Genomic DNA, 144,179 nt, shown 5'->3' on the forward strand with positions numbered 1-144,179 from the left:
TCTGTCATTAAATATTTTCTAAGAAAAATAAATGGGAGGGTTGCTTTTTTTTTCTTGTTCTGTGCATCTCTGTTTTTGTAAAAATTAGTCAGTTTTCTGAGAGAGGAATAAATCCTTTAATTGTATTCACAGTAAATAGAAAGTAATTCTTTGCTCAGTCCCACATAATTAAATACTCATTCAAGGTGTAAATAATGCTCAGTGTTAATAAGTCCTTGGCCTTTAGTGAACACTTCTCATAACCACCACAACAGTTTTTGGTGGAAAAAAATTGCTACCAAACTAACAGAATAAAATACCTTAGTTACTTATTTTTTCTTTTATTTCCACATGATTATTGAGTAAAAAATATCTGCTTTATGACCTAAGAAGTATGCATTCCTCTATGTGATTTAGCTTTTTTGTTAACTTTTTTTTGTTAAATGTTGATATTATTTAATTAGATGTTTTCAGCAGTGATCTTTCAAATGCTAAAATATTAAATTTGTATAATAATAATATTGAGAACATTAAAAAAGAATAGCCAAAGCTCACATACTGGATGGTTGGGATTTTTTTTAAAAGGAGAAAATGTAGTATTCAGTTAGTTGAAGCAGAAAATTTTTAGTTACTTCCATAAATCTTATTTTGTAAAAAAAAAAAACAAAACAAAATAGCATCAAAAACAAGTATAAAGACTCTCCAAATGTTCATGTTTGTATGTCATCATCCCTGTACAGTTTAGGATAATCTTTTGGTAGTGCTGTGTATTGAAAACAAAGAATTTGTTTGAAAATATATCTGCTGTCGAAAATTGTCAATGGAGACTATTTTTTGAGTTAATGACATTATACAAAACACTGTGAATGGAATACAATTTCAGAAATATATATAAACTCATGCTTTGAAAAATCTGTCCATTTTGATTCTGAAAGAGTTGCAGGTGGATTAGCTAATTGTAGAAGCATATACCAAGCTACACAGACTAATATATGTGTTTTTCATTTCATCATATTCCCCCATATCTGTTGCAGAAAGACAAACTTTACAATATTTTTGTCTGGATCAGGGATATTTTTGTCTGCTTTGGTTCAGCTTGATTATTTCTCTGAAGAATTTCACTGCAATTCCTGAAAATTAGGTTATTTGTAAGTCTTTCTCCAGAAGAAAAGCTGAAATGTGTAAGTATCCTGAAAAAGTTTGATTATTTGCAATGTTGAAGTAAAAGACAATATGCATCTTTTATATTATATTCTTTCAACTTCTAAATAGGTAATGATATTTAATTTCCAAATATGACACATGAAACCTCCTTACCTATTAATTTATAGCTGGAGGTAAGTCAGAGCATATTATGAAGAATATATTGCAGACTAAAGGCTTCAGATGTTAGTGTTCACTGAACAGATGTACACCAAGTCCTCGACTGTGAAATATTTAGAAAGCTTTATTAACATCCACAATTGAATAAAGTAACTACTGCTATGTCAACACCATGAATCAATCTCTTAAGATGTTAATAGCTCTTTTGTTTACCCTCCAGCCATCTGGAGTGTTTAGCAGAATCCAACACTCAAAATGAGAAAGCAACATCCTCAGGTACTACCGTCCCCTTTAGCTGGGCAGCTTTTATAACACAGCTATTAGCCTGAGTATTCTCCATCTGTAGTGGCACGTTCCATCTAAATCACAAATTATTTACAAAATCCTTCCTTTCTAATTACTTTTACATTAAAAAGTAGGTAATTTAGACAATTATATTGCACATAATATTAACATTGTGAAGTATGTTGCAGATGACTGCATTAAATTTATCAGTCTATTTTACCTGGCAGATGGGAAGGTAGCACTAATGACACATGTCATTCAGTAGATATTGTAACAAATTGTAAAGTGGAAATGACACAGTAAAAGCAAATATTCAGGAAGATGAAGAAAACATTATGCAAGTCTTTGAGAATGTCTTGGTGGTAATTCATTAATCATATTTGATTTTATTAGTGGAAACACATTATCTTCTTTGAAGCTGCTGCAAAAAATAAAGAAGTTGCATTGTTTAATCTGTGGTCACAATAAAAATAAATATTAAACTTTCCTACAACTGCCAAAAAACAATTGACAGGAAATTTTCAGTAAAGAACCCTAAATAAGAATAAGTTTAGAAAAGCTCAGTTATTTATTAAGTAATACTATCAGAAAAATTACTCTACTGGATGTGTTACTGTTTTTATATATTTGTTCTCCCCAAGTTCAAATTGGTTGATTAAAACAGTCCTATTATGCCACAAATGGAATTAGCTTTTATATCATTTGAACATTTTAATGTTAAAAAATAATAAGGGAAAACAACAAAGATTAATTAAATTGGCTAACGTGAACATTATCCCTCTTTGACTTGTCCAAAACAAGACAAAGATTGTGCCTGGTTTCCATCTGTATATGTGTTGGGTAAATATGGGACCTCATTATAATCTCAACTCCTCTTCACTTTCTGTATTCTACAAATTCCATGCCATATCAGTCTGTTTCAGGCTAAAATTGTTCTTCAGCTCTTCTACAAGGTGCACAAGGTATTCCAGTGTGGTGGAAATAAAAATAAACAAATGTAAAAGAAAATGTTGTGTGCTGGTTGTGGCTGGGATTGAGTTTTCTTCACAGTAGCTAATATGAGGCTATATTTTGGATTTCTGCTGGGAACTGTTGACAACAGAAGGATGTTTTAGCTATTGCTGAGAAGTGCTTACACAGAGTAAAGGCCTCTTCTGCTTCTCAGACTGTCTTCAATGAGTAACCTGGGAGTGCACAAGAAGTTGGGAGGGGACACAGCTGGAACAGCTGACCTCAGTAGACAAAAAGATTATTCTCTACCATATGACATCGTGCTGAAGGAATTGCTTGGGTGGTTGCATCCAGAAGATAGAGGTCAATGGTTCAATATCCAGATGGAGACTGCTGACAAGTGGTGTATCTCAGGGTTCTTTACTGGGACCAGTATTGTTTAATATCTTCATCAATGACACAGACAGAGGGATTGAGTGCACCCTAACAAGCTTGCAGAGGACACCAAGCTGCATGTTGCTGTCGACAAGCCTGAAGGAGGGGATGCCATCCAGAAGGACTTGGAAAAAGTGAGAAGTGGGCCTATTAGAACCTCATGACATTCAACAAGGTCAAGCGCAAGGTATTGCACATGGGTTAGGGCAACTCTCAGTATCAATACAGTCTGGGGGATGAAGGCATTGAGAGCAGCCCTGTTGAGAAGGACTTGGGGGTACTGGTGGATGACCATCTGGACATAAACCAGCAATGTGTGCTAGTAGCACAGAAGACCAACCATATCCTGGGTTGCATTAAATGAAGTAAGGCTAGCAGGTTGAGGCCAGCAGGTCTCTCCCTTTACTCTGCTCTGCTCTGATGACACCCCACGTGTAGTACTGTTTCCAGTGTTGAGGTTCCCAGCATAAAAAGGGTGTGGTACTGTTGAGTGAGTCCAGAGGAGGGCCACAATGATCAGAGGGCTGGAGCTCATCTCCTATGAAGACAGAAAGAGCAAGTCCACAGATTAATAACTCAAGAGTTAGTGGGGATCATTGAGAGAGCTATTACTAGTTTCAAAGGGGGATAAGCATGTAACTGGGCTTGCTAGAGAGGTGCTTGAGTGTAGTAGCTTAGCACTCATGGGGCAGCATGGTAGAATTTTTTCCTCTCTTAAATGTTTATACACTAATGCATGCAGCAAAGCAGAATAAACAGGAAGAACTGGAGATCTGTGTGCCATCACATGGCCATCATCTCATTGCAATTACTGAGACATGGCGGAAAAGTTCACATGACTAGAACATTCTCATGGATAGCTATGTTCTTTTTAGGAAAGACAGGCCATCAAGGCAAGGTAGTGGAGTTGCTCTCTATATGAGAGAGCAACTGGAATGTATCGAGCCTTCCCTGTGGGTAGATGAAGAGGAAGTTGAGAATTTGTAGATAAGGATTAAGGGGAAGGTTAATATGAAAGATACTGTTGTGTGAATTCACTATAGGCCACTTGGTCAGGATGGGGAATTTGATGAGGCCTTCTGTGGACAACTGAGTGTTGCCTCATAATCACAGGCCTTGATTCTCATGGGGGACTTCAGCTACCCTGATATCTGCTGGGAAGGCTACACAGCTAGAATGTACAGTCAAGGAGATTCCTCCAAGGTATTGACAATTAACTTTTCACTAACAAGGAGAGGTGTACTACTGGACCTAGTTCTGACAAAAAAAGAGGGGTTGGTGGAAGACTGGGGTTGGTGGAAGACTAAGGTTGGGGGCAGCCTTGGCTGTAGAGACCATGAGATGAGTTCAGCATCAAATGCAGCAAGTACAGAGCACCTAGCAGGGTCACAGCCCTGGACTTCAGAAGAGCTAAGTTTGACCTCTTCAATGAAATGATTAGTGAAATCCAATGGAACACAGTACTAGAAGTTAGGAGAGCCCAAGAGAGTTGGTTAATGTTTAAGCACAATTTCCTCCAAGCTCAAGACAGGAGCATCCCAAAGAGTAAGAAATTAAGTAAGAGATCCAGGAGACCTGCACAGTTAAGCAGAGACATTCTGAACAAACTCAAGTGGAACAAAGAAGTTTATAGACCAAGGAAGAAGGGGCTGACCACTTGGCAGAAATACAAGAATGTTGTCAGAGGATGTAAGGATGGAACAAGGAAAGCTAAGGCCTCCTTAGAATTAAAACTGGCAAGGGAGGTTAAGGACAACAAGAAAAGCTTCTTTAAGTACATTGGAGATAAAAGGATGGTTAGAGGAAATGTGGGCATGATGCTGAATGAAGGCGGTACCCTAGTGATGGAGTATATAGAAAAGGCAGTTACTGAATGCCTTTTTGCCTCATTCTTTGCTTTTAAGGCCAGTCGTCAGGAGTCCCAGACCTTTGAGACCACAGAGAAAGTCAGGCAAAAGGAAGACTTTGTCTTTGTTGAAGAGGATTGGGTTAGAGACCAACTAAGTAAACTGGACATCCACAAATCCATGGGCCCCAATGGGATGCACCCCAGAGTGTTGAGGGAGCTGGCAGAAGTAACTGCTTGGCTGTTCTCCATAATCATTGAAAAGTCATGGAGAAAAGGAGAGCTGCCTGAGGTCTGGAGGAAAGACAATGTTGCTGCAGTCTTCAAAAAGGACAAGAAAGGGGGCCCAGGGAACTACAGATCAGTCAGACTCACCTCCATCCTTGAAAAGGTGATGAAACAGTCTTTTCTTGGTGTCATGTCAGCATGTTGAGGAAAAGAGGGTCATCAGGCATAGGCAGCATGAATTGACCAAGGGGAAGTTATGCTTGACCAACCTGATAGCCTTCTATAATGGCATAATTGGATGGATAGATGAGGGCAGAGCAGTGGATGTGGTCTGCCTTTACGTCAGCAAGGCTTTTGACATGGTCTCCCACAGTATCCTCACAGACAAAGTCAAGAAGTGTGCATGGGATAACAGCACTGTGAGGTGGATTGGAAATTGATTAAACGACAGAACTCAGAGAGTAGTTGTAAGTGAAGAAGAGTCTAGTTGTAAATGTGTGTCTAGTGGGGTCTTCCAGGGGTTGGTACTGAGTCCAGCCTTATTCAAGATATTCCTTAATGACCTGCATGAAGGGTTAGAGTGTACCCTCAGCAAGTTCACTGATGGTACAAAACTGGGAGGAGTGGCTGACACATCAGAAAGCTGTGCTGTTATCCAGCAGGAGAAACTTAATGAAGTTCAACAGGCTGGAGACCTGGGCAGAGGGAAACTTAATGAAGTTCAACATGGGCAAGTGTAAAGTACTGCATCTGGGGAGGAACAACCCCATGTACCAATACAGATTGGGGGATGACCTGCTGGAGAGCAGCTGGGGAGAAGAACCTGGGAGTCCTGGTAGACAACAGGCTGACCATGAGCCAGCAATGTACTCTTGTGGCCAAGAAGGCTAATGGCATCCTGGGGTGTAATAAGAAGAGTGTAGCTGGAAGGTTGTAGAAAGTTGTCCTCCCCCTCTGTTCTGCCCTGGTGAGGCCACACCTGGAATACTTCATTCAGTTCTGGGCTCCCCAGTTCATATAGGACAAGGAACTACTGGAAAGAGTCTAAGTGCAGGGTCACAAAGATGATTAGACAAATGGAACATCTGCCCTATGAGGAAAGGCTGAGAGAGCTGGGCCTTTTTAGTCTGGAGAAGACTGAGGCTGGATATCACAAATGCTTAGGAATATCTAAAGGGGAGGTATCGGGAGGATGGGTCCAGTCTCTTTTCTGCAGTGTCCAATGACAGGATAAGGAACAATAGGCACAAGCTGGAATGTGGAGCTTCAAGTTAAACATAAGGGAAAACTTATTTACTGTGAGGATAACAGAGCACTGGAACAGGTTGCCCAGAGCAACTGTGGAACTTCCTTCTCTGGTGACACTGAAAACCTGTCTGGACATGTTCCTGTGTAATGTGCTGTAGGTGATTTTGCTGTACCAGAGGGGTTGGACTAGATGATCTTCAGAGGTCCCTTCCAACCCCAACAACTGTCCCTAACTTTCACCATACAAAATCTAGATAAAATCAGGACAGCTGCAGATGCTATCAGAGTCATTGGTGACAGAACACTTTCTTGTATCTCAGAAGAGGGATATACAGGAAACAGGAAGTTTAGGGAGAAAATATGGCTCAAATATAGACAGTTTTTTGTGTGTTTGTTTTTTGTTTTCTTTTTCCAAGTAGTACAAAAGCCATTGGCGGCTTCTTTTTGCATTTTCAGTTTCTTAACAAACAAGTTCCTTAAGATTACATTAACTTCTGAAAACTTTCATTTATTCAGATAGCTGTTTTTTGTGTTTGTTGGGTTTTTTTATTTATTATAAGGTTTTTTTTTCCTCTTTTATGTATGAATGGAGTGGAGAACTCTGATCTTTTAGCAAATAATGTCTGCTTTTCAGGACTAAATAATATGTAATAGATGTTTGCTGATACTTTGTAGTCATTTGTAGTCATATTTAAAGAGAAGCTTTAGGGGTGCTTAAAGGGATTTTTGGTTTTGTTCTCATTTTTTTTCTGTGGTTTTGTTTTGGTTTTTTGTATGTCACTTTCTTAGATCTTTCAGCTGCTTTACCCAATGGCAAAAAATTGGAATCTCTTTTATAATTGCTTTTAAAATATGCCAAATGAGACTAGAAAAGCTATTTTATCAGACTGATTCCTCGGGGAATGTGGAAATTTTCAGTAATACAGTTCTCTCCACAAATATCAAAGGAGAACTTAGAAGTGAACATTCAATTTTTTTTTTCCCAGTAATCTTCTGTTCAAAACCTACTACTCTGATAAGTACGATAAAACAGAGATGCAACATTGAAAACATGAATATGCACTAAAAATGTATTTTAGTATTCTATTTATGCTGCCACTCTAAGCTTTTTTGTTTGTTTAGTTGGTTGGTTGGTTGGTTTTTTGTCAGTGGGTGGCTTGTATTTTGCCAGCAGAATCTTTTTAAAACGTGGCCTCTACAGTGCAACAAGATTGCTGATTTTAGAGCCAAAGTTTCCAGACTTAAAGAGTGATTAATCTGATACTACAGATATTTACCTATGAGCTAGTTCTCAGGGTCTCTTCTATGGCTCCTGGCCAGCAGCAAAAGTAGTTTTTGCTTGATAAAATATAAATGTATACTATACTAATGAATCTGCTCTGAAAATGCCTTTCTCCACTGATAAGGTTGTTTAGATGTCAAATTTATGTTCATGTACGTATTAAAGTATCTCGAGCTGAATGAATTATCAGGTTTTGATCCTATATTATTGAAACTATTTTTTTAACCTTTGAAAACTGTACATAGTTTTCATATCATTACACAAACATGGAACCAAATAACAGATGTCCTATATTACCTAAGAACTATACAAACATAGGATTATAGTATCATAAAACTGTTTAGGTTGGAAAAGACCTCTAAGATCATAAAGGATGCTTTGCATATATTGTTGGAATACTGAGGTGTGCCTCCGCAAAAGGTACAAAATGTTTTTCAGTTTGGTGAATGGGAGATATTTATCATGTATTTATGTAACAATTTATTTTGCATTCAGTATAATTTTGTCTTCTTCCCCCCCACCCTCCCATATGATTATGCTATTCTTTATTTACTCCTACTCTTTTATCTTCCTTTACACTGTTTGAAACTGTCCTTCTTCTGTTTTGACTTAGTCAAGTTACTGTTATTGTACTTGCATATTTTTGATGCATTTGGATAATTTAGTCTTGTATTTTTCTCTAAGTATTGTTTACGTAAGAAAGATCTCTTTAAAGTTTGTGGTTTTTTCACCTTACATTGAACTCTCATGTGATTTCTGATGCTATTTCCTGAATTTATTTGAGATTACCTCTTGGAAGACCAGTGCTTTCTGTTAACTAATATTCCATCTCCTCATTTTAAGATTCATAAACTCTGTAGTTGCTTGTACTGAAGTTACCTTGTTTCACATTGGCTACCAACTCATCTCTGTTACATCTCTGTTACAGAGTAACAGAGGAGGGCACAATGCATTTAATACTAAAGTACTATTCTAAAAATATGTATATATTTCTCTGTTAAATGTGAAAGCATCTTAGAACATCTAACTCACATGTGGATACTCTTAACTGCAGCTTTTGTGTAGATAGCTCCCTCTGTCATTGACTGATGTTTAACTTTTATGCTTTTGGGATTCCTTGGAAAATAAATATATATTTACTTTTTGAAACTTTTAGGATTGGTTCCTTGCTAATAATTGCCATTCACTTATTAATTTTTGAAAGAGAAAAATAGAGATCAGCGGAAAATTTTAGTACATAATAGTCTATAAGACATCCAGTAAGTATTACTCAGTGACATACACACACAAAGTTTAACATTCCACTAGCACGTTCAACAGCTGCACTTGAAGAAGTGTGCACCAGTAAGCAACATAAAGAGTGAAGAAATGATGAGAGAAGTTTTTTATAGAAAACTTGATACACTTGAAAAGTTACCCAAAAATCCATGTCCAGGGAGATGTGTTGCTTTTCTTACCAGCTGGTCGTTGGAAAAAAATTTTTCTATCTCCTCTTTATTTTTTCCTTCTAACACACTTTTACTATTAGAATCAATGCATGTCATCAGTCACTGACCTTGTGAAAAAACATATGTGCATGTAATCATCCTTTTATATAACAGTGAATATTGCACTTAAGACTGTTCATTGTCCTTTCCATAACAGTGAATATCACAGCATATGGTTTCAGTCCACAACATCAGAGCAAAGATACTACAGAGTTTGTATGTCAGTATGTATTTCAGAATATTTCTCTTTCCATAAAACTTCAAGCTTCCAACTACGCATTTCAGTTTTCAATTATGATAAATATATGGAGAATTAATATATCTCAAAAAGTTTTCCTGTCCTCACTAGCATGAAACAAGGGAAAGATATGTTTTTAAATTAACTTTCTGAAGTACTTCTTTGGAGTTAATTTTAGAATATTTTGTTGGTCATATTTGGATTTTTATTTTTCCCCAATTAAAAAAGATAATCTAGGAAAAACAAATTACTCTTTAGGCAGCATTTCTTCTACTACTGTTGCAAAGTCATCTCAACCTCACATGAATTATTCAAACTGCAGTAAATTGTGCTAAATGAAATAATGCAGTGCTAATTAAGAAAATCAGAAATGGAAAATATTTTAGGCAATCTCTGTACTAACATCAAAATAAGTCTAAGGTAGTACAATCATCTTATTGAAATCTATATTATGACAGTTACAAAATTCAAAATTATTTAATACTTTGGACATTCTTAATAAAGATAGAATCATAGAGTCATAGAATGACTAGGGTTGGAAGGGACCTTAAAGTTCATCTTGTTCCAGCCCCCCTGCCATAGACAGGAATATCAGCTAGACAATATTGCTCAAAGGCCCATCCAACCTGGCTTTCTGTAGCAGGACACTCCATCTGTCAATAAGCTTGCCTCAGTTTCCCTCTGTGATTCAACTGCTTTTGTCTCAATTTTTCATGCCCAGGTCTGGAGTGGAAAGATTCTCATGAGAAAGAGAGAAAGGCCTAGCAAACTCTGAGCTAGTAACAACGTTGAAAGGTACAAACAGAGGCCAAGCTGATGTTCATAACACCAGTGGCTCTCCCATTTTTTTCTCCAAAGAGAGATGGTCAAGGCACAACTAATGGTTAAATGACAGCAATCAAACCACTTTATTCTATAGAAGTCTGGTCCCATCTTTGATCAGGGGCACTTCCTGTACACTTTCCCAGGAGGTGTGCTGGACCTTCTCTGCAGTTGGGACACTTGCCAGTGAGATTAATTCTCAAGAGTTAAAACCCTCCATGGGACACCCAGCTGCAGTCTGCCTGAAAGAGGGAATTAATATTCTTAGAGGAGCAGAAAGTCTAAAATATTCTGTCCCAATAAAATATAACGCAAGGCAGAAAATGTAGAGTATCCTGACATGCTAACGGAATATGTGGACAGCTAGTAAAGTAATACACGTTAACATTCACATCACAGCATTAGTGAATTGTGATATGCAGAACTTTCTGGTATCTTTTTTTTATACAAAACTTATTTACAGTCATGTTGAAGTTTTTACTTTAGCCTTAGGTTAGTTTATTGTTTACTAAAAAAATAATAAATTATATGGATAACATAGTATTATTACACTACAGGATCAAGAAATACTTCTATAAGGGCACAAAGCAAAACTGCCCTGTGTATAAATGAATGCAAATTATTTAGGAAATGTCTGACTGTCTTAAGCTAGAGGGGATTAAATTAATGGGCTTCAATAGATTAGGCTAGAACTGTTTTAAGGATCTGTCAACATGCTGAAAAGGAAAAGGAAAGGAAAAGGAAAGGAAAGGAGAAATATATTTTAAAAAATATATTGAATTTATGAAGTCTAAGGTGTTTGTGTTTTGTTTTTTTCTTCCCTTTATTTTAATTTTTTTCTTTTTTTGGATAAACAAAAATGACTTTTCAGCACTGCAGTTCATGGTCCTTAGGTAATCAGTAGCAAAACAGTTTAATGTCTCATAACATAACTGTTATTCTAATGACTTCTGCAAAGCCCAGCTGGAAAAAAATCTGGAGACACACAAATTTGATTAAATGCTGAGATCAAAAATTTTGGAGTTCAGTGTTTAAACAATTTTTTGCAATTTTAATAAAAAATAAATACAGGTGAATCTTTTTATACATACCTATTTGGATTTAATTATGCTAATTGCTATCGGTTGCCTGGCAAACTTACTAGCTTTACTCTTTTTTTTTTACTTTTTTTTTTTTTTTTTCCAGTCACGTTAAGTGTGAGAAACGTCTATTGGTATAAAGAGTTGTTATTCTGTAGAGCAGTTACTAAGTTTTTTCATATTTATAATGATGATTTTACTTTGATGAGCATGTTTATTTCATTAGTTTAGTACTAATTTAAATTTAATTTTCATATGCAGACATACGAATCTGTATAAGACGAATAAAAATATTTTTTCTTCTTTTCCCCACCCTCACTTTCCCCCCCTGTCCTTTTTCTTCTGGGACTGCTTTACTGCTTTTATCATACAAGCTTAGTGCACATGATATTTTCAGTACCTAAGGTGGAAAGGTTATTTGTCTCCTGCTTGAGCTTGTAAAAGTTGAAAACAGCAGGGCTATTAAGATTAGAATATTTTCTTATCATCACCGGAAGTTGTTACGTAGATATTTTAAGTTTACTTATGTGGTTTGTCCCAAGCTGTAACCTGGTTGCATGGACTTCTGAGTAAAAATGGCAAAAGTTGCTTCCATATAGATGACACTTTTCCTCCACCATTGAGTTAGTATCTTAAAAGAAGTGATCTGATTTTCCCTCTGGAGCAATCTTGCTTAGACTTTTGATTTGGGGGTCCAGGGCTAGATTACATGTTTTATTAAATCCGTGTGTGATAAAATCTACTCCTACGCAGAGCAGCTGTTTTTATTCTATCAAGCAAATTCCTATATGAAAATAAACACAGCAATGCCAGGTAGGTATTAATTATATAATCAGACATTTTTCTTAACATACTATGACAAGTGAAGTGGTCTGTTTAAAGAAACGCATAGTTTTAAAGGCTTACAATTTTACCAGAGTACTTAATATAATTATTAACATAGAAATTTAATTGACTTAATACCAAATGTTATCTATGAATAAGAGGAAGATATGAGATTTAGAACTTACTTTAATTGCACATATTTCTTTTCTAATCAGTATCTGCTAGTAAAGCTGTTTGAATTTTTTTTTACTATGAATTATATTCTGTGATATTTATGTTTCTTCTGTTTGATAGCTGACTTACTACCTATTACAGGAAAGGACAATTGTTCTATAATATATAACAGCAGGCTATAACTAATAACAAATAAACCATTCAAAAGGGAAAGTACAGATTACAGTAGACTCTGTTCTTTTAAATGTAAGATCATTCTGAGTTCTGTATTGATTTAGCTGCATTGCTGTCAGTATCTGTGCTAAATTTATGCCCACATTAGTTGCAGTTATTATAGTGCAGGTATAATCCTAACATACTGTTTAACTACATCTTGAGCTACTGAACTTCTCACAAATACTTTCTTTTTTTTATTGTGAGAGTGACAGAGCACTGGAACAGGCTGCCCAGAGAGGCTGTGGAGTCTCCTTCTCTGGAGACATTCAAAACCCGCCTGGACGCCTTCCTGTGTGATGTACTCTAGGTGACCCTGCTCTGGCGGGGGGGTTGGACTAGATGATCTTTCGAGGTCCCTTCCAACCCCTATGATTCTATGATTCTATGATTCCTAATTTAGAAACAGCCATACTGTAAGCCTTATAATTTAGTTTATTGTTCTTGTTTGAGGCTTGGCCAAGCATGCCTCTTGTACCATCTTAAGAGCTGTGCTTACCACCTTTGAAAACAATGCCAAGAATATTTAACTGTGTCCATGTTCTCTGTGGTAAACTAATGGGCGAGACTCAGAGCTGAGGGTTCTGCCAATAGAGAGAAGGTAAGATTCACCTCATGTTAATGTATATGTCTCAAATAGGTCAGGTGAATCACAGGCTCATAGAATCATTTACGTAGAAAAAAACATTCAAGATAATTGAGTCCAACTGTAATCATGCCTTAACCTTCTTATTTTTTCTGGACCCAGTCCAGTTGCCCACATTTAGGCATCTAATATCATCTGAAATGTCCTATGGTGTCTCTCTGGCCTCCATCTATCATTTTGTGGGGTTTGTATCTTCCATAGGTCCTATGTGATCTCTACTCGGCTCAAACAGAATCTCAGACATTGTAGGCTATCTGAAGTTATAGTAAGTGTTGATGTTTAGGGAATGTGTTGAGTATAGTCAAGAGACTAGTTTTGCCACAGTTTTTGTCTACACCAGAAAAATCTAGAGTTAGGTAAGATAACCTGCATTAAGAACATATATATTAAATATTAAATTGCTAAATCTCCTTACAGAATCTTCCCACACCTAAATATAAATATTTCCTGTACTTAAATATCACTGACAATGGTAGCAGCATCAATAGCAACTGCTATAGTACTTATCCTAGGGAGCATATATAAAGAACAGGGCACCCAGGACCTCAGCAGGATTCACTTTGCTGTGACAGTCCTACAAGAGTCAGGGAAACCCGTCTTATAAATATGCCTAAGGTTATTAAAAAGATTATGAAAAGCTAAAAACTCCACACATTACTATTTTCTGATTCTAACCAGTAAAATGATTGAAAAAACACTCTTCTCTACAGTGTTATATACATATTTATATATATATAAAATACCTGAAAACATTCACTTACTACTTACGTAATGAAAAACAAAATACTTATTTCAGTGCTTTATTAAATTAATTATGAGTTTCAAAGCCTATGAAAGACATCCTAAATAAGAGTTTAAAATGTTGAAATGCAAGGTCCTGCAGATGGGTTGGAGCAATCCCAAGCATAAATACAGGATGGGAGGAGAGTGGATTGAGAACAACTTTGAGGAAAAGGACTTCGGGGTGCTAGTGGATGAAAAGCTCTACATGAGCCAGCAATGTGCGCTTGTGGCCCAGAAAGCGAATTGTGTCCTGAGCTGCATCAAAAGAAATGTGGACAGCATGTTGAGGGAGGTGATTCTGTCTGTCTGCTTATATGAGACCCCACCTGGAGTACTGTGGCCAGTTCTGGAGTCTCCAACAGAGGAAGGACATGGAGCTGTTGCAGCTAGTCCAGAGGAGAGTCACAAAGATGATCAGAGGACTGGAGCACTTCTGCTATGAAGACAGGCTGAGAGAGTTGGAACGGTTCAGGCTGGAGAAGAAAAGGTTCTGGGGAAACCTCACAGCAGCTTTCTAGTACCTGAAGGGAGCCTACAGGAAATCTGAGGAGAGACTTTTTATAAGGACATGAAGGGATAGGATAAGGAGTGGCAGTTTAAAACTAGAAGATGGTAGATTTAGATTAGATATTAGGAAGAAATTCTTTAGTGTGAGGGTGGTGAGCAGCTGGAAGTTGTTGCCCACAGAAGTTGTGACTGTCCTCTCCCTGGAGGTGTTCAAGGCCAGGTTGGATGGGGCTTTGAGCAAGCTGGTCTAGTGAGAGGAGTCCCTGCCCATGGCAGAGGGATTTTAACTAGATGATCTTTAAGGTCCCTTCCAACCCAAAACATTCTATGAGTCTATGATTCTGTAATTCTATGATTGTACAAAGTGAAGAGATGTATTCATACATTATAAATTGTGCTACTGGCTGTACACAAAGATGGTGAGAAGTAAATAGTCCTGAATCATTAAAGATTCAAATAACTTTCTGAATAAATATAAATCAGAAATAATCTGAAGAGCATTGTTTATAGCTTAAAACTGCATTTATTCAGTTTTAATCTGCACATGGGAAACAAAATAACTTGTCTTTCCTAATGTTAATCAAGGCGATCATTTATGTCATGATAAGAAGTTGGCTAAGTCTTTTACTATAAAAAGTATTAAATATTTGGGATATTAATTTTCTGGTCTTCTGGTATGCATGATAATCTAATTAATCTCTCAAATATTATTTATACTATTATCTGGTCATTAACCGCTTTAATTTATTGCTGAAAAAAACAATTATGCCTTCCTTTTTCTCTCATGCAAACACTAAATAAACTTTATTCCTATGATTAAGCTGTAACTTTACAAAACATTAGAAACATTCTACATTTTCAAGGTGATTATTAATATGTCTATAGAGGTGGAAATTAAATTAATAAATAAAAAAAAGATTACAGGAAGGACAGATGGAACAAAACTTTGCTGGTATTTTTCTTTAAATAGAATTAAAATTTCAGCCTGCTTTTTTTTTTTTTTTTTTTTTTTTTTGAGACTAAATGCATAGATTAAGTTTAGATATTAATGGCAGACAGAGCGAAAGAAATATTTTCTGAATGAGGACTTAAGCATGACAACAGAGTACCTAGGAAGCCGCTAAAAACTCACTCTTCGAAGGTTGTCAAGAATAAGCTAAGTAAACAGATACAGGGGTCATCTACAAATAGATCTTTATATATTTTCACAAGGAACATGCTATTCAGTTTCCTTGTATGCCTTTTAGCACTGCATTTTTTATATTATTAGACAAAGAATTGTATAGCAACTATATTCCAACTCTAGGCTATAAATAATTGGAAAGTACAGGCAAAAGGGAAATCTGTCCTCTCCTTTTGTTTGAAAATCTTCCCTTTGTAAAAAATAAGTAACTCTAAAAGATTCATTTGAAGAAGACTTCTTAGTGCTACGTGAGTGTTATAACCATCTAGTTGCAGTCAACCTTTTGCTTTCCTTCTCTTGGGTCAAAAAAATACCTTGAAATATTGTTTTAGTGTTGAAACATAACTTATGCAGAAGGAGAGTGACCTCCATGTTGTTTTGGTAGCTCAAACATTCTTTGAACAAGAAGGCTTTGTAGGTTTGGAACACCTCATCATTAAAAGGCCATGGTATCCCATCAGGAATGCCCTCAGACTCCAAAACCCCAAGCAAGTCATTGGCAGAACAGGGCTAATGCGTATCAGAATCTTCTGGTTACATTTAGAAGACAGCTATTTTCAGTTCATATTTGTGGAGTATAGTCAATAAGGTGTGCTCTAAAAAATTCCACTGTCACAAGCTTCTGATGATTAATGTGTAGAAGAACAATGTGTCTGAACACCACAGCTCAGATTTGAGCTAGTCATCAGCACTCACTGACAGAGTGTTTCAGAAGCTAAGCATCTGGGGCTGCGAGTGCACATTGCCTGCTCATATTGAGTTTTTCATCTACCAACACCCCAGGTCCTTCTCCTCAAGGCTGTTCTCAATACACTCTCCACCCAGCCTGTAACAGTCCTTTGTATTGTCCCAACCCATGTGCAGGGCCTTGCACTTGGTCTTGTTGAACTTCATGAGGTTGGAATGGGCTCACCTCTCAAGCCTGTCAAGGTCATTCTGGATGGCATTCCTTCCCTCCAGCATGTCAACCACACCACACAGCTTGGTGTCATCAGCAAACTTGCTGAGGGTGCACTTGATCCAACTGTCCATATTGGTGACAAAGATGTTAAACAGCACCAGTCCCAGTACCAAACCTTGAGGAATGTTACTTGTCACTGTTCTCCATTTGGACATCAAGCCATTGATCGTTAGTCTCTGAGTGTGACCATCCAGCCAATTCCATATCCACTAAGTGGTCCATCCATTAAATCCATAACTTTTCAGTTTTGAGACCAGGATGTCATGCGGGACAGTGTCAAACGCTTTGCACAAGTCCAGGTAGATGACATCAGTTGCTCTTCACTTGCCTGCTGACACTGTGACCACATCTTCAAAGACCACCAAATTTGTCAAGCATGATTTGCCCTTGGGGAAGCCATATTGGTTACCTCCAACTACCTTCATGTTTTCCATGTGCCTTAGCAGAGACTTCAGGAGAATCTTGCTGGGCACAGATATGAGACTGACTGTCCTGTAGTTCCTTTGGTCTTCCTTCCTTCCCTTTTTGAAAATGGGGGTTATGTTTCCCCTTTTCCAGTCAGTGGAAACTTCACCAGACTGTCATGACTTTTCAAATATGATGGAGAGCAGTGTTTCAACTTGAGGTGCCAGTTGCCTCAGGAGCCGTGGATGGATCTCGTCAGGTCCCATGGACTTGTGCACTTTCAGTTTCTTTAGATAGCCTTGAACCTGCTCTTCTCCTACAGTGAGTGGATCTTCCTTTTCCTAGTCTCTGTCTCTGTGTTCTGTGACCTGGATGGTGTGGCCTGAGCCCTTTCTGGTGAGGAATTGAGGCAAAAAAGTTGTTCAGTATCTCAGCCTTCTACATATCCTGAGTGACAACATATTCTGTTTCCTTCTGCAGAAGGCCCACATTTTCCCTGTTCTGCCTCTTATCACTGATGTACCTGTAGAAGCACTTTTTATTACCCTTAATGTCCCTGGCCAGGTTTAACTCTATCTGGGCTTTAACTTTCCTAAGATGATCTCTGGCTTCTCAGACAACTTCTTTGTATTTCTCCCAGGCTGTCTGTCCCTGTCTCCATCCTCTGGAGACTTTCTTTTTCATTTAAGACTGTCCAGGAGCTCTTTGTTCATCCATGCAGGTCTGCTGGCATTCTTGCCTGCCTTTGTCTTTCTTGAGATGCATTGCTCCTGGGCTTGGAGGAGGTAATCTCTGAATATTGACCAGCTTTCTTGGCCTCCTCTCCCATCCAGGATTTTATACCATGATATCCTACCAAGCAGATCCCTGAAGAGGCTGAAATCTGCTCTCCTGAAATCCAGGGTAGCGAGCTCGCTGTGGAACCTTCTTGTTAACTTGTGGATCCTGAATTCCACCACTTCAGGGTCACTGCAAACCCAGGCTGCCCTTAAGCTTTATATTGTCCACCAGGTCATCCTTTTTGGCAAGAATCAGGTCCAGCATAGTACCTTTTCTTGTTGATTCCTCTACCATTTGGAGGAGGAAGTTTTCATCAATGCATTCAAGGAACTTCCTGGTTTGTCAGTGTCTTGCTGTGTTGTCCCTCCAGCATATGTCAGGGTGGTTGAAATTGCCCATGAAGAAAATGGCCTGTGAAAGGGAAGCTGCACCTATCAGCCTTTAAAGGGCCTCATCCACTCTGTTATCCTGGTTGGGTGGCCTATAGCAGACTTCTACCATAATGTCACTAGCCCCTGTCTTCCCTTTAATCCTGACCCATAAGCTCTCTGTCAGCTCCTCATCCATCCCCAGGTGGAGCTCCATGGACTCCAGCTGGTCTTCTATGTAGAGGGCAACTCCCCCTCCACTTCTCCCTTTCCTGCCCCTCCTAGAGAGCTTATACCCATCCATTCCCATGCTCTAGTCATAGGAGTTGTCCCACCATGTCTCAGTGATTCCAATAGCATTGTAGCCCTGTAGACTTGTACACATTTGCAAATCCTCCTGCTTATTTCCCATGCTATATGCATTTGCACAGAGCCATTTAATTTGGGCCCCCATTGAAGTTCCCTCACTGCCTGGGATTCCATTATCCTTTATTCTCCTGCTGACCTGTGATCCTTCTCCAGGCCCAGGGCATCGATTAGTGGCATTGGCCACAAAGTGGTACCAGTGGGATGGATTGAGGATCCCCTCCCCCTGCAACTCCAGTTTAAAACCCTCATCAGATTGGCAAGCCTATTGCCAAAGATAGTCAGCCCCTAGGAGACCAAGTTTCTCAAAGCCAATACCATGGTCTAGGAAGCCAAAGCCCTGGCTCTGGCACCACTGCCGTAACCATTTATTGATTCTCCCAATGCAATTTTCCCTTTCAAGCCCATTATCTTTGACCAGGAGGATCGATGAAAAGACTATCTGTGCTCCCAAGAGCAAATACCAAGTACCATATTGGATTGATTTCCTCCAAGTTACACCTCAGAAATACAGGGAGGAATGTTGTTGGCCAAATACTGGCATTCATCCATTTTGATGCAACCTAATGCTTGTCAGAATATGGAGCTGGCAAACATGACTTGGGAACTACCCTTCCAGGAACTTGCAAGTAAAGATTTATGAGACTCCTTCAGTTAGCTCAAGTAGTATAAAAAACTATAGTGAAGTATTTGAATCCTAGCCTTTGGTATATTCTCTGTGTTGGGTTGTACAGGACACTATTGAAAGTATTGACGGGGTCTTTTGTGATAGACACCTGGGACTCAATCTAAATCTGACTAAGTAGTGCTACTAAGCACGCAATTGCTTAAACATTATATGAGTACCCAATCTAAACCTCCCCTGGCACAACTTGAGGCCATTTCCTTTTGTTCTTTCATTTGTTACTTTTGAGAAGAGATCAACACTCATCTCCCTAAAACCTCCTTTCGGGCAGTTGTAAAGAGAGGTAAAGTCTCCTCTCAACCTCCTTTTCTCCAGATTAAACAACCCTAGTTCCCTCAGCTACTCCTCATAAGACTCTTGCTCCAGACCCTTCACCAGCTTCATTTCCTGTAGAGGGCCCTTTTACCGAGCAATGGACATGTGAGCAATCCAGCCTTTACTGATAACACCTGGGCCCCCCGGCCAAGGTCATTCCCATGGATACCAACTGAAAAAGTGAGCAGCGAAGTAAGCAACTTCCGGATGTGCCAAAGAAGGAAGTGAGGCGGAGAGTCATGACTGCGCATGCGCGTGCTAGGAACCAACCACTGTTTAGTTTATGGCAGGGCTTTATGGCAATTGACCAATGACAAGAGTGGTTTCAGATGCGTGTACACAACAAGGGGCTATATAAGAAAGGTTGGCACATAAAATAAATCAGCATTCACTTAATCATATTGATTCCTGCATGTCTGTCCATGATGACCTCCCGCAATTTTCCTTCTCTGGACATGCTCCAGCAACTCAATGTTCTTCTTGTAGTGAGGGTCTCAAAACTGAACACAATATTTGAGGTGCAGCTTAATCAGTGCTGAGTACAGGAGGATGATCATATCCTCACTCCTGTTGGTTACACTTTTCCTGATGCAGGCCAGGATGCTCTTGGCCTTCTTGGCCACCTGGGCACACTGCTGACTTGTATTGAGGTGGATGCCGATTAACACCCTCAGGTCCTTTTCCTCTGGGCAGCTTTCCAGACACTCTTCCCCAAGCTTGTAGTATTGTCTGTGGTTGTTATGACCCAAGTGCAGGATCTGGCACTTGGCCTTGTTAAATCTCCTACAGTTTGCCTCAGCTCCTCGATACAGCTTGTCCAGATGCCTCTTCAGAGTCTTCTTACCCTCAAGCAGATCAATACCTTTGCCCTACTTGGTGTAATCTGCAAATTTACTGACTGAGCACTCCATCCCCTCAGCCAGATCATTGATACAGGTATTGAACAAGACTAGCTCCAAAACTGAGCCCTGGGGAACACCACTTATGACTGGCTGCCGGCTGGATATAAATCTATTTGCCATAACTCTGTCAACTCAGCTGTCCAGCCAGTTTCTTCCTCAGTGAAAAGTATACCTGTCTATGCCATGTGCCAATAGCTTCTGTAGGAAATGTTATGGGAGCAGTGTCAAAGGCTTTCCTAAATTTCAGGTAGACAAAATCCACAGCCTTTCCCTTATCCACTAGGTGGGTCAACTGGTCACTGAAGTAGATCAAGTTGGTCAAGCAAGACCTGCGTTTCCTGAACCCACACTGCCTGGGCCTGATCCCCCGGTTCTCTGGTATGTACTGTGCACATTCTCTGCGCATCTCAACAATTTTATTTCTGCCTGCAATTCTCCCTTGCATAGCTCTATTTGATGTATTTTTCTCACATCATTTTCTCAGAATTTATCTTTCTTCTCAGAGTCTGAGCCCAGAGCCCGCTGGTAAGCAATACAACAACTAGCCTTAGAATAGCAAAATGGACACCCTGGAAAAGACACTGACAGAGTTATCCTGGCAGGGGGTAAAAACACACCTCTACCCAGGTCTTAATTTATTTTATGATCTTCTGAGATAATTCAGAAAATCAATGTGTTATTATGTCTTTGTCTGAGTGTGTCGTGGGCACAAATATCTCTGGCTCTTCCCTTGTAACATTTTCCAAGTACTTTTGGACACTCCATCCTGACATGATAATTTCTGTGATACCCTTTTGAATTCACCTTTTCCATTTCTTGCATAGCAACCTTAGGAATGTAACGCATGCCTTCAGATTCTTGTGCTTTAGTGGTAGGATTTCCTTTGTTTACATGTAGCACTGTACAAATTACATATTTAGTGTTCTATTGTTCACCTCTCAAAAGTGTTATTTGTTCTTTATGTGTCATGTATACAAGGAAAGGACGAGTTCTGACCTGTAAGTACAACTGTCTCTTCATTGAATTGTATCAGATACCAGGCAAGTATTTTAAATTTAAATATTCATGTTCATGTTCATATTTAAATGAACATAAACAATTAAAGATCAATGGGACTGATTTAAACCATGTAAACCGACTTCATGTTAGTCCTGAGGTTTCCTCTGAAACCTGAGACGTATTTGAATTATGCCATAAGAAGGAATGATTTCCTGACCTGTGATTTCTTAGGTACTTAGACAAGGTAAGATTAATGAAAAATCTTGTCAGAGGCCTTTAAGGTTGATCTTCGTGTTTCCAGTTGTTTTCCTGTAACTATAGGACATTGGTACTTCTTAGTTCGTAAGTGAAAGCAGTATCTTCACATTATGTATATCTTAATTAGTAAATACATTTTTCAGAGAATTGTGTCTAAAGATTCTGACATCTTACTAAGTACAATAGTTGCCAGGTAGAGAAATTTAATTTGAAGATTGTCACCAAGTGCACTCAATATTTCTTAAAAAAAGCACATAATTACTTGCAGCACTCTCCATCATGACATTTGCATTACATCCCTTCCGTTCTTGCCTTCACACATTTTTGCATTTTTTTCAAAATTATTCTGACATCTCAGTCTTTGGGATTCTGTCTTTGCATAAGAACATGTAAAATTGTTTTTTAAAGCCTTATTGATATGCTGGATTGAAATAAAATTTGTGAGGTTTAAAATGTAGTTAGGAAACAGGTCTATGCAGGGAGACTATGCTCAGGAGGGCTTTAATTTTCCTTAAGCTTTTCAGTTCATGGCAAAGAGGAAAGTCTGACTTCAGATGTCTTGTGTGACAAGACAAGTTGTAAGAGTATACTGTGAAGTAAATCCATGTTTATATTTGATTTTCAAGAACTAAATTGACTAATCTCTTGATCATAAGTAAAATATATTGAACAACCATAAAAGTTGGGGAAAAAAAAAAAAGCTTAGTGGACCGTTATGTATTATGTGATTTTATATGCTTTTCCAAACTTGTTGTTTAAGTACTTTATAGAAAAAACCTCAAAGGGCTCTTAGTGTTATAGCACCAATTACTGTATCTTCTGTCTAGGAAGAAGAAAGCACAGTTTTATGTCAGTGGAATTTAATAACTGAAATCGTTTTCTGCAGTATAAATGACATCAAGTTATAAAATGGGGATAAAAATTAAAAGTTTAGAGAGCTTACAGTTAGCATTTAATGCTCCTCTATTTTTGCTGAGATTAAAATTACGTTATGATAACTTAAGTATTTACATCTATAGAGTTATCTTAGTTTTAAAGTGATCAGACACTAGTACAGGTTTCCCAAAGAAACTGAGGGTGCCCCATCATTGGAAATGTTGAAAGTCAGATTGAATGGGGCTATGAGCAACCTAAACTAGTGAAGACAGGACAAAAGTCAAGAGGAGACAGATGTAGAAAGAGGACAAGGCAAGAACATAATTGTAAACAGCAAAGAGGTTTGAGAACAGGTCTGAAGATTTTCAACTCAAGTTTACTTTTTGCAGTCACTGCTGGATACTACAGGGATTAATGATACAAAGAATAAATAAACTTTTTTTTTTTTTTTTTTTAGCAGGGGGATTAATATCTGCAATTCTAAGCTTTTAAGAATACACAGGGGTAAAAAAAAAAAAGACACAAAATAAACAGCCCTGTAATATTACTCACTAAAAGAAACTAAGCTAAGGGAAATATAACATCAGAACTGACTAGTACTCATGAAGAGTAGATATTGGTTGCTAGTACCACTGCACTAAAATAGATGTAAATTATTCCAAAATGTTATGTTCTTGTTCAACCCATACTTCTTCTTAGTTTTTTTTTAGTTATGATGGTAAAGATGCACCGCTAATCCTTGCTTTTTCTTTAGAATAACTTAATGAAAATAATTATAAATAATGGAAATTTGGATATTTCAATTCATTAGTATGTAGGAAGCCACTCCAACACAGTGAGTTGTAGCTGAAAGAACAACATTTTTTCACCAAAATTGCAGCACAGAAAGAAAAAACTAGAAAAATTCTCACTTACAAACCATGTAATTAGGGCTTGCTTGTAGTTGCAAAACCAGATCTTCAAGGATACCAGAGATATTCCTGTATGTATAGATGAAATTATCCTTGTATAATTATTTGTCTAGTCAAATATCTCCTGGTTATTAAATTGTCACATTACAATAAAAAGCTACAAGGGGAAAATCCTAATTAATATCCATCAAAATTAGAGTTGTTAATGCATTCTCCTAGAAGGGCACTGCTAAATATTCATGCCAGGGTGGTGGATAAAGAGGAAATAGAGACACTGACTGAAGTTTGCATGTCTCTGTCTCAGGGCCCCACTGTTCACTCCATGTCAAGTACTTTTACCTTTTGAGTGGAAGAACTGAACTTGTACAATGAAAAATGTTCAAAGAAGTTTTCACATTTGGAAATCACAGGCTTCCATTGACCAAATGTGCATCATATGTAGTTCCAAGTTAATACTTAGGGAATCAGATCTGGAAATCTGCATATATCTGCATATACTGGTAAAATAGCAAGCCACTCCTCAGGCATGAGTGTCCAAGCTGTACATTGTTCCTCCCTATCCGCTTGCCCTAGAGATTCCTTTGTAAATTTTGCATAGCCCCACAGACCTCCCTGGAATATCTCAAATACTCACTTTCCTCTTTGTTTCCCCTTCTTATCACTTACAGAGTTCATGTGGCCCTCTCCAAAGTTGTGCCTGGATTTTCTTAGTGGACCACCAATTAGTAAATGGAGGTGTTTCATCTTCCCAATGTCTCTGTTGACTCTTCTTTACCCAAGTTGCATCTCTGTATGTTATTATTTATGCTCTTTCCTTTTACTTATCCCATTTGCACTGAAAAGGTCCTTTATCAGAGAATCTGAAGGAAGGAGAAGCTACCACCTTCCACACAGCCCTGGAATACAGTTTACTAGAACAAGCCTGGGTCTTGGACCTCTTGTAAACCTGTTGACCTGCATGCCTACAATTGTTTCTGGACACATTTAATTTACAATTAATTTACTAGCCTATGAGTGTTATCACAGAATCACAGAGTCTTAGAGGTTGGAAGGGACCTCAAAAAATCATCTAGTCCAACCCCCCTGACAGAGCAGGATCACCTAGAGCACATCACACAGGAACGCATCCAGGCGAGTTTTGAATGTCTCCAGCAAAGGAGGCTCCTCAACCTCTCTGGGCAGCCTGTTCCAGTGCTCTGTCACTCTCACAGTAAAAAAGTTTTTTTCTGATGTTTACGTGGAACCTCCTATGTTCCAGTTTGCACCCATTGCCCCTTGTCCTATCACTAGACATCACTGAAAAGGGCCTGGCTCCGTCCTCCAGATACTTGTCCTAAACATATTTGTAAACATTGATGAGGTCGCCCCTCAATCTCCTCTTTTCCAAGCTAAAGAGACCCAGCTCCCTCAGCCTTTCCTCATGAGGGAGATGTTCCACTTCCTTAATCATTTTTGTGGCTCTGTGCTGGACTCTTTCAAGCACTTCCCTGTCCTTCTTGAACTGAGGGGCCCAGAACTGGACACAATATTCCAGATGCAGCCTCAACAATGCAGAATAGAGGGGGAGGAGAACCTCCCTTGACCTGCTAACCACACCCTTTCTAATACACCCCAGGATGCCATTGGCCTTCTTAGCCACAAGGGCATATTGCTGGCTCATGTTCATCCTCCTGTCCAGCAGGACCCCCAGGTCCCTTTCTCCTACACTGCTCTCCAGCAAGTCAGCCCCCAACCTGTACTGGTACATGGGGTTGTTCTTCCTCAGATGCAAGACTTGACACTTGCCGTTTTTTAATTTCATCAAGTTTCTCTCCGCCCAAGTCTCCAGCCTGTCTAGGTCTCGCTGAATGGCAGCACAGCCTTCTGGTGTGTCAGCCACTCCTCCCACTTTAGTGTCATCAGCAAACTTGTTGAGGGCACGCTCTGTTCCCTCATCCAGGCTATTGATGAAAATATTGAACAGTGCCGGTCCCAGTGCCGACCCCTGAGGGACTCCACTAGTCACAGACCTCCAACTAGATTCTGTCCCATTGACCACAACTCTCTCTGGCTTTGTCCTTTCAACCAGTTCATGATCCACCTCATTACTTGACCAGCAAGAGTACACATTGTCCTGTGGGAGACAGTGTCAAATGCTTTACTGAAATCAAGATAAACCACATCTACTGCCCTACCATCATCTATCCACCTATTTACTTCCTCATAGAAGGCTATAAGGTTGGTCAAACATGACCTCCCCCTTGGTAAAACCATGTTGACTGCTCTTAATGACCCCCTCATCTTTGATATGCCTAGAGACAGGGCCAAGAATAAGTTGCTCCATCACCTTTCCAGGGATGGAGGTAAGGCTGACCAGTCTATAGTTACTGAGTCCTCCTTCTTGCCCTTTTTGTAGACTGGAGTGACATTTGCTGTCCTCCAGTCCTTAGGCACCTCTTCTGTTGCCCATGACTTACCAAAGATGATGGAGAGTGGCCTAGTTGTGACCTCTGCCAGTTCCCTCAGCACCCACAGGTGCATTCCATCTGGACCCATTGATTTGTGGATGTTCAGGTTGCTTGACTGATCCCTAACCCAATCCTCATCTACCAAAGCAAACTCCTCCTTTATCCTCACTCTTTCTGGGGCTATAGGGATCTGGGACTCCTGGGGAGAGTCTGCAGCAGTAAAGATAGAGGCAAAGAAGGCATTCAGTACCTCTGCCTTCTTTATATCCTCTGTCACCAGGGCACCAGCCTCATTCAACAGTGGGCCTATATTGCCTCTAGTGTTAGTTCTATCTGCAATGCATTCGAAAAAGCCCTTTCTATTGTCTTTGACCTCCCTAGCAAGGTTTAGTTCCAAGGAGGCCTTAGCTTTCCTTATTGCCTCCCTACATCCTCTGACAACAATCCTGTATTCTTCCCAAGTGGTCAGCTCCTCCTTCCACAATCCATAGGTTTTCTTTTTCCACGTGAGGTTGCCCAGCAGTTCCTTGTTTAACCATGCTGGTCTCCTGGCTCCCTTACCTGATTTCCTACCCATGAGGATGCTCTGATCCTGAGCTTGCAAGAAGTGGTCCTTGAATGCTGACCAACTATCTTGAGCCCCTTTCCCATCTAGTACCCTGTCTCATGGGACTTCTCTTAGCGATTGTTTGAAGAGGCCAAAGTTGGCCCTGCGGAAGTCCAGGGTTCTGGTCCTGCTAGGTATTCTGTTCTTCCCACACAGGATTCTGAACTCCACCATCTCGTGATCACTGCAGCCAAGGCTGCCACTGACCGTCACCACTTCAACCAGACCCTCCTTGTTGGTGAGAACAAGATCCAGCAGCACTCCTCTCCTAATTGGTTTGTCCACCATTTGTATCAAGAAGTTATCATCAATGCATTGGAGGAACCTCCTGGACTGTGAATGGCTGGCTGTGTAGGCCTTCCAGCAAATATCTGGGTAGTTAAAATTCCCCATGAGGACCAAGGCCTGTAGTTGAGAGGCTGCTTTCAGCTGCCTGTAGAAAGCTTCATCAACTCCTTCGTCCTGATAAGGACGTCTGTAATAGACCCCCACAACTGTATCACCCACGCCAGCCTGCCCCTTAATTCATACCCACAGACTTTCCATTTGCTCCTCATCTGCCCCTGAACAGAATTCAATATATTCTAGTTGCTCTCTCACATAAAGAGCAACTCCACCACCTCGCTTCGCTGACCGGTCTGTCCTAAAAAGAACATAGCCATCCATGACCACATTCCAAAGATATTAAAACAACTGGTATGTGTAGTAGATATCTAACAAGTTGTATAAGGTATGTATTTGTATACTTCATACAAGCAATAATTCATGTAGCTTTTACACTAGAGATATTTGAGTATATATTCCATTGAGTATAAAAGGAACCTACAAGATACCTAATTCAGATTTGTACTTCTGCATTACAGACATATAAATTTAACTGAGTTATCATACCCTGGAGTTACTGAGGCTACCTGACACTGGATGGCCCATATCTGTTCGTAGGTACTGTCTTAGTCTCCAAGGCACGTTTGGCTATGAACTACATATGATTTGTGGTCTCAGGAGTGCTCCAGTCCCTGGAATCATCCTGGAATTCAACCTGGGAGAAGCAATTGCAAGTACCATCCTTAACAGTAAAGACAGCCATACTTCAGCCATACTTGGCAAAGGCCCCTGAAACTTTAGTTCGCCATTACAGACACAGCCTTAGACATCATACAGTAACGAAGACTGAGTCAATACTTCTACTTTCCTTTATAGAATATAATAATTAAAAACCCTGCTACACCTCTAAATTCACCAGTTCTATTCATATTACAGAGTTCCTTGGAAGATAATTTTTCTAATAACCTGCACTACATTCTGAAGATGCATATACCAAATGCTAATTTTTAGATTATTAGATTTATAATGTCAGCAGTCTGCAAGCTTTGCATATAATTAAAATATGGTAACAGAGAGTGAAACTAGGAATGGAGTACTTGCATAAACATCTTTCTATACTATTGTGTTTTTCTTGGGGAACTTCCTTCAAGGTGTCACAGCATTACTGTATTTGATTTTTCTTACGTGTAGCTGACAATGAAAGCCTTAGTGCACTAAAAATGGGAAGCATTATATTTCAGTTTGTATCTTGTTGCCTATGCTTATACTCTGGAAACCCTTCTGTATAGTCTAAAATAGTATATTAAATGCAAATTTATTTGAAAAAAAAGTTTATTCTGCTTACTTAATGTCAGTTTGCTCTCTTCTTATGTAAAGAATGAAATTCTGACAACCCTAAATAGTTGGAATAGATTTTACTAATGAGTAAAAGTGAGTGTATTTGGTCTGGCTAAGATGGAGTTAATTTTCCCCATGGAAGCCCTCATAGTGCTGTGCTTTGTATTGGCAGCTAAAAAGGTATTAATAAGACACCAGTGTTTAGGTTGCTGCTCATCAGTGCTCACACAATATCAAGCCTGACTCTCTGACATTCACCCCTCACCAGTAGCCTGGGGGTTGGCAAGATCTTGAGAGGGGACGTAACCAGGACAGATGATTCAAACTGACTGTAGGGATGGATATTCCATACCATATGATGTCTGCTCAGCAACAAAAGCTATGAGAAAGGAGAAGGAAAGGTGAGCATTCATGATTTATGTCTGGCCTTCGGAACAGCTAAGCTCTATTTAGCAGGAAGTGATCGGGCATCACCAACTAATGGGTAGTACAGAATAACTATTTATTTTCTTTTGCTTCTGCACATGGCCTTTGCTTTTGCTTTATTAAATTGCCTTTATCTAGACACATGAGGTTTTTTTCCATCTTATATCCCCCCCCACCATGTGCTGATGAGGAGGAGAGTGATAGAGGGACTTGGTGGGCACCTGTCATCCAGCCAAGGTTAATATTGCCACCACAGTTAGATTTCAAAAGTTATCCTCTTTGAGTACTTCCACAGGTGACTCTTGGGGCTATTTGCAGAATATTCACTAGTCCAAGTTAGTAAGGAAAAAGAATGTGGCCTAAGTATGTATTTATTAATTTATACAATATGTGCCACATCTTGCCTAAACAGACAATTTGGAAAAAAAAAAAAATACACAAGCCTGCAATAATTTATCATTAAAAACAGAGGTCTGTAATCAAACTGAGCCTGCCAAGACACAACAGACTTTCGGTATTGTAGTTTTTTACTCAGAATACATCTATCATCCTTTGACACTTCACCACAAAATCAGCTCTCTTGTATTATACGTTTCATTCTTGTTAGTTCAAAAGTAAGTTACTGATAATGTGGAGCAAGACTTTTGCGACATCCTATTGAACTCATTTGATGATAAATCTCTACAAAATAGTTACATTCATTGAGTTGATTCATGTTTTACAGTGTCTTTCAGTTTTGCTGCTGAGTTGGCAAAGCACAGTAAGAATTTCTTTCTCATTAACATCACCTGTAAATAAATGACACCTTAAATTCTATCTGTGATGCAATTTCTTTGATGGATATAAATGCTCGGTGGTAGAATAGAACAAAGTATGATCTTAAGTATTTTACGGTTTCCTGTTCAGTGATTTATAACAAATGAAGTTTATAGTTTATCAATTCCAACACATTTATCTTCCTAAACCCATTTAGCTTCTATGACATGCCAAAATAATTTCTTTCTTCTACTATCCTACATTAAAATTGGGATTTACTGTTAATTTCTTCTTTTCTCTTTTGTACACAGTGCAGTAAGCTCCAAAGATGAAGTCCAGAAAAATGTAAGACGACACACTTTTAGCTCTCAAATCCAAGAAGTTCAACAAAAAAGTTGATGCATCAAAGATAATAATGGAAAATCATAACTAAGAGTGTTGCTGTTGTCCTTAACAATTTCGTAATCAAAGCTTACAAAATGACTGATTCAAATTCAGCTGCAATTCTTTGGCGTTAATTCTGTACAGATAAGATCACAATGTATAAAGGACAGAAAAAGCAGAAAGGTCAGTCATAATTTGGTGTAACACATTACAGAATGTGCTATTCTTTTCTATATAGATATTCTATTAAATCTAGCATAAAGATAATATTTCAGTGGTAAAGTCCATTTACTGTATGTTTAGTCAAAGTTGCTTTGCATTGCATTCTGAAAGAATTTATTATCTTTTGTAACCATGGTTCCTATTAATAGCCCATACATATATAAATCCAGGATTAGGTATGGTGGACAGTAGCATCTCTACATTCTGAGGCACTTTACCTATTATAGTGTTCAGTTCTACAAACTAATACTTTCTGGTAAGAAATAACTTCTGTAGTAAAAAAAAAAAAGCTTATAACATGGGCACAAACAGTCATAGAATCTTAGAATTGTTTAGGTTGGAAGGGACCTTAAAGAGCATCTGGTTACAACACCCTTACAGGAGCAGGAACACTTACTAAACCAGGTTGCTCCAAGTCCTATCCAACCTGGTCTTGAACACTTCTATGGATGGGGCTTCCACAACTTCCATGGGCAACCTCTTCCAGTGTCTTACCACTCTCACAGCAAAGAATTTCTTCCTAATGTCTAACCTAAATCTATCCTCTTCCAGTTTGAAACCATAACCCATTGCCCCTGTCACTTTTCCCTTGTAAAAAGTCCCTCTGCAGCTTTCTTGTAGGCCCCCTTCAGGTACTTGAAGACTGCTATAAGGTGTCTCTGGAGCCTTCTCTTCTCCAGTCTGAACAACTCCAAGTCTTTCAGCCTGTCGCCACAGGAAAGGTGTTCCAGCCCTCTGATCATTTCTGTGGCCCTCCTCTGGATTCACTACAACAGGTCCATGTCATTCTTGTGTTGGGGGCTCCAGAACTGAACACAGTACTGCAGGTGGGGTCTCACAAGAGCAGAGTAAAGGGGAAGAATCACCTCCTTTGACCCACTGGCCATGCTTCTTTTGATGCAGCCAAGGATACAGTTTGCTCTCTGGGATGCAAGCACACATTGCTGGCTTATCTAGAACTTTTCATCCACCAGTACCCACAAGTCCTCCTCAGGACTGCTTTCAAACCATTCTCCACCCACCCTTTGGATTACCCTGACCCATATGCAGGACCTTACACTTGGCCTTGTTGAACTTCATGAGGCTGGAATGGGCTCACCTCTCAAGCCTGTCAAAATCCTTCTGGATGGCTTTCCTTCCCTCCAGTGTGTTGACCACACCACACAGCTTGGTGTCACCAGCAAAGCTGCTAGGGGTGCACTCTATTCCACTGTTCATGTCCCTGACAAAGATGTTAAACAGTACAGGTCCCAGTACCACCCCTTGAGGAATGTCACCTGTCACTGTTCTGACAACTGTTTTAAAGCTGCTTTGTTACAGAACACAGTGAAGCTCTTTTGCATTGTGTTCCTGTCTTCAGGCTTTCCCCTTCAGTAGGGTTTTATTTGCTAATGTGCTTGCACAGTCAAGCTATATTCTTCCTACACATTCACTTCAGGTACTTTCAAATAATGGCATATAGTACTAAGAGAGCAAAGACTGATGTAATTGCACAGTAAATATGCTTTCCTGTTTCATTGCTGGTCCTAGAGCTAGGGAACATCTACAGCAGAGATGTGATTCTGGCCAGCTTGCTTGACAGTAGCCTATCCCAATAATTTTAATTTATTGCTTTTTTGCAATAACCACATATCAAGCCAAAATACTTGAGTTGTTCTAGGATATGTCATTAACTATTTCAACTGAAATATACCAACAGTATCATAGAAATTTACAGCCTCCACTTTACCTGTCACACAGAAATTTATTATTTGTTTTCAGAACTTTAGTCTAAGCCTGAGTCTCTGTTTTACACTACTGTAAAATTTTAAAGTATCTTCCCCCACACAATTTATTCTTTTTTTTTTTAAGCTCCAGACCTTAAGTGTGTAATAGGGTGAAAAACATTTAAGAAAAAAAAATTAGATCCCTATCTGTTCAGGCAGAAAAATCAAGACAAGGAGAAATGTAATTGTTAATATTTTAAGCAATAAAAGCATTTTTTTCTCTCTGTATGAATGAAAGAACATGTCACAGTTTTATTCTCTCTCTAATAGTCAAAAACATTAGATTTTAATGTGTAGTGGTGGAGGATTGAATTTCTAAATTTGAAAGGTTCTTTTCTAACTTTTCTGAAATAGAACATTACTTTTTAAACAATCTTTATGTAAAAATAGTCACCATTACTTTTTACAACTTCAGAAATTTAGTACAAATAAAAATGTCCCTGGTGTTTCAGAGACTTGTACTGGTCTTCAGTAACCACCAGCATTGTAATTGGTTCAATTACAATGGACATCTAAGAAAATGCTGCTTAAGCTACATGTTATTGAAAATGCTGTGTCCAGAATTTTAACTCACTCCAAGCAATGCAGCATGTCACTCCATTCATGAGTGAGAGTCAAAGTGTAACTGCTTGTCAAATACCAATTTTACTTTAAAATTGTTTTAATGACTTCTAAGACAAAAAGCAGTTTTGAACTTAAAACCAGGGTATGGGGGTGGTAGTGGAAGCAAGAGGGAGTAAAACAGATGCTATAACAGAAATAGACTAGTTGATATAAAGAAGCTTGAGTACTACAGGATCTGTATGGCAAAATTAAAAACAAGCAGGAAACTGTTTGTTTGTGGGTTTTTTGGTTGTTTTGTGTTTGGTTTTTTTTTTTTTTTTTTTTTTTTAAAGAGCTATTAATAATCTTAATCTCCTTTTTCCCCAGCTGAACTCTGTTCTGAGAAAATTTTCTATCTTAGAAACCTGGCCAATTCTTTTTTTGCTCTTACTAATGTTATTGTCCTGGTTTGAGCCAAGATTAAGCCAGGTTTTTTTTTGTTGTTTGTTTGTTTTTTTTAGTGAGCTCTCTTTTAATTAGCAGCAAGTTTTGTAACTAGCTGGCTGTGCTGATTTGATTTGGTAGGTTTTTTGGTAGCAGAGCAGGGCCCCCACAGGTGGCTCCTGTAAAAAGCTGAAGAGCTCCCTCCAGCTCCAAAACCGGCCAAGGAACCATTAGAGAGACAATAGATGTGTCTCTGTAATTAGCATATGAAAGAAATTATATAAGACCTGAGCAGAGCAAGCAGTGGGAAAAAAAGTTGAGCTGGAGAGGCAGGATGGTGCCCATGGTTGGTGAGGAACAAATGGGAAGAAGGGGCCCAATCAGAAGGTTCCCTGCAACCTGTGGCAAAATGGCAGGCTATTCCCCTGCATTCATGGCAGAACGTGGTGGAACATTCCCTGAAGGTGCCAAGAGGAGTGGACTTGGATTTGCTGCCAGTGGACTTGGATTATGCAGCTGTGGAAGATGTCAGTGCCAGGAGAGGTGAGTGCTCCTGAAGCAGCCTGTGACTCTGTGAGAAGGCCACGCTGGGGCAGCTTGCTCTTGATTTCATGGGAAGGACTCATGAAGGAGAGGTTCATGGAGGACTCTCTCCTGTGGGAAGGACCCCACAGAAAATGTGGTTTAACATCTCACATATTAATGTTTTGGTAGGGATTACTAAGTCATACTTAGTAATGATACATGGTAATAGCTATTCCTCTTGCATATAGTTTTACTTTAGCTGATATAGTTTTCCTTTCTATTTATTCAATAAATATTTAGAGCTATTGAATTTTTATAAGTAGGTGAATATAATATTTTTATTATAATGATCTGTAACACCAGTTTTGTATTTCAGTAGCAAGTACATGTCATGTTTTGATCACATTCTCCTAGGTTATGCTTTTGATTCTCGAATGTTTCAAAATATAAGCATGTTACTCAAACTCAAGATCAAATTCCACCTCCAAGCTCAAAAGTCAAACCAAGTTAACCATCAGAAGTAACTGAAATAGCTTAGATACAGCTTACCCTCCTTTAGTGAGACAGAAAACTTTGTGTCCCATCAAGCCCTGTATAATGTATTCTCTTAAAAATAATTGTATTGCATTTCCCTTATTTTTCCACTCTCAGAATAAATAACTACACATACCAATTTGACAGATTATTAACATCTACTGCTTAAAACGTTTCTATTTTCTGTATTTCTATATACAACTAAGTCTCAAGATAAAAGGCAATTCGTGATTTCTGTGTTGTTGGATTCCTTTGTCCTCCATCAGTGTTACCAAGAGATTATAAAAGCAATATGATAATGGATCTATTCCACTCATCTAAACACTGATACTAAATTATATAAATGTACTCCTGCTTAATGTATAGTCTTCACTGAGTGTTTCAACGTGACTAATCTTTTTCTTAAATTGACACAGCTTTCATATATTTTCTTCTGGTTCTCTGTTCTTCACTTCCATAAGCTTTATGTAAATGACATTTTCTGCATCCAAAGTAATCTTGATTCTAGGAAATGTACCACAACTTTAAACAACATATGCAGGGTATCTTTTGATGTTTATTATGGGTGTGCTCGCTGTCAAAACAGAATAAAGTCAACAACTCCTACTATTCTTTTGTTAGATACTATGTAAAATCATAAGCAGATATATATGATATTGCAGGAGAGCTGACTGTGCAATGTGTCACTTCATTAGAATAGTGCTGACAGGGAAAGACACTGATTTTTAAAAAGCATTAATTACAAATAGTTCAAGAACATGCATGATGCTATGAACAATATCCTGCATTTAAAATACCTTTTGATTTGCATGAAATCAATTTAAAAATTCTGATATTGAACTATGGTTTGTGTCAACTTTCCATAAAATTGTGTAAAATGGAAAACCATTATTAATGTTCCTGGATAATTGTTGACATTTCTAATAATATTACCCTAAATAATTTGCAATTAAATATGAGATAAGTGCCTAGAATTGTGATTGCACTTGTTCCATTAATTGCTGCCTACTCTTGGAGAAAAAGGAAGCAAAAAAGAAATTTCCCGCATTTTATTTATTATAACACAAAATTCTAAAATAAGCATATGGATAGTTATAAAGAAACTATGTATTCATTAAGATCTGATAGAATTATAAGCCTCTGTGTGTGATCAGGATGCCACAAGAATTTTGGATTTTATACATAATGTCACTATCTAGAGAATCTGAATCTTCTATTATTCTGTATGGGACAAGAAGCAAGTGATAAAATGATTTAAAATTCCTCTGACATGCATGCTTTTTATGTAGTTTTAAAGCAGCTTTTAAAAGAAAATATTTGGGAAGGTACAGGACAATAGAAAAATATACCAACAGACAAAAATACATCTAATATGATCTAAAATTCCTTTTAAAATTACAACATCTGAAAAAAATCAACTTTCGAATGCCCATTCTAATCTAATCCTTTTGTCCAAAGATTTCAAATGCTTACCTTACTATGCTAAAATCCATTAACCTCTAGTATCAATAATGATTATGAGTTTCATTTGATATCTAAATGTTAGACTCTGGAATGCTACCAGCATTTGGAGGATCAAAAACAAGCTTTTCCTCTCTTAGGTTTAAGATTAACACTCAAACTACCAATGGACTGTCTTGTATGAAAAAAAGTACTTGTCTAGGCATTGAAAACTGTTCATACGCTGTCGGTTGCTATTGCATCTCATCTGTCATGCAGAATTATTTTCCCAAGAAATGCCAGGGTATGTTTATATTAAAGTTGAACGAATTTGAGAAACTTTGTCCTTATTCGCATGATAAAGCACCAAGCCAAAGCTTTGTAGAGTACTATCACCCAATCAGTGGTGTTTGTCATGCAGATAATATAGTAGAAGCAGCTCCATTGCATAATTAATTTGGAATTCATTTTGTTGAACTTTAAATGCATGCAGAATCGTTCAGGTGTTCAGGAAGTTGTTTCACCACTTGCAGAAGCTATGTATGAGACAGATAGTGCAGAAGTGAGTGAGAAGACCTACCATGGAAAATGGCCTCATATAGTTGTTAAATTTGATAGTACATATTTGTTTTAAGTCTGATCTAATTATTAGCTGAAGAGTCACTGGTATTTTTAATCTTCCAAGCATGCACAGTCTTTTAGTTTCTTCTAGTATACAGAATCATAGAATAATTTATTTTTTTTTTAGGTTTGAAAAGGCCTTTACGATCATCAAGTGTATCCCTAAAATTAACACTGACCAGTCCCACCAAACCCTGTCCTTAAGTGCTACATCTTTTAAATACTCCCAGGGACAGGAACAAAACCACTTTTCTTGGCACACTTGTTCCGATGTTTGATAACACTTTCAGTGAAGAAATTTTCCTAATACCTAATCTAAACCCCCTCTGGCACAACTTGAGGCCAATTCCTCTTGTGCTATCACTTGCTACTTAGGAGAAGAGACTAACATGTACCTTGCTACAACCTCCTTTCAAGTAGTTGTACAGAGTGATAAGGTCTCCCCTCAGTCTTGTCTTCTCCAGGCTAAACAACCCCGGTTCCCTCAGCCACTCCTCATAAGACTTATGTTCTGAAACACAGGGTTTAAATCTAAACTGATTTTCGTTGGACAGGTTTTGTTTGCCTTTCTACTTTTGTGATCGATTACTTGCATGGTAGCTTTATGTAGGAACATTATTCTGTAACTGAATGAAATGGAGAGATATTTAAGCAAGTGACTACCAGAAACTATGAGATCAGGAAATCCTGGAAAATTTAATGGGAGGTTACGAAGTGTGTAGCATAACAAGGGTGGTGAAGCATGTTGAGTCTAAGTAAAAATAGCAGCATAAATAGCTTTTAAATGGATGTATAACCTTTTTAGAGGTGAGCTATTCATTCTTCCTCCTTCACTTTATGTTGACTGAACTAAATGCCTTCATAATTCTGATGAGATCTGAAATACCGTGGGAAATTCATTGAAAACATAAAAGGAGTTCATTCCTGAGTATCAGAAAGACTTTAGACATCCAAAGTTTTGTTCAGATGTCTGAGACATTCGCTGATTCCCCTTCTCATCCTATGATTTCCTTCTTTCATGTGACTATATTCTTGCATTTTGTATATTTGAACTTTACTGATTTTCAGCATTATTCTGACTTCTGTGGCTCTCATACTATCAAATGCTCCAAAACTTCAACATGTCTTCACCTTTAAGCAAGTAGGTAAAATACTACCTTGTTTTAAAAACATCGTTTAAAATATGAACTTAGAAAAATATATTCTGTCTGTATTTATAGACATGAAGTTAAGTGTAGTTTTTCAAATAATTGTCTATATACACTTGTGTTTCTAATCCATGCTGTGGATGAGATCTGGGAGTGAGACTGAATGTGCAGCATGCCATCATCCTCTCTATCAATCTCCATTTTCTCAGCTTTTTTTCTCTCTTCCTGCTAAGTTCCGTTTTCCTTCATAACAAACTTAACATCTTGTCAAGAACTAAGCAGTAGTTCAAAAGGTCACTCAGGGGGACACAAATGTGTCCTATAACATTGTGACCTGATATCTAGGCATATATTTTGTGTAAGGATTACAATGACTCCAGTAGGCCTTACTGGACTTTACCAGCCTCACCTGGAATGTCATTGCGCTCCATTACAAGGATCTCAGGAATCCCATTACAGCCTGGGCACCCATCCCCAATCCCAGTGACACTATGGGTGTGTGTGTATTCCCAGCCTCATTTCTGGACTTCAGCCCAACACTTTGTGTAGCCTGTCCCCTGGACAGGATCCTTGGGCCCACGGTGTAGTTAGTCCCTGGCCCTGCCTTCTCCCATCTCCAGCCAGCCCCTGGTCCTGATCCTCCATTTGAAATGTTGGGAGCTGCTCATGTGCACTATTACTGGTCCCTAGCTCTGACTAATACCCTTAGGACATATGGAATGGTGTCTGTTGGAGAGTGGGACAATGACTTTTTCTTTGCTGGAGATGCCCTTGCTAACTAAATCCAGCATCCTGTTGGCTTTTTTTGCTGCTGCAGCACACTGTTCACTGTTGTCTACCTGGCTGTTATCTACGAGGACCCCCAGGTCCGTTTTCACAGAGATACTCTCCAGCCAGGTGGATTAAGTCTGAGCTGCACTCATGGGTTGTGTTTTCCCAGGTGCAAGACCTTACACTTATCCACACTGAACTTTTAAGATTCTAGTTAGCACACTCTTCCAGCCTGTCCAGTTCCTCCTAGAGTGTGGCTCTTCCTTCTGTGGTGTCTACTTACGTACTCAACTTGGTGTCATCTGTGAAGAACGTCATCTCCAGGGTCAGATAAGGTAGCTCAGAGTTTGATTGTTCTAGTTGTGTCTTGAAAACTTTCAAGGACAAAGACTGTATATCCGTTCTGAACACCATGCTCCATTCCTCAACTGTCCTCATGGTGAAGAAGGTATTACATCTAGCCAGAAGCTCACTTATTTAAACTTATGCCCATTTTCCCTCATCCTTCTGCCACACGCCATTGTGAGGAGTTTGAATCTGTTTGCTTAGTGACCCCCCCATAATCACTGGAAACTATGGTTAGGTTCATTCTCAGCTGTCCCTTGTCCGGGTTGAACAAGCCCTATGTCTCAGCCTCTGTATACAGAACATCTACTCCAAGCTTGATCATCTTAGTGGCTCTCCACTGAATTTGCCCCAGTTTATAAGACTTCTCAGAGTCAGCAGCTTCAAAAATGCACACAGTAACCTAGATGTGGTCTAAAGAGTGCTGAGTGAGAGAAACAATCATTCGCCTCAGCCAGCTGCCCATGCCCTGATTCATACAGCCCTAGATACTCTTGGCATATCTGCTGTCAATTGCACCAGAGGTTTTTTTTCCCTGAGCTCTTCCCTTGTCTGTCAGTTCTCAGCCTGTAATGCTGGTAGGGGTTTTCCTCACCAGGAGCAGTTATTTGTCTTTGTTAGCTTTCTTGAGGTTCCCGTCAGCCGTTTCCTCCAGCCCATCTAGCTCCCTCTACACGATGGACCACTGCCCTCCAGGGTCTCAGGTGGTCCTTCAGTTTGGTTTAATCTGCAATATTGATGAGGATGCACTGTAATACTTCCTCAGACAAATATTTGGCAAAGAAAAATCAGGGTTTTGTCTTTCAGAATTAAATTTGCTGGAAATGGTGCATGACTACTAAGTTTCACTTTTTCATCCAAGTCTGTGGGAAGAGGATGAGAAAATAGTGAAGGAAATTAATATATAGGTAATATGTATTAATATATAGTTCTGTTATTATTCACACAGATATTAAATGTACTATTGCAACTCTAATGCTCTCAAATGTTATTGCTTAGAGTAATAGTATGCAATGTTTTTAAGCTTTACTGCAATATCATTAATACTGTGAATTAATCTGTCCTTTCTGTATCTGCTAAATAATTAGAAAAAAAAAAAATATATATTATCCACTGTCTTTTTTATTTTTGAACAGAAAAAAATATATGACCAATAAAAATAGAAAACCCTTTAAAAATCTTTTGGAATATATAATTGCATAGTCTATTACATGTAAAAATATAAAGCAAAGTTGATTAAGTATGTAAAATGCACATTGAGGATTGTTTACCTATCTAGAGCTGCATAAATAATGAGACTGTTGTCAAGACAACATATAAACATCTTCTCTTCATTGGAAACAGGTCAGAATTTCTACTAAGCACACTAATTATAATCAGACTCCGAAATAAATCTTAACATGCTAAAAATACAAACCAAACCAAACATCCAAAAACCAAAACTGTGAATTTTACTGGCATCAGTGAGTCTATTTCTTTGTAAATTGGTGGGGCAGTTAACCCAAGTAATGATTAGAAACTATAGGAAAATGCAAACAGCCAGAGAAAAATTATATTGAACTATCACTAGGAACTAATTTTTTAACTTAAATATCTATTTTTAATATGTCTGAGGGTTTTTTTTTTTGGTTGGTTGTTTTTTTTCCTAATTTAGTGACATATCAGATTTATTTGGAAATCTATCCTTACACGAGGGTATTATCATAAACTTCATTGCAACAATACTGCAAATACTTTTGTCTCATAATGATGATTTACATTAATATTCTCCCTGGAGGATTTTGAAGATTAAAGTTGATATCCTCTTGTTCTATTAATTATTAAATCACAAAAACAAACTCAATCTCAAATAAATAACACTTCCTTTGTAGACTTCCACATTAAAATGCTGAGCTGCAGTTGTCATTGCAAATTAACTTCTTTAAATCTCTTTTTTATGAAAATAATACACCTGAGATTAAATATGACTGGTAATTGGTTCATTATCTAGGATTATGTTTAATAGAACAAAGTATTTAAAAATGTATATTCCTTACTGAAAAGATTAAAAATATTGCACATTTACCATTAACCAAGTTCTACTGCATAATTCATGAACTTTATTTCTTGTGAATGTTCAATCATTAATAATCATAATTTAAGATGGAATTATTTTCAGTATGCAATACTTCAGAAAGCTTATCCAAAGCCACTTGTCTCTGCTTTTTTGGAAGTATTTGGAACTATGTATCAGGGGGAGTTCATGATCATCTTAAATGGCAGACACCATGTCAAGAGTTTTACTGAAACTTGGTAGACAGTTACTGAAATTTCCATTAACTGTTTTAGGCTGGCTCAAGATAAATTCTTTCCTCAGTCTCAACAAAGACATTCCGCAAATTAGAAGTTTCCTTTTCCCCTACCTTTTAAAAGGCTATCAGAAGTTGATTTTTGATACATAGTTTACATAATCTTGTGATTTTTTTTTTTACATACTTAGGTCCCTAACATGAAGGTCCTGTTTTGCAGCAAAACATTGCAACCATGGTTAACACTCATCACTGATCATCTTTTTTCCAGGCAGAAGAGTTAGGCATGACAGAAGCTACAAAATGCTGCATAAATGGACAACAGCTGTCCCGGCACAAAAACTGAAGATGGCTATAAGAGAACGTATCTGGCAGTCTTTGCTTCAGAACCATCTCTTCCTTCTTGCTAGAAACCAGCTCCAACCACACATATTGTTTTAATGACATTTTAATCAGAAGTTTTCGAAAGAACCTCCTTCTTTGATCATTCCTGAAAGTTTGCAACCACTCAGTGGATCTTTCAAGATTAAATTTTCACACAATCATTTTGTCTTTCTGAAAGCCAAATGGTTTTTATGGAATAAGAAGAGATGCAGCATGATACTAATTTCATCTAGTAGATGAGCTATTTCAGTTCTTTATTTTGTGACTCAAATTGTTTTAAACCTAATCCAAATGTAATTTGTGAACTAAACAGTTGGCAAATAAAATAGGCACAGGTTAAGACAGTTGTGTTTATTGGCATACTTATCATAGAATCATAGAATTGTTAAGGTTGGAAGGGATCTTAAAGATAATCGAGTTCCAACCCCCCTGCCATGAGCAGGGAACCCTACCACTAGATCAGTTTGCACAAAACCTCATCTAGCATGGCCTTAGAAACCTCCAGGGAAGGGGCATCAATGACCTCTCTGGGCAACCCATTCCAGTTTCTCACCACCCTTACAGTGAAGAATTTCTTCCTAATATCTGACCTAAACCTCCCCTCTCTCAGTTTAAAAGCATTACCCCTTGTGCTATCACTATCTTCTCTGATGAAAAGCCCCTCCCCAGCTTTCCTGTAGGCCCCTTTTGAGTACTGGAAAGCCATAAGATCTGTCTGGAGCCTTCTCTTCTCTAGGCTGAACAGCCTCAACTTTCTCAGCCTGTCTGCATAGTAGAGGTGTTTCAGGCCTTTGATCATCTTGGTGGCCCTTCTCTGGACCCTTTTAGACAGGTCTTTATCTTTCTTGTGCTGAGGGAACCAGAACTGTACACAGTATTCCACACTATTTAGCCAGCATAGTGAACATTGCTTAAACAGAGGAGGTAAAAGTCTGAGGAATTACAATGCATTAACAAATTAAAGGATTTGGCAAACTAGTCATTTAGTGTTTCTATTTACTGTCTGGACAGACAGGACATGCATGAGGATTATTAGCAGTTTCAGACCGGGAAAAGTCGGTCAATAGTGCGAGGAAAGGCTTTATCATTTTGACTGCTAGGATTATTTTCACCTAAGTTTTAGATAACAAACAGTTAAATCCATTTTTAGAAGAAACAGTTAAATCCATAAATCTAATTTAGTTCTCCTAGGCTCTCTCTGTATTTAGTAAGATTTGAGAGAGAAGTGAGTTGAATTATTCTCTGAAAAGTATCTATTTTTCTTCGCTGGCAATACAGACAATGAAGACAGGCAGTGATAATCTCCGGTATAAATCTTCTTGGCACTTAGATTAGGGCAGATTAAGTTCACCCTTCTTGTATTAGTTCTTTAATTATAGAAAGAGATAACAAAGATCTGGAGAATCAGAATTATCAAAGGAAACTCGGGAATACGGAGTATTGACTTCCAGATTCAGTTTTGAACAAAAGACAATGTTGAGTAAGAATCAAATACTTCAACCTTAAAAGCTGATAAATCTATATTGATTTAGTAGTTTGACCATACAGAGAACATAAAAAATCTTAGGAATTAAGTTAGTGTCTTGATAGGTGTTGTCTTTATTTTTATTTATATTCACCAATTGCTATCAGAAGTGGGATTCATTTAACTCAACTTCAGCATCTTATAGCTAACCTGGGTTGTCATTTTTGTTTCTTTGTAGTCAATGCAGAAGTAAGCTTCTCTTTGAAGGTAGGTCATTCCTTAGGGTGGATCAACCTTTCTCACTGTTGGAAAATGGAACTTGGATTGTGCTTTTCTCTAACTTTCTTGGAAGGAGCTGTGCAGAGGAATGTGAGATGAGCAGTGCTTAACTGGCTATTCAGCCTTGGACCTGAAAAATAGGCAAATTTATGTCCAGTAGGGAGATTAGGCCAAATTCAGTGGCAGGGAGCAATACACTGCTGTCCTTGTCTGCTTATCTTGAAGCCCAGGTGCTTAATAGCTACATGGCTGGATTGGGCATAATTTATGAAGTGAAATAAAGGCTCCATGGTCAGATGACACGTGATAAAGGCCTGAATTTAAACCTGTATGATTTCACCTGGTGATTTGTAGACAAAAAAAGCCCTGGGCATTAAAAAAGCTTGAATTTGCATACCAAGTGTACACTGGGTGTTTCCATTACATTTTTCTTAATTAATAAACATTATTAGTTTGTTAAGAACCAATTGATACACTAATTATGAGCTAAGTCCCACATCATCAGAAGGTAATAAATTAGTTATTGAATCCTTTGTGTGGTGCAAGAAGAGCACTTCTGCTCAGATGAGTCAAAGCGGTTTATCCTCTACGCTTTCCCCCAGGCAGGGATACCTCCTTGGGCAAGACACCATGACTTTCACCTTTGGGTAGGGATGAAAGCATCCCCGAGTGTATAGTGTATGGTATAATTTTTTAAATTATTATTATTGCTAGCAATATTAACAACTATTAATAGCACTGTTGTAGTTGGTGCATTTATCAGTGGCTACCTTGAACTTGTTATATCTGCCACCTTAACAAATTGCTTCATATTTATATCTAACTACATTTGTCACTTTTCTAAATCTGTTCTCACAGCAATCCTCACTTGAGGAGAGCAGGACAGACAAATGTTAGGTAGTATACACATGAACACATATAATCCTTTAAGTCATAAACTGTTGATTAAGATCTGGGATGTTATACTGCAGTCCAGCTGTCTCCAGTGCCCCTGTATATAAGGGTCATTGGATAGCAAAGGGCTGTAATCTGAAATCCTGTGGCTTCAACAGGAGGGTCCCCCTCCACCATACATCCATGTCGCGCACACACACACTCTCATACTTCAAGGCTTTTTGCCTTCTTGCGACACTCACTCACTGTTGAGTTAGTTGGCAGAGAACTTTGAGAATTATTACGCTTCACAGGAGAGAGACAGCTCTATTAGCTAGCTCTGAGTGGTTCCATGTATTGTTCAGGTTGCGTTGGATCCCATTCTGAGATGACTAATTTTACATCTGGATCATAAATGAATTATATATTTGCCAACTGTAGGTTTTCTGTTCAGCCGGGGCTGGGGGGGGAAAGCAGATAAATCTAGGCATTACAAGGTAATTTTTTTAAAGCACTTTAGTTAGAAGATTTTGTTGGAGACTGATGATCCTAAAGATAATCTTATATGTACAAAGACTGTTAATAAAATATCTTGAGACTGTTGTATCTCATACTTCATATTTGATATATGATGTGGGACATATATTATGTTTAAATTGAGATGAACTGCATAAGTAATCTATGACTTTGTCAAGAGAGAACTATGTGACCATGTTCAATTTGCACAAATAAATCTTTATATAGTACTGAAACAAAATGTGCCTAATTTGTATAATGAGCCTACTGTGAACTAGATAGCTACTGCTGTTATTGTACTTCTCTTACCAACTACTTAGTGTTATGAAACCTTAGCATTAATACAGAACCTCTTTTGGTTTGTGTACTGCCACATGTCTTGGAAGAGCATTATATATCAGGAAAACTTGTTTTCTTTTTTGAGAAATGCTGACAAGGAATTCCAATATAAACTCCTTTTCGGCCCCTTGAGCAGCACTCTTGCCAGTCAAAACTATAATTTGCTATGTAGCCTACTAAAAGTTAGTTTGTGTCCCATGATGTTCTATGATTTCTGTATGGAATATGGTTTGATAACTCTTTTGGGGTTTGCCTGGGGTTTTTTTGTTGGTTTCTTTGTTTTGTTTGGGTTTTTTTGTAATCCACTCACTGTTGTTTTCTAGTTTATATGTTAGTTACAGATGGTCTTCAGGTTTCATATGGAAGAACAAAACAAATCAACAACAAACTCAACAAACAGATTTATGAACAGATGGACTAGATGTACCATACAGAAAACTGATTACTTCATTATATCTTGGTTTGAGCTCTAATAGAACTGTCAGCTTAGTGAAGATAAAAATCTTTATTTTGATAATCCTATGATGAAAAATAATTTAATTTTACTATCTACTTTTTTCTATAAAATAATTAATCTTATCTTCTATTCATCAGCCTCTGAATTTCTGTATTCAATTATTTCATTAGAACATGCAATGTTTCTTTCCTGTGTTTAAAACTGCGATGCAGTATTTTCTGTCTTCTATGTATGAATCACAGACATAGGGGGTTTATCTCACTACTGTTTTTTTTCAATGGAAAATATAAATGGCATGAAGTTATTTTATTTGATCTGAAATGTTTCCATGGCATTTAGAAAGTTTAGTGTTTGATAAATACATATGAATTTTCACTACCTAGTAGGGAAGATAAAAGGAGACACAAGCCATGTGATAGATAAGTGAATTGAGAGTTCTTATAAGATGATCATCCTACGGAATAATTAGGAGAGAATAAACAAGGTGAATGATGAATTGTGTCAGAAAGATCTACTCAGTCATGAGGAAAGAATACTCCTTATCTGTCTTTATTCACTGATGCTGAAGAGTTTAGAGAATCACAGAATCACCAAGACTGGAAAAGACCTTTAAGTTCATCAAGTCCAGCCTATGATCAACACCACCACATTGGCTAGACTAGGTGCCACATCCAGCCTTTCCTCAAGGACCTCCAGGAATGGTAACTCCATCACTTCCCTGGCCATACCATTCCAATGCCTAATCACCCTCTCCTCAAGGAAGAGCTTCCTAATATCCGACCTAAACCTCCCCTGATGCAGCTTCAAGCCATGCCCTCTTGTCCTGTCACTAGTTGCCTGGGAGAAGAGCCCGATCCCCATGTGACTTCAACCACCCTTCAGGTAGTTGTAGAGAATGAAAAGGTGCCCCCTGAGTCTCCTCTTCTCCAGGCTAAACAACCCCAGCTCCCTCAGCCTCTCTTCATACGACTTTCCCCCTAGTCCCTTCACCAGCCTCGTTGCTCTCCTCTGGGACCTGCTCCAGCACCTCAATATCTTTCTTGAAGTGAGTGGCCCAGAACTTCACAAAGTACTCAAGGTGAGGCCTCAGCAGTGCTGAGTACAGGGAGAGAATTACATGGTGGAACAAATATTCCCTGTTGCTTGTAGAGAGCCTACCCAACCCCAGTGAAAAGTGTGAAGAAGAAGCAGCAAAGAGGAGGTGCTCTGAACTGACCACAACTGTCATTTCCCATCCTCCCCTGCCCCTCCCAGAGGAGCAGGAAGTAGCAGAGTTGGGGATGAAGTTAAGTAGTTAAGCCTGGGAACAGGGGGAGTAAATGTACTGTCTTAATTTGTCTTTTTGTTTCTTAGAATAATAAAATAATAGAATGTCTGGGGTTGGAAGTGACATCTAAAAGTCATCTAGTCCAGCCCCCCTACAATAAGAAACGGCATCTCACACCAGAACAGATCGCTCAGAGCCAAATCAAGCCTGACCTGGAATGTCTCCAGAGATGGGGCCTCCACCATCACCTCTCTAGGCAACCTGTTCCAGTGATCCACCACCCTCATACTAAATATTTTTTCTTAATGTCCAACCTAAATACACCCTTTTCTAGCTTGAAAACAAGTTTTACTGAATTGGCAAGAATTTAATTTTCCTTATGTTGAATCTGTTTTTCCCATGATTGGTGGGTGATAAGTGATCTTCCTGACTTCACATCAAACCATGAGCTCCCTTCTTCCTGTTTTTTTCCTGTTTTCTCCCCTGTTCCAGTTGGGGAGGGGAAGGGAGTGATCAACTGGGTGGAAGTCTGACTGTTGGCCAAGGCTAACCCACCACATAAAGGAAATTATAACCACAAGTTAGATAAAACACGTTTTATGAATCAACTTTTTCAAAAGGCTTCTTTATCAAGCAGATCTTCTGTATGGCATTTTGTTATTTTTCTTGTCTTTCTTGTCTTTTTTTTCAGTCTTTCTGTATTGAATAATTTTGCTGATTTCAATTTTTTGAATGGTGCTTTAAAGTTCAACTAGTATGATTACGGAAGCTTAACATTTTTACTTAAAAAATCATGGTTTAAACCAGAAAATAAGTTTTGTGTTGCTTATCCTTCAATACAAGTAGATATTTGAATGGATTTTATTGCAAATTTCTAAATAATAGATTATACTGTAGATTACAGTGTTACAAATCTAGAAAAGCTGTACTGAAATTAATGTATTGTCTCCATTTTACACTAGGAAAACTTCTTTTAACTTCAATTGGGGATGCAGGGGGGGGAAAGAATCTCAAAATTTTACTTTCCTTTTGCAAAATGTGTTTTTAAATAATTTTCATGAATGGATTATGTGTCCCTTTGTTACTGTATAGCTATACAGAAACAATTAAATCAAAAACATGGGAATACATCTTTTGTATGCCTGCTGGTTGTGGAGGAGTATGCATGGCTTTCAATTGATGCAAAAACCTGACAAACAAATATGTGAACTATAGCTTTAACAAGATGGGTACAGAAAGGAAAATAACTATTGAGCTGCGCTCATTGAAACGAAAACCGCTAATGCACAAACTACTTTGAAAAGGATAGCAACTGGATAAAAACCTGGCAAGATGATCCACTTGAGGTCACCAATTTCAGCACAAGCTGTGGCAATCTGGGTTTGGGCACATTCTTCCAGATAGGTACCTGTTGAGTGCCAGGTACCCACTACCATAAGCATCAATACAATACCAGAGCAACCCTGATGCTGCTTGTGTTGTCACACTGGATCTTTGGTGGCAAGGAAGGTGATGACATTGTAGTTAATGTGTCAAAGTATGAAAGTTCTTGTGTCTTTTGTGTCTGTACAGCTATGTATGCTGCCATTGCAAGTGTTAGGTTAGGTTTTGCTCCTGTTTACAGCTTTAGTGATAAGGTTAACACAGTAGTCCAACTATTACTGTTATGTAATGAAGGATAATGTAATGTATTGCTTCTTATCTGTTGTTATTGATTATTATTGATTCATCTGTTTATCTTTCAGAGCAAACCAGCTTTCAAATTTCAGAGCATTATTTGTCTTACAACACTGATAAAAACATGATCTGAATAGCTGTTGCTAAAAATGGCTCAGAGGTTTTGCCGTTTGCAAAAGAGATGCCTGCACTTGAATTACTTACTGGTGTCTTTATAAAGAACAGTCCAATTTAAGGTACAATGTACTCTGTTGTCTTCTTTGAGGTGAAAAACTAAGTCCTTTATACTTAATCTCCACATATATGAAGAGAAATACCTAAAAGTATAAATACCTATAACCTGTTATTTGAATTCTGCCTTATGAATTCATATAACAAGCATAACATATTATTAATATTGTATCTAGAAAATAATATCATGTCAGTATTAATATAAATGGAAATTATGTAATTGTATTCTACTTCACTATATTAGTACATATAGTTCCTTTTTTAGGTACGTGTCTGAGAATCCAATTTCTATGCCAGTTAAAGCTTCATTTTGTACTCTCAAAAATCAAGGAACTCAATAACCTGTTGTACTGATTTTGAAGAACTATGAACACTTTCAAAAAACTGTACTAGGTTGGATATTCAAAAGAAGCCCTGCTCATCATGAAACTGAGACTTCATGGAGTAAATTAGTTGCACTGATCTTGCAAGTATCAAAGGCTGCGTGCTCTTTAAAGGGATCAGTTGGCTGCTCCTGAAAGTTCATAACTTTTTCTGCAGAAGAATTTGTCAGAGGTGCAGATGTAACAGGAAGAGCAAAAAAGGTCTTATCTACAGATTTATTCAGCTTTGCTGAAAATACACAGTAGGTTTTTCCTTTAATAAATTCAGTGCTTAAGTGTGGATAGGAAGCACTCCCAACATGGATCCATGGTAGCCATGGTGAGGGTAGAATCTCTAGGCAGCCAGCAGTTTACTTTGGTGGTAGGCTGAGGCTTGAAGTACCCAAATATATATATCAATTACCCTTTTTTTTTTTTTTTTTTGCTGGGGACAACCACATTCTGTTTAGCAGTATCGGTGTTTAAAGCAGACATCTGTGCCTTTGTATCCATCAAAAATGTGACTGAGGTTTTGAAAAGACAGAATTTTGTTACCAATAAGTTCCCCTGGTGGTTTTCAGTGACCCTTCTAAGATCTAACCACTCACGATCCCTGGCTCACCTACTGGGGATGGCGCAGGAAGTCTTCTGGCTATGGGTAGTGGGGTGGGTAGGCTCCTCCTCGGGAACTATGGAAACACCCTCATCTCTCAGTTTGACTTTATCTATTGAGTTCCACATTCTCACTAGCTTTTGCAACTTGGGGCTAGGCAGACCATCCACTAATTCTGAGGAAACACCTTTGTCCAAATCATCCCATTATAACTGTTTTTATGAGGTTCCCCTTACAGGGCCTCAGTCCTGGGGGTGGGGCACTGTCCATCTCAGCCGCACAGACCGCAGCTTGTTTTCTGCTTTCTCTGCAGGTGTAACCTATGTGCTGGCTGTAACTGATCAGCTCCTGTTCAATATCTCCCCAGATAATTCCCGGTCCTGCCTGAGGTCCTCCCACCACAACAGCTCTCAGTCAGTCCTGTGTCTGTATGGCATGTAGTTTTAGTGTTTCTGGCAATCGTCTAATTAGGGGAGTCATTATGCCTGGATTGGCAAGTAACAACACTGGAGAGGGTTGTTGGGGAACTAGACACCTCTCATACATTAACTGGTGGCAAGTCACTTTCTCTATGCTCTGAATAAGCTGGCTCAACCCCGGGGGTCAGGATGTTAGTAGGGTCTCCTCTTTCTATGTGGTCTAATCCTCCTACCCAGTATGCCATTCTGAGTTAGGGGTCAAGGTTCTCTGTCATCTTTCACTGGGACCCCAATACCTCTGTACCCCTTACTCTGAAATTCTTATCCTATCACTCTCTGTCAGGGAGATTCTCCATATGTATTCTGTTTCAGTTTCCTTTGCTAACCTTCCATACTTTTCTTGTAGCTTTGCCAACTCTGTGTCAATAGAAGATATTTCTTTAATAGTAATGGTGGGGGCAGTGTCCTTATTGTCATGTATCACTTCAGCTTTAATAAGAGGTCAGAGTTGAGGAGCAGAGTCTGGTTCTACTGTTTGCTCCAGCTCTTCCCATGGGTAGTGTAAGGTGCCCTCTCCCTTCACCATGTTCCTTTTTCCTGCCAGTCTAGGCAACCCAGTTCTGTCAGGCAGCCATGCATTGAGATTCCTTTCCCTATCAAAAGTATCTCATAAGGTACTAGGCTAGGTCTCTGCAACCCTTTTCTCATTGGATAGTGCTTTCTCAGTTTCTTGCTGCTTGACCCTTTTAGCCTTTAACTCCACTTGCAGTGTTTAAACCAGCTCCTGTGAGGATTCACTCTTTTTACTCAGTGTCACTAACAATATGCTTATCCTTCTGTACAGCAACCAAAGTGGCTCCTAAAACACCACGAACTACCACTTTTCCTTTGCCAAATCTAAACCTTCTCTCTCTCAACAAATCCCTAATCTGCTCTGCCAAGGTTATTGGGGACTGCCAGTGCTCCTCAGTCCAGCTGTACCCCATAGGAATCAGGCATGCTTTATAATCTCTCAGCACATTCAACAATGGGGAGCAGTCCAGGTCAAGCTTTTCCCTCGCTATGAACGACTGTTAGAGAAGCCAGTCCTAACCAAAAGTCTCCTTTCCTTGTTCACTGAGTGTCCCCTTCCTAAAAAACCTCCTTTACCACTTCCCACAGAGAATCTCACTTTTAACACCAAAAAAATATCCCGTCCTTATGGGCTCAGGGAAGTTGTTTTTGATTCTCTATGTGGTACGAGGAGGGACCACAGATGCCCTAAGGAGGTTTCAACAAAGCAACACTTTACTCAAAACCCCAACAACCTAAAAGGAATAAAACTGACAAAAAGGTGCAGAACCACAAAAATCTCAATGAAACTTCTAACATTACCCTCAGATTCTTAAGAATGAACTAATGAATTGACAAAACTTATCATGGTGTTAACATGTTACCCACGTAAGCTCAGAGTGAAGGTGGAAATAAGCAGAAAAGAAATGGAGACCCAGAGAGTGAGAGAGAAAGAAAGAGAGAAACACAAGGAGAGAGATGGGAGAGGAGGGGAGAAAAGATATCACCACCCTCAGGAGCTTGCACTAGCTGTCTTCTGGTCTTTTATGGTTATGATCCTTATGTGGAAGGTGAAAGTGAGAGAGGAAAAAAGTTCTGGGGACTATGCTTGATCCCTTTTATACTTAACTGACTACCTCTCCAAGCAAGTGGTGGAGCATATGCAAAGAATGGGTTATCTTCACTTGTCACTGAAGTTCTTTGGAGCAGGGAAGATTCTGTAGCTGTGAACGTGGAAGGAACAGATAAACTTCCCTATACTTAGAGACAGAGGGGCACTATCTGATGCAACACCCTGCCCCTGCTCCACAGGTTTCCCAACACAGTGTCTGTTTGAGGCATTAACCCATGCAATGCCTGTACAGGGATTCTACAGATAGGAATGGGTAAAGTGGCTAATGAGGTGTAAGGTTCAATCAGAAGATTGGTATTGTCTCAACATTGTCATCAGTGACTAGACCCCAAAATCTGGACTGACATCCCCACATGAGTTTGCAGTGGCTTGCTGACCTGGCTACTATTAGATGCAGAAACCATGGAGAATGGACTGAGGTACGAACATTGCTGGTACCTGGTACGGGTCTATTCTACTGGAGCAGCAAAGTGAAGAACTGCTGTCAAAGAAGATGGATCGCGCTTGCTGTGCCAGCACCGAGGAAGCCTCAGTTGAACTTTCCTCATTATAATGTTACTATAATACAAAAAAACCACCTCCTGGTAAGAAGCTACCCGCCTCCAAAGCTGACCATGCCTCAGACACTCCTCTCTGGGCATGTGTGGAAGCCTCACTCTAGGCAGGTGGAGATTGTCACATTTCCATGGGACAGAGGTGGAGTGGAGGTGGGTCCAAGGAGGAGCAAGATGTGCTACCCAGAATAAAAGATGGTTCCTTACTAACAGAACTTCGAAGATCTTCCCCACCGAGAGATCATGATGATTGAAGAAGCAGTGGAACATCTTTGTGGATTCAGGACCATAAGGATGCCTTTGGACCCGTGGTGGTAGCTATTATCCTCTTTCCCCCCCTTTTTACCTCATCTTTCTTATTTTTCTTCCTTTCTATTGCATGCTGCTTTATCAGTAAGACCAATAATGTCATTGTATGTTGATAACTTAACTCCCTGGGCTTGTTGCCATTTCATTTTTGCACTTTGGGATCACAGCTGAAATGAGCCATCATGCACCCACCAAGGAGTGGACTGTTACATGAGGATGAGTTGCATGGTGTTGTACCAGAACACTATTTAAATGGTATGGAATAAGGGGTGATGTTGCACTAATTTTGGCTGGGGCTGGGGTAATTTTCTTAACAGGAGTTTGTGTGGGGCTATGGTTTGGTTTAGCTATTGCTAAGAAGTACTTACACAGAGATGAGGCTTTTTCTGCTTCTCACACCACCTTACCAGTTAGTAGTCTAGGGGAACAGAAGAAGCTGGAAGGGCACACAGCTGGGACAGGTAACCCCAAGTGACCAAAGGGATGTCCCATATCAAATCCCATATCAAACTGTGTGGTGAAGTCAACACACTGGAGGGAAGGGATGCCATCCAGAGGGACCTTGACAGGCTCGAGAAATGGGCTTGTGCAAACTGCATGAAGATCCCCTAGGCCAAGTGCAAGGTTCTGCATGTGGTCAAGGCAACCCCATGCACAAATACAGGTTGTGAGGAGTAAGGATTGAGGACAGCCCAGAGGAGAAGGACTTGGGGGTGATGGTGGATGAGAAGCTCAATATGAGGCTGCAATGTGTGCTTGCCGTCCAGAAAGTCAACCATGTCCTAGGCTGCATCAAAAGAAGCATGGTCAGCCAGTCGAGAGAGGTGATTCTCCCCCTCTGCTCTGGTGAGACCCTGCCTGGAGTACTGTGTCCAGTTCTGGGCATAGAATTCCTTGTGTGTGTCCAGAGGAGAGCCACAAAGATGTTAAGAGGGCTGGAGCACCTCTCCTATGAAGACAGGTTGAGGAAGTTGGGGATGTTCAGCCTAGAGAAGAGGAGGCCCCATGGTGACCTTATAGCAACTTTCCAATATCTGAAGGGGGGCTACAAGAAAGCTGGAATAGGGCTTTTTACATGGGTGTATAGTGAGAGGACAAGGGGCAACGGTTTGAAGCTTAAGGAGGGGAAATTCATGTTGGACATTAAGAAAAAGTTTTTTCCTCTGAGGATGGTGAGATGCTTGAGCAGGTTTTCCCGGGAGGCTGTGGATGCCCTGTCCCTGAAGGTGTTCAAGGTCAGGTTGGATGGGGTCTTGAGCTACCTGATATAGTGGGAGGTGTCCCTGCCTATGCAGGGAGGTTGGAAATAGATGATCTGTAAGGTCCCTCACAACCCTAGCCATTCTATGATTCTATGAAACGACAGTGTGCTCAACAATAAAAGCTGGGGGAAGAAGGGCAAAGTGTATGTGGAGGGGCATTCAGAGTTATGGTGTTTGTTTTCCCAAGTAACTGTTACATGTAAGGAAGTCCTGTTTTCCTGGAAGTGGCTAAATATCTACCTGCTGATAGGAAGTAGTGAATTAATTCCTTGTTGTGCTTTGCTTGAATGTGCAGCTTTTGCTTTACCTATTAAACTGTCTTAATCTCTCCACTAATAGGGAAAGAGTGAGTTAAGCTACCTACCAGGTTTAACACCACCACCATATTATGACAGAGGAAAATATATACATATATATATATATATATCTCATAAATGGAAACTGATTCAAAAAATTAAAAATCATGTCTATTTTTGAAGTATTCTTCAAAATAGTAGAGTTAAAAAAAAATAAACCCACAAAAACAACTAAGCAAAACAAACACCTCTGAGTAATAACAGAAGTTCCATTACAGTCTAAAGTGTATCCCTGGTTTCCCCAAAGTCACAATGCATATATTTGGTGTGAATAAACTTATGGCATAATACGATACGAAGTCAAATATCATAGACGGTGTGTTATGGCCTTCTTCATTACGCAAGTGCTCTCAGGATGCTGCTGCCATTATTTGTATTCACCAGTGCTACTAAAATTCCCTATGGTAAAACATTTGTTGTAAAGTATGGTAATTTTTAAAGTGAAAAATAAGATATTATTGCTGTTAGCAATGTTGTGACTTTTACTGTGGGTTTGTGAATGCCTCCAGTACTATTTGATTAATCTATCCCCAAAGGAAAGTATGAAGCATTGCTGAATTATTGCTGTCAAATCTAACAGAGGCTTTATATTTCAGTGACAGTCTGTGCTGTTAAACCAAGAAATTGCATCAGTCATAAAAAAAAAAAAAAAAGATTAAAAATCCAACCTCTAAAAAAACCCCAAAAAAGCCACTGCTCCTGCACAAGTATTTTTCTCTTTTTTTCCTGTAAATTATCCATTTTGTTATTTGAATTTCAAATATTATTTTGGGTTTTATTAAATTTATTTTTTCTATTTTCTGATGCTTTCCTCTTTTCTTCACAGTCTTTGTAAAGACAATTCACTTAATTCTAACAAGGTTTTTTTTGAAAAGCAATAAAGCTTTACAGATGCTGTTTTCACAGCCTCAACCAGCCTTTTTATAATTGTACTTAAACACATGTTAATGGGATACATGTTGACCAGTACCGTGTTGAAAACCTTTCTGTATATTACAATACATCAACAATAATTCACAACTGAAAATTTAGTTTAAAGATACAAGGTGGGTTACAAAAAGGAGTGTGAAATTACTAAAAAATTGAGTTCACTTCTGCACAAAACCATTAAATAAAAAATGAATAGAAATTATTGAGAACTTCTGAAAAAAACAGACATTGTGTCATGGTTTAACTCAGGATTGGCAATTAAACCAATTATAACAGTGCTCTCAATCCACTCCACCCAGGCAGGGAAAGGAGAGAATAAGGAGAGAGACTTTCCGGATTGAAAACTAAACTAGACAGCTTTAATTAAATACTAATGATGAAAGAAAATATGTACAAATATATACAAGTAGGTGCAGGAATGTGCAAACCCCCTATCACTTCCCCCCAACCCCAGCAACTCCCACAGCACCCTCCTTAGCTGTGAGCAGTTCTGAAATGTCCTGGACTGCTTCAGAGAAAGCGGCAGAGCAAATCAGGATCTGAGGGTAGAGTTCTGAGGGTCAGGGATGCACGGGACTAGGAATCCAAGGACATGGATAGACTAAGTCCTCCCTGGATGCTGGCCATGAATGGAAAAGAAGGAAGAGGAAGAAAAAGAAAGGAGTTGACTTCCAAGATCCATGAATTTATACCAAGACTTATGTAGATACATGGACAGAATACTTTGGTTCACTGATTTTACCATCTGTATAGTCTTCTCCTTCCTATGGGAGGGTTGCAGATAGGAGTCTTCTGTTTCAGAAGTGTCTGAAGTACCAAATCCGACACGTAGAGCAAAGTGTCCTTAGTGTCTTGGCAGTATCTATAAGCATTTCAATGTTATCAGTCCACTAGCTGGAAAACTTGCTGCTTGTTTCAGCAACTGTGCTGCTTAAAGCCCTTAAAGCATCCCGGCTTAAATCAGGACCCATTGATACGGCAGATTTTTTTCTGGTTTTAAAGCATAAACCAGTGAAAGCACTATTGATAGGAATTCTCAAATGCAAAAGATTATGTCGAGTTAAACATCTCAACATTGTGACCAAATATATATATGAAGAAAAAAATGCATATAGGAGTTTGTGGGGTTTTAGACAAAAGGTCTGAAAGGAAATGGCAGTTTCAACATCTCTATTTATAAGGTATAGATTTTGTATGAATAATGCAAATCTTAACTGAATTAGACTATGAAGAACCTAATAAAATAACCTGGCAACATTAAACATTATAGATTCATTTGGTGTGTATACATATATGTTGGCTCCTGATTTCTTGTTTGTTTTTTTTCACCAGGAACCCTAAGGCTATCCCCAACTCATGCAAGATGCTTTAATTCTGTTTTTTTAAAAAATGTTCTGCTGAATTGCAAAACAATTATCCCAGTATTTTAGACACACCACACAGACAAACAACAAAAATACAAACGTTTAATAATATAAGCCTTTATATTTTTTATACAATGGTAGATAGATACAAAGGGTGTGTTCTTAGACATAAGTGGAAAAGTGCTTGTTTAACTCTGCCTTACAAGAAGATCTGTGGATGAGTAGCTCAACTTCAGAAAACTAACTTGTAAAAGCCTAGCTTAGAGATGATAAATTACACCTGCAGAATCTTAGATATTCAGAGATAACTGAGTGGGGTAAGCAGATTAAGGATTTGTAGGCAGAAGAAAAACAAAAGGTTACCTTCAGAGAAAGGTTCACTGTAGGCAGGAAAACATCAAAAGAAGAATCAAAATAATTAAACAGAAGACACAATATTTTACAAAAGCTATGCACAAGTGATGAGATATTAAATTCTGAAATATTTCATAAGACATGTAGAAATAATCAGTAGTGCTGCAACACAGCAAATGTAGTGTTTTCATAGTTTTTAGCCCACAAGAGTTCTTTTACTAACTTAACAATAAAAGGGCTAATGGGTTTTCAGGCCTTTATAGACATTATAAACCTACCTGGACTGGTGCACAGTTAAAAATATAATAACTGTCTCAAAACAGTTACCTTGACAAACTGAACATTCTGCTCGGTTTTTATGCAAGTGAGGTCCTCTTTCAATAAGCCATCTGGATACCATACTCTGTATTTGCACAAATGAAGTCTCTCATTTGGTAAGCACCCTGATAAACAGGTCACTGTCCTTGTTCAATAAGGAATGGTGACCAAGAAGAGTAGCCCTATGGAAGCAGAGGACCATCTTGCAAAAGATCACTTTCCTGTTTAAGGACAAAAGACACGTGAGAAAGTAACTGTCATTTCTCAGTCAACCCTACTGGGGGGATGGAGCAGCCACTTGGACAGTCATTCCCCACCAACATATTTCCAGAACACTCAAATCCTGAGTCCTGAGTCTGTGCAAAGTAGTCTGAAGCCCACCCAAGAGAGGTGGGCTAATTAGCATAAAAGAGGCAGACTCAGAGAGTCTGTGGTGTGTGTCTGCCATTCAGGGACCACAACTTGCTACTGGAGCCCACTCAGAACAAGGATCTGACTCAGAATTGCAATTTATCCAACTTCAGTCATTCAGTTGTCAGTGAATGCACACTTCTGAATCTTATTCCTACTGCCATTAATATCACAGAATCCCAAATGAGTTATTTTGGTTATAATTTGGTTAATATTTCAGTTATTCACTAAGCTTGGGACTCACCTCCTAACTTAATACCAGTGGCAGTTTACAGCTTAACTAGTCACCTCAAAATCCTTTACTGATTGGAGAGAAACTGGAGAGAAATTGAGAGAAACTAAGCAGTATATGTCCTCTGATTTCCATATGTGAATGGTTTAGTAATTACTATATGATGTTTACATGATAACATCAATGGTCAGATAGACATAATGTACGAATAAGTGTGTGAAAAACAGACATTTTGAATGACAGACTAGTCCTCCTGACTGATCCCATAACTTGTTGTTTGGTGTTTTTTTTTCTTGCTCTGTCTGGTGTTAAAACCATTTAGAAGTCTTTTTGGAACTGTCTAATCTATTCTCTGAGAGCTTGTAACTAGAAATGCTGTTCATTTTTGTTACCGTTTAACTCAGGTCCAACAACAATGCTCTTGATCCCCTCCCCCTCCCACCCAGGTAGGGAAGGAGAGAGAGAAAAAGAGAGAGACTTGGCTGGATTGAAAACTAAACTACACAGCTTTGATCAAACACTAATGATATAAGAAAATATATACAATTATATACAGATATGTTCAGGTATGAGCAAAAGCCTCTTGCCTCCCCCTACCCCCAGCAACTCCCACAGCACTCCCCTCAGGTGGAAACAGTCCCAAGAAATTCCAGAGCTGCTGCTGGAGAAAGCAGAGAGTGATGAGGGACAGGAGAGCTCGAGTCTAAGGGTCAACAGTGATGGATGGATGGAGTCCTCCCTGGACACCGGCCATGGACGGAAGAGAGCGGCGAAGAAGAAGAAGGAAGGAAGTTGTCTTCTGTGATCTCTGACCTTCCTCTGAGCTTACGTAGATATATGGAATGGAATATCTCTGGCCAATTTTGCTGTCTAACTCAGCCTCCTACGGGGGGGTCACAGATCTCCCCATAGTATCTGAGCCGGCAGAGTGAAGGTGCAGCCTTGAAGCCCCAGCAGTTAGAAAAATATTCCAATGTCTTATCAGCCTAGCTAGAACAGAATGTTGCTAGTTAAAAGAAAGCTCACTGAAGAAAAAAAAAATCAGGAAAAAAGAAAATTGGCTCATCCTGGCTCAAACCAGGACATCATTTAATGTATTTTTAAAGCAAGAAAGGTAATATCAAATTTGTTGTTGAGAATAAATATGTTTGCAGACAAAAAAAGACGGCATTCATATGTATTGTTTTTTTCCTTCTTGAGGCTTGAAATAAAAAGCACCGTATCTTTAAGCAAAAAATGTGTTTTCCCACACTTCTCTCTATATGGTGCAGTTTTCCATCAGATGTTTCTCCACTTATTATTGATTACTAGGACTGTATGAGAGTTCTCAATGTTATGTAAAATGCCCTTTTCTACACTTCAGATACTTTAATTAGTCAGAACTGATTTCACCATAAAGAGAAAAAAAAAGTCAAGTTTTGGATTCCATCCAAAAGCTCCCTACAGTCACAGAGAAAGATCTCAGTAATTTCAATGTGAGACTTCTGTCTTATTCCATGGAGCACTGAATGTAGAGAAGATTGTATGGTAGTGAAGAAATTAAAACAATGGAAAATCTTAATTCCACTTTCAGCAGGGGTAGATTTTACTCACAGAGGAGTAAAAAAGGAAACCTCTTCCCTTTGTCACTTTCAGCTGACATGGGAAATATTGTTTTTCTTGTTGTTTTTACCTTCATACAGTAGAAGGTAATTATAAATATATATAAAACTATCTATATATCAACATTTAGATGTATCTTTTCTCTTTGTTTCTTAAATTCAGGCAAATTTAAAACTGTAAGAGTTATGTGGGATCATTAAGATGTGTATCACCAGAACAGAATAGGAAATGAGATTTCAAGAGATTGAAGATGTCTTTGGTTTAAAACGAAAACAGCCATTAATATCCCTTTACATTCTGAAGATAAATGGAGGAAAAAATGTAATTTTCTTTCAAACTGACAGGCACAAATCTACAAAACATATAATAAATTATAGTCAGGGAGAAAACGAAGGTGGAAGGAAGACTTTGTGATGTAATTTTTTATTTGCTTCAAGAAGAATTGTGCTGTGATGGGAAATGCTCTGAATAAATACATCTAAGTATCTGTTAAAGTTTTCAAGAGTTGTATCTTCTGACTGTACCAAAAACTGGTCATCTGGAAAATTTGTTTTTTCCCTCTTTTTCTTGTTATTATTTATAGGAATAGACTAATGTATTTCTTAGTTGTTACCAGAGGAGCACTGAAACTCTGTACACTAGTACAATTTATGAGAAATTGCATTATTAACTGCACCTAAGTATAATTTTTTAGAGGGAAGAGTTTATAAAATTTATACTTTAATTCATGTTGTAAATGCTGAAGAACATATTTATTCAAACACATTTTGCAGTATTCCAAAATTCTTCAGGGATTTGCCTCTGAAAATTACAAACTATACTATGAATGTCAACCTCACTTAGGGATTTAGCTGCTAAATCTGCATGTTTTATTTTCCATAGTTAGCCTCAGACTTGAAAAATATGTGAGCAGATGTGGAACTTGAAGTACACATGCAGATTTACTCTGTTAATAAATAACAGAGTAATTTAGCATATACTGCATTCTCTGTAAATAACAATGCTGAAATTTACCATGTTCTGTTTCTCCTTACTTAGCTTTATATCTACTTAATCTGAAATAATCCCTATCGAATTGTGAATTGCATTTAAACTATTATGTAACTTTAAAGATATCTCTAATTGTCACCAGCTTCCAAATTAGAGTGCATGTTTTACTACGTGTTGAAAAAGAAGATTAGTCAGGGGTTGAACTACTAATTTTTGAAAAATAATTAGTCATGTTATACTTAGTTTACAAGCTACCCCAATTAAAAAAGGGAGGAGCTAATATTGTTACAATTTTCATAAACAATAATTATGTATTACCAATAATAAAGTTTGATTTACAATTGTGTCCCATGGTTGCATGAAAGTTCAATCTCTGAGTTAGCAAAAAAATTCTCTAGGATAAAACACGTATCTCAGCATCACTGTGTGCTAGTCAATCTTTTTGCTTTGAAGAAAGCTTGTGTTTCAGTTAAAGTGCATAGTAATGTGAAAGTCTTTTTCTTAATATTTACTGAAAAAGTAACAGACATTTTCCCCTTTCATATAAAATGAAGAACTGCAAAAATCTGAAGTTCTGAAAGACAATGTTCTGTACTACTGTTAGGTCAAAAAAGACAGCTATGATGAGACCTTGTTTGCAATTTAAGTATGTGTGCATTTGAAAAGTTAAAGTTAATTGTGTTTTTCTGTGAAAGGAAAAAGCATAGCACAAGTCAGATTATAGCAGCAGAGTACAAATTATAGGTATTGAAAGCACTAAATGAAGAAATTACAAAATTACCTGCTTTTGTCATAGATAAGAAGTTTTTTTACAGAATCACAGAGAATCATGGAACTGTCAGAGTTGGAAGGGACCTCTAGAGATCATCTAATCCAACTCCTCTGCTAAAGCAGGATCTTCTATAGCACATTACTCAGGACTGCATCCAGGTGGGTTTTGAATATCTCCAGAGAAGGGGACTCCACAACCTCCCTGGGAAGCCTGTGCCAGTGCTCTGTCACTCTCATCATAGAGAAGTTTTTCCTCATATTTAAATGGAACTTCCGATGTTCCATGTTGTGCCCGTTGCCCCTCATCCCGTCACTGGGAACTACTAAAAAGAACCTGACTCTATCCTCCTTGCACCCACCCTTTAGATACTTGTAGGCATTAATAAGATCTCCCCTCAGCTTTCTCTTCTGCAGGCTAAAGTCCCAGCTCTCTTAGCCTTTCCTCATATGAGAGATGCTCCAATCCCCCAGTCATCTTTGTTGCCCTCTGCTGGATTCTCTCCAGCAGTTCCCTGTCTCTCTTGAACTGGGAGCCCAGAACTGGATGCAGTATTCCAGTTGTGGCCTCACCAGCGCAGAATAAAGGGAAAGCATGATCCCTGTTACTGTTCCTTAATTCCCCTTCAATTAATCATTTTTTGTACAGTACTGTAGAGATGTGATGTATTGTTTTACTCTCACTGCATACAAAGATGATAATGTATTCATTCTGGAATACAAATATTCCACAGATTGATCAACCACAAAATGCTTAATATATCAAGACTTATGAAAATAATACATACTGGTCAACAGAATATTCATGTTCTTCTGTTTGCACTTATGTATCTACCTTTATCTCCAGATAAGTGATTGTCAATTGGAATTGTTGCCTATCAGATTAGTTTGATAATATATGGAATTATTTAACACTTGCTATCTCTTCTGTGATAAGTCAAGCTAAAATATTTAGAGAGATAGCTGACTTACTGAGATTTCAAGACTTTGTCCTAACACTTTTCAATCTTATAATTCAAAATGTTGCCTGTGTTCAGTCCATAACCAGTTCCAGATATCTACTGCATTGCATAAAAACCCAATAGGTAACTATGAAAGAAAAGACTGCAAAAACTTTTGTTCCTTCCTTTAGTCTGCTTGAACAAGATTAATACAAACTAGCTCATATTAGTGTCAAGCTCAGAGTTTTATTTTATTATTTTCTGCATTAATTGAATGTTTTTTTAATTTGAACTCCCTGATTTGTCGACTCAGTCTTTAACATGAACTTATTTTTACTTTAGTACTATTACATCTTTAATTAACTTAATAAAGTTACAGTAAACTACAGCAACTAAATGTTTCTTCTGGTGCGCTTTGCTATCAAATCCATTTCAATGAAATACATAAATAATAGGGTGAACTTTTTTAATTGGGCACAATGAAATCTGGACTGTGAGCTCTAATGAAAGTTCTGAGGTATAAAAAAAAATCCTAAAGCCATCTTATTCAATTTCTTGAATATAATCTGTTGGTAAGATTGGTGAAACTGAGTCCTTGTTTGAGCCAGGATAGAACCAATTTTTTTCTAATAATTTTACTTCAGCTGAGTCTCTTAAGTAGCTGCACTTGTTGAATTTAACAGAATATTTTCAGTCACTGCTTCTAGGACTGAAAACGCTCCATGTTTTTAGCTACAGCTAGAGAATGGTATGCAGAACTAAGGCCACTGCTTGGATCTGAGAAAATACCTTACACTATTTGTTTAACTGCTGGTCCAGAGTTAACCCAAGACAAACTGATTTAGAAATCCAACCCATTTTCACTTTTAAGGACAAGTATAAAATTTTCAGATCCCCTAGAGTAGAATGCATCTGACATGCAAAAAGTCTGTACAATGCTCATTCCCCAGGCAACCCCAGTTGTCAGCAAGATTAGGAAAGCTTGATGTGCTGACTTTAAACACTATCACAAAGGATGGAGTACAGTGGAGACACAATGGCCAGGTTCGTTGGTAAACATGGGAACCTGAAGGTACTATGGAGCTGATAAACTGCACATTTGTAGACATCAGGGCTGGACTTTATAATAACATGGGGATCTGCAAGTTGCCTAGAAATTACAAGTTGCATATTTAATACCCTAGGCTAAAATACTGGCACTTTTTGACAAACTACTGCCTTCTAGTGATTTTTGCTCATTATAATCTAACTTTAATAGTATAAGACACCTCCATCCTGAAAGATACACACCTCCCTGGGAACGACCACCGCTCACAAAGCATGTGCCATTAATTTTCTCTAGTCTGTACCTGTAAAAGTAAAGTGAGATAACTTTACACCAATCAGGACAAAGGTATGTATGTTTAGAGTCCCTCAAGCTCCACCTGTAATTAACAAACTTATAAAAATAGCCTAATAGGATAAGGATGTTAGGGAAGATACCATCTGTGTCAGGGAAGATACTATTGCCAGGTCTTTGACAGGGTTACTCTTGACTTCTAGGATCAGTTGATGTGCTAAGCCTTTCTTCCCCCCCACAGGGAAGTCTTTAGGTAAGATTCGAACTCTCCATTACACTGAGTGCACGCTGAGATACTCAGAAACCTCTTTAGAGCTCCTTTTTCCATTTTCTCTTTTTAAATTATTTTTCCTTCCTTCTGTCTTTCTTATCACTTTACACATTAGTAGCCAGGCTGCATTACTCACATTCTTGGTTTTTAAACATGCTTTGTAGACAGATAATTTATCACCAGCAATCCAAAGATCTTGTGTATCTGTTCCTTCAATAAATTGTATTATTTGACCTAGCCAAGAGTGTTGTCCCTGAACATGGATCATACCTTTGAAGTGTAGTTGTGCTAGTTCATGCAGTGTGAGGCTAGGAAGATTGTGTAATGTCAGTAGTGGATCTGGACTCATGGTAGTCCAGTATGGGTGTTGGACATGACTAGATTATTAATGCCGATTTGGGCATCACTCAGAATCTAAGCCCAGCTGCCCCTACTTTCTCTGATATCTGTGGATTGGCTGGAACACAAGGGGGTTTATTTTCTGCCAGATTATGTAGCCCTTCTTTTTAATGAGACACATCTAAATATTAGAGCTACAAGAAGATATAGTATTGCAACAATCACACACAATACTGTACTTAAGAATCCTTGAGTCATCTAATTGCACATGTAGCTGGACACCAAGTAGGTACACTCTTTGTACACAGACAGTGCCTGCGAGTGCAATCAGCATAGCCAGAATGTGCCTTAAGAACTTGCCTCTAATAAGCCATTATTAATTGTATAGCTACTAACTGTAAGTTAAAAAAGTAGCTACCTCTGTCAGATTTGAACTTACACCTGTCAAGTACTGAACCAAACTGAAAGATGCTCTTCCAGTTGTGAGCGTCTTCTTTAAAACATATTCTTCCAGTGATGATACACTTCCTGGACTGGCACCCCCTGTTATTCTTCTGTGTCAGCGCAAATATTGGTATTGGGACTGTTGCTATTTAACATCTTTGTCAGAAATATGGCGTAGCAGGACACTCCATCTCTCAATATTCTCTGGCATTGGTGTTTGCAGTACTATACAAAAAATGATTAATTGAAGGGGAATTAAGGAACAGTAACAGGGATCATGCTTTCCCTTTATTCTCCTCCTCTTCCTCTGGGGTATTTTTGTCCTTTCTTAAACATATTTTTAGAGATATATCATCAGCCTTGCTGGTTGGCTCATGTTTTGCCTGTTGTGGGTCTGTGGCAGAGCTGGCTGGAACTGGCTGTGTCTGGCACAGGGTAGCTTCTGATCTATTCCCATAGAAGCTACCCCTTCAGGCCTCCCTGCAATCTCCCCACTACCAAAACCTTGCCATGTAAACCAAATACACAAAGCAAAGCAATATAGGATGTTTCTGGTGTAGCATTGATGACAATGACCTGGCACAAAAAGCTGAGATAATTGAGGAACTGACAAGAGGAGACACTATGCTAGACATGCTAGTCACAAACAAGAAATAACTGTTTGGTGATCTGAATTTTAAAGGCAGCCTGGGCTCTAGTGATGGTGAGATAGATGGTGGAGTTCAGTATTGTGAGAGAGAGGAGGAAGGTAAATAGCAGAGTGTATTAAGGGACCTTCTTGGAAGAATCCCAGGGAATGCAGTCCTGGAGAGAAGGACTGAATAAAGCTGGTTGATTTTTAAATATCATCTCCTTCAAGCCCAAGAATGGTCCATCCCAATGAGGAAGAAATCAAGCAAAGGGGACAGGAAGAATTCAGGGATTAACAAGGAGCACCTGATGAAATTCAAATGTAAAAAGGAAGCAGAAAAGAGATGGAAGAGGGTATAGGTGACACAGGAAGAATACAGAGACATTATCTGAGGATCCATGGATTGGTTAGGAAAGCCAAAATCCATCTGGAGTTTAATCTGGTGAGCAATGTGAAGGATAACAAGAAAGGCTTCTCTAAGTGCACATGCATCAAAAGGAGGACTGGCTGAATGGAGCAGGGGGCCTTGATGTCAAAGGACATGGAAAAGAACAAAGCACTCAATGCCTTCTTCATCTCAGTCTTTAGTGATGAGTCCAGCCTTCACAAGTCCCAGGCCTCTGAGAGCAGAGGGAAAATCTAAAGCAAAAAAGACCTGCCCTTAAAGGCAATTAAAGAAGTGAAGAAAAAAGAAGAAAATGGGGGACTTAACTACACACAATATCGAGAAGGCTAAGGTTCTCAGTTACTTCTTTGCATCAGTCTTCTCTAGCAAGTGATCCAGCCTCATTGCAAAGGTCACAGCAGGTGAAAGCAGGGACTGGGACAACAAAGTAACCCCCACTGTAGGAGAACAGGTTCATGACCACCTAAAGAACCTGAAGGTGTACAAGTCAATGAGACCTCATGAGATCTATCCACCAGTCCTGAAGAAGCTGGCGGATGCAGTTGCTAAGCCTCAGTCCATCCTATTTGAGAGGTCATGGCAATTTGGTGAGGTTGACACTGACTGGAAAAGAGGTAATGTAGCCTCTATTTTTAAGAAGGGGAAAAAGGAAAACCCAGGGAACTACACACCAGTTAGCCTCACCTTTGTGCCTGGCAAAATCATAGAACAGATCTTCCTGGAAAATCAGCTAAGGTACATGGAAAATAAGTAGTTTATTGGTGACAGCCAACATGGCTTCAGTAAAGGCAAAATGTTCCTGACTAATTTGGTGGCCTTACTACAATGGTGCTACAGAGGTGCTGGTTAACAGAAGAGCAACTGTAGAGGGCCCTTCTACCGAACAATGGGCATGTGAGCAATCCAGCCTTTGCTGATAACACCTGGGCCCCTGACCAAGGACATTCCTATGGATACCAACTGAAAAAGTGAGCAGCGAAGTAAACAATTTCCAGATGTGCCAAAGAAGGAAGTGAGACCTTATAGCAGCCTTCCGATACCTGAAGGAGGCCTACATGAAAGATAGGGAGAAACTTTTCACCAGAGTGTACTGATAGGACAAGGTGTAATGGTTTTAAACTGAAAGAGGGTAGGTTTAGGTTAAGTATTAGGAAGAAATTCTTCACCACGAAGTGAAGACATTGGAATAGGCTGCCCAGGGAGGTTGTGGAGGCCCTCTCCCTGGAGGTGTTCAAGGCCAGGTTGGATGAGGCCTTGTGCAGCCTTATCTAGTGTGAAGTGTCCTTGCTCATAGCAGGGAGGTTGGAACCTGATGGTCTCGAAGGTCATTTCAAACCTTAACCATTCTAAGAAAAAAAAAAAAACAAAAAGGCAAAGAAAATTACTCACCACCTCCCACAAGCAGACTGATACCCATCCAGTCTCTGAGCAAAAACTATCTTAGAAGAAAAACAGTCTCCATCCTCTTTTTTCTTTTTCTTTTTTTTTTTTTTTATTGCTGAGTATGATGCTATGTGGCATGGGATATCCCTTTGACCAATTCATGTCAGCTGCCCTGGTTGTGTCCCCTTCCAACTTCTTGTGCACATCCAGCCTACTCTCTGGAAGAGGGCAGACTGAGAAACAGAGAAAGCCTTGATGCTATGAAAATAGTGTTCCAATTATTAACTATGTTAATTTAATTATAATTAATAATAACAAAACATTGTTGTGTTATCAACCTAATTTTAATTACTAATCCAAACCATAATGTCATGCCGGTTGCTATGAAGAAATTCAACTCCATCCAAGCCAGACCCAGCAAAGTTTAAAACATATATTCTTCTAAACCAGAAGAAATTTTAGTCCAAGTAAAGTGCTTCTTTCATCAGTCATTTTTGCCATCTTATTATTGATTACCATAGAAGGATAATCTCTAATTTACCTTTTTTAGTGTTATGTTGCCATGTAGCTGTGAGCACAGTGGTTGCAGCACTAGATGAACATTAAGTATGAATGTGATTCCAAATTAGTGAAAAAGGAAGGTGATTTCTAGATTGTTGCCTATCCACTGTTTTGCATATGCACATAAACAGTCCTACAAAGACTGTTTCATTTTTTTTTTTTCTGACTGCTAAATGTAAGTGCAAAAATAATAATAGAAAGAAAACAAAATTATTAGAATCGGAGTGCTTTTAGTGTCCTATACTGAAAGTAGGCTACTAATCAGCCAAAAATGTGCACTTTATGAAGTGGGAGACAATATAATTCACTTGACTATGAAGACAGGAACTCTAGTCTCTGCTCTGAAGACTGCTTATGTGTTTTTTTCTCGATTTTGAGGCAAGTGAATTGAACTTTGAGCTTCTTAATGATTAAAATAGTAAATAAATAGACTTCAGAAAATGCAGAAATGTTTGAAATGTTTTACAACATTATAGATTCTCAGACTTGACTGCTCACTGACCCCTATTTTAAGATGCCAGGCAGTTGCATCCCACTACCAGTAGTTCTACTAATTAAAGTTTATGTTTGTAAATATTACCTATATTGGAGCGAAAGATAGATTAAGAGATTTGTAATTAAACATTTTCTTTTAGAGTCAGAGTCCAAAATTTACTTTGTTCAACAATTAGATCTTGATTCTGTTACCTCAAGCTTGAAATCTGGTGCTGCTTGACATTTCAGTGATTATTCTCCTAGACGTCTATCTGTCAATCTGGAAGTCTGTGTGTCTTCTGTGTCATAATTTTCAGCCTCCTGAATTATCTCAAATGTACTGAAATATCTTCAAACATCACTATGAGGTACTTAAGGCAAAGAATGAAGAACAGAAAGTCTAGATAAGAAGAGACACTATATCCCATTGGAAATGAGTGACAAAATTATTTCCTGTACACTGACTGTTGCAAGTCCTAATTATATGTCTTTTTTTCCTGTATAGAGTCTTCCCCCAAAATTTTAGGATCCTGTGCAGAACTAAGCTGTCCATAATAGCAATCTGTTCACACCAAGCTCTGTGGTGTGTTCGATACACCAGAGGGACAGAATACCATCCAGAGGGACACGGACAAGCCAGAGAAGTGGGCCCAGGTGAACCTCATGAGGTTCAACAAGGCGAAGTGCAGGGTCCTGCACCTGGGCTGGGGCAACCTGAAATATCATTACAGGCTAAGGGAAGACATGCTAGAGACAAGCCCTGTGGAAAAAGGCCTGGAAGTACTCATGGGTCAGAAGATGGACATAAATTACCAATGTGTAATTGCAGCCCAAAAAGAAGAGAAAACTCCAGGGGGACCTTATAGCGACCTTCCAATACCTGAAAAGGGCCTACAAGAAGGCTGGCGGTGGTGCATCTCATGAACATGTTGCCTAGAGAGGTGGTAGAGGCCCTATCTGTGGAGGCATTCAAGGTCAGGCTTGATGGAGCTCTGAGCAATCTGTTCCAGTTGAAGTTGTCTGTTAAGGTTTAACTCAGGATCAATGTCCTGATTTGAGTCAGGACGAAGCTATTTTTCCTTTTACTGATATTTTTTTTCCTTCAGTAATATTTCTTTCAACTAGCAGCAAAGTGTTCCAGCTTGGAATGATAATAAACACTGGAATGTTTTTCTAATTGCCAGGACTTCAAGGTCATGTCTCTTTACTCTGCCAACTGAGACACTATGAGGAGATCTATGACCCCCCTGTAGGAGGCTGAATTAGACAGACAACAAAATTGGCCAGAAATATTCCATTCTATATATCTATGTAAGTTCAGAGGAAGGTCAGAGATCACAGAAGACAACTTCCTTCCTGCTTCTTCTTCCCTTCTCTTCTGTCCATGGCCGGTGTCCAGGGAGGAGTCTGTCCACCCATCAACATCGACCCTTAGGCTCAAGCTCTCCTGGCCCGTATAACTCTGTGCTCTCTCCAGCAGCTCCAGGACTTTTCAGCACTGTTCGCAGCCTAATGAGAGTGCTGTGGGAGTTGCTGGGAGTAGGGGGAGGGAAGAGGCTTTTGCACATACCTGAACACATTTCTATAGAAATATTTTTTTACCATTAGTGTTTAATTAAAGCTGTGTAGTTTAGTTTTCAATCCAGAGAGTCTCTTAATTCACTGTCTCCTTCCTTACCTGGGTGGGAGGGGGAGGGGTTCGAGAGCATTGTTGTTAATCCTGAGTCAAACTGACAAGCAATTAAACCAGCGACCACTCAAGATGATCTGCTCCCTGACCTTCCCTGGTACCGAGGTCAGACTGATAGATATATATAGTTTCCTGGATCCTCCCTTCTGTCTTTCTTATGGATGGGTGTTACATTTGCTACCCTCCAGTCCATTGGGACCTCCCCAGTTAGCCAGGATGTCAGGTAAATAATAGAAAGTGGCCTGGCAATCATGTCTGCCAACTCTTTCAGCATCCTTGGATGTAGCGCATCCGGTCACATATTCTTGTGTGCATCTAAGTGGTGTAGTAGGTCTCTGACCACTTCCTCTTTAATTGTGATGACCTTGTTCTGCATCCCCTCCCTGTCTCCTAGCTCATGGAACAGCTAGTTCCACCGCTAAAGGCTGAGGCAAAGTAGGTGTTGAGCACCCCAGCCTTTTCCTCATCCTTTGTTACTAAGATTCCCTCTGCATCCAATAAAGGATGGAGATTTTCCTTAATCCTCCTTTTGTTGTTAATGAACTTATAGAAACATTTTTTATTATCCCTAACAGCTGTAGCTAGTTTGAGCTCTAGCTGCGCTTTGGCTCTCCTAACTGTATAAGTTCACTTCATCTCTATAGACTCTCGTATGACAGATGTTCCAATCCCTTAATCATCCTTGTAGCTCTCTGTTGGACTCTTTCCAGTATATCCCTATCCCTCCTGAATTGGGGAGCCCAGAACTGAACACAATATTCCAGATGTGGTCTTATGAGGGCAGAGTAGAGGGGGGGAAGAGAACTTCCCTTGACCTGCTGGCCACACTGTTCTTAATACATCCCAAGATTCTACTTGCCTTCTTGGCCACAAGGGCACATTGCTGTCCCATGGATAACTTGTTGTCCACCAGGACATAAAGTCCTTCTACATGGGGCTGCTTTATCGCAGGTTAACACCTAATCTATATTGGTGAGTGGTGTTTTTTCTCCCCAGGTTCAGGACTCTACACTTAGACTTGGAAGAAATACTTGGCATTCATAGGCATCTGGAGTTTCTGTGTTTGGAAGAACAGCACAGACTAGGGGGATGAAAGTTTTCCAAGTCTGAGACAATCAACACCACTATCTTTATAATGTAGTAGTTTTTCTTGCCTTCTGCTTCTACAGAAAGTTCATGCTTTGCAGTTCAGAGATTAGAGGATGAAATAAGCCTTGCTAACATAGACAAAAATACATATTGCTCTACAAAAGATGATGGCATATGTTTTGGGTTTGTTGTTTGGGTTTTTTTAATTTCATGGAAAATCATCTCATATTAGAAATTCTTTGGAGAAACTAGTTTCATAAGACTTGGAAGAGCTGTTACTTAGATATAGCTAAGAAGTATATCTCTCTGGTAAACATATAATTTGTAGCATAAAATTAACAGGTTTTCAAGTTGTTGTAACACCAGATGAAGCATCACAGAAGAAAAGAGTAATTTCTTATTAATTATTCAGACATTATTGAATCACAGGACAAAACTTACAGACATGTAATCAAGGAATATATACACCAGTTGCATTTTCAAGTACACTGATATTTTTCAGAAATTGCAAGCAGAAGATTCTCAACCCTAACATCAGCACAGGAACTCTTAAATGCTTCTATGGAATATTATCTATCTTTCCACTGCTTGATCAGTTAGCTGCTTTAGTATCTTAGAATTATGCTAAAAATGTCACTTTATGAATACTTTTATATTCTGCTACAGGTGCAGTATGCCATACTTCCCCAGGGTACACAGATACACAGCGTACATTTACTCCACAGCACTTTCATTCTGCTTGACTTCAGCAGCTTCCCACTGATATATCCCTGAAGCATTTATTTGATTTGCTTGCTCCTGAGCCTTGCAGATACTGTAGCAGGTGCATGTTATATGGCGGGCCCCTATGCTAGAGGCATGATTATATATAAAAAAAATCAGAGTGGAATAATGGTAGATTTGAAGAGCAGAAAAAAAAAATGCTAATAATTCTCTGAAGTTATCTTTCCAGTTGTGTTCAAATAAAAAACTTTCTACATGATAGGAAGCTTTCTGATAGACATCTCTAACCTTTCTCCGAATAGATTTTTTTGGCTAATAAGAACCTTTTTCTGCTTCTTGACAATAACAGCATCTGCCAAGAAGAGTTATGACAGCTCGGTGGATATAAAAAAATCAACAAAGTACCAATGCATTGTTGGATTTACTAATGTTCCTTTGCTATAATTGAGTGAAGAAAGAGAAAGTGAATACTCCAAGAGGCCAGGAATTTTTCTGAGGTATTTGTTGCTATAGACAACAATATAGTCATAGAATCGTTTTGTTTGGAAAAGACTCTTAAGTCTAACTGTTAAGCACAATACAGCCAAGTCCACCATTAAACCATGTCCATAAGCACCATATATATTCATCTTTTAAATACCAGGGGTAATGACTCCACCACCTCCCTGGGCAGCCTGTTCCTGTGCCTGACAACACTTCCAGTAAATAATTTTTTCCTAATATCTAAATTAAACCTCACCTGGCACAACTTGAAGTAATTTCCTCTTGCCCTCTATCTTGTTACTTGGGTGAAGAGACCAATGTGCACCTCCTTACAACCTCTTTTCAGGTAGTTGTAGAGAGTGATAAGGTCTCCCCTCTTTTTCCTCAGGCTAAAGAGCTTCATTTCCTTCAGGCAGTCTTCATAAGATTTGTGCTGTAGACCCTTCACTAGTTTTATTGCCCATCTTTGGACATGCTCCAGCACTTCAATGTCTTTCTTTTAGTGAGGTGCACAAAACTGAACACCGTATTTGAGGTGTGGCCTCACCAGTGTTGAGCACAGAGTGGGTGATCACTTCCCAAGTCTTTCTGGCCACACTGTTTGTGACACAAGTCAGGATGCCATTGGCCTTCTTGGCCACCTGGGCACACTGCTGGCTCATATTCAGATGCCTGCGGACCAATAACTCCAGAAGTAGCATCTGTAATAGCATTTGGAGAGTGTCAGGGAGATTGTCTTACCAAGTCAAAAAAGCTAAGACAGTCTTGTAACATGAAGAATCTCCCATAATAGGTATTTGGGAAGGTTTCTCAAAATAGTGCAGAAGAATTTATATGCATGAACAATATGTTGCATATTAATTTCAATACTTTCTCAGATCACTAGGGACTGGTTTATCTTACAGGATGAAAGCTTCAGATAACCTTCTGCAACTTTGTTGATGCAAATATCCTTGGTTATTCATTATCAAATGACGGCATCCAGCAAGTGATACTGTAACTGTGAACAATTTTGTGAAAGTACCAAAAGAAAACAAAATTTTCAGAAAGAAAGAGACATTTTCTGGAAGACTATCGAAAGCAGAACCCTCAATAGTATAAGGAGATGTCTAAGGATTTTCAGTAAAACAGCATTAAATGTGCATAATGGTTTTGTACAGCTTTTCGTGTTTATTCTGTTACTAATTACAACCTTTACTCAGAACTCATTCCACACAATTAATCAGAATTAATTAATGATATGTGGGGAAAAATATTCACTAAATTGCTTAGAAATTAAATACAAATTATTCTGAGTGTTTTAGGACTGTAGATGAAACAGATAACTGCAGTAGCTATTGTAAATTTATGCTGAAAGGTCAATTTCTTAATTAACTAATTATTTCATAATTCAATAGTTGTTTTCCACCTAAAATTAATTAAGACCAAAAAAAGTAAAATATTTAAATCACATATTTATTAATATTTTCTAAATGCTGTTTTAAAGTAGTTATGACTATAGAAACTTAATAAAAACAATGTTCGTTAATGAAACACTGAGATGTTTTAGAGTCTGATGAATATCATTCACATATTTGTCAATCTTGTTTTATTGTTTTGTACTGTTATTTGGAATTGTCTAGCAGAAGAAGTGTCCTCTAGCTAATACATGATGAAGAAATAAGACCAAAATGAACCTGAGACTCCACATAATTTTTTTTGCAATAATACAAGCATTTATTGTGAAGAGGAAAACAGTATATAGAATGATACTGCCAATTTTATTTTACAATATTTCCAAACACATGACAAAGAGTGCGGTTTGAAATAAAATATTAAATCCTCTAAACCGAATTAGTAAAGTACAGCATGTTCCTATACACTAAATGAATTAAAGAAGTGAACTTCATGTCTTCTTATCTATATATCCATTTTCTAAGAGTGCAATCAGCTCCATATTTGGAGAAAGTTAATAGTCAATTCTATTTTCTTTAACAATTATTTAAATATATATATATAATTCAATCACCTCCACATTCATTTTCCACATCCTGTATTCAATTTCTTTGTGATAGAACTCTAGGAACATATATAATCAGAATAACATCACTTATATAGCATATATATGGTGAAGCATTTAATGTTTTCTGCCAAGGACAGCTATTTGGAGAGAGTCAATGCCATCTGCAGCAATAGGGAAGTATAAACAAGGCAGTTTTTCTCAGTATTGCCTTTCTGATAACACTTAGGTTCTTGGAAATTAATAGTTTATAACCATCAGAATGAGTTTTCCATGAAATTAAAAAACAAAAAAAAACAACCCAAAACGTATGCCAACATCTTCTGTAGAGCAATTTGTATTTTTCTCTATGTTAGCAGGGCTTATTTCATCCTCTAATCTCTGAACTGCAAAGCATGAACTCTCTGTAGAAGCAGAAGGCAAGAAAAACTACTACATTATAAAGATAGTGTTGTTGATTGTCTCAGACTTGGAAAACTTTCATCCCCCTAGTCTGTGCTGTTCTTCCAAACACAGAAACTCCAGATGCCTATGAATGCCAAGTATTTCTTCCAAGTATCAAATGGTGTAAATACAACAGCAGAATTGACTGGGAGGAAGAATACTGAAAATGTAGGTGGTATTACATGAGGAATGGGTAAGGAAGATCTGAGACTATGAGGGCAAAAGACATGAACTAGTCTTCATTTATCTTATCCCAGCAAGGATAACACTCTCTCCGGTAGACTGATGGTATCCATACTATGTAATTCTTGAATCTGGGTCATTTCTGGACTCCATCAATGCTCCAATAGCCTTTAGACATAATTCCTGTCATTCTAAGAGAGGACAGGGAGGAGGGTGCTGATACTTTTGCAGAATTGTTCACATTATCACTTGTTAGAATGCATTCATTTGCTCATGAATAATTGAAGATTGTTATTGTTCACTCTTTTTTTTTTCCTTATTATTTTAAACTACATGATATTTCTTCTTGACTTTTTTATTTTTCTTTATTTTTTTTTTCTTTATGTTGGCTACTAGAACAGGCCATAAAGTAGGGCATAAAGCCTATGCTGTGTGTCACAAACCAATATGCATATGTGGCATAAGGGAGTGAAGGATACTGAGGGGGGGCAATGCCTGTTACAAGATTTCCAAAACTGTTAAATTTTAACTCAGGTAAATTCCGTACAGTCTTGTTGTGTTTTGTTTTGTTGGTGGGGTTTTTTTTGTCTTTTTTGTTTGTTTGGTTGGTTTTGTTGTTTTTTTCCAAAATCAAACTCTAGGGTACACTCTCCCTCTAATATAAAATACCTTCTGTAAACAATATGCAGTCACACTGGGCAAGGTGCCTGACTTCTGTCCAGCTGTGACCAGCACCATGGACTCAGAGAAAATTGCAAACTCATTCCAAGTTTCACCATGTCTGAATCCTGGTTAGTGGTCTGGCTTCCACCTCAAGTATAACCTTTCACACTGTTGGAAGTCTTGTAATTTGTTTCCAACAAGGGGCTATTGCCTGCCATTTTCACAGATTCTTCTTATTATGGCCATGATTTGCATGTTTCTGAATTTAAAATATTTTAAAAATATTTTCCATTCCACTACTTGGTTGCACAATGACATTTTCTCTTGTACTTTTGTTTTTGTGTCTTTTCTTCTTAAAGAATTACCATTTTTACTCCAAGGTACCCATAGTGACCCACTGTTTTATACCTTACTGGATCCCTGCTGTGACAGTCTGGACACTCTGGAAGTTAATACTGTTGTCAGCCTTGACATTTAATGTGAAAAATAAAACTAAAGATATGGTGACTGATTTTCAAGCATCTAATGGGAAGGTATGAGGAAGTATGAATCAGACTCTTTTCAGAGGTGCACAGTAATAGAACAGAAAGAAATGGATACAACTTGGATACAGCATGGATAGAAGGGCTTATGGACAGGTCTTTAAACAAGACTTGAAGGGGGAGGGGGATAAAACCTGGCCCACCAGAGCTGAGCCTAGGGGTGAAGGGCCAAGGATGGGGGTGAAATCAGTAGCTCAGCTCACGTGCATCTACAGTAATGTGCATAGCATGGGCAACAAACAAGATGAGCTGGAAGTCATTGTGCAGCAGGACGGCTATGACGTACTTGCCATCATGGAAATGTGGTGGGACGACTCTCATGACTGGAATGCTGCAATGAGTGGAAATAAGCTCTTCAGAAGTGATAGGCAGGGAAGGAGAGGCGGTGGTGTGGCTCTGTATGTTAGGGAGTATTTTGATTGTGTATGCTTCATTATGATGATGATAAAGTTGAATGTTTATGCGTAAGGATGAAGGCGAAAGTGAATAAAGGAGATACTGTTCTGGGAGTCTGTTACGGACCACCCAACCAGGATGAGGAGGCAGATGAAGTATTCTATAAGAAGCTGGCTGATGTCTCACAATCACCAGTCCTTGTTCTGGAGGGGGACTTCAACCTATTGGACATCTGCTGGAAATAAAACACAGCAGAGAGCAGGCAGGCTGGGAGGTTCTTTGAGCATGTGGAAGATAACTTCCTGAAGCAACTGGTAAGTGAGGCTACCAGGGGAGGCACCTCCCTGGACCTCCTGTTCATAAACAAAGAAGGACTAGTGGGAGATGTGGCGGTAGGAGGCCGTCTTGGGCTTAGTGATCACGAAATGATGAAGTTTTCAGTTCTTAGAGATGTAAGGAGAAGGGTTAGCAAAACGTCCACCTTGGACTTCAGTAGGGTGGACATAGGCCTGATCAGGACACTGACTGATAGAGTCCCTTGGGAGACAGTCCTAAAGGGCAAACAGGTCCAGGAAGGCTGGATGCTTTTCAAGAAGGAAATCTTAAAGGCCCTGGAGCAGGCTGTCCCCATGCATCACAAGATTAAAGGGCAGGGAAAATGGCTGGCCTAGCTGAAGAGGGAGCTTTTTATGTGACTTATGAAAAAAAAAGGAGGGTTTACCAACTTTGGAGAAGGGACAGGAAACAGAAGATGAGTACACAGATCTCATTAGGTCATACAGAAAGAAAATTAGGAAGGCAAAAGCCGAACTGGAGCTCAACTTGGCCACTGATATAATGGACAAAAAAACCTCAGATATAAATACCTCAGCAATAAAAGAAGAGCCAGGGAGAATCTCCATCCCTTACTGGATGCAGCAGGGAACACTGAAACCAAGGATGAGGAAAAGGCTGAGATACTTAACGCCTTCTTTGCCTCTGTCTTTAATAGTCAGACCAGCTCCACCCAGGGTGTTCAGCCTCCTGAGCTGGAAGGTAAGAACGGAGAGCAGAACAACCCCCCCCCCCCAAATCCAGGAGGAAATAGTTAACAATCTGCTTCTGTACCTTGACATGTGTAAGTCTATGGGGCTGGATGGAATTCACCCACGAGTGCTGAGGGAGCTGGCAGGGGAGCTCAGTAAGCCTCTCTCCATAATTTATCAACAATCCTGCTCAGCAGTGCAGGTCCCAGATGACTGGAGGGTGGCTAATGTGATGCTCATCTACAAGAACGGCAGGAAGGAGGATCTGGGGGACTAGAGGCCTGTCAGCCAGACCTCGGTACCAGGAAAGATCGTGGAGAGGCTCATCTTGAGTGAGCTCTCATGGCAAGTGCAGGACAGTCAGGGGATCAGGACCAGCCATGGGTTTATGAAAGGGAGGTCTTGCTTGACCAACCTGATCTCTTCCTATGACCATGTGACCCACCTTTTGGATGAGGGGAATGTTGCCTACCTGGACTTTAGTAAGGCCTTTGACACTGTCTCCCACAGCATTCTCCTGGAGAAGCTGGTGAATCATGGCATAGACAAGTGTACTCTTCGCTGGGTAAAAAACTGGCTGTATGGCCAGGCCCAGAGAGTTGTGGTAAATGGGGTCAAAACTAGTTGGCATCCTGTCACCAATGGTGTCCCTCAGGGCTCAGTTTTGGGGCCAGTCTTGTTCAACATCTGTATCAATGATCTGGATGAGGGGATTGAGTGCACCCTCTGTAAGTTTGCAGACGACACCAAAACGGGCGGGAATGCTAATCTGCTTGAGGGTAGGAAGGCTCTACAGAGGGACCTGGACAGGCTGGATCGGTGGGCCAAGGCCAAGTGCTGGGTCCTGCATTTGCGTCACAACAACCCCAGGCAATGCTACAGGCCTGGGGAAGAGCTGCTGGAGAGCTGCCTAGCAGAAAAGGACCTGGGGGTGCTGGTGGAATGCTGGCTTAAGATGACCCAGCAGTATGCCCAGATGGCCAAGAAGGCCAACAGCCTCTTTGCCTGCATCAAGAATAGCGAGGTGATCAAGAATAGGGAGGTGATCATGCCCCTGTACTCAGGACTGGTGAAGCCACACCTCGAGTACTGTGTTCAGTTCTGGGCCCCTCACTACAGGAAGGACATGGAGGTGTCAGAGTGTGTGCAGAGAAGAACCACCAAGCTGGCAAAGGGCCTAGAGAAGAAGTCATACTAGGAGCAGCTGAGGGAACTAGCAATGTTTAGTTTGGAGAAGAAGAGGCTGAGGGGAGAACTCGTTGCCCTGTACAGCTACCTGAAAGGAGATTGTAGGGAAGTTTGTGTTGGCCTCTTCTCCCAAGTGAATAATGACAGGACTAGAGGAAATGGCTTGAAGTTGCAGCAAGAGAGGTTTAGATTGACATTAGGAAGAATTTCTTTACTGAAAGAATGGTCAGGGAATGGAACAGCTTGCCCAAGGAGGTTCTTGAATCACCATCCTTGGAGGTATTCAAGAAACATGTAGATGTGGAACTTCAGGACATATTCTACTGGCTGAGATTGTAGGTTGTTTATAGTTTTTTTGTGGATTATTTGCTGGTGTTGCTGTTTGTTAGGGATTTTGTTGTGTGGGTGTGGGATTTTTAGTTTTTGGGTTGGTTTGGTTTGTTTGTTGGACTAGGTGATCTCAGAGGTCCTTTCCACTCACGACTATTTTGTGGATTGTGTGTGTGCATGCTCATGTGTATGTGTGTGCAAAACCATGCATTGCTGCATCTTCAGAATTTTAACTAAGAACATAAGACCAAGCATCTCAGGTCCATTATATTTAAGAGGTACATTTATTTGTGTACTGAAGATATGAAGATACCTTGAAAGCTTGACTCCAGTCTTAAGTTGTTTCTCATAACCATTTCCCTCCTTTATGAGTTAAGTATACTTTTAATCTCCCAGAAGAAAACTTCTGTTAGAAGATCAGTTCATCTGATTATGGACAACCTAGTTCATGGAAATCCAAAAGGAGCTTGCCTACTATTGCATTCAAAGATAACATTATGTGACCTTTTCACCTTTCCATTCTTCTTCCTTTCTCCTTCAGTCATAAAGGACATGGGAAAGGCTGAAGTATGAAAAGCCTTTTTCTCCTCAGTCTTTACTAATAGAACTGGCCTCCAGAAATCCTAGGCCTCTGGGACAAGAGGGATAGTCTGGAGAAGAGAAATTCACTGCTAACAGGGGAGCAGGTTTACAAACATTTAAACAAACCAGATATATGTAAGTCTTTAGGACCTAGCAGGATGCACCCACTGGTACTGAGGGAACAGGCTCATGGCTGTGAATCCTCTCTTGACTATCTTTGAAAGTTCAGAGTGACTAGGGGATGTTCCTGAGGACTGAAGCAAATAAAATGCCATTTATTTATTCAGAAAGGATGAGAAGGTGAATCCAGGAAACTGCAGGCCAGAAGGGGGAAAGAGAAGAGAGTGATCCAAAGTAGTCAGCATGGATTTAGGAATGAGAAATGCCTGAGCAACCTGATAGCCTACTATAATGTGGTATATATGGCTTGTTGGACTAGGACAAAGCAGTGGTTTTTGTCTATCTTGAGTAAGTTTTGACAAGTGTAAGAGCATTTGGTGTTGAGGGTAAAACATTTTAAAAGAACTAGTACTAATGTTTTTGAAACCCTTTGGTAGGCCTTGCAGCTCTAGTCTATGTTACTTACAGTGAAAACTCTCTTAAGTGAAGTTCTTCTGTAAATTTTATCTGGAAGAAGAACAGGGCATGAAAAGAAAAAAAAAAAATATTTCCATACCAGTCTAGGATTCTTTTCAAAAGTTATTTATTTATTTGTAAAATTATAAATTATTTCTAATAATTTATTTATACATTATTTATTTATAAAATTTATTTCTCTAACTTGGCCTGGTCAAGATAGAAATAACTAGATATTTGTCCAGTTCTGGAGTCCCCAACTGTAGAAGGGAATGGAGCTCCTGGAGCAAGTTTAGAGGCTGGTCACAAAGATGATCAGGGAGCTGCAGCACCTCTCCTATGAAGACAGGCTTGGAGAGTTGGGATTCTTCAACCTGGAGAAGAGAAAGCTCCAGGGAGACATAAAGTGGCCTTTCAGTACCAGAAGCGGGCCTACAGGAAAGCCAAGGAGGGACTATTTATAAGGACATGTAGTGACAGAACACGGGGCAACAGTTTCAAACTGAAAGAGGGTAGGTTTATATTGGATATTAGGAAGAAATTCCTTACTGTGAAGGTGGTGGAACACTGAAAGAGGTTGCCCAGGAAAGGTGTGGATACTTCATCTCTTGAAGTGTTCAAGGCCAGGTTGGATAGGACTTTGAGCAACCTGGTCTAGTGTGAGGTGTCCCTGCAGAAGGCAGGGGGTGGGAAGTAGATTAACTTTAAGGTCCCTTCAAACACAGATGATTCTAAGATTCTATGATTTAGAGGAAAATTATCACAGTGTATTTCCTTAACACTTTGGTGAATTTTCAAAAGTCTGGAAGCAACAATGGCCAGCCACATCTGTTTTCTTTGGTTTCCTAACTCCGTTGGGATATATACAGAAATTTTCAAACATATTTCAGATGAATATTTGAACTACACTGACTTCATTCAGACACCAGACACCAGAAATGAAAGGCATATCTAAAACTTTTTTCTTCTAATACACTGTTAAACAACATTTAGAAATAAAAATATTTATTAAAAAAAAGAAAAATACAGTAATAATAGTTTCAACCTCTGCCATATGCCTTAGTTGTGCATTTTTATTGCTTGTGCATTTTTATTGCTTATCTTCCATCTTCACACCAAAAAACCCCATACTAAAATGACTACAGGAAGTAATTTGAATAATATAGCAACAGCTGTTAATCTGTGCTACAACCCTAAAGCCACAGCATTAATTTTTAACTGTAGATATTACTAATTGTTAATATTATTTAAATTATAATAATCCTTTTAAGAATCATCAGTTACAGCTTTATGGGTTTTACGGAGCATTAATTTATCATGGAGCTTTGATTTTGTTTTGTGAATGGCACTTCTAATGGTTTTGCCTGATTTTAAGCAACTGAATTTCATCAGGACTGTACATAAGGGTTTCAGTGACCAAGACTTTTCTAGAAAAAAAATGGCTACCTGTGGAGTATAGACATGAGTACTTTTTTATGAAATGTTTTAGGTATTTTTAAGATAAACATGGAGAGACAGAATGTTGTTGGGTTTTTTTGGTTGGTTGTTTTTTTTCCTGCAGAGATGGAGACTTAGTGCCAGATTGCTTGTGAAGTCTTCATGTGGCTTCACATTTCATAAGTTTTCACTTCCACAAAAACATTAGCATGATACTATCAATAATACTCAATAATGAAACAAACATTGTAGAGATTTTTTGTATAATTAAGTTAAATCTGAGTTTACTTTAAAAAATAGCAACAACACCCCACCACAAATAACTTCTGGAAGGCTTTTGGAACTTTTGGAAGTAATTTTAATAAGTCAGATTATGTATACACTTGCTTGGAGTGAAGGTGAAAGAAAAAGTTACTGAAATATTTGGTATTAACATCCACATATAGGGATGTGATTTAGTCTGTGTTCCTGGTATAGTTCTGTTTTACTCATCTGCTTGTGAAATCAGAGCAGGGATAATCCTTTACTTTGATAGTTTCCTTCCTTAGTTTTAAATATGATGGGCTAATCAGCCACATGCTGGATTTAAAATCATAATTGACACATTACAGAGAATGCTTGCTAAGCTGTATTTGGTTTGCATTTTTTAATAGAAGAAAAATACTGCTTGCTTGTAGATGGATGAATAAAAAAGGAGAGAGACCATAGAATGGTGGGAGAGTTAGGTTGTGTACTTCATTGAGGTAAAGGACAGAACGGTAGATAATGAATTTGGACTGGAAATTACTATCAGTGCTTAGCTGTAACTGAAAACAAATTAATTCCTTTTTTAACATCTTTATAACACCTTTATAGCTGTGAGCAACTGAACAGAAAATAAATTTCCTGATCTACACAGGATATTAGGAAGGACCCATGTAACTTAACTAAAATTCTACAGCAATCAGCAGCCCACTTTAGAGCATCTTTAGATTTTTGCCTTTGCTACTCCAACCATTCCAAAATCAAGAAAAAAAATATTCCCTTTACTACACTACACTGAAGGGCCTGATTAAAATATACATTACCAAAGAGAAGCTGGATATATTAAGTAATGCTGTTGCTATTTTGTGGAGAATTTTTATCTACTTTTTATTTTGACTTAATGTTAAATATTTCTAATGTAAAAGGTCATGTATACCCAGTTACTCACAGTGTTCTGCAGCCATAAATATGACAGTATGTTCCTTCTTGAAATGTAAAATTTAACTTTGCCTTATGCATCCAGACAATTCCTAAAGTTAATGCTATCAGATAGTAATATTTTATGTAATAGTAATAGATGTAATAAGTATATAGATGTAATAGATGTAATATAGGTGTAATAAGTAATAATGAACACAATTTAGAAGTGTGGGTTTTTTCTCATTGTAAAGGTTGTCAATCATAAAGATTGTCAAATAGTTATCTCCTACATTTGATTTCTAGGAAATATCATTTTCTTAGCTTTCAATAATGTCTAAGTGTTATTCATAAGAAAAAAAAAAAATATTCCAAAGACAGTAATTGTGGTAAGGAAAATAAACAAAAATTTCAGTGGGCCAGGAATGCATGCTTATATTTTAGTGACACATTTTTTTTTAATTGAGGCAGATGCAAATATCTGCTTTTTATCCTCCTGACTATCCCATTTTTAGAAATCTATAAAGAGGAAATTCTGTCAGGTGAAAAGCCTCCATTTTATTTTTCTAATGAAACTGAAGTTTGACAGATACATTGTTGACACAAAAAAACCATATGAGGATCAATAAAAGTCACCTACAGGTGTCTGCATTCACAAAGATATATTCATTATACCTTTATATATCACAAAGATATGTTCATTCTAATTGAAAGAGACATGGACTACAGAAACATCCCCATTTGCATCTTCACATTTGGTATTTTACTTCTTCCAGCTTTTCTACAAAAGACTGTTCACAAAATTTTGAAGGAAGTTCTTAAGTCTTCCACATCATGTAGATAATCTGTAACAGTAAAATCTCCCTCAATATTGCTACCCATTAAGGTCATGCAGAATATAGAAATCCATATGGATGGGTCGACTGCTTAACCAATCAACACAGTTAAACTTTGCTCCCTACATCTCTGTTGCCTCTCCTGCCCTTATTCATTCACTTTCCTAAGGTGTTAAAGAGAAAGCTGTGGAAAAACACATTTTGTGTCACTAAGTTACTGTACAACTCTTCATTGCTAACTTTAATGCTTACTCAAGACTTGATCTAATTTTTGATTGTAAAGGATAGATTAATTTCCCAGCTAGACAGCATGAATATTTTTGTGCCTTTGATGCAACTTTTTTTCTTCCTCATTACCCCTAAACTATTTGAGTATTACTCATACAGCTTCTGATGTATTTAATTTTAGCAGCTGAACGACTGTTGGAAAGCCAGAAGTCGCTTTTTGATTGGTTGCCCAGTGTTAAATCACCAGGGGCTGCTGTAGACTGTGCAATGGACCATGCACCAGCTGGGAATTGCCAGGACCATATGCCAGATGGAATTTTATCCAAAATGCCTATTGTAGTGAGATACGCCTGTTGCATATTTCTCTATAGTTTAGCCAGCCACTGGAATTCACAATCTTCTATGACCTTGTAGTCTCAAAAATGCTGAAAAAAAATGAAAAATTATTATTATAGTCTTTGATTTTGTACTACAGACATAGACAGGTCTTCTCTTAACCAAGAAAACTTCATTACAATATTGATCAAAATGCTATTGGCTAGGAAAAAAAAAAAAAAAAGAAATGAGGAGTTATTCAAAAAACAGTAACTGAGTAAATGCTAACATTTTCATATTTTGAGATACAAAATACTGTTTAGGTAATAGTATCTGAACAATCTTTTCTGATTAGAACGTGTTGAAATTTGCTGATTATTCAAGTCCTTGATTTTTGATAACTTAATACATATTCTTCCAGGACTCATCAGACATGCATCTGAAATATTGTTTTTACTTTCACTTTCCTGAACTATGGACCTTTTTCTGCAAATTTTCTTCTTAGTAGTACCTAAGCTCCTAAAAATTAAGAAAATATAAATTATTTTTTATTAATACCTGAGCAAAAATAATTTTGTCAGAAGTGTTAACATTTTAGTTATATGAGAAACAGTATTTTTAGAAAAAAAGTAATATGAAAACATACCCAGCAATTTAAATGTCTTAGCAGCAGCTGTTGTAAAAGTATTGCAGTGATCTGTGATTGTTGCAGTGTACAATTTTTTACCCTATTATGACATCAAATTAGCCTTGATAATGCAAGAAAATACCAACTGCAAGCTTTCTATCACTTGGTGTTTTGTTGCTTCTTATAAATAAATTAAAAGGGAGTTAGCAAAGGTCTGTCAGCTCATGAAAATCAAAATCGCCAGCAGAAGACTTCATTCAGAACTTAAACCATTTGCAAACAGAACTAAGAAAACCCCAGACTAAAAGATCAATAATATTGTCAACAAAAACTAATGCACAACTTACTGAATTCAGGCAAATAGATTCCAACTTGCAAATTTAAATCAATGCAATGTTATTTTTAATGAATTAGTCCCTAATTATCTCAGATCTTGCTGTTTACCAACTATAAGGCGAACTATGCCCAGAGATCCTGTTTCGCTCTGATTCATGTGCATGTGCACTCTTGTGCAGTTTTAGACTAGTTTCAAGATGTTGTAAAGTTTAAAAGTAAAATTTATCTCCATAAAATACAGCATGAGTTTCAAGTTACAAATGAAAACCACTGAAACACATTTCAATTTTTTATTACTTCCCTGATTCTTTGTCAGTAAAAAATAAATACATGTTTTACAACATTGTCTTGCTAAAGTGATGAAATACATATATATATATACTTTCCACATCCTTCTTGCGTGGAGGGCTCCAGAGCTGGATCCAGTACTCCAGCTCTACTCACCAGAGCAGAGTAGAGAGGCAGAATCACATCTCCTGATCTGCTGGCCACAGTTTTTTGACGCAGCCCAGGACACAGTTGGCCTTCTGGGCTGCAACTGCACATTGGTGGCTCATGTCCAGCTTTTAATGCACTAGTATCTCCAGGTCTTTTTCCACAGGGCTTGTCTCTAGCATGTCTTCCCCCATCCTGTATTTTTATCTCTGGTTGCCCTGGCCCAGGTGCAGGACCCTGCACTTGGCCTTGTTGAACCTAAGTAAGGTTTATTTAGTTAATGATTTCACAACATATTGTGTGAACATCATCTACACAAATTGCAGAGGTCTGTGTCTGAATTTGTCACCTCCACTTCTCCTGAGCAGTTAATAGAAAGACCTCATATCCTTTTTGTAATGAACTATAAAAAATAATACATATTTCATGTCTATTTCATTATTAGGTATTACAGTTGTGTGTTATTTACATATTTTGTATACTTACTGACGGAAATCATTGCATTACTATCCCATTCAAGTTACACTGACAATCTCAGAACATGAGCTCCTTGGATAATATGGGTATAAGGCATGAATCTCAAAAATGTGTTTTACTCTAGAGAAATCAGTGGGAGAAGATGCTGCTAATACTGCCATTTAGCCATCCACATTCTGTTTCTCGTTCTGTGGTTATTGCCAAGCACATTTTTAGGTTTATTACCAATGGCTATATTTTTTGCTTTTTTAACTATCAGTCATGTTCATCTTTTTATACAATAATTTAACTGTTTCTGACTGGTTTCTTGTAGCAGCTGCCCCAGTATCTTCTCTGAATGCCAAATGATGCAAAACAGAGACAAAGAACTGGTTTCTGTTTCTTGTTCCTCGTCCTTTTTTTTTAAGAAAAAAATATATTTCTTAGCTGTTCTAAAGGAATGTAACTACATTTACACAGGAGAACATGAAGTTTCAGTTTGACACTTCCCACATACAAAAAAAAAAATAAGGAAGTCTTTGTCTTTACAGATTGTTTGGTTTTCATCATACTAGATGCAAGGAAAATGTAATACACCCACACACATATGCACAGACACTGTCACCTTGGAGATTCAGTATTTTAAGTAGGAGAGAAATTATGTACTGAAACCCAGATAATATATTCAGCCAGAGCCACTCTGAAATTTTAAGTGTACACATTTGATGTGATTTTTACTGTTACTACACAGGCTTTATGAATTTCTCTATCACCTCCTTTCCACTGCAACTAGATGAAGAGAACCATACAGCCCTTTCATGTCCTGTAAGAGAAATTCAGATTGAAATAAACAGTGGGAAACTTTTTTTGTGGTTTGTTTTTTTTTTGCATTACATTGTCCATCTAAGGTTTTGAGCTAGCATGGAGCACATAAGTGCTCCGCTCTGTCACCCACGTGTTTCCACTTGTTTTCCCTTAGATTAGAAGGGATCAGAAGAATAATGACAAAGTCATAACACTAAACTTTAGAGATAGGAGGCAAACAAGAGAGAGAGGGAGAAGCAGAGCCAAATGGGATAAAAAGACAGCAAAAAAACCCCCACATTAATACAACTTGCTAGAGGTAACAGTTTACCTGAACCACATACATAGCATAGTCCTAAATTTGGGGAAAATTGTAATCTCTGTTAGCATTTCTTGCAAAGAAATAACTCTGTTTTCATGTATGAAAATAAATTTCTACCACTTCCCATCCTATTGTGATATTCTTGCATCATAATGACAGAGTATACGATCTTTGGTTAGGGCCAGTCAGCTAAGCCAAAAAAATAAACTAGGCATGTTGTTTGGTTACAGGCTGCCCAGAGAAGTTGTGGAGTCTCCTTCTTTGGAGACATTCAAAACCCACCTGGACGCCTTCCTGTGTGATGTACTCTAGGTGACCCTGCTCTGGCGGGGGGGTTGGACTAGATGATCTTTCGAGGTCCCTTCCAACCCCTATGATTCTATGATTCTATGATTCTATGATTCTAGAACCTGATGCTCCTGTTTGTCCTAAGCCCTCCCTGAACCTGCAGATGCATTAGTTCAGTAGGATCATGGGTATGTCAGTCACTTTGTACTACTGTGGGTAGCATACGCATTTTTTCTGACTTTTAAAACCCACAATTTGGAGCCCAACCAATATTTAAAAGGTAAGTGGGGAAGAAATTTAGGTAAAGTAGCATATATCTTGTTTTCTGGATTTGTATTTGGGAGGAACAACATTTTCTTACTGCAAAATGAGAAAATAAATTTTGCAAAATTGTTTTCCATCCAATTACAGTCCTCAGAATGCAGGTTCTTTTGCAAATTTTCCTTGTTCTTAAAAAAAAAAAAAAAAAAAAGTATACTTTTTGAGAATGTACTGGTAATATTTTACTTATAACAGCTCATTTGTGACATGATTAGTTTCTTTCCAGCAAATATGTGGGAGGCATGACAGGTATTAAACCTGAGATGCAACTTGTTTTTTATCAAATTAATCTGATACTTAGAGAATTAATATATTCTATTTTTGAAACACTAATTTCTGAGCAACTTTCAGTTTATTGAAATGTAATACTAAAGCTGTTTGATTAGAGAAATAAGATCTTTATCAATTCTGCATATACATCATGCATAGGAAAAAAAAAACCAAACAAAAAACAAAACAAACCCCTGTCTTATTTTTCTAGTGACAATACCCACAAGCATAACTTTAAGAGGTGATATTTGTAGTACAGATGTATGCAGAAATGCCATGTGTTCTTATACTTTCAGTTCATCTAGAATTTTCCATCGTACTATCAGTCTAGCAAAAAATATTTTAATAAGGATTCCAGGGATCACCTACTAATATTGGTTTATGTTTTAATCATGTGCTCTGTTTCAGTATTAAACACACTGTTATTGATTAATTGATTGTATATAGAATATATCCATTAGACTAGTATATTAGACCCTTGTAAATTCACAAGAAGACAGACTGAGAAACAGGAAGCTAAACAATAATACAAAGGTTTGAGACTGAAATTTCTTTCCTAACTCTCCCTATGCTGCTGCCATCCACTTATGCCTATTATGCCTAGTAATGCCTAGAATACTAAACATATGACAGTGTAGAACAATAAATGCAGAAAAACCCCAAATTTGACCAAAATCATATTGCACAAAAATTATTCTGATGCATATATGAGAAGAAAGTTATTTCTACATGGAATGTACTCAGAAATATTCAGACTTTCAGTGCTGTGGATTTTTTTGTTTGGGGTTTGTTTTGTTTGTGTTGTTTATTAAGAAGCTAACTTTTTTTATTTATCCAGATATATTTTAGAAATACAGGACACAGAGCAGGAAGAAGACTTAGAGACTATAGAGTTCACACATCTAACCTTGGAAGGAAAACAAATTATTTCATTAAATGGTTATATATATATTTAGGATAAAAACAACAAAATGTAGTATATAATATAGGAAATTCAGCTACGCCATTTCAATTTTATTTCATTTAAAAGCATGTCCTCAAAGTCATTAGGGACTAATTAGTTCAGGTATTACAATTAACTTAATTTTCTTCTATGATTATAAGGTAGGCATACCAGCTTTATTAAATTTGATATTAGAATATATAATTTTCAAGGTTTTAGAACATTTTCCATCTAGTTGCAACAGGAGATAATAGTCTGGAGAGCACAAGAAAAATGTGGACCTGTTGGAGAGAGTCCAGAGGAGGACCACAAAAATTATCAAAAGGGCAGAAACACATGCCTTATGAAGACAGACTGAGAGAGCTGGGGTTGTTCAGCCTGGAGAAGCGAAGGCTCCGGGTGGACCTTATTGCAGTCTTTCAGTATTTAAAGGGGGCTTATACGAAAGATGGGGACAAACTTTTTAGCAGGGTCTGTAGCAACAGGACAAGGGGTAATCATTTTAAATTAAAAGGGTAGATTTAGATTAGATATAAGGAAGATATTTTTTTCTTACAATATGGGAGGACAAACACTAAAAGAAGCTGCCCAGAGAGGCTGCAGACATTCAAGATCTGGTTGAATAGGACTGAGCAACCTGATCTAGTTGAAGACATCTCTGCTTATTGCAGGGGGTTGGACTAGATGACCTTTGAAGGTCCCTTCCAACCTAAATCACTCTATGACTCCATGAAATAACAGTTAACCGTACAGAGTGTCTGTTTTTATTAAGATGATACTTTTGGGAAAATTGAATTCCTGAAAAAAGTCCCAATGAAATTTTTTAAACACTCTAGGCAGTTTTGTGTTCTGTGAGGGTTTTTTTTATATACTCAGGCTGGAAAGTAAAGTGTTGGGTTTTTTTTCTGAGATCACTGATGTATTGGGCTTTTTTCTCAGCCTCTGTGTAACACGCTGAGTAAGTTGAAGCTTTCTGTTTCTGATGGCAGTACCCAAAACCCAAAACTCTTTAGACTCTATTAAAAATACAAAACTTCATAGGTTTCACAAACCTTGTATACCTCTTCCAGAGCCTTGTCTAATTCAACAGTATTATATGTATCTATGTATTATGTTTCTAGATGCAGTATCTCTGGAGGGTTTTAGCACAGGTGCAGTACAGAAGGAATAGCTTGCCATTAACTTTGAGAGAAAACATGGGGAAAAGCCCATGAAATGGGAGACACTTCTAATTTGAGTGTACTCAAATAGGCTGTCATGGTGTTGAAATTGTCAGGTATAACTTCAAGGTGCCCTTGTGGGTATTGTTCTATTTTACTGCTGAAGGATTAGAGGCTATAAATGGTCAGGGGCTGTTTATTAATATAAGCAGCATACTTTTGTTTTGCCACTAAAGAGAGCCATCACTGGGAATCAGCAATGTTGGCATTTTGTTTCTAAAACCTCTCAAAGCTGTTAATTGGAATTTGTTATAGTGTGCTGGTTTGGTGGGGTGTTTTTGTAGTGGGGGAGGGGCCCCAGGGGTGGCTCCTGTAAGAAGCTGAAGAGCTCTCCCAGCTCCAAAACCAGCCAGCCAAGGAGCCATTAGAGAGACAATAGATGTGCCATTGTGATTAATGTACAAAAGAACTGATAAAAGACCTGAGCAGAAAAAGCACTTAGGGGAGAAGAACTGTGCTGGAGAGGCAGCACACACCGTGTGTGTGTGGTGGGTGGCAGGACCGGGGGGGCGGAGTGAGCTGCCATGTGGCTGGTTCTTTGTTGTCATTTTAGGCCCAAACCATGACATACAGTGATCCATCCATGCACCTGCATATGCATAATGTTAAAGTTCACTCTTTTTACATGCTCTAATGTGGTCCTGCTGTGACAGAAACATCTGTCAAGCCACTGAAAACTGTTGTTGCCTATATATAACCTCCCTGCTTTGTGTTAGGCGCAAATCATGACACTCATCAACTATGAGGGCATTGAATCTGTTCTGTAGGTGCAAGTGTTCAGGAGTAGTAGAGGCCATCATCTTCATGCCAGATTCCAGCCTTTGCCATCATGGGAGTTTCCACTTGCCACCCTGACAGAAGTAGGCTCTCCCTACCCCCTTATTACAGATGGAGTTTTGAGCTCTTGAAGCTGCAGCCTCACAGAGAAGAGACATATAAATAACTCCGTTTTCATCTTTGATGCTGCTCAGTCTGCTGACCTCTTCCTGCAGCTCTTACATTTGGTGGCACAGCTTCTTGACAACTACACAGCTGCTACAAGCTGTAAGACCATCTGGCCTAACCTCAGTGAGATGTCCCAGGCACTCCCTGCTGGTTGAGATTTGTAGATGTGAATCCTCCTTCTGAAGATTTGTCTGGGTCAGACCTTGCACGTTGCAGGGAAAGTAGCTCTAACAGATGCTGAGAACCATGCCCTATCACCTGTGGCGTGTCACTACAATGGCTGGGGCCATGTGTACTGGTTGATGCAGAGCTGTTGCCTCCTTTCTACACAAACAGCTGCATATATTAGCTGTCTCAGCTGCACATACACTGCTCTGTTGAACAGAAAAGGAAACATAGTAAGAGTGCAGCACTCACTCCAAAATGATGTTCCATTAATGCAATTAATTAAAAATTAAGCATTTAAGCCCAGCCCATCTAAAACCAGATCTAAAGCTGCATCACATATCTCGTGACACACTAGGCACAGTGTTCTGCAGGATAATTGTTTCACCCTTTCGTGATTTCCTGATCATCTCCTCTGCATAGTTCTTCCCTCAAATGTAAATGTTTGCATATGGTCTCTGCTCAAATAACTTAAAAGAAAATAAAGGAAGAGATAATGTTTACCAGAATTTACTGATCTCATTCAGGGAATGAGAACTGCAAATTCAATTTCACCCTTCCCTGAAAACATGGTATTCTGTTCAGGCTAAGGGTATTTTTTGCAAGTGGTTGTGTATTTATTTTTTAGTTAAATGAGTGTTCAGAGAAAGATGCATCTATGCTTCTGCTACTAGACAACCTAATTTAAGGCAACATCCTATGAAGATTTTGAGCTTCTAGAAGTGGCATAGTGCCAGGAACTAAAGGCTGAGGTTTCTACTTGTTGTTCCAATAAATACCTTGTCAATGGGTCACAGCATCAAACCCAGAAGTATATACAGTTATTTAAAATGAGTGAGAGAAGGAAGTAGCCTCTAGCACTGTATATTATAGTCCAAAATATGAAAAATACATATTTGGCCTCACTGTAATAAGATTCCTTCTGGTAATAACATCATGAAGAATGAGAAAATTTCTTTTCAAATAATGTATTTTTAAATACATCTCACTCAATAGACCTGAAATTTAGGGAATTTTGTTTTCCTGTTTGATTTGTCATCTTTAGGCTTATTACCATAGCTAACATATCTTTAATTTAGGGACTAAGAACACTTGAATTTCTTCTACCATTCTCATTTGTTGTTAATTTTGAAAATCAGATTGCACCAGGAAATTGAGGCCAACTCAAGGTTTTATTACTCAAGAGCATATTCTTTCAAGTGGAAATTAATGCAGATGGTTTTTTATATTTTTATTACCCATCTGTGGGGAACAGTCCATCTTCTCTCCCCCCACATAAGACTAAACAAAATGCCTTTCAAGCCAACATAGCAAGAGTGGCGTCCCTTTGCTGATTCAGCCAAGGACAGACTGGAATAGGGCCCCTGTTCTACCAGATAAGTCCACAGCAAGAAAAGAGCATACGGGTTATGATAACTGGCAGAAAAATGGACAATAGGTTAAAGACCTATTGGCTACCTATCGGGTAGTCCCTGATGCCAGGCAGTGACACCATCATATGTAGGGAATCCTTGAAACAAAAGCAAAAACAGGCACTATGACTAAGGCAAGTATGGTAACCTCTTAGTTGTAAAGTGTTTTCTGTTGTAAGGCAAAGTTTTTGAGGTTAATATTTGCTTCCACAAAATTCTGCCACCACGTCACAGCTTTATAATTTGTTAGAAATGTTCTTGGTTCATTTTTGGTGATACAAATCTGTGAAAGGCATCTATCATTTACAAAAATTATGAGAATACCTTAATCACACTTGTCACATTGTGGGGATAGAAAATGTAGTATTTATTAAACTTTGCAGTCAACTTTACTACTGAATAATATTTAAAGATGAAAGGATAATATTATTTTCTATACAATAAATGTACTGGATGTCTAAAATTACTTGGAATATTTTAAAAGTCACATAAATGTAAGTATTTAAAAGCAAAATTAATTATATATTAAACAGATTATTCATTATCTTCTCTACCTGCTTAGGTCAGCTTCTTTATGCTTCTCCACTGACTTAATGTAGAGTGTTTTCAGAACTTTGCCAACTTCTCTTTTACATTTAAAACATTTTTAAAAATTCTGTGGTTACCTGTCCTTCCTTGGAAAAAACAAAGTTGAGTTCTGAAGAAAGCTTCTGAACTCTCTTGTTTTCTGTCTAATCCTCCTTACAAAAACTCTATACTGTATTTAGGTAGATATTACACAATCAACAAGTTATGAAGTTACTGCTCTCTACAACTACCTGAATGGAGGTTGTAGTGAAGTCAGTGTTGGCCTCCTCTCCCTAGTAACTAGCAATAGGACACAAGGGGTCAAGTTCCAGCAGGGGAGGTTCAGATTGGATATTAGGAAAGATATCTTCACAGAAAGAGTTATGAGGCATTGGAACAGGCTACCCAGGGAGGTGGTAGAGGCACCATCCCTGAAAGTGTTAAAAAATGGGTAGGCGTTGTGTTTCAGGAGATGGCTTAGTGGTTAGAGGTTGTAGGGTGGACGGTTGGACTTGATGATCTGGAAGGTCTTTTCCAACCTTGATGATGCTATGATTCTATTTTCTTTCATATTTCTTAATTAGCATTACTGCTTATCTTCTTTTATTCCGAGTGTCTAAAGACTTAGCAGTAATATTCTGTAAATAATGTATCACCAGAAACATTCATCTAGTAATTACTATATTTGTAGAGATTAAGAAAAACAGAAGCTTAAATAAAGATGAACAATAAGATTACAGATTCTGATTGTATATGGAACATATATTTTTAGTGACAATTGTGGCATACAGACTGTAAATATTTCAGGAATTTCAGTAATTGAAAATGTCTAGGAAAATACCCTTCAATCAGGAAAAAAAATATTATTTGGTATAACATTTCTTTGTTTGAAAGTTGAAAGCTTCAGCCTCTGGGTGTGTGTAATGAAGGCATTCTCCACTGTGCCAAGTCTTGTTAATCAAATTACTGTTTCACCCTGCATAATTTCTCATTTGCCATGTAGATTTCTTCTAGATGTTTTTCCATGCATATAGTACTCTGATCACTGAAAAAGTCAATAACTATGACAGTTGTATCAGCTTTGTATATGCATGAGTTAAGTCATTTCAGCAAGATGCCTTTCCTGGCACCTGAAGCTGAGCAAGAGAATTTGTTAAGTGATTACAGTGGCCAGGGAAAAAAAAAAAAAAAAAAGTGAAGCAACTGGATGTTGCAGTTGTGACTGTTGCTCTCCTGCATCTAATGTTATAATGGGGAAAGGAAATGGCATCTTTTGACAACTGCAAAGATAATTACTAACTTTTTGCTTCTGGGCTACCGAGCAATATATGCTTGTATCAAACTTGTAGTCAGTTTTATTTGAGATAAAATAACACAGCAGTATAATGCAGCAGTGTACCTGCAGGTCGGGGTGGAGGGGAGTGGCACTTTTGGCTTTTTGTTGCTTTATTTTGTTTATTGTTGTTCGTTTGGGGTGTTTTTGGTTGGTTGGTTGTTTTTCAGTAAGAGTTTAACTTAATTGTTCTCCTTTGGTCTGGAGGGCAATGAAACAGAAGAGAACTGGCTGTCACAGAAGAAAAATTAAACATAGATTTTAAACTGATCATTTTATGGTTAGCTGATTGAACCACAAATAAATTACTATATGCATAAAAGTACTTTTAAACTTCATCTTTTCTGAATTGCTTATTAGAAATGTAAGAATAGCAGAGAGAGCAGGTAACTTACCTTTTTTTCTGAATCTCTTCAGAGATTTTTGCCTTTGCCTTTAAGACTTGCTGCATTGTGTAGCCCAATGTTTCTTGACTCTGTGTTGTACATAAGATGTGAGAAAGCAGAGTATAATACAAAAATCCTCAAGAAATAAAAGTAACAATCTTATAAGCAGAGTATCCTAAATATGCAATAACTGATACTGAAATAAATACTATTGTGAATATATGTATTTTCAAAATTTCTATTTATTTTTTCATGGATACTTATAATAATAGAATAATTTATGTTGAAGGGACCTCTGAAGAACATCTAGTCCAAATGCCTGATCTGTGTCTTGAACACCTCAAGGATGGAGATTCTAAACTTTACAAGACAAACTTTTCCAGTGTTAGACTACCTTTGTGATAATTATTTTCCCCTTTTTTCCAGTGGGAATTTGCAGTTTTACACCTTGAATCTGTTCTCACTTATCCTATCACTGCATATCTCTAAGAAGACTGCTTTCATCTTTTCTGTATCCTCCAATCAGGCAGTTATAGAAAATAAAATCTTCCTTGAGCTGTCTCTTCTCTGAGCCGAACAAACTGAAGTCTCTTGGACTTTTCTCCTATGTCCCGTGTACCAGACCCAAGCCATCTTACTTGCTTCCCCTGGAGTCACTCTACTAGATCTATGTCTCTTGTACTGAGGAGCTCAAAACTGGACCCAGTACTTCATATTTGGTCTTATAAGTGGCACTTAAAGAGGAAGGACCACTTTCCTGGATCTTTTGACCAAAATCCAAATGACACAACTAACTTTTACAACCAGGAAATACTGCTGGCCCGTGTTCCTTTTTCTGTCCCTCAGAACTGACCAGTTCTTTCTTGCAAAGCTGCTTCCTAAACACCTTCAGCCTAAAAAGTGGCATAAGGTTGTTCCTCTTCCCATGCAAGTTTTTGCATTTCCCTTTGCTGAGCTTAATGACTGCTGGTCCCAATATTGATCTCTGATGGGCACCACTGGTAAATACATGGTCATCAGCTGAAATTTGCACTACTGATCACAACTCTTTAAGCGCAGCAGTCCAACCACTCTTCCACACACCTTATAATCCAGTTATCCACTGCCTATCTTCCCAATCTGGTAACTTGAATTTTAAAAAGTGGAAACTGTAAAAAACTTGGTAAGTTCAAAATAACATGGACTGTCTTCCCATTGCACAGCACTAGTTAATTTATCATTGTCCTGGTTTGAGCCATGATTAAGCAAATTTTCCTTTTACTGTTCTGTTTTGTTAATGATTTTTTTTTTTCTTGAGTGAACTCTTTTTAAGCAGCACAGAAGTTTTGCAGTTAGTGGACTGATAATGCCTGAATGTTTAGTTAGTGCTGAGAGACAAAGGACACTGCACTGCCTGTTGAATCTACTGCTTCGGACACTAAGAGAGCAGAAGACTCATATCTGCAGCCCTCCCATGGGGAGGAGCGGGCTAGACAGATAGAAAAATTGGCCAGAGATATTCCATCCCATATATAATTCAGGGATCACAGAAGTCCTCCTTCTTCCTCTTCCTTCTCCTCTGTTCGTGGCCGGCACCCAGGGAGGACTCTGTCTCTTTTGATCCCTTGGCCCGTACATTCCTGACCCTCATAACTCTACCATCAGTTACTGTCTATTCCCCTACTATCTCCAGCAGAGTGGTCTGGGGCTTTTTGGAACTGCTCACAGCAAAGGAGACCATTGTGGGAGTTGCTGGCAGTGGGTTTTGTACATTCCTGCTCGTGCTTGTATATATTTGTATATATTTTATTTTTATCACTAGTACATAGTTAAAGTTGTCTAGTTTAGTTTTCAATTTGGAAAGTCTCTTTCCTGATTCACCTTTCCCTATCTGGGTGGAAGGGAGAGGGGACTGAGAACTGTCACGGTCCAATGGTGTTAGTAACAGACCGCCAGAGGTCAGGATGCTTCCGTGACTTCCCTCTTTTCCTCCCCTACAAAAAGGGCTTTTTAAAGGGACCGAGGGGACACGCGGCGCTCGCCTGGCGAGAGGATCGGTCGCTGCTGGATCGAATCTTAGAGCGGAGACTAGAAACACCGCCCTCACCACGCCCACAAAATGTTACTGAGGCCGGTGTTTAGTTTGCAAATTAATCGGTTTATTAAGGGTTAACACAAACCGAGGGACCAAGGTTCAGGAGAGATAGGCTAGGGATACGTCAGGGAAATAGTTAAAAAGAACTATGTCCTTATTAAACGTACACTCCACGGGAGAGGTGTAGAATCAATGGAGTAGAAGGGTAGGAGTTGAGCCCAGCAGGAAATTTTAGGGAGAGGGGGTGTGTTTGTGGCCTTGTTTAACCTCCCGCGGGCCGTGGCTCCTGGGATGCGGCTTCTTTTCTGGCTGGCAGGGCTCGGTAGCAGGTTCGGGGGGGGGGGGGTGGTGCTGGCTTCCCGGCAGCAGGGGCGACCCCCCAGCAGCGTCCCGGCAGGCAGGAGCGGCTCCTCCGTGAGCCGCGGCGGGATCCGGCCCCGGTTTGGCTCCGGGGTTAGGCTCGTTCCCTCGGGGAGAGGGCTGGTCCCGGCGGAGCGGGTACGGGCGGCCCCCCTCGGCTTCTCTGGGCAGCAGTTACGGGGCAGCCCCTCCCTCCCCTCTGGGCTCCTCCGGGCAGCGGTGCTGACGTTCCAGGAGGCTTCTGGTCCTGCAGCAGGGTCCCCTCCAGGTCCCAGGCAGAGCGCAGCAGCAGCCTGCACAGCTTGGCCTGTTTTTAAAGAACAGAGATCACCGTTCAAATTAGGTATCGCTGTTCAAATTAGCCATTTAGCATTGGCCAGGTTCGTGCTTTTTCAGTGGCATCTTTAACCTTTTGTCCATTTTGCTGCTGGTCATCATCACCTTCATGCTCTTTTCTTGTTTTGGACTTACCTGGTAGAGTAAGGGGCATGTTCCAGTCCGTCCTTGGCTAAATCAGCAAAAAGTCTCCACTCTTGTTTTGCTGGCTTGAAAGGCATTTTATTTAGTCTTATGTGGGATGAGAGAAGATGGACCATTCCCCACAAGAACATTATTGTCATTGGTTTCATTGCTGAGCCTGAGTCAAACCGTGACAATCATAGAAAGCAATTAAGTCAGTAAGGTGTGATTTACCCTTGGCCGCTCCCAATCAGCTTCTTGTCCTTCAAGTGCTCTGAAATTTCTTCCAGGAAGATTTGCTTCATAACCTTCCTGGAAACTGAGCTGACTAGCTGTAGTTAATCCTTCCTCTTCTTGTAGATGAGTGTGATGTCTGATTTTTTCTTCCTGTTGCCTTGATTGCCATGTCCTGACAAAGTTTATAGCCTTGCAATGACAATGGCCATCTCATCTGTACCTGTGCATTCCATTAGATCCCATGAACTTCTACATGTTCAAGTGGGCTAAGTGATTCCTAACTCTTTTCGTTCTCTATCGTGGGGATTGCTCACTCCCACAGACTCTGACAGACAGAGCTGAGCAGCCTGATTGCAAGGCTAGCCAGGGAAACCTAAGGAAAAAAGAAGACATTGCTTACCTCAGCCATGTTCTTGGTCATTATCCCCCTGCCTCATTAATTAATGGGCCCACACTCACTTTAACATTCCTTTTACTGCCAATGTAGCAATAAATAAATTAGTTACTAATAAGAACCATTGTGGAATGATACACACAAGCAATGAAAAGATATCTACCCATGCTTACAAGTCTAGGGGAAGAAGAACAGAGTCTGAGGAAGGGTGTTGCAGACACAAGTATATGGCCTGAGACCATATGCACTGGAATGTCAGCAGGAAAAGAGATTTTGGCTTGAATTTTCCCATTTATTAAATTTAATCAGTAAAAATAGTAAGGCCTTCAGCATCCTGAGAAAGTACAGATGGTTAGAAGTTTGTTTCCAGAATTCTACAAGCTATTATTTAAGAGGCAAGTTTTTCTAACTTAGTTTTATATTTAAAAAAAAAAAAAAATCTTTCACAGTCATTGGATAGAGGCAGTCAAGAGGCAATTTAGCTTTCTCCTATGTGTGAAAAAGGCAACTGAAAAAGGTGCTGACTAGAACACATAAGGCAAGCTATGTTTTTAGCTATAGCTAGTCAATTCTAGTGCTGCTGGCATTTAAGGGTGAGTTATAACAAGACAGCAGAACTAACTGAATACATGAAGTGCAGTTTCAAGGCTTATGTAGGATATTCCCATTGAACAAGATGACAGTGTGTTCACTGTAAATGCTCTTACAAATAGAACAAGAATGTTTTGGTAAGACTAGTGATTCAGCCTTAAGTTCCTTTCTACCATTTGACTGATCTGTGCAGACAGTTTTATACATGTAAGGCAATACAGTTTGTACTTATTTAGCTAAGGCCACATAAGAGAACTTGCCAAGGCAGACTCAGATAAAAACATGAAATGAATTCCATTAAGAAGTGTGGACATTCAAGGGTCTAGTGCTTAAAGTCACTCCCAAACTCTCTTATTTTGCTATACAAGCTTTGTTATGTAAGACTATTTACATAAATAACTGCTTACCATTACACTTTTGATTACAATCATAGAATGGTTTGGGTAGGAAGAGATCTTAAACATAATCCACTTCCAACCCCCTGCCATCAGCAGGGAGACCTTTCACTAGACCATGTTGCCCCATCCAGCCTGGCCTTGAACACTTTCAGGTGGGGGCATCCACAACTTCCCTGGGCACCCTGTGCAACAGTCATCATCCTAACAGGGAATAATTTCTTCCTAATATTTAACCTAAATCTACCCTTTATCAGCTCAAAACCATTATCCCTCATCCTATCACTACATATCCTGTAAAAAGTCCCTCTTTGGCCTTCATGTAGCGCACCTTCAGGTAGGCTGCTATGTATTGTCTCTGGAGCCTTCTATTCTCCAGGCTGAACACCCCCATTAACCACCACTATAGTTCGGCCTGAATGTTGGTGTTCTTCAAAATGTTTCTGTGCTCAGAAATTCTGGAAAACAAGAGCCCAGTGCCCAGAACTATTATTTACCCTTCACTAAATGTCAGTGAAACCAAATTAAGCTGAAAGAGATTTTTCCTGAGGAATAAATTAGTAAGAATTGATGGGACAAGATTTAGTTGTGAAATCTTTAGAATTCAAGGGAGAAAGGCCTGTACAGTGAAGCCCCATATCAACTCCGGATTAGGTCTAGTCAATGTGAAAATTAAGAAAGAATTTATCCTGTTTCCCATAACTGTGATGAAGCACTGGAAAAATATATAAAAGTATTACTTTCCTGAAGGTAACTGCCTAAAACAACTGTATCATGTCTTTTATTTCCCTTTCAAAGAAATGTTAGCTGGCAGTGATCCTTCAGTTGCTATTGCAGACCTTTCCTTTCAGGTTGCAATGGATGGTCACACACTGTTTAAAGACAACTCAATCATCAAACCTTTTCTTCTTGAGCTTGTAAAGCAGGATTTATTACCAATGGAAGATTAATACAAGGATTTCAGGGTTATATTGAGAATTCCAGTTCTGTTATGAACTGCATCTCATGTACTGAATTTGTTTCTAGGTAGAACACTTATACTTTTAAAAGCTCACTAAACAAATGCCCTAAATGTTAAGAAAAAAATGAGAAATCATTCATTTATCTCCAGTCTGTTAACCTTTTTCAATTTTGTGTGCATCACAGTTTTGCCCTATATCTGATCCATGTATTTTAGTTTGCCATAAATTCTGCCTTTATGAGTCATTGTGCTTATTTTATAAAACGAACTTCAAATTAATTAAATAATTAAATAATTAAATGTACAACTCTTTTTCTATTGAAAGACTTGCAGTTCAATTACTCGTTTAACAAGTTGATAATATATCAGCACAAAATAATCATTGACAAAATGCAAAGACATAACAAAAAATAAAATTACCTTAACCAACTCTGAGTGTTGGTTGATGAAAAGCTCAACATGAGCCTATAATGTGTGCTTGCAACCCAGAAGGCCAACTGTATCCTGGGCTGCATCAAAAGAGGCATGGTCAGCAGTTCAAGGGAGGTGATCCTCACCCTCCACTTCTCTCTGGTGAGACCCCACCTGGAGCAATATGTTCAGCTCTGGTGACCCCAACATAAGAACTACATGGAGCTGTTGGAGGGAGTCCGGAGGAGGGTCACAAAGATGATCAGAGGGCTAGAGCCCCTCACCTGTGAAGACAGGCTGAGAGAGTTGGCCTTGTTCAGCCTGGAGAAAGCTCTGGGGAGACCTTACAGTGGCCTTTCACTACCTGAAAGGGGCTTATGAGAAAGCTGAAGAGGGACTTTTTACAAGAACTTGTAGCGAGAGGACAAGGGGTAATGGCTTTAAACTGAAAGATGGTGTCCTGGCTTGAGCCAGGATGAAGTCAATTTTTCTTTTACTGATTTTTTTTTTTTTTTTTCTTCAGTAAGCTCTTTGAACTAGTAGCAAGTTTTTCAGCTAGTGGACAGATAACACTGTTTATGTTACTGCTGAGACTCCAAAGTCGCTTCTTCACTCTGCCACCACAGAGGCTACCGAGGCAGAAGAGTTGTATCTGTAACTAGATGGACAGCAAAATTGGCCAGAGATATTCTGTTCCATAGATCTACATAAGATCGGTGTAAGGTCAGAGATCACTGCTTCTTCCCTTCTCTTCCATCCATGGCCAGCATCCGGGGAGGACTCCGTCTGTCCATCACCATTGATTTACTAAGCTCCTGTGTTCCTGACCCTCACAACTCTGCCCTCAGTCCCTGTCTGCTCTGCCCACTGTCTCCAGCAGGGGTCCAGGACATTTCAGAACTGTTCACAGCTAAGGAGAGTGCTGTGGGAGTTGATGGGGGTGGAGGGAGACAATAGGGTTTTGCACATTCCTGCACATACTTTTATATAATTGTACATAATTTCTTTTGTCATTAGTGTTTAGTTAAAGCTGTCTAGTTTAGTTTTCAATCCAAAGAGTCTCTCTTCTTGTTATCTCTCTCCTTTCCCCACTTGGGGGAGGGAGGAGGGCATGGAGAGCATTGTTCTCGCTGGCTTAATTGCCAATCCTGAATCAAACCGTGACAGATGGTAGATTTAGATTAGACATTAGAAAGAAATTCTTTACTAAGAGAGTGATGACACAGTGGCACAGGTTACCCAGGGAAGCTGTGGACACCCCTCCCTGGAAGTATTTTGGGCCAGGTTGAATGGAACTTTGAGTAAACTGTTCTAGTGAGAGGTGTCCCTGTCCATGGCAGAGGGTTGGAGCAAGATGATCTAGAAGGTCTCTTTCAACCATAACCAGATTCTGTGATCTAAACCATAGAATCATAGAATGCCAGGTTGGAAGATACCTCAAAGATCATGTGGTCCAACATTTCTAGGTAGGAACACAGTTTAGATGACATGGTCCAGCTCATTTTCAAGCAGAGTCTTAAAAGTGTCCAGTATTTGGAAATCCACCACTTCTGTGGCTAAATTATTAGCTCCAGAACTTTAGCACTCTATTTCATTATTCTTCCTTTTAAGCTCTGGGGATAGGATCTACTCGGTCCAGCTTCATTACCTAAGATGTATTTATTTTTTATCCTCGCACTAAAAGAGCTACACAAAGAAAATATTTCATTTAAGTGAACAGAGTGCCACATCATGTGTCAGACAATGTTTAAAATACTGTTACTCCACACCTTCACTGATCACTTCTAAAATGGCGATTGCTAAAAGTGATGAAAAAAAAACCTTTCACTTACTTCTCCCTGCAAATGATCACACTTGAGTAAATACTAGCAGTTATTTATTCATTCTGTTTATAAATTTCTCCTATGTGGATAATTCATAACTTCTCTAAGCAGTATCCACAGCCTTCATTATTCTTGTTGCTGAAAGTTTTGCTTAATGTCTAATTATAATTCATAACTGACATGGAAAACAATATAATCTACATAATATTCAGCTGTGTATCTTATCTCCATGCTGCCTGACAACTGCTCTGTCCTAGAAGACTTATGGAGAAGAATCACTGAAGTATATTAGGGTGACAATCCTTCCTTCTACTGTTAGGCACATCACAGTAAATTATAAGCATCACAGCTTATAAAACTAAGTTATGAACCACTTTTTCAAGGATGCCTGTGGTCTAGGTGCCAAAGACATCAATAAAAGTGAATTTTCGTGAATGTTTTTGCATATTTTACCCAGTGATTCAAACTTATGAATCACAGAGCTTATAAAGTGAACTCTACTCATATGTGGAACAAAGTAATGGTAGATAGATCCAAAGACATTTTTTAAACTACATTCACCATCACTAGTTTACTGAAGGTGTGTATTGTAAAAAGGAAGATAGCTTGACAGCAAGAAGTTGTTCATAGCAGACTTACCTTACTGCCACAAGGTGTGGGAATTCATTAACTTTAGTACATAATAATTGATTTTTCTGAAAAATTTAAGGCATTGCTCATAGAATATGAATTTTCCTTACCACAGCTGCTTTAGAATGATCATCAATCAAAAGTATCAACAGAAACCAGCTTATGAATTCAGCATAAATTGAGCACATGGTCTCATGTTTTGACCAAATTGGAATTTGTAGGTTTAAAAATTTTATTGCTAATAAAATCTGTTAAAATATTGTTGCATTCCTTATTTTTGTATACATTATGGAGATATTAAACTGAGCCAACACTCAGATTTTTTTTTTAATGTAAAAAGCAAAAATTTTAAAAAGACATTTTATTTTCTATATCAAGATGATCTATAAACCCATGATTTCAAAAAAATATTCAGGATCTCTCAACAAAAATTAACCTCTCAGTTCTGCAAGCAGTACAACAGTTAATAATTGTAGTCAGAAGAGGTTTTTTCCCCTTTTAGCTGATGAAATCTGTACAAGCCAATGCAGACAAATTAAAATGTAAAGACAGTATACTTTATTTGTGTAAAAAAGTTGTTGTCATGTAAAAATATAATTATTCGGGTTTATTGCCATTATCACTAGTGAATACTAAATTGAACTCTTTTCTAAAAGAGGATGATGATGATGATGATGATGATGATGATGATGATTATTATTATTATTATTATTATTATTATTATTATTTCAAAATGCAGTTGAAAAGTATGTCCATTGACCAAAATTCAGCATTTTTGGCCACTCTAGGTCAAGCAAAATTTTTAAAATGTAAATATATAATTAATTATATTTTAAAGACTGAATTATATTTATATCAAAAGATTGCATCTTAGAACATGTTTATACAAATATAAGTACTGTTATCCTATTTTATATCTATGGAAACTGAGATTTACAAAGTTATGCCAGCTGCATGAAGTTGTTCACAGCATTTTCTGTTTCTTTCTTTAGCCATTCTTTCCTAAATTCTCCCAGCTGTCTCCCTGAGTGAATAATTAAGTAGAGATAAACAGTAGGGCAAGTGAAACTACGAGAGGACCTCATGCCAATGCCATAAATTGTACCACTGGCAACACAATTTCCAGTCCACACAGCTCCTCATTAAGTTTCAGCATAGCTGGGTTTGTCTTCTGTTACCACCTTCAACAAATAACTTACTGGAAAACAGGAAAAAAATGGCTATCTATGACAAAGAGTGTATTATCAGTAAGTTTGCAGATGACACCAAGTTAGGCAGGAGTGTGGATCTGCATGAGGACAGGGAGGCTCTACAGAGAGACTTGGATAGATTAGATCATTGGGCTAATGTTAATGGTGTGGGCTTCAACAAGGCCAAGTGCTAGATCCTGCACTTGGGCCACTACAACCCCATGCAACGCTACAGGCTTGGGGAAGTGTGGCTGGAAAGTGTCTGGCAGAAAAGGACCTGGGGATTCTAATTGACAAGCAGTTGAATATGAGCCAGCAGTGTGCCCAGGTGGCCAAGAAAGCCAATGGCATCCTGGCCTGTATTAGAAGTAGTGTGACCAGCAGAAGCAGAGACGTGATTGTGCCCCTGTACTCAGCACTGGTGAGGCCACACCTGGAGTATTGCATCCAGTTTTGGGCACCTCAACTCAAGAGACATATCGAGGTGCTGGAGAGATTACAGAGGAGGGCAATGAAGCTGGTGAAGGGCTTAGAGAATAAATCTTATGAAGAATGCTTGAAGGAGCTGGGAATGTTTAGTTTGAGGAAGAGGAAGCTGAGGGGAGACCTCATCAGTCTCTACAACTACCTGAAAGGTCACTTGTAGAAAGGTTGATGCTGGTCTCTTTTCACAGGTAATTACCGACAGAACAAGAGGGAATGGCTTCAAGTTGCAACAGGGGAGGTTTAGACTGGACATTAGGAAAAAAAAAATCACGGAAAGAGTGGTTAGACACTGGAATAGGCTGCCCAGGGAGGTGGTTGAGTCACCATCCCTGGATGTGTGTAAGGGTCATTTGGATGTGGTGTTGGAGGATATGGTTTAGGGGAGAACTTTGTAGAGTAGGGATGATGGTTGGACTCAGTGATCCCAAGGGTCTTTTCCAACCTGAATGGTTCTGTGATTCTATTACAATAACAGCAAAACAAAACAAACAAAAAAACACTATTTAATCCTTTATGTCTTTTTTTTGGAAAAAATTTCTTTTCTAGTCCTATTCCCTTACCTGTATTGTTTCCCTTTTTTTGCTATACAAACTGTACTGATAATTTTAATTTTCCATTTCAACCTACCAGATCGCTGTGTTAATTATAAAATATATTTTAATTTTTTCCCCCTTAATCTTGTTTGGAAGTTTTCCTACGGTTTCTGATTTTTAATCTTGTATACCTTGCTGAAGTCTTACATCATCACCAGCTTTGTGTTTACAAGTAGTTTTCAAGCTACCTTCTCATACTGTCATCATGAAAGTATCTGAAAAATTATTTGGAAACATTGTGCATTAAAAAAAGTTAAATGTTCTTTTGTGTGTTTCAGACAACAATAAACCATTTCAGTTACTGTGACTTTGTGAAGAATGAATTGGTTTTAGTTTCCAGAGAGAGCATATTTACTTTTGCTACGTGTTGCTATTGTATTCTAACATTTTTCTAGTCACTCTCTTCATCTCTTAGGTTTTCCTATAAATTAGGGTAGTTAGACAGATTAACCTACTTGAGAATGTCATTTTCTAAGAGTAAAGTATTTTTTTTGTTTTGTTTGTTATGTTCTTCTGTGCTGAAATTAGAATATTTATTTGTATATTGTGTTTCACCATAAAAAAACCCCAAAAACAAACAAGCAAAACCAAAACAAACCGCAACAAAAATTACTAGCTACTCTGTGATTAACATAAACTTTTCTAATTCTGGTGTTTAATCTGAGAACAATATCTGGGTTAAGAATTAAAATAGGCCAGGGCATACTCGTTGACTGTGAAGTCAAGTGCCTCAGCTTCATATAAATATCAATTGTAATAATACAACCTATGCAAAGCAGGGTCTTTGTCCCAAATTAATGTTAGTTGACATTCATACTATTGTGAATCACATTCTGCTATGCCTCTCAAGCACATCACTCTTGCAATGCTCTTACTTCACCTACCTCATTCATGGCTGGTCCACGGACACAAAGAGCCAGTCTATACATCATACACCAAGTCAAGCTCAGAACATGGCTTACATTGTCATCCTCCCACAGATACCACACACCCATGCCTACTGTCATCACTACAACCTTTGGTTATTTGTGTCTCCCATGCTGCCAGCAACATATCTTTAAATTGTGGCATTAGTACAAAAGTGAAGTCATCTGAGATACTGATCAAACTATCACAAAGAGCAGTTTGGAAAGAGAGATAGCTCAAGAAGTAGAATGCAGGAGACCAAATCTGACAAAGAAAGAATATGAATGACGAGAGTGAAGTACCTAGATACATGACTGGAAGTGTTTGTTATACCAGTATATATGTAGTCAAAGAGTCAAGAATGACCATCCAATTCAGGAAAAAGCAAACACTTTGTCCTGATCTTCCCCTCTCCAACCTGAAGAATCATGATCTCTATCCAGCTGCTATTTTATATACTGGCATTAAGTTTTTTTCCCTTAGAGAACAGTTGTCTTTATATTGAAACTCACTGCTCTCAGACATTTTTGTTTGCATTTTTATTATCTTGAAGTCTAAATCTGTCCTCCAGTGATATTCATTATATAACACAAATAGATTACAAATATTGAGACAGACAAGGAATCAAAAGAAGTTTAACTCTACTATCCCAAAATGTTTCCAACTAGCTTATCCTGATGTACTTTACATTGTATTTGCAAACAAATTTTCTATTTTATTATACAGAAAAATAATAAATCAACTAAGCAGTACCCAATGTAAGAGAAATCCTTGCTGTATACTCTTGCCACACCACTTGTGTCTTCCCATATTGACAACAAATAATACCATAAGTACTCTTTAAGTATTGCTTTGAATATTTCTGTACTATTTTTTAATGTTTTGTACCTCCACAGTAATTTCCTAACTTTTATTTCAATATGCTTCTGATGATGTCAAGTGATATTATCTCAAAATTCTATACCAGTCATCTTAAATCAAACTGAATTCACCAGTCATGTGTGTGCATTGAAAATAATGTTATTGTATATTCCAAACTCTGATGTCTTTCCTTTTACATTTTGCTTCTGACAATCCCATGCTTCTTAAAAACAGGTGTTTAGCTACATTGTATTGAGAGACCAGTTAACAGTGTTGGGCGAACTGATGAGCTTCTTGGTATATGTTTTTTTTTCTTTCTCATTACATGGCAAAAATTGTTTGCTAGGTGTTTTCTGGATGCAAGTCTGAAGAAAAAGTGGAACTGAAAGCAGTCTGAAAACCCTATAGAATTTTCAAGTTATGAGGTACACATTTTAATTAGCATTTTAATACCTTGATATTCTTTCCAAGCAGTCAGTGTTTAATAATGTGAAATACCTTGAAAGCACTTCATAATCTCTTAAAAAAAGTATATATAGTGCTCATCTTCTGATTTCTTCCTGACCCCTTTTTTCAAGGGTATTGAAAGGAAAACACTTGAATAGATAATTAGTTATCAAATCTTGCTTCAAAACCAAATGCTGACAATTTTGTATAATACAGAAGTGAGATACATCCTTGGAAAATGCCTCAAAATTTTGTCTTCACCTTAGGAAAAAAAATTTTTGTTGAGTTAAAGGTGAAATGATCCTTTTTCACCCTTATTGTGTGTTCTATTACCGACAGCCTGACAGAATGACAGAAATATTGTATAATAATACTAATGGTGCCTACTTAATGGAGGGTAATGGAGCAGAAAATATGTTCATTACTGAAAAGATGGAGAAGAGATGTTTTTATATTGTTAGCCTAGAAAATCCTGAATTACTAAAAGTATTTTTCTGTAGAGTGCAGGAAACATGATTAGGACTTTTGGCAATGCACAATGACTCTCTGAAACATGCATTTTACCTTTTTACTTCTCCTCTCTCTACCTGACTTTAAAGTTCTAGAATCACTAAATTAGCCCTTCCTTTTGTGAAGATTTTTACCACTATGCCCTAGGGCAAGACTTAAAACTTGAAACAAAAAATTCAGAGCTTCCAAACCGCCTTGCTTTCTAACACTCCTCACTGAAGTGGGAGGCTAGGTGTAGCTGGGTAAGGATTCTGAGATCAAGACCCAATAACAACAAACAAGCTGTTATTGAGCAGGCATTCTTTATTGCAGTGCTGGACAGCACTGGGGATTCTCCACCATGAGTGCTTCAACGAGTTAGTGAAACACCCCAACTAATATACACCAAGAACATGCATATTCAGTTCTATGTCAATGATTTCCCAGAATTCTTTGACACAGTCATTTTATTTCCTGGAATTGGCTACCTTTGTAATTATGCATGCTCGAGGGTCTCCTGGAAGGGGTCTTTGTTGATTCTAGTCCTTTGTCCTGTCTCCCATCCTGGTCCTGTCTCCAGTCTCCTGCTGGTAGATTGCCCAGGTGGGTCAGAATCCACATAACTGTTGTCTGTAGGCACCACAGGTTCTTAGAAGACTTGATGTTACCACAACCTACAGGATGCTTGGCATAGTTGACTGATAGTTTCACAAAGCACATTGTTTTAAAGCAACCCTTAGTATAGCAAATTCATTATTTTAGTAAACTTTTATTAGGCTATGTTTCTATTGAATTTACTAATGAATATCCTATTATGTATCAAACTCTTGTTTATATTGAATACTTGTATACAAATGTTCTTAACATGGTTTAAGACTTTTATAGTGCATTCTATTTAAAATTGACATTTTATTATAATTCTGATCTAATTAAAAAAGCTACTCAAAGAATCATTGAGGTTGGAGAAAACCTCTATGATCACTAAGTCCAACTGTAAACCCAGCACCACCATGCCAACTAAACCATGTCCTGAAGTGCTACATTCACATCATTTTTAACTCCTCCAGGGATGGTGACTACACCACTTCCTTGGGCAGCCTTTTCCAATGCCTGGCCACTTTTTCAGTAAATAAATTTTTCCTAATATCTAATCTAAACCTCCCATGGTGCAACTTCAGGCCATTTCTTCTCGTATTATCACCAGTTATATGGGAGAAGAGACTGAGCCCCATGCCTCATCCCCACTCAGTGGGTTTTGAGGGAGGTGAGTCTTTTTATATACTCTGAGAAGTGCAAAGAGTGTTGTCTAGGTGTCAGTGCCCAGTGAAAAAAGAAGCCACAGAAAATGGCCTAGAGCATCCACATAACAAATACTTTATTAAAAAGCTCACTACTTAGATGCTAATGGAGGGCAATCATGAAGTTGTTGACTCAGTAACTACTCCTGTAAAAGGTAAATGGATCGGACTAGAGAAATGGGCTAGGATTTTCTAAGCCTTTGACTTGTAGAAGAAAAAGAAGAAAGGAAAGATAGAAAGATTGATAAGACAGGACAGATTTATTACCACTCTTTGTTCCAGCCAGGTCTTTTTCAGTGTGTTGTCCTATTCTGTAAGCCTCCAGCCTTGGGTCCTGGTCTGCAGCTGGTGGGTCGACAAGTGCATGATGTGATTTCACCCCTTTTATAATGTTCTGTTCCCCAGAGAACACCATTGGGTGGCAACATACAGTTGAGCTTCTGCACTTCGCAAGTGCAGAATTCTGGAAGTTTCTGTGGTCACAGTCAGACATTCCAGAGAGTTCTGGAACAGGAGGGCTTCTTCCAAGGAGCCTTCATGGTCTGCACATGCACGGAGCAGCTGCTGAAAATTTACCAGGAGAGACAAGCTGTAGGTGAGCAGAGGGGAGGGCGATAGCCTGCCATTCTGCTTGCACTGTTCATGCTTGCCTAACACAGGACCCCATGACGAGTTGTTGAAGCAACAAAGCATGTGCAGTTCCACATACCCTTGCAGGTCACCAGTATCCGAAACCCCACCTCACTACAACCTCTTTTCAGGCAGTTGGAAAGAGCAGTAAGGTCTCCTGTCAGCCTCCTCCTGATTAAGCAACCCTAGTTCTCTCAGCCACTCCTTGTAAGACTTGTGTTCCATACCCTTTGCCAACTTTGTTGCCCTCTCTGGGTAGGATCCAGCAACTCAATGTCTTTCTTGTGGTGAAAGGCCCAAAACTGAACACAGTATTTGAGGTGCAGCCTCACCAGCACAGTGTGCAGGGGAACAATCACCTCCCTACTACATAAGCACAATCTCTAATGAGTCAACTAACACATTAGGCCTCTACAATAACTTACTGAAGTAATTAGTGCAAATTCAGCTGTCACTGCAGAAAAGCTAACACACTGCAAATTGTAAACCTAATTTTCTGCAGACTAAATCCCTTGTGTATAAAAATCTTTAGTTTTCTGATCACTTTATATTTGTATGTTTATATATTATTAAAATCAGAAATTTAATAGTTATGTGTATTTTTCAAGGCTTTAGAGGAGTCTGGGTTTTTTCTATTTCTATATACATATTTTATTTTCCTATATAATTTAATTTGATTTGTTTTCCACTGTAGTGTGTTAGTCATCTTCCATATTTTGTTGGAAATATTTTTGGATTACATAAAAATAAGGACTGAAAAATGCACAAGCTCTTTTCTGAAGCACTGGGGCTTTGAAACACTAACAACAGCATATTTTGAGACTTTTCTTGAGATAAAATTGATATTTGCAAACTAATAAATCCAGGAGAGTTTTAAACAGATAAAAAACCCCAACATATGAGTAGTCCATAGCATTTTACAAGCAAGTGATAATTTTCTAGTGTTAAAATAACAAAAAAGTTTTTCAGGTTATTGTTGCAGAGCAATGGCATTCAAATATATGTTTGAGGTTTTTGTCTCTTAGGGGTTTGGGGTTTTTTCAGTCAATATTAGCTAAATGTCTAAAATGTCCTTTCTTCTTTTTTTTTCCTTTCTTTTTTTTTTTTCTCTGTGTCTATTTTGTAATGTTATGCCTGACATTGAGGAAGAAAATCCTTATTGTCTACAGCCATTCATCTAAACTAAACCAACAGCTTATATTTGAATTGTATAGTACTGTATTCTCCAAGAGCTCAAAACCCCCAAAGATCCAGGATTTCTTCACAAATTCAATAACTTCATAATTAATAATATTCATATTTAATAATATTAACATTCTGGGCCTTTTAATTATTTTAGACTTGTACCTTTTAAAATCTCCTAACGTCATTTTTTTTTTTATGTAAAGACAATGTGAAATAGGAAAAAATGTACAGAAAAATACTTTAAGTGTTATATGATTTTCAAGTCCTAGGCCGTTTTCTGGAGTTACTAACATTTTTTGCTATAAATCCGTGCTTTGACTCATCCTTTTTTGCCTGTGGGATTGTCTGCCATACCAAGGTCACAGGTCTAACAGTTTATGCTGGAGGCCAGCTTCAGGCTGTGCAACTGGGTTTGCATCTCCCTTCACATTACCTGAGGACACAGTAACACAAAGGAAACACATTTTTCAACATTCAGTGAAGCCATCAGCATATTTTTGTGATGCCTTGGAAAAAGTATATCCTACTGTTACAATTACTATTGTGCTCTGATTTGGGGAGTTTACAAATGCAATTATCTTTTAATCTGAAGGTCTTGTCTCCAAAGGCCATCTACCATGCTTAATAGGTTGAAATGTTCCCTACAGCTATAACATAGTAAGATGATTGCAGAATTTGTCTTGTTTATGTAATCTCCAGTTCTTCTGTCATGTTGAGAGGATAACAGTGCTTTGTTCTGGTAAAGAAGGTGAAAATTTGATACAAGCCAATCTCCTTCAATGGCCTAAGATCTAAATTATGAATGCCAGAGACATGTTGAGGATTCTCTGGTAGTTTGAATGTATACCATTTTTTAATTTAATATCCTGTGTTATCATATTTCAACTCTGTGTAGAAATTGTATTACAAAACATTATTATTTAAAAGTTAATCTTCATTTAATGTTGTCTTGTGACTCAGTGAGGATTGTCCAGAGATTTACTTGATTTTAACTGAAAATTAAGAATTAAAGAAGTTTTGCTCATGGTGACATGGCCTGATTTAATAACCCAGGAAGGTTAGAACTGGACCCCCTTGCTTTCTAAACTCCTGCTGCAGTAGAGGAGCCTAGGTGTGGTTGGATCCAGTCCTGTACATGTCACAACTCAGACTGGGCAGCCCAGGGAGATTAGGACTGAACCACCTTGCTTTCTAGACTTCCTTCAGGTGCGGCTGGGCCCAAAATCCTTCTCTCAGACCTGGTCTTTTCCCAGAAAGAGTAAATGTATTGTGGTCCAAGTAAAAGCTCAACCGTCCAATACCCCTTGATCAGATTAAGGTGCAGCGACACACAAGGTCTGTTTATAACAAATAACACATCTATTACACTAGTAGGAGTTAATATTGAACAACCTAAACAAAACTACCTGCATATATGTATTAAGTAAGGAAAAGGGGATGAGAAGAAAAAGGTGAGAGGAGGGGGTAGAGATGAGAGACAAAGAGAGAGATGAGAAGAGACTGAGGACACAAAAATCACTAGTCCTGGATCCAGCGTCATTGGTCCAGCCAACAGGGGAGGGTTGGAACCTGGTGATCTTTAAAGTCCCTTCCAACCATAATGATTCTATAATATTTCTGCTTATAATCAAAATAACACAATTATAGTAATAAAAGTGTAGTGGATTTGAAATATTTGGTTTGTAATAACATCCTTGATGTCAAAGCCTGAGCTAGCCTTCTTAGGATGACTTCATAGATACACATACTACAATAGGATAGTTGTGCTTCTCTGGTTTATGTAACTCTTAACAGGAGGTGAATCATTCACAAGTGACGCCTGGACGCCTCCCTGTGTGATGTACTCTAGGTGACCCTGCTCTGGCGGGGGGGTTGGACTAGATGATCTTTCGAGGTCCCTTCCAACCCCTAGGATTCTATGATTCTATGATTCTATGATTCCTCTTTCATTGGCCAAAAAAAAGGATCTCAGACTTAGTAGCTTAGACTTGGAGTTCAGGGTGGTATTTCATTCTCAAAATGTAGGCATCTTGTGATGTTTATTGCTCCTTATAGCATCTGTGACACTCACAGAGCACTGGCAGGTAAGATGGAGGACCCATGCAACATCTGCATTCATTGAGAGAGGCAGATTAAAGCCAAAATCAATACCCTGTGGTTTCTGAGTAGGCACCATGTGTTTTCTCCCACCCCCTCTTTGGGTTAGTTCATTGAGGCATTTTTAGCCAAGCGCAGAGAGATGCAAATCAGTAGAATATACACAGCTTGCAAGTACAAAGTAATTTTTCGTTGGTCATTGTAGACAAAAGATATCAAGGATTTAGCAAACTGTCAGGTTGAGCACCAATGTGCTCACCACCCCAGTGAGGTACCCCAAGAGCCTGCTTAATTATGAATTAGAATAATTGCAAAGTACCCATATCTACTTCTGAGTTAGACCACATCATCTTATTTAGAGTGAGAATGTTTTGAGTATGTCCAAGATAAAATATGTATGTTGTTTTTTCTTGCAGTCTGTAGGCAACATGTATTTGCTGTTCTCTACACATAAAAGTTAATTTCACCTAATTTAATAATTTAGAGTGTCACTACATACATTATACTTAGTTCCCTCAGCTTCTTGCAGAATCAATTGAGAGTAGTACAATCTTCAAGGATTTTGTCACATAAATAGACTCTAGTGCCATTTCAGACAGCTTTGGGCAGCCAAGATAGGACTGGTAGATAGGTAAAGACACCTCCGAGACCTACAATCTGGAGTACAGCTGGAGAATGCATGAGATATCTCACAGTTCCTAAAATTACCATATCCAGGCTGTCAAAACCCACAAAAAATAAACTGTGCCCTAAAACAGTTTCATTTTTTCCCCAATGAAATATAGAACAAAACCCTCTCAGAGTTTCAAAGTACAGGGTACTGTGCACATATCAGGTTATCAAATCTGAAGAATGCAACATTCATTTTGTCATTAGTTTGAAAAAAAAACAACCAAAGAAGTAAAAATAAAGACTAAAAGTAACATAGCTGTCACAAATATTAAATGTATATTTATTATTATTACATTATTATTCAGTATTATATTTAATATAATTTGTCTTTATTATGAATATATTTATTTAATAGAAATGTATACATAGAAATACTTAATATATTTTTTCTAATAATTTTTAAAATGTATTAAAGAAGCAGAAGGTGAATTATTGCAAAATTCCTTTTACTTAGTGAATTAATAGATGTAGCACTTAAAGGAAAGTGTCTGAAGAAGTATGATATGGTTATAAAAAGGTTAAGATCTTTGTAAGAGTGAAATCTCACCATTAAAACTTATCTCACCATTTTGAAATAATTTCCTTTCCATTTGGTGATATAGTTGTACTTAGGATTTTCATACCTTCTTTCTGAACTAATAGTTTTCTGAACTAATAGAGAGAAATTCAGGCCCTCTCATTAGAATATTACTCTGATAGTGAGAGGTTTTAAATGAAAGGATGGGTCTTTTTGGTGGAAATAAGGGGTTTAGATTTCCATAGTAAGAAGAAGCACCTGTAGCTGAGTTTTTCATTGCCTGAAGTAGTCCTCTAGACTTCATGCAATGCTGGCTTTCAAGATTAATTTTTTGTCAATAATTCACAAAAAAAAAAAAAAGTACAAGTTTAACTGAAATTCAAGTAAATGGACAGAGGATTATACCTTTCCAGACGTCAGAATCAGGTATATAAATAATTAAAGATATTTGGCTTACATCCCAGCTTGATGGTATTTACTATTGAGTAGTTTTGGTGCATCCTCTCTAGCACATCACATGCTGTGAATCTTATGAAGTGCCATACTTCCCTGCTCATTCAAAATTAATTTACTTAATTCTGGAGACTGTGGTGTTGCCCTGAAAATGGATAAATCCAACAAGTAAGTCCTTGTGAGGATTAAGCTGTTAAATGTAGAAGATTGCAAGAAAAAATGTCAATAAGTGAAATGCATTAATATATAACATAGTACCTTGATTTGTAAATTACGATTTTGCCATTCAGTATTGTAAATTATTTGCACTAGTGTTAGAACTGAATGTCTGTGGACTTATTCAGTATCAGTTAGGAAATCAGAGATTACTAAGATGGCAGTGTTTAGAAGTCTGATAAATGAGTCTAGTGATAAATTTGAAGTGACATTTTAGTAAATTTACTAAGCTTAACACAAGCCAGCAATGTGTGCTTGCAGCCCAGAAAGCCAGCTATAGCCTGGACTGTAACAAAATATTAGAAGAAAGGGAAGAAAAAACAAGGAAGGCTTCCTGGAAGAAAAAATCTGATATGATGGTATTTTATTTTCTCTCCCAAACTTTTCCAATGGGAAGTTAAAACCACGTGAACACTCTGCATTACAGATAAAGAAACATACCTTTGATAGCTGTTGCTTAACTGTGTTGATGCAGGTTCGAATTTTCTTGCTCTCAGGTGTTCTTCTCAATAATATTGATAAATTTAGCATTAGCATATTTACAACAATTACCCAAGTTAATTTCCTCAGTCAATTACTCAATTAGTATCTTCATTTAATTCATTAGTCTGTCACTTCATTAAAAGAAAAGCTATTACTTATTTCAGTGTTATGCAAATTCAATATGCTAAGAGTACCTACATTTTAGAAGAATTAAGTATCTTAAATTGACAGAAAATTTCAACTGTGCTGCTCTTACATAAATTAATTATAATTACTAATCTGTACTGTGTGTGACTTGTGATTTTGCTTATTACATATAAATGGATTTCAGATATTTGCTATAAAAATATTTTCTTGTGACAACAGTTTCTACCTCCATTGTCTTGCTTTTGTTCTACATGTTTATATTGTTCCATGGTATTAATTAGCACTCTAAAATGCTAGCTAATCAGCTGATATCTGTCTTCAAAAAACTAAAACCTTCAAAGCATTTGGGGTTTTTCTGAGTGCCAACTGTCTATGTCATATTCCCTTGACATACCTTTTTCTGCATAGAAATGTTATACAACATATAGCAGTTGCCCATACACTGAGAAATAGTCTTATTTTCAGTTACATAAGTAGCACTGAATTCAGATACCTAAACCGGTAATGGAAGGACTCTTCTAATTGGAAAATACAACCTCTGAGTTCCTGAAACCAAGGTATCTTCAGCTTATTCCAAAGACAGAAGTATATATTTCACAAGAGAAATATTTTAGCATCCTGTGGTGTTCCTACAGTGATTGTTTATTCAGAAACAACAAGAGAAAGAGATGTTAAAGGGAAAAAAAAAAAAAAAAAAAAAAGAGACAAAAAATCTATGTGCAGGAGGGCCTGTAATACATTCACTTGTGTCACCATTTGACTCAGGTCTGACAACAATGCTCTCGATCCTCTCCCCCTCCCACCCAGGTAGGGAAGGAGAGAGAGAAAAAGAGAGAGACTTTGCTGGATTGAAAACTAAACTTCTCAGCTTTAATTAAACACTAATGATGTAAGAAAATGTGTACAATTATATACAAATATGTTCAGATATGTGCAAAAGCCTCTCACCTCCCCTCACCCCCAGCAACTCCCACAGCGCTCTCCTTAGCTGTAAACAGTCCCAAAAAATCCTGAAGCTGCTGGAGAAAGCAGAGAGTTATGAGGGTCAGGAGAGCTTTGGTTTCTGGAAGCTTGGGACAACCTCCTCAAACATACCTCCTTGTCCCACTCTGGGTTGCAGCAATGTTCCCCTCCCCCATCCTCTCCTGCTTGGATGAATGTGGTGACTTAAAAGATAGGGATAAATGGCAGCAAGTTTTTTCTTTGTAAGGGGAACTGAATGCTGACAAAGATGATGATTCACCTAACTTGGAGGTGTCACCAAGGTTGAGTCTGGCTACACACCTGTGGCAGAGCACTTGTGGCCCTCCCTGCTGCCAGTTTTGGGGATTCTTATATTACCTGTTAAGCTTTCTGGAGACGGCAAAAGAACCCCTAATAGGCTCATTTTTGTTAGGTCAGACTGGGTAGCACTTAGACTGTTTTCTGGTCTTAACCCCTGCTGGGTTGTGGAACTGCCAACAGGCAATGTGGTACCTGATCTTCACAGGCAATTTGGGGATTGCCAGAGGGGGATCCTCTGGCAATGAACAGGGTCCCCAGCCAATGGGGTGTCTAGATCCAGGTAGAATAATAAATTAATGACCACAGGTCAGACCTGACTTAGTGTATAAAAACAGAGTTGCCCTGCTGGGAATGTGGTTGAATTTTCCCTTGGAGTAGCAGGTCTGACAGGAAGCCTGCCTCCTTAGGTTGGGACACCACCTAAGGGAACTTCTCAAGATTGAGTAACCTCATCTTTGTTGTGTGATGTATTTCTCCTAGATATATCTTTGAGTGAGCCTTGTCCCTGTTGGGCAAGTGATTCCAGGTACCTGAGGAGGAGTCTTTCCCTATTGTCCGAGTAAGCGTGCATATGTGAGATTATTATTATCTGTGTTAAGATTATTTATGTTAAGACTAGTCAAAAAAGCTTAGGAATCCTTAAGTAGTTGTGCTGCTTCCCTGGGGCCCATGTTAAAGATTTCAGAGAAAGCTCCCTTCCATAGTAAAGCCCTCAGATTACTATAACAGAATCACAGAAATGTCAGAGTCGTAAGGGACCTCTAAAGATCATCTAGTTCAAATTCCCTGCTAAAGCTCTAGGATCCCCTAGAGCACATTGCATAGGACTGCATCCAGGCAGGTTTTGAATACCCACAACCTCCTTGGGTAGCCTCTTCTAAGTACTTTGTCATCTCCGTAGTGATTTTTTTTTTTTTTTTTCTCATATTTAAATGGAACTTCCTATGTTCCAGCTTGTGCCTGTTGCCCCTCATCCTGTCACTGGGAACTACTGAAAAGAGTCTGGCTCCATCTTCCTTGCACCCACCCTTTAGATACTTGTAGGCATTAATAAGGTCTCCCTTTAGCCATCTCTTCTCCAGGCTAAAGAGTCCCAGCTCTCTCAGCCTTTCCCCATAAGAGAGATGCTTCAATACCCCAGTCATCTTTGTTGCCCTCCACTGGACTCTCTTTAGTAGTTCCCTGTCTCTCATGGACTGTGAAGCCCAGAACTGGATGCAATATCAGCAAGGCAGAATAGAGGGGGTAGATGAACTCCCTTGACCTATTTGCCATATTTTTCCTTATGCAACCCAAGATTCCATTGGCCTTCTTGGCAACAAGGGTATGTTGCTGGCACATGGATAATTTACTATTTGCCAGGACTCCCAGATTCTTCTCCTCAGAACTGCTTTCCAGCAGGTCCACCCCTCATCTATATTGTTGCATGGAGCTATCCATTATTGGTCTTCCAGATAGGCAGTGATGAAACAAAAACTAACCCAAAGGCAATGAAAAGAGACTTTGGAGCCTTAGTGCTACTGGTTACTGTTGTTTTCCTCTACCTCTCCAGTTGTGGAGATCAGTGAGGGAATAAAGAAGAGTCAGCAGATCAACTCTTGGCTGCAAGACTGGTGTCACCAGCAGGACTTTGGGTTCTTTGACCACAGGCTGATTGACATGACACCAGGTCTGCAGGCAGCAGATGGAGTACACCTGTCACAAAGGGGAAAACAATCCTGGTGCAAGACCTAATAGGGCTCATAGAGCTTTAAACTAAATTTGAAGGGGGAAAGGCACAAATCCAGGCTTGCTAGAACTAAGTTTGAGTCCAGTACATGAATATCCAAGGGCGGTGTGATAGCAAGGTTTTTCAGTCTGTTGTTTCAGTGGAGGTAGGGTATGGAGATGCATGTGGCAACAAAGATGCAAGGGTTACCAGTCAGTTAGTTACTAAGGAAGTACCTGAGAACAGTCATCTAGGAATCAGGACTTCTCACGAATAGGTGGCAGGTCCATCAGCCCAACTGAAGTGCATCTGTATGAATTCATGCATCATGGGCAACAAACATGAGAAACTTGAAGCCACTGTGCAGCAGGAAGACTATGATATTGTTTCCATCCAAGAAATGTGGTGGGATCACTCACTTGACTGTAGTGCTGCAGTCAGTGGCTACAAGCTCTTCAGAGTCTATGATTCTATGGTCAGCAAGGAAGGAGAGGAGGTGGAATAGTCTCGTATGTTAGGGAATGCTATAAATGCCTGGAACTCAATGATATTGACAATAGCATTGAATGTTTCTGGGTGAGAATCGGGGGGAAGGCCAACAAGGTAGACATCTTGGGGGGAGTCTGTTATAGACAACCCAACCAAGATAAAGAGACAGATAAAATATTCTGTAGACATCTGAGACAAATCTCCCAATCACTTGCCCTTGTCCTTGTCAGGCACTTTAACTTTCCAGATGTCTGCTGGAAAGATAACACAGCAGAGAAGGAACAGTCCTAGAGGTTCCTACAGTGTGTAGAGGATAACTTCTTTACACTGCTTGTGAGGGAGCCAACAAGGGAAGGTGCCCTGCTGGAGCTGCTGTTTGTCAACAGAGGTGGGCTTTTGGAGGATGTGATGGTCAGAGGTCATCTTGGGCATAGTGACCATGAAATTGTAGAGTCCTCTATTCTTGCAGAATTAAGGAAGACGATCAGCCGGATTGCCACCCTGGACTTCCAGCAGGCAGACTTTAACCTGTTTCAGAGTCTCCTAGGAGAGACTCCTGAAGGGCAAAGGAGTCCAGGAAGGCTGGACTCAAGGAAATCTAGAGAAGAGGGGGAGGGGCAGGGAGAGGGGGAGGGAGGGGGAGAGGAGAATGTTCTGGGAGGATCTCATAAATATGCATAAAGACCTGGTTGTGGGAAGCAAAAAACATGTATCCAGACTCTACGCAGTAGTATTTAGTGATAAAGCAAGAGGCAACAGGTTCAAACTGACACACAAGAAATCAGGGTAAAACAATTTATTTGTTTTTTTACAGGGAGGGTAACCAACCACTGGAATAGGTTGCCCAGTTGTATTCTTAAGTCTATGCCCATGAAGACATTCAAAACCCAATTGGATGTGGCATTAGACAACCTGCGTCAGCTGACCCTGCTTGAACCAGGGTTATATTAGCTGAGCTAGAGTTGCCTTCTAACTTCAGCTGTTCTGTGATTCCGTATTTCTCTGAAAAATATTAAAGAGAACTGAACATATGCTAAGTAAAACAAAACAAAATCTCAGATAAGCATTTTGTTCAGAGTTAAAAAATAAAGCTGAAAACCAGAGTAATCCCAGAGTTTCCAAGGGGTACGGTTTCCACTCTCATAACCAAACTAACTTTCATTTTTTATTAATATTTTCCAGGAAGTTATTTTTTTTCATATGTCCCCATTATTACTTCTGTAAAGACAAGGAAATAAAACAAACTTCTTTTTTTTTAATTCAGTAAATAAAAATGCTGTACTAAATATCTTCTAATTTTACAGCATTTGTAGTAAAACAGAGTCATTCTAATGGCAATTTTTTACATTAGTTATTCACAGGTCCTACAATAGAAGGGAATTTACTTAAATGACTATGCACTAGCTAGCCACCATTTATTATAAACTGATAAAGTATCAGGAAACATGAAACCGGCTGACTTTTGTCCTATAACACATGCCATAACAACTCCCTGTGCTTGAAAAAAAGAAAAATATTTTTATCTCAGTTATGAACACCCTTGTATTCCTTCTCCTACTGCTGCTTGAAGCTGCTCAATACTGTTCCTACTTAAAGTTTTTATCCTGTTGCACTTACACACTCTTTCCATTATTTCTAGTTGCTATGATTAAGTGTCTTTGGTGATACAAAAGATTTACCAGCCTGGTGCATAGTACTTCTGAACACACATTGAAAGTTCAATTAAATGAGAACTGAAGTGTTAAAATAGTTTAGAATATTTCATAATGAATTACTTTGTTTTGATCAGGTATGGATTAAATATACAGTAAGTCTGTTGTTGCTGAAACTAGACCAGTACAGTAATGAGGATAAGGCTCTGAAGTATAGCAATTAATGAAATCCAAATTTGGAAGAGAAGAAAGCTCAATATAAGGTTTTGCAGACAGTTTGCAGTCCACCCACCCACACTAATATAGTGGCAGGAAAGACAGACAAAAGAGTGGGAGTTACAAGCCTGTCATTTCTAGCAACAACATTATTGGGTGGAAAATAAAAGACATTTTTAATGACTACTTATGTCACTATAATTGAAAGTTTCACAATAAAATAATGTTTCCCTTCACTTTATGGAACTTCTAAATATTCTGTCTATGTAACATCAAATTTATTTGCCACCAAAACCTGTGGTCAAATAATGTAACTACATATGTACAAGAGTTACCCACATGATCATTACCCTCCTTGTTGCCTTAAGGATCTTGAATTCAACCAATCCGTGGTCACTGCAAGACAAGGATGTCCTTGAGCTTCATATTACATACCAGTCCATGTTTGTTGGTGAGAACAAGATCCAGCATAGCACCTTTTCTTGTTGATTCTTCTACCATTTGGAGAAGGAAATTCTCATCAGCGCATTCCAACAACCTCCTGGAATGCTGGTGCCCTGCTGTGCTGTCTGTCCAACAGATATGAAGGTGGATGAAACCCCCCCCATGAGGACCAGGGCCTGTGAATTCAAAGCTGCTCCTATCTGCCTATAGAGAGCCACATTCATTCAGTCTTCAGGGCCTGTAGCAGCCCTCCACTATGATATCACTTGTCTCTGTTTTGTCTTTACACCTGTATCCTGGTTTAAGCCAGAATTAAGCCAATTTTCTTTTACTGAATTTTGTTTTTATTTTTTTTTTTCTTTAAATCACTTTCTTTTAACTAGCAGCAAGTTTTCCAGCTAGTGGGCTGATAACACTGAAATGTTTATGTTACTGCCAAGATATCAGGAACGCTTTGCTCTGGCGCCTCAGAGAAGACAGGAACAGAAGGTAGAGTAATGAAGGTCAGAAATGCACAAGCCTAGGGACCAACAATGATGGATAGACAGAGTCCTCCCTGATGCCAGCCATGAACGGAAGAAAAGGGAAGAAGAAACAGGAAGGGGCTTGACTTCCGTGATCCCTAACCTTTCACCGAGCTTACATAGATATATGGAATGGAATACTTTGGTCATTTTTGCTGTCCGTCTAGTCCACTCTTCCTTACAGGATGGCTGTAGGTACGACTCTTCTGCTCTTCTAGCATCTGAGGCACCAAAGCAAAGTGCCCTTGATGTCTCAGCAGTAACATAAACATTTTGTTGTTATCAGTCCACTAGGTGGATAACTTGCTGCTAGTTAAGAGAGATCACTGAAGAGAAAAAAACCTACAACAAAAAAACCCCACAAAACAATAAAAAGAAAATCAGCTTAATCCTGGCTCAAACCAGGAAAAGAAGAAAGCTTCTGACCAGCAGGGTTGCTACATCTATCAAACTGAGCTTCATTCTTTCTACTGACTTCAGCAAGTAGTTCACTGCACTATCACTATATAAGTTTTATTCAGCCCTGAATTGTTCAGGTAGCAGAACAAGTTCCTAGATCACTGTAGATCCCCTTTAATGAAAATTATTCCCTCTTCCTCTTCCTAATGGCACCTAAACAATGGATGTTATGCCTTTGATTTTATAGCTTAATTGAATATTCTACTGCTTAGGAGAAAATTCTACTGAATCACCAAGATGTGACATCTTTGTAACATACCCAAACCATGAAAAGGTTTAATATTTATAAGAAAGATGTCAGTTCTTTCCCATTTTTGTCACCCAGAGAAAAAAAAAAATAGTAAGGGGTGCAAAATATTTTTGCAACTTTCTTAGAAAACTTAAAGTGGAGATAGAATTAGGTTCATAGACAGTTATATTGTTATGGACATAATATTGAAATCTTAAATTACTGCCTAATTAAATTCTACATAGAGATAGTTTCTCAGTAAAATTCTAGTCTTCTAAATGGTAATTAGATATTATTGTCATCAATTCATATTGCAGCTAATCTTTGGTAAATGTTCTGTTGGATATGTTGCAAGTCTACAGATTTGATTAAGTAAAAAATTGGCTAGTTGAAGCAATGAAATGTGAAGAATGAACCAATAAATCATTTTGCATCAATTTGAATTCCAGTGAGGCTGAACATGTAGGAACAGAACAGTAAGTGGACACAAAATTACTATAACTTTAGAGGATGTTACAGTGTGACACTCATTAAAGGCATAACAGAACTAACAGTTTGCTGCACGACTCATGTCTGAGGCTTTGTTGGATCATGTATTCAAAGGCACAGACTCTGAGAACAAAAGTGCCCCTCATTTCTCTTTTAGTAGAAACCACTGTAATGTTGAAGGCCTGATCTCTGCAGCTGTCTATTACCTTCCTCTGAAGCCATTGGGCATTTTCTTTGTTATTCTCATATGGTTATTCTTATAATCTCACACCTGTAAACCCTGATAGCATTGTTATGTTAGTCTTTTGTCGTAAAAATCTACCACTAGTGTAAGACCTCTCTCCCCCACCTCCCCCTCTTCACCTTTCATTCTGTGTTAAAGGAAATAAAACGTAATATGCAACAAAGAACAGAATAGTAATTTAGATATTTATTAATCATTATCAAATATAGTATATGTATAGATGCTTGAAGACCAATAAATGTGCAATGTTTGCATCTGATGACTGGTGTACTGCAATCAGAACTAAGAGCATCATATATAAGATCAGCCAAGAGAATTTGGGCAGGATTCAATTAAAACTGTGCAATATTAAGGGAAAAGTGTGACAAAAAAAGTTGCAACCTCTCTTCCTCACCATTGCTGCATCAGAGAAAACCTCCAGAGGAGGATGCTTAGCTGCAACCAATTTCTGCTCTTCCTGGTTTGTCACTGGAAAGAGTTTTTCCTTCCCCTTTCCATTTCCCCTTTTCCCTTTCCCCTTCCTCCTTTCCCCTTTCCTTTCCTTCTCAGTTTTTAGTTCCTCCCTCCCTCTTCCCTCTCTCCATCCATCTCCTTCTCTACTTTTTTTTTCTTTTTTATCTAGAGTAACTATAATAATTAAATCATTTGAATCACATGTATGTCACCAGCTATGCACACCACTAATAAATCTTTGTGCATGTGAAACTGTCTAAAGATTCACTGTGCAGTAATATGCATTATCCACAAGAAGATACTAATTTCCCAGATCTTGTCAACATGTATTGTCTAGCAGATATTAAAAAATAGTGGGTTTACATTCTAAAATGCATTAAAATCACCAAGAGGGGCTTAAGTGCCTTTGAGGATTTCAGCAGTATTATATACCATCCTGGTATAAGATGCTAACTTGCTATGATGTAAAATGACATCTAATCATGGGGAATGACATTTGTCTTTTCTCGTATACTCTTTTTTTCAGTATTCTTCCAAAGAGGGAGTAGTTGTATTGATTTTTCACAGCTGGTAAGTCCTTTCATAATAGCAATAATTACATCAGCCCTCAGTATTCACTGAACTATAAGAGAAGAAAATCATGGGATTGCAACTACCTGTCTCTATGAGACCTGAGGAGGCTGTGTACAAAGGAAAATTAAACTTATTGGCTCACTGGCTCATAAGTCATTGTAATTTTTCTGATTATATTCTTTCTTTGAAACTCCTTCATTCAGTACCACCAAACTTCACTTTCTCACGCTGATTTGTTGTCAGATTATTCATGTTTATTTTCTCCTCTTATATCATCCAGACATTCAAAAGATTTACTGTACTTCCTAAGCACTTCATATTTACTTACATGATAGTGCACCTAACATTTGCAAATATCTCTGCTTCATATTTCCTCCCTGCTATTTGCCCCTTCTTTCTCTCAACCTGACCATTTTTGTTCATACTCTATTATCTAGAGCAGAAAGCTAATCTTAAAATTTCTCAGCTTTATTGTTTTCACACAGTAATTCAAGAGACAGAGTATTTCTAAGATGTCAGTGGAACTTTATTGAAAAGCTGTAAGTTTTCACCTGAATCAATTTATTCATGAATTCATCTTGCTTTGTTTTGGTTGGTTGAAGTTTATTATTTTGTCCCAAGGTCACACACCTTTTAGTTAATGGAAAAGAACTTACAACTTCAACATCTCAGTCTGTATGTGTGTGTGTGTGACAGGAGACAGATTTTCAAACATTTTGTTATTGCCATTACTTAATCTTCTCAACACCAAGCCTTTTCCTACTAGACAAAGCAAAATAATTTATCTATAGTATTCCTCTCTTTAAGACCAAATTGCAAATAACTTATTGCCTCAGAATGCATACAGCATTTTCATGCATGTCACTTATTAATGTTCTACAAAAATTCTTATGCATCAGTTTTCAAACTACAATAGATGTGATCAAGTAATTGACAACTTTATGTATCTGTGTAGATTTCACTAGGATGGAACACAGTTTTTTAAAGACAGTTCATAACTCTAGTGTATTATTATTTCCTAATGCAGTGGAAAGATTTTTATTTTTCCTTTATTCTCTTATGGAAATAGTCAAGATTTTATAGAAATAACGGAGAGAGATCATCAGATATCCATTTTCCTATTTAAAATAAAACTTTACACAAATATTTTTCCCTTTTATAATATTCATAAATAATCAATAAAGCAAGAGGTTGCTGTGATAAAATTTTCTGTGTTTTTTCACCATGTTAAATTGCAGATAATTATTATTTTCATTACTTTAATATTACTGGTTTTAGATTAGAAACATTTTGCTATCTAACACTTGCCTCAGTTTCTTACGATGTAAGAGGAAAGAGCCTTTTCTGATTTTGGGAATACCATAATGTGACTGTAGTTCTCCCAGGGGGTCTCTCTTCAAAAACAAACAAGTTTATGTAAAATGCATTATCTTTCTGTAAAGAGACAAACTAACTAAAAAGGTTTTAGCTGAACAGAAAACATAACATCTTACTGTATATACTTTTTCTCCATATTTATGTTTGCTATACATTTATCAGATAGATCCAGTTAGCCAGTTGTTACCTCCTGCTTATTTTTTGCTTTTGTATCTGACAACTAACTGCTTAAGGCCAATGTGTCCAGTGCATGCCAGATGTAGCAACCCTAAAATTATTAAACATATCTGAAACAATTCTGTGTGTATATCCAACACAAGAAGTCTCCACTATAGTCAAGAAGGAAGACAAATTTGCTAGGCTTTAGTGCAGTAGTTCAAAACAATTATGGCAGTGGCAGCTGCTGGCTCCCTACCAAGCCAAGTGTAGCTTACCTGTACTGTGTGACCTGTCAGGTGGCAAAGACAGAAGAGCTGGGGATAATTACACCCTAGCATCCATCACGCTGCTACCCATTTGTCACGATCCGGTATTCGGATACATGGCAATTTTTTATGATCTTGCCGGACAAAACAAAGATCACACAACATCGGGTGCACAAAGAGGCACCAGGGCTGGCGTGCGGGCTTACAAGAGATGGGGCAGAACCCCCTTGCTTTCTAACACTCCTCACCGCAGTTGGAGGCTGGGACGGCTGGATTCTGCCTCCCCTCTCCTGTTATAAGCCCCACAGCAGCTGCACCCTTTGTTGTCTGGCAGGACCTGAGAAGAAGTTTAAAGGTGATCCCAAATGGTGAAATTAAGATGCAAACGAGGTCAGATGTCACACGCACAACAAACTTTTATTAGAGTAACACAGCAAAGTCCCTAGAGCAGATAGGACAGGGAGGGAAACAGAGACAGAAAAGAAAGGAGAAAGCAGAGATACAGAGGACAGCAAGCAAGAGCATAGTTACCACCACGGTCCAGCGATGTCGTCGGTGGGGGAGTGGTTCCTGGTGGGGAAGTGCTTCAAATGCACCCATAGTGTCCCAGATTTTTATACAGTTCTTGCCCACTGCAGCCCCACTTTTCTCCCTGAATAAGGGAGAAAATCCTTCTATCTTCTCCATACTCCTCCGAGATAGGAGGGGGGTAGGTATGGCGCCAGGACTATGTCCTGCAGATAGTCTTTGTTTGGCTAATTGATGAGATCAGCCAAAGCAAAAGAGGAGGTTGAGACAACTGGCACCACAGGATTAGTTTATTGCAGTGGAGGTTCAGTCCTAGGAAGTGGCTTGAGACCGGCACTCTGTCTTGTCCTGCTAAATCGGTGATTTCCGTGAGATATCAAGGCCTGGTTATCACTGGATATTCTGCTCCCAGCGCCAGCTGTAGAACTCCTTTGTCTCCAATCTCAGCATGTCCCACACTAAACTCCCCAGTTCTCAGGTACACATTGCAGGAGGGGAAACAAAAGGTTGGGTGGGTTGCTGAGACATCTCTTTAGTCCATCACTTATCTCTTGGATTGTTCGAGACAAGCACTATACATCCTGAATGCCACACCATGTCTATTCACTCTTTCTAGATTGTGCAGAGAACAGGATATAAAACACATTCTCCTTCATCACAAAGCCTTACCTAATTTGCAGTTCAGACTGTGAAAAAGTATGGGTTCCTTTTACTGGTCAAAAGAACCTCCGCCTAATAGCTTATTAGCAACCCAGCAGTTGACTAATAGCAGTAGGATCAGCACCATATTTGAAATAAACATTTTTAAAAGGTAATTTATGATACAGTGTTTTTGCCAGTTCTGAAATGGCAATGACCCAATCTAGTTCAATAACAATTTGGTATTACAGAAGCACATTTCTCAAATACACATTGAGAATTTTGTTTTCCTAGTTTAGGAGTCTGAGGGGTGACCCAATTGCTATCTACAGATTCCTGAGGAGGAGAAGTGGATAGAGAGGTGCTGATCTCCTCTGCTTGAGATCCAGTGACAGGACATGTGGCAATAATTCAGAGCTGTACCAGAGGAGGTTTAGACTGGACACTAAGAAGCACTTCTCTACCAAGAGGGTGGTCAAACACTGGAACAGGCTTCCTAGAGAGGTGGTCAATGCCCCAAGCCTGTCAGAGTTCAAGAGGCATTTAGACATGCCCTTAATACCATGATTTAACTGTTAGTCAGCCCTAAATTGGTCAGGCAGTTGGAATAGATAAATATTGTAGCTCACTTCTAACTGAATCTATGCTATTCTATTCTATTCTATTCTATTCATGTTTAAAAACTTTTTAATCTAGAACATATATTTATATAAACAACTTGGAAGTACATTTTAAACAGAGAAACTTCATTGAAGTAGAAACCAAATAAATCAACTATTTAAATAACATTAGGAAAAAACTATTTGTGAAATTGTTCATTATTTGTAAATGCAATCAATTTTAATATATTATCTAACTTTTCTAGTACTGGAGAGAACTCAAGACATATCTAACTTTAGTATAATAATGGTAATGTTCTCACACCAATTCACAATTATTCAGTTTATTTTTAAAATGCCTTCACATATTTCCTTGGAGAAAGTATGGGTTTCTGGGTGGATTTGTTTTGTTTTGTTTTGTTTTAAAAGCAAAACTGAATGAAGGAAGCATACTGACAAGCATACATTTTTCACAATTGCAAATCACAGTGTGCAAATTCCACGGAAGATAATTAGGCATTCAAACTTAAACATGTGAAGGGTTTCTGGCAGGACTCTGAGTGTATCCTTCATTGGGGAGTTTATCTGACTGAGCTCCTTTGCAGAGAAGAACTGTTTTGAAGAAAGCCACAAGGCAGAGACAGGAACTACATGACAGGAAACTCATGTAGTTCAACAACAGGTAGAGCAATGTTCTGCTTCAAGGAAGGAGTAACACCATACACCAATATATGCTTGTGGCCGACTGGTTGGAAAACAGCTTTTCAGAAAAGGACCTGGAGATCCTAAGGGATATGAAGTTGAACATGAGCCAGTATTGTGTCCTTGTGTCAAAGACGGCTAATGGTACTGTGGGCTGCATTGGGAAGAGTGCTGCCAGCAGGCTGAGGAAGCTGATCCTTCTGCTCTGCTCAGTACTGCTGAGGCCACACCTGCAGCACTGTGTCTAGTTCTGGGCCACCCAGTACGAAAGAGACAAGGAGAAGCTGAGACATCTGGGATTGTTTGTCCTGAAAAGAGAAGGTTTAGCAGGCATTTTATCAATGTACATAAATATCTGAAGGGAGGGTGCAAAGAGGACAGAGCCAGGCTCTTTTCAGTGATGCCACTGAAAAAAGGCCTATGCCAAGACCAGAGGCAATTGGCACAAATCTAAATGCAGAAGGCTCAATCTGAACTTTTTCACAGTGAGTTTTTGTTTAATCTCTTCAGAAGAACATAATAATTTTATAGTTGATTTTATTTTCAGGGTTTTTTAAGTTTGTTTGTTTGTTTGTTTTTAATTATGAAACAGTTAAAAATAAATCATTTTGGATTTGTTTGGGTTTTGGGTTTTTTAAACTCTTTTGCACTTTGCTTTATGAGTGTCAACTCATTCAATCCAAGTATTATGATTAAAATCCCAAACTGCTTTCTTAACAGTCAATATAATTTAGGGCTTGATGTTCTCCAAATTGCAGAAGAGATTGTATTTCTTCACTTTTGACATGAGAGAATACAAAGGAGCTTATTTGCCTCATTTAGCAAGAGGCAGCGTATCTTTGCCAGCATTGAATGTGAAGTCTGGATATTTAACAGAATTAAATGTCAACATTAAGGCCTTTAACATGGCTTAGATAGTATTGTAGTGAGTCTTGCCTCTGGGATATAATTTATACTTTGCAGATGTGTGTATGCAGAGAATCTATTTTTCATGTTCTAGGATGAATGTTAGCTGTTTCCACCTACAACATTTAATTCTGTATTTGCAAAGAACTTCAAGGAGCATTAGGTAAAAGCTACTATGCTTACGATACATACAGTATAAAGAATGCTATACTTTCACCCAAAACATCAAAGAGCATGAAACCAAGACAGAATAAAGCATATATATTAGACATTGACATTTGGTAATGTAATATTCTTTCTAAGTGTAACGGTGTGAGGAAAAAAAACAAATGAAATTACAAATTTCAGTAGAACAAAGTATGTGAGTATATTCACAAAATAATGCAATAAAAAGATGAGCAAACAATCATTGCAGTTGCACAGACTTTAGATATACAGAATATTGAGGATTAAAACAATAGACAGTATGTACATATCTGAGGATTTTTTTGTATCACTGTTAAGGCTGAAATTTTCAAAGTGCTTATCCATGGACTAATTCTAACATTTCTAAAAACAGCATTAAGCCCCTGACTTTTATAGGAATAAAATACAGAATTCCATATGAAGCTTACTGGACTTAGACAAATCCTGGGCAAGAGGAAATGGTCTTAAGTTGTGGCAGAGAAGGTTCAGATTGGATATTAGGAAGAATTTCTACACTGAATTTCTATACTGAAAGAGTAGTCAGTCACTGGAACAGCCTGTCCAGGAAGGTGATTGAGTCACCATCCCTAGAGGTATTCAAAAGCTGTGTAGATTTGGTACTTCAGGTCCAGCAGGCCAAAAAGGGTGATCCTTTCCATCAGCACTGGAGATGTCACAGCTAGAGTGCTGAGATTGTGGGTCCCCAGAACAAGCAAGCAAGTAAATTAGGGTAGGATAGATGAAAGAACAGAACTAGATTACCCGTTGATGTATCATGCCCTTCTTTATTAAGGAGGATCATTGTCTGTTCATTTCCAGATGTGTTTACACTCCCACTAGAGACCCAAGAGAACAGGGTACTTTTGTCCTGTTGTCAGAGAAGCCAAAACTTTTGCAATGGCATCAATTACATAGCCAGAAACTAATGTTCATTATTCTTCTGTACCTTGCTGCTCATTTTCCTGTAACTGGCAAGATGAAAGAAAAGATAACTTGAGTCCCAATGTTTTTAACTTTTACCCCCAGAGCTTTATAGTCTGCCTTGATTTTGCGTAGGTTCCTGTTCTCAGTGTCTGTCATACCTACACGGAAGAGTAACAACTGGTAGTAATCAGTTGTCTTCACAAGTTGTGGCACCCTTTACTTTCAGCAACATTGCAGATTTTTGCTCTTGGGAGGCAAAAAATTTCATGCAATTCCTTGTCAGGTCAGCAGATGTGTGTCTCAGTGACCTTTAACAGAGAGTCTCCCACTATGAACACCTGTAGTTTCTTTTTATGATAACCACTGTATTTTTCTGGTGGAGCTTCACTATGTTGTACTTGTTCATGAGTGTCTAGAGACCTTAAAGCATCATATCTGTTCTTGGTACTGATGTTAGGGGGTGGAGGATGACATTTGGTCCTGCTTTTGTAGGTAACGAGCATCTAAGGTGTCTCATTGCCAGTGGTGTCTGATAAAGGATTATGATTTTCAACCACAAATCTATATCCATCTCAGCTCGTCTAATGCCACATAGCCTTGCTACTGTTTCTTGTAGTTCTGCCACCTGGTGCAACAGGTCATCTTTCTATGCACACCTTGAGCAGTTACTTACCTTCACATCAGCAGAAGCATCTAGGCGCTGGTTACAAACCACTGCCTGGGCCAAAATGTCATTGCTGGCCAGGTCTGTCTGAGTGGATGCAACAGAATTCCCAGGGACTATATGCATATTAGCACTGGTCTTAATTCTCAGGTGAGTGCCTATAATTTTGGCAGATCACTGGTGCACTCCCCAGCGCTGCTGCACTCCCTGCATGCACTGAGAATGCTAGCCACCTCAATCTGTGTGGTCTAAGTGAACTTCTGGCTTGCCCATGTTTAAATTTCCGACAGCTGCTCTGGTGATGTGCCCAGCCACATCAGCCTCAACCTCTCTCACGGGAGCTGCTGGCTTCTGGTGGGTCCTGTGACTTTAAAGATATATGGTGCTTGTCTTGAACAATCCAAGAGATAAACAACATATTCAGACACTCAGTGTGTCTGTTTTTTGTCTCAGGACATCCCTCTCAGCAACCCACTGAACCGGTTTTACTAACAGCAAGCCCTGACATGTGATGTGTCCCCAGTTTGGTAAATGCCGCAGGCAACTGCAAACCAGGGGGTTTGGTGTGGGATGTGCTGAGATTGTAGACAAAGAGGCACACAACTGGTGCCACAGCTAGCACTGAGCAAGGCCATCCAGCAATAACCAGGTCTCTAATTAATCAAGATAGGTCCAAAGAGTGTTTTCACACAATCAGAGAATCATCCTGGTTGGAAAGGACCTTGAAGATCATAAAGTCCAACCATAACGTAGTCCACCAACTATAATCTAATCTACCTGTTCAGTTCTTATATCATGTCCTAAGGACCACATATTTCTTTTAAACTCTTCCAGGGATGGTGACTCCACCACCTCCCTGGGCAGCCTGTTCCAGTGCCAACTAAATCACCAACCTGGCAGAAAAGTCTTGAGGTCTATACCGATAACTTGACCAAAGGTATGCAGGAAGTGATAAAGAATTTTCACTTAAAATATGGAATAGTGATTGGGTAACTGCTGTGGCTATCCCAGTAATTAACTGTATAAAGGAGAAGAGTACCAGTCTCAAGATGCCTCCTAGGTTGGGACCACCATCCCCCTCACAGACCAAAGGGACTCCCCTGGAGCTCTGGGTAGTGACTTTCCTTTACCTCTTTATTTCCTTTGCTGATCTTTCTGTTTTGTAGTTTAGGGTTAGTTATCACATTGATTAATAAGCTTATGGCAAATACATAGTTGTAACCCTTACCAGCTAATCTGTACTTAAATAAAAGTCCATTTGTGGGCCAAATATTGTATTATCTTTGTTTTGCCCTGGCGGGATCACAAAGAATCTCCCCATATCTGACTACTGGATCATGACACGTTTCCTTTCCTTCTTTGGCTTCCCCAGCTGCAGGAAGCCCCCCCTGTCCACTCAGTCCAGCAGCAGCCAAGCACAGAGCCACAGACTTACTGTTGTTGCTGCTTCAATCTGCACAGTCATATGGTTCCCCAGATCTTCCTGTTTTGTCTTTTAGAAAATTGGGGTTATGTTTCCCCTTTTTCCAGTCAGTGGGAATTTCACTTGATTGCCATGACTTTTCAAATATGATGGAGAATGGTTTAACAGCTTCATCCTTCAGTTCCCTCAGGACCCACAGATGTCTCTCATCAGGTCCTATGGAGTTGTGAACTCTCAGTTTCTTTAGATGGTCTTCCTATGTTCCAGCTTGTGACTCTTGCTCCTTGTCCTGTCACTGGGAACTACTGAAAAGAGTTCGGCTCCATCCTCCTTGTACCCATCCTTTAGACGCTTACAGGCATTAATAAGGTTTCCCCTCAGCCTTCTCTTCTCCTTCTCATTTGCCTTTGATGTCCCTGGCCAGATTTAATTGTATCTGGGCTTTAGTTTTCCTAACCTAATCACTAGCTATTCAGAAAGTTTCTTTATTTCAAACAGAAGTACAATGTGCAGGAGTCACTTGCTGCACTTCTAACTTATGCAAAGGGCCTTCATAAATCTACCGCCAACTCCTTTTTTTGATGGTACAGACTGGATTTTCACAAACTCAGATTGTTTATAGGGTATCTTGACATAAAAGTTCTATTTGTTATCTCAATACTAATATAGTGTTACAAATGACTGAAGGAAGAAAATCCTAACAAACTGTCATGTAAAAGGGTACGAGTCTCCAAGGTGACTGGGGAAGGCCTGCCTATGGAGTCATGAGATTCAGACTTGACCCCCTTGCTAAGGGATGCCCGGCAGTTACATGAGTCTCTTCACATCGGGGCCAAAGCGCTAGCGAAGAAATGCGGGATTTCTGTCACCAATGCGAAACACGTAGTTGCTACATGTCCTCACTGTCAGAAAGCACCACTGTGGTCCAGTGGAGTCAACCCCAGAGGTCTCAAGGCCTCTGAAGTGTGGCAGACAGACTTTACACTCTGTCAGTTGCTGAAACCTCGAGCGTGGCTAGCAGTAACTGTGGACACCTATAGCAGAATGATCGTAGCCACACAACACCCCAAAACCGACTCCAAAGTGACCATCCAGCATTGGCTAATGGTCATGGCATGGCTTGGTATTCCTAGTCAGATCAAAACAGACAATGGCCCAAATTTTGTTTCCAAATCAGTCCAGACATTTGCTCTGAAATGGGGTCGAAAGAGCAAATCAAACCCTGAAAACTAAATTAGAGGTGCTGGCAAAGACAGAGGGTTTTGTCAATGTCATCCCCTCAGGAGACCAAGCATGCCTGCTAGCGACCGCTCTTTTAGCACTGAATCAATTTCCTAGAGGGGAAGAGATGAATAGCCCTACACAAAAACATTGGGCCACTCGAGCGCTAGAAGAAGGCCCGTTGGTTATAATTAGAAATGAGCTAGGGGAATGGGAACAAGGGTGGAGGCTAGTCCTTACAGGGCGAGGGTATGCTGCAGTCAAAAAAGATGGGAAAGTCAAGTGGTGTCCGCTTAAGTCTATTAAGCCTGACCTAAACTAATGAAAACTGTAAGTTTTTATCCACAGAACCGGATCACCAGATGTCCTCGTAACCTGCACACCCTGGCAACAAGAGGCACAACAAGATTGGTTTGCAGCATGGTTCAACCATTCACCATGGCTAAACACCTTGATATCTACCTTGATGGGACCGATCACAATGATCATGATAGCATTAATCTTTGGACCCTGCATACCGAACAGACTCGTGTCATTTGTCAGGAGCCGGTTAGATACAGTTAACATCATGTTGGTAGAGCATCAACAACTGCTCTAGGAATATTTTTATACCCTGTTACCCCCAAACTACCTCCAGTTCAACATGTCTTGTATTTTTCTATTCAAGTTTACAGTATATATTTTTGAGATCGTTGTACGTTTAAATTTTTTAAGATTGTTATAAAGTTTAAGATAGGAACAGGATGTTTTATATCTAGGATTTTTATATCTGTAGTTTTTTAGAACTGTTATATTTAGCCAATTTAATTATGCATAGGGAGGGGGGAAATGTAGCCAGGGTCTGGCGGCCGGAAGATCTCGTGCTGTACGGAAAGACAGGGTCCTCCCCCCCCCCCCCCTCGGGACAGCCAATAGTGTATAGACTGTGATGTAAGCAAAACGGATGTGACGTTACTCAAGCTATATAATGCCATGCCGCATGGCAATAAATGCCATTTTGTCATCCACCACATTGGTGTCTGTGTGCATATGGACCTAGCGACCAGGGGTTGGTCGCCGTGCCGTTCCTGAACCAGGTCGCCTTGCCTTTCCGAAGGCAACAAAACTCCTTCTCAGAGAGGAGTCTTGGTGCAGCTGGATCCAATCCTAGTCCCAGACTTGGCCAATGGTTTATGCATAAATGATTTTGTATGTAGAGCCACCTGTTTGAGTAAATGTTTGCCTGCTCAGAGCCACACAAAGGACTTGTACCAATACAGATTTCCAAAGTTGAAAAGATAATTTATTAAGGCAACAGATATAATGAGTTCAGAATTGCCATTGATAAATGCACCGTGTTAGTGCTAAATATTTCAAACTTAGCTAACTACTTGGTTAAGCTATAGTAACAATTCATCTAGGTATCATCTGCAAAGTAGAGAAAGGAAAAACTCCTTACCAAGCAGGCGCCCCTGCTGCACAAGAGAGGTCCAGGCCTATCAACCCATCCAGAAATAGTTTGGATTCTCTTCCTCAAAAATAGAGGATTCTAAAGGTTATTTAATACTCCTTGATGAGGTGGAACTGGGACATAAATATTCTGTGTGCTCATTGGCTCTCAGCAGGCTAATTGTGCTATTAATTAAGAGAGGGGGAAAGAAAGAACCAACACCTGCTGCAGATGTGTACTCAGTCACTCCGGCACAACTCTGGCTGTCAGCCTTTGCCTCTGGCTATTGTTGGTACAGTCATCTGGCTACAGGACCTTTTCCCATCCCAGCACTCACATGAATTATTGAGGTTGTAAAACTCCCAAATTGCCAAGTTTTAAGAAACTCCCAACATCTGGACTGGGTCTTGGCTAAGATAAGTGAGTGGTTTACCTTTCACTCCTGCTCGTTGCCAGGAACAGATAGCATACTAATTTAGCCTGCTTTCCTATCCTCAAACTAATACAAAATAAACACACCAGTTTGGGACAACTCTGGTCAATTTTCTCACACATACATGCAGACAACCACAGTGGTTGAAGGAGCCAGTAAAATTGTTTATATCTGGGAATGTGCACATTAGATTTTATAAATTGTTGATATTATGTCTAGTTCTGTGTTTGATATTAAATAATCTGAAATGAGTAATCTGAACAGTATGTCTATATAAACAGGCAAGATTAAAATTCAAGGCATTAAAAGCTGGATTATTCCACCTTCCTTTTCAACTATTTTGTTTCACAGTAGGGATGAAGTAGCACTTCTTAATAGGAAGACCCTTGGCTTCTTAGTTTCCTCGAAGAACATCTTAGTCAAATCGTGTACTTCGACAGCTCTTGAAGCTGAGCATGAAAAATGGTAAAGTTGCCCTCATAAAAAGTCATTTCCCCACAGGGCAGTTGCCTGAGGTTTGCTTGGGATGAGAAATCAGGCTTTAGTTTCTGGTTGCCAGGCAACAAATAAGGAAGGAGCAGATCTCCTTTCTGAAGGAAATTGAGTGGTCCTCCACAAGTGTTGGCACACAAAGAACCACAGCTTGAAAAGCAATAAATAACTATTTCTGCACAAATAAAAATATTCTGAACACTTAAAAAAGGGAAAGGTTCTGCAGTCCACAAATCGCCTCCTTGTGACCATCACTTCTTTTTTCATTATATGACCGTAGGCACTGGTTTTGTGTTTCCTTTGTAGTGTGTTTTTTGTTTGGGTTGTTTTGGTTTGGTTTTGGTTTTCATTGTTTTGTTTTATTTCTTTACTATTTTTATACTCACTGGGAAGCAACTAATTTCTAGAAAGATGAAGTTTTGAGAGTTTTTTAGTTTCTCTAAAAAAAATAAAAATACTATGATTGTTGATATGAAATGAGCATGCAACCTTGCTGCTTAAAAACATGCCCAAAACAGGACATTAAAATGCTTGTAACAAAATCAGTTTTAATGTCCAGTCCTCTCTCTTCTCATGCAGAAATAACAAAAATACATACATTACTAATCCATTGTAAAGTTCCCTGTTTTGATCTTATATTTTATCACAAAATATATTACTTTCCATGCTAATCTATTTTAGCTTATGTGGTTGCATTCAAAGAGGAAAACAGAAGATTCATCTACAAGAACAGGTGGTATTTTATGTTGAGGGTTTTTTGAGATATATCAGTATAATACAAGAAGTCATCCACATATATAGAACTATAGAAGAATGAGAATTTAAGTGGGGAATTGTCCAATATAAGAAAGCACCGATTGTTCTGTTAATTTCTTTTGTTTACTGCAATGATTTCTAGGTAAGCAAACATGATGTTACACCTTAAAAATATAATGGTTAGGCTTTTCCCATCTTTATTTAACTTTCTGATAAGCTTTGGTAGGGGATAACATTCTTTCCTGCAACCAAAAATGCCTGAACAGCAACATAAGGAGTAACATCATTATAATGGAAATGAAGGTGTGGTTTTAAAGCTTAGAAGTTAACTAAAATATAATGCTTTCCTTCTGCTGGTGTCAGAGCAATACACACTGAGGAAACCATCTTCCATCACATGTGATGCAGATAAAAGCATTATGCGAAATTAAATGAGACATATTGGTCATAGTGCATAAGTCCTCAACAATATCAATATATATTAACTTCAACAATAAGTTCACTTCAATGAAGACTGAAGCTTCTGTGATATAAAAGCAAATCAGTTTTCTATTATAATTTTTGTGAAAATTTTCATTGCAAACAGACAATAGGACACATCCGTGTCACACCAGCCTGTTCAGCTACATACCTGGTTTACACACACACACATATCCCCTCACCCCCAGGCTTTTCGCCTTCAAGAAGCACTCACAAAACTGAAACCCGTGTAAATATGTACCTGAATGAATATGTTTCTACCTTTGTGAGGGGTTTTATTTTGCTGGTTTTTTTCTTTCTCTTCTCCTTTTCATCATTTCATATCTATAATTTGTTTTACTTCCATTTCCTTAACACCATTAACAGCTACATAAAAAATCTTGAATAATGGCAGGATATTTGATAGCACTAATATTTTTAGAATCATACAGCTACACAGCATCTTGCTCACCACAACCTCTACTTCAGTCATTTAATTTGAAACTGAGGGAAACATCTACCTAACCTAGAGATTATGTGAATCTATATTTTAGGAATTTTTTTTTAAAAATAAATACTGAAGAGTGCCTTATGTCCTAGGAGAGTTAGCAAAGATAAGAAAGTGCTTATGAACTTAGGCATTTCCTTCAGAGAAACTGGCAGATTGGGCCCCTTAAATTTAGTCATAAATTATTTGCAGGACAAACAGGAGGTCAGGCCCAGCCAACATGGGTTCATGAAAGGCAAGTTCTGCTTGACAAATATGATCTTCTGTGACCAGGTAACCCAGGCAGTAGATAAGGGAAAGGTTGTGGATGTTGTCTACCTGGACTTTAGTAAGGCCTTTGACACGGTCTCCCTCAACTTTCTCCTAGAGAAGCTTGTGCCTCATGACTTAGAGAAGTGTACTCTTTTCTGGGAAAAAAACTGGCTGGACAGCTGAGTCCAGAGATTTGTGATGAATGGAGTTAAATCCAGCTGGTGGCCAATCCCAAGCAGTGGGCCCCAGGGCTCAGTTTTCAGGCCAGTCTTGTTCAATGTCTTTACCAATTATCTCAATAAGGGGATTGAGTGCACTCTCAGAAATGGCAGATGACACCATATAGGGCAGATGTGTTGATCTTCTTGAGGTTAGGAAGGCTCTGCAGAGGTACCTGGAACAGGCTGGATTGATGGACTGAGGTCAGTTGTAAGAGGTTCAACAAGGCCAAGTGCCAGGTCCAGCATTTCAGTCACAACAACCCCAGGCAATGCTACAGGCTTGGGGCACAGTGGCTGGAAAGATGCCCAGAGGAGAAGGACCTGGGAGTGGTGGGAACTGGTGAAGGGTCTAGAGAAATGGGGTTGTTTACCATGGAGAGGAGGAGGCTTAGAAGAGACCTTATCTCTACGACTACCAGAAAGGAGGTTTCAGTGAGGTAAGTGTTGGTCTCTTCTCCAAAGTAACTAGTGATAGGACAAGAGGACTTGGGGTCAAGTTGTGCCAGTGAAGACTCAGACTGGATCTTAGGAAAAAGTTATTTACTGAAAGAGTGGTGAAGCATTGGAAAAGGCTGGCCAGGGCAGTGCAGATTCACCATCCCTGGAGGTGTTCAAAAACCATGTAGACGTGGCATTTCAGGACATGGTTTCGTTGGCATGGTGTTGTTTGGTTGATGGTTGGACTTGATGATCTTAGAGGTATTTTCCAACCTAAACAAATCTAGAATTCTATCATATTCTCCATCTGGTTGGATAATTAACACCTTGTTCAACTACCCAGTGAACTTCCAGTATTAGTTTCTTTCATCTATATAGCTGGCATACAGAATGAAAAATAAAACATTGTGCTTAAAAGATGTGAATTTTTTGAGATTCCTGATACAGTTCCTTTCAGAAAGCTTTGGGACACACCTCTGGCTGCCTGGGCTTGAATAAGAATTATCCATATATGCTTGTTGAAACCGAAATAGCAGTTTCCATATTTTAGGATGCATAAAGTGAGCTCTCTGGAATATTTTGAATATTTCATTCATTTTTTTGGAAAACAGAGAAGTGTTATCTGAGCCTACCTCCTCTTCCCTTACATCTTGGCACATTCTACATGACATGCACATAGCTACACAGGTACAATAAGGAAGCAGCAGGAATCCTGACTGTTTTCAGTGTTTTACCTCACAATGGTTAATTAGAAGCCTATGTGTTAACATGAGGTTTTAAAAATGTTTCAGTTTGTATTTCAAGTGTGGATTTCTACGGAACTGTTCTCTTAAAATAAACTAGAGGTTCTTTAATGACTGAAGTATTGGATCACCACTTGTGAAGCCTTTATTTTCCAGGTTTACACTACTGGTTTTGCACGAGAATTTTACAGATACATTAAGCTTGCATGGCTATATACATTTCATTTAGGAAATAAGACCAAAAAATCCAAATTTTATAATATATTGAATAATCTAGTTCCCCCTTAAGTCATTAAACTATTTCACTCAGAATTCAGAAATTTAAAAAATAATTTGCAAATTTACATACTTTTTGTAAAAGAAATCCTTTATAAATTTTCTAGCTTTCCTCTTCATTTTGTGTGCCAATATGCTAAAGAGAATTTTTTTAAGATACAGCCAGTGAAATATTTGTTGATGTTCACAGCCATAAGAGGCATACAGTAATGCTCATGTATGCATCTTTTATTCTACGCATCTCTAGAGAGCTTTACTTTAAACTTTGTTGATGAATTCCTTTTTAAAACAGTGCTAGAAAAAGTTGCACTTAAACATTACTTTAGTTTTCATTAATTAAACACCTTTTTGTTAAGCTTTCTAGAGTTGGTGGAAGAGGTGCTATTTCTCCAGAAACTGTCCTCTCTTTTCTATTCTTCTTTCTTGCTCTCATCTCACCACACCTCCATGATTTGTCTGTTACTTTCCCTTACAAAGTTTTATAAATTAATTATAAAGGGAGCAGACATATATTCCCAGTACTTTCAAATTAAGGCTAACCTGGTGAATCCATGAGCGGGATCGTATGGTGTTTATGAAAATATTTTTAATACAGAGAAAGTACTGAAGCAATACCTATCCCATGCAGTACTTCCTGACTTCCAGTACTTCCAATTCACATCAGAAAAAGTAAAATTTATTAAACATTATTTTAAAAATAATCAAAATAATGTGTCACTTTAAAATACCAGTTTTGTTTTGGTTTTGTTTTTTTTTTAATTCAGACACCCATATTAATCTTCATTGACATTTTCATTACATCCAAAATGTCTACTATCTATAGAAAACCCATAGAACTTCAGTAATTTGAAACATGCTGTCTGACAAGGACAAACAGAATAAAGTCAGCTCAATGAGGATGCTGTTTACCCTGTGGAACTATTATTACAGTGTTTACACATTTGAAATGGAAATCCTAATCAAAGAAGATTAGTAAAGTTTCAAGTGTTAAGGGCATTAATAATTACAAAATTTAGCATTTCAAAGGAGAGCAAATTTGTAAGTCTATTCTGCATTTAAATTGCTAGCAAAAAAAAAATAAATTATATAATTCTTCAGAGATGTTGGGAAATTCTCTTAAAGAAAATAAGTAACTTATGATGAATGAAGGATATCTATTATTTGCTGATAATTTTTAAAATTTTTTTTCATCACATTGTTTTATTTTCACAAGCTTACATTAATGCTACTTTCTGTAAGTGACTTCTGTACCTTCAGGGCTTCAGCAGCAACTTCAAGAAACAAAACCCTTTTTTAAGTTTTGGCTCAAAAAATGTATCCAAACTGTGTGATCAACAGCCTATAACTTAAATCCAGTGGAAAAAAAGTCTTCAAAACAATTGCTGACATTGCAGATAGACAATCAAATCTTCATAACTACATCTGTCAAAAGCTGAAAGCAAACTATAACCGTGTTTCCTGAGACAAACTTAATTACTATTTTATTATCACTGATTGCAATTGTTCTTGGCAATCTGATACAGCTGGATTTCCATCTCAACAATTTCCAGATCCCCATAACAAAAAAACCCACAAAAAACAGCAACAACAACAAAAAAAAACCCAAACCCAAAACTGAGACCAAAACATCTTGTGCCACATGTTGTTGCTGTTCAAACAGGAGAATCTTATGGATATCCCCAAAGAAAAAATACTCTGCAATATTTCCAGTATTGCCTGTTTATTAAGCTTATCACTGAAGCATGAAAAACTTCCTTCCCATTTACTGCAAAGAGTGTTTCTATGTCTGTGAAAGTAATACTTATTTGAACTGTATATTGAAATGTTTTCTAAAGCTGAAAACTAATTATGCATGCACTGTACATCATGCCAACTTCAGTAAAACATTTCTTGTTGTTTTTTTGTTACAATTATGCTAATTTTCATTCAGAAGGATGAATTAGAGATAGAAGAATCTTCTTTATAAATTAAGAAACTTTTATTTTAAATGAGTATTTTGATAGAAACTGCAACAACTGGTTCAATAAACAGTCTGTGAACCATGAATTATAAGCAATTCCTTCAGAAAAAGACATATTTTAAAGAAAATTGTCCTTTTACACTAGGACTTTTATGTATCAATAATATTTTCCTTGGGATGCTACTCTTTCACAAACACTTTGGCAATAATGTCTGCATTACATTATGATATATATCTCTACTAGGACATACATTTCCGTGGCAAACTGAAGCCATTACCATTACTAAAACACTTTTACCATCACTCCATGCAGATGGGGTGCACAAGGGTCCAGAACCCCTCATAAAGACTCCACAATGACGGTGGTGACAGGTGGTAACAGCTGGGCTGGATGGATGAATGGTAATCACACAAAAAAAAGAGCCCAGGGGGAAGACAGAAACACCAAGTACCTCAACAGTGAAAACTGAGGTCCTGGGCTGCATCAAACAAGCATAGCCAGCCGGTTGAGAGAGATGATTCTCCCCCTCTGCTCTGGTGAGACCCCACCTGGAGTACCGTGTCCAATTCTGGAGTCCCCAACATAAGAAGGACATAGAACTCCTCGAGAGTGTCCAGAGGAGAGTCACAAAGATGATCAGAGGGCTGGAGCACCTCCTCTGTGAAGACAGGCTGAGGAAGTCAGGATTGTTCAGCCTAGAGAAAAGGAGGCTCTGTGGTGACTTTATAGCAACTTTCCAATATCTGAAGGGGGCGCCTACAAGAAAGCTGGGGTAGGGCTTTTTACACGGGTGGATAGTGAGAGGACAAGGGGCAATGGTTTGAAGAGAGGGGAAATTCAGCTTGGACATTAGGAAAAAGTTCTTTCCAGTGCGGGTAGTGAAACGCTGGAGGAGGTTTCCCAGAGAGGTTGTGGATGCCCCTTCCCTGGAGGTCTTCAGGACCAGGTTGGATGGGACAACCTAATCTAGTGGGAGGTGTCCCTGCCCATGAAGGGGGGGTGTCAAAACTAGATGGTCTTCAATGTCCCTTCCAACCCAAATAATTCTATGATTCTATGATTCTATGATCTGTATGATGATAGAAAATCCATGACTGACCTATCTTTCATGTATTTGTCTTACCCTTTTGAAGATTCACGCTGTTTATATCTATGACACTTCTGGCAAAATGCACCAGAAGAAAATTATGCAGGTGCTACATGTGAAAAAGGATTCACATTTTTTTTAAGCTTCAATCCTGTAATACTTTCAAGTTCTTGCACTGTGTGATGTAAAATACACTGATTTCTGGTTCACCTTCTCTATTATGTTCCTGATTTTATAAGCATGTATTATGTGTGCTTCAGACATCTCTTATTTAAACTGAAGAATCCCCTTCAACTGAAGCATGATCAACATTTTGCTGAATTTTTCTGATTTTTTTTCTTACTGTTTCCTCCTCTTATTATTGAAGTGGCCAAAGTCATACACAGTCAAGATGGAGGTGAGAGGTGGGTTTATTTGACTGTAGAATAATGTTTTTTGTTTTGTTTGCCATCCATTTCATAATCATAGAAACATAGAATGGTTAAGGTTGGAAAGGACCTTAAAGATCATCAGGTTCCAACCTACCTGATATGAGCCAGGACACCTCACAATAGATCAGGCTGCACCAAGCCTCTTCCAGCCTGGCCGTGAACAAGTCCAGGGAAGGGGCTTCCCCAACCTCCCTAGCCAACCTATTCCAGTGCCTTATGACCCTCATGGCGAAGAATTTTTTCCTGATATCTAACCTAAATCTCCCCTCTCTCAGTTTAAAACCATTACTCCTTGTCTTATCACTACCCTCCCTGGTGAAAAGCCCCTCCGCCGCTTTCCCGTAGGCCCCCTCCAGTTACTGGAAGGTCGTTACAAGGTCCACCCAGAGCTTTCTCTTCTCTAGGCGGAATAGCCCCAACTCCCTCAGCCCTCTGATCATCTTCGTGGCCCTTCTCTGGACCCTCTCCCAACAGCTCCATGTCTTTTCCTGTGATGAGGGCTCCAGAGCTATATGCAGTACTCCAGGTGGGGTCTCACAAGAACAGAGGGGCAGAATCACCTCCTGTGGAGAACTGGCCTCCAAAAGTATGTCTCTCACTGAAATTGACTGTAACACAGAGACATAACAGAAAAAAATAAAGGAGAAAACGGTGGCAACACTGCGGGGCAGGGCCCGCGGCCGGGACTCCATCCCGAGCTGCAGGCAGTTCTGGGAGCGGCGGCCTGAGCCTGCACAGCCATGAATGCCGATGATGCCCATCGTTTGTGGGTCGTCACCGCGCCCGTCGCTGCTGCTGCTGGCACAAAGGAGAGAGAAGAAAAGAAGACAAAAGAGAGAGCAGAAGGAAAACCAGATATAAGGAGCTGAGTTAAAGCAGCCCTGGCTGAGGCCACCACAGGCCGGGACTTTGCCGCCAGAGCCGGGTCCAGTGAGGAAAACAGCGTCAGACTCCTCGCCTCTCCAGCGCCCCTGAGATCGTCGAGAAAGAAGAAGAAAAGGAAGAAAGCTCTTCAGGGCGATGGCGGTGAGTGGCCCTGCCCCCCGTGCCATGCCCAGGCTCCAAAAGAGCCGTCCCCATGTGCCCAGGCACACGGCAGCCCGGCTGCCAGAGGCACCAGAAGGACGAAGGCAGCAGCTGCTGCAGCCCCTGCTGTCCCTGCCGCTGGTGCCACCTGCGCTGGATCTGCCGCCGCTGCCACAACTCGCCTCGCCCCGGCTCCAGGAGGACGAGGGCACAACATCCCCACTCAGATCTTTCACCTCTAACGCCTTCTCTCCCGGGTGTGTCACTGGCCCCTTACATGCACCTCATCGACCTATGCGGGAAAGGCTTCGGGCTCTCTCTAACTGTAATAGTTTTTTTCTTTCTCTTTACCGACCGGGTACACTTACATATCCAGTTTTCCCCACACACACATTTTGAAAACTTTTACAGTAAAAGGTTATTTTAAACACGTCATCTCTGTGTGTGTGTGTGTGTGTGCTTCCGAGAGGAGCTTGTCAATTGCTTACA

The sequence above is a fragment of the Apus apus genome, chromosome 1 (genome assembly GCF_020740795.1).
Source record: "Apus apus isolate bApuApu2 chromosome 1, bApuApu2.pri.cur, whole genome shotgun sequence".
Classification (NCBI taxonomy): Eukaryota; Metazoa; Chordata; class Aves; order Apodiformes; family Apodidae; genus Apus; species Apus apus.